The 144179-nt window shown below is 42.8% G+C and overlaps 3 protein-coding genes across 11 annotated transcripts; 1 reads left to right on the forward strand and 2 right to left on the reverse strand.

Moving 5' to 3' along the window:
* Nucleotides 1-9355: 9355 nt before the first annotated feature.
* On the reverse strand, nucleotides 9356-47302 carry CAPN9 (calpain 9). The gene is made up of 24 exons (XM_054822680.1): nucleotides 47199-47302; nucleotides 46473-46595; nucleotides 40253-40977; nucleotides 38818-38967; nucleotides 38500-38728; nucleotides 33805-33874; nucleotides 33225-33343; nucleotides 32494-32627; nucleotides 31718-31886; nucleotides 30071-30154; nucleotides 29728-29813; nucleotides 27841-27918; nucleotides 24497-24657; nucleotides 23637-23794; nucleotides 22807-23015; nucleotides 22088-22124; nucleotides 20488-20568; nucleotides 19931-19988; nucleotides 19303-19367; nucleotides 16873-16941; nucleotides 15394-15472; nucleotides 14602-14718; nucleotides 13539-13597; nucleotides 9356-12704 (listed from the first exon to the last, which is right to left on the reverse strand). Exons 5-24 carry the CDS (start codon nucleotides 38710-38712, stop codon nucleotides 12678-12680), a joined length of 2073 nt encoding a protein of 690 aa, XP_054678655.1. The 5' UTR covers nucleotides 38713-38728; nucleotides 38818-38967; nucleotides 40253-40977; nucleotides 46473-46595; nucleotides 47199-47302; the 3' UTR covers nucleotides 9356-12677.
* A 2472-nt stretch (nucleotides 47303-49774) lies between these two features.
* On the forward strand, nucleotides 49775-64650 carry AGT (angiotensinogen). Of its 6 annotated transcripts, none has more exons than XM_054822686.1 (5): nucleotides 49775-49857; nucleotides 55559-56378; nucleotides 61216-61480; nucleotides 61967-62111; nucleotides 62970-64650. In XM_054822686.1, the coding sequence occupies exons 2-5, from the start codon at nucleotides 55586-55588 to the stop codon at nucleotides 63159-63161; spliced, it is 1395 nt and encodes a 464-aa protein (XP_054678661.1). In that variant the 5' UTR covers nucleotides 49775-49857; nucleotides 55559-55585; the 3' UTR covers nucleotides 63162-64650. The 6 variants fall into 6 exon arrangements, with proteins under 6 accessions (XP_054678661.1, XP_054678659.1, XP_054678656.1 ...); XM_054822684.1 differs by having other exon boundaries at nucleotides 55562-56378; XM_054822681.1 differs by lacking the exon at nucleotides 49775-49857 and adding an exon at nucleotides 53076-53183 and having other exon boundaries at nucleotides 55562-56378.
* A 3494-nt stretch (nucleotides 64651-68144) lies between these two features.
* COG2 (component of oligomeric golgi complex 2) lies at nucleotides 68145-100525 on the reverse strand. Of its 4 annotated transcripts, none has more exons than XM_054822667.1 (18): nucleotides 100288-100519; nucleotides 99296-99457; nucleotides 98441-98506; nucleotides 97451-97531; nucleotides 96702-96805; nucleotides 95294-95402; nucleotides 93373-93552; nucleotides 90682-90818; nucleotides 89248-89374; nucleotides 84513-84652; nucleotides 81220-81281; nucleotides 79831-79982; nucleotides 78181-78381; nucleotides 77348-77420; nucleotides 76056-76198; nucleotides 73643-73782; nucleotides 70237-70417; nucleotides 68145-68593 (listed from the first exon to the last, which is right to left on the reverse strand). In XM_054822667.1, the coding sequence occupies exons 1-18, from the start codon at nucleotides 100357-100359 to the stop codon at nucleotides 68492-68494; spliced, it is 2232 nt and encodes a 743-aa protein (XP_054678642.1). In that variant the 5' UTR covers nucleotides 100360-100519; the 3' UTR covers nucleotides 68145-68491. The 4 variants fall into 4 exon arrangements, with proteins under 4 accessions (XP_054678642.1, XP_054678643.1, XP_054678644.1 ...); XM_054822668.1 differs by having other exon boundaries at nucleotides 90682-90806; nucleotides 100288-100517; XM_054822669.1 differs by lacking the exons at nucleotides 99296-99457; nucleotides 100288-100519 and having other exon boundaries at nucleotides 96702-96807; nucleotides 97452-97531; nucleotides 98441-98457.
* Nucleotides 100526-144179: the final 43654 nt, after the last annotated feature.

Here is a 144179-nt window from a genome sequence, read left to right on the forward strand (position 1 = left end):
ACATGGTGACAAACAACGGAATCGGGGGTGGCTTCTGAATCTGGACTCACAGGTTTTACCCAACAGTCAGTGACTGCAGTTACAGAGGACTTCAACTGACATGAAAAAAATCCAAATTCTGACTCTTTTCAACTGCACAGATTCAGTTAAAATCCATAAAAGCGACAGCGCCGAGTCCTTCTTAGTTCATTTGCACTAAGTCCCCCGGGGTATTACTTTTGCTAGAAATGCCATTAGCATTTACTGTTAAGTTCACTGGGAGGCACTTCTGGTTTTAATTATATAGCCCTTACAATGCTTCCTCTGGCACTCTCTTAGTATGGAAAAAATGAGCATAGGATGTAGACAGATAAAAAAGCTATTAATTCCAGGACTAATGATGCCAGATCAGTATAGTTACAAACAGATTTGTCTCTGTAACCCAGCCCAAACAGCTGGCTTTCAGTGTTCGGGTAGGAATGTACCAAATATGACAAAAATGTCTTTATCTGGGGAAGCTAATTTTAGACACCATTTTTGGTCAGGCAGTAGAAATACTTAGGGAAGAAACGATTAAACTTCCAATTAAAATAATGTTTTTGTAGGACGCATTGCACCCAGCATTTCGGAAATGATCTCCTCGCTACATCCATCACAGGGAGTCTCTGGAGCGGCTGCTCAGCCGTGCTGCCACACACGTCTAGCAGCACCCATCCATCCTGACCCCTCTGCAGCTTCTCCCTGCCTTTGTACCACCAGCAGCCCGCAGACCACGAAGGACCAGAGCTCTGGTTCTCTGGGTACTCGTAGGACACACAGCCCAGCCTGACCAGCACCCAACCAAAACACACGGGCTCCAGGGGAGCCACATTTGCCAGTGGCTCCCACAAGGCTGGGAGAGGTGATTGCCAGCACCTGCGGTATCTCAGCCTCCAGGCCAGCACCATCCCCACCCCACATCCTCACCCACCCTGGAGAAACGAGGGTCAGGCACCGTGACCAGTGGGGGAGCAAACCAGGTTCCTGCCCCACGAAAGGGGAAAATCCAGCATTTCAGAGCATCCCACTGCCTCAAGATGGGGCTGAGGTATTTCACAGTTTAAATTAAGAAAAAAGGCAGCAAAATCAAGAGAGAAGCTCCAGCACCCTCCTGGCACACAGGCGATGAGGCTCAATTCCCTGCTCTGCTCAGGCAGCTGAGCCGCCTGTGCAGGGCTGAGCGGCTGCAAACCAGCGGCGGTGAAGGCAGCGACTCTCCTGAGGCGGGGGAGAACCAGATCCGAGCTGCCGGATTGACTCCAGAAGAGCGGGCAAGTGCATTCAGCACACATAGCATTGGAAACAGAGTAATCATAACCCGATTAAAGAGAGAGGAAAAGCACGTGGCACGTAAGTTGTTACTGGAGAGGTGCACTGGAAGACTTTTAACTGATCCGGAGCTCTGCTGCTGAAAAATTCATAGGCTTCAAGTTATTTCTGCCGCTTTTAAAATAGCTTTTGAGTTCAACAGCCTCAGCACTCGCAGCCAGCTACCTGCAAAACGTGCTCGGTTCAAAAGCCCTTACCTACCGCTGATCCATTTTTGTGTACCACGTTTTCTTCCCATGCCCAGTCACTGCAGGAGACAGCAGGACTCTGAATCGGTGGTGGCTGTGGGGAAGGGGCGTTCACGGTCCTGAAGGACACTAAATGTCAACAGGATGTAAACAAATATATACATATATTTTTAAATTCAAGAAATCAGGGCTTAGAAATGCTCACTCTTGATAACAGCAATGGAAACACTGAAAAATCTGCTAGCGTTTCCCCTTTCAGCAAAACGCTGAGGGTCGGTGCCAGCTCCGTCACGTTGTTTCCAGAGCAGACTGCGGCACAGCCCGGCGCTTTGCTGTCCCCTTTGGCAGCAGGGCTGGGCTTCCACCCCAAAGCACCTCCTCCTGCTCCGGTGCCGAAGGGGTGAGCTGGGATGGGAGATGTGGACAGCCGAGCTGCAGCGATCGGAGCATTGCTTCGGGATGCCTCGGCTCAAATCTTTGCCTGCAAACTTTGTGTGACCTCAGATCAGTCACTGCACCTCGAGATGCCCTTGCAGGTTGTCTTGCAGGGATGCTGGTCATCTGTGTGTAGAGCTCATATGAACCTAAGGACAGCAATGCTGACATTTGTTGTCATCTTTTGAGGACCAGCTAGATAAAGACCATGGGGGGCCTGTGAATTAGTTTTTACATATGAAACAGAAAATAAAAATAGAAATAGAATATGAAAACTTCCTGGCAAAAGCGGTTGCCAATAACCATGGTAAAGACCACGTGCTCATGTCCCTCATGGCCCGTCTCAGCCTCAGCCTAGTGACGGCCGTGTTTCCCTTCGCAAATTACTCACAGCCCACAGTTCTTTGCTGTGAAGAGCCAAAGAGGACGTCCCTTTCTCAGCTGACTGTATGAGCTGTCACCCAATGAATGAACTTGCAAATTTTGTTATTGCAGGACATCGTTTTGTTCCAGGGTTGAAGTTATTCCAAAGAGCTTTTCTGCACTGAAATCCTTCAGATATTCTCTTGATAACGGAAAGTACATCGAGACTCCTGTTCCGAGACTTCCAGTGAAAGCAGGAGCCTCTGATCCTGGTATCAAATGGCAACACTCACCTCAGGCTGAATGCCAGCACGGAGCTCAAAGCATCATTTTAACCTCCTGAAAAGCTGCAAAAAACATCAGCTGAAGTGACTTGGCAGCAGCCTCATGGTGGGAAGTGCAAGACATAGACCTTTGTAAGTCACTTGAGATGGTGGCAAAGACATCTTTGTGGACATTAGCCGAAGGCACAGGCTAGCGGTGGAGTAAATGTCCCCACACTTTGATAGATTTCACGCTGGGGCCTGCACAGGGACGCTGTCATGGTACAAAATTGTGGCTGGCCAGTTTACCACCAGCAACCCGAAAGCATTTCCCACACTGAGATGTCCTGCAGGGGTGGCACCCACTGGCATGCAATAAAAGCGTTTGCTGGAGCAAGTCATTCTCAGTACAGTTTATGGAGAAACTCAAATTCAAAATACACTAGTGAACAAAAAAGGCCTTCTCAGTTGCCAAACACGCCTGAAAAGGAGCGTTCTATAGCCCACGGGTGCTTCAGGACACTCACACATAGTGGGAACAGGATGGATGGGGGACAGGACACATCCCGGCTGTGCGTGCATGGCAGCCCTTTCTGGGGGAGGGCTTCCCAGCAATCAGCAAAGGGCGGTAACAGGGACCCTCTCTCCCGGATATTTCTCTGCGCCATGTTTCTGGCAGGCGGGTGCTGCCCCGAAATCCTGCGCTGGGAAAGCAGTGGCTTATTGTGCCTCCACGGGAAGGCAGACCCGGCATTTCACCTGCGCTCGTGCTGACGGCTGGCAGAAAGACAGGCAGCAACTCCAAAACGCCACGGTGTGCACCCGGGGCCAGCCTTGGAGCTGCTTTTAGACCCACTTTCTACTCATGGATCTATAGCTTTTCATTTATTTTTAATCTCTTTTGCAAACACAGCTAAATATCTTGCCCCATGCCCAGAGACGGCACAAGGCCTCTCCACTGATGATGTCCCACTGAAGGCCAGTTCTGAGGCTCTCCAGGTGATCTGCAGGGCAGACCCCCTTGGGTCAGGGGGGCACCGCCGGGCTGCGGGAGTCACCCTGCTGCTGAGCATCTCGCCCTGGTGTGACAGCCAGCAGGGCCAGATGGAGCAGAGGAGGGCACTGTTTGCTGCCAGTGCCAAAACATAGCTGGCACATCTAATTTTAGCCTCAGAAGCACTGAAAGCCCTCCTGAGTTGCAGCATACCTCGATAAATCATCTACATCAATGCTGCTTGGCCTAAAGCTGACTTTCAGACGGGAAGGGCTAAGTGCTGACTTTTAAACATAATTTTGACTGAAGCTGAAGGTGTCTGCCTTCAGCATACAGTTACCCAGGGTGTCTGAGGCTTGCAGGGACTGGGAATTAAGAGAGACCCCAAGAGGCAAAAATGCCTGGGATATTTTTATTTTGCTGTCTAATGCAAATCTGACTGAGAATAAATCTATGTGTGCAATGTATATGCAGGATGAAAGCTAGAAGCAGGGAAATAAGCAGCAAATACCTGCAGGGCGCAGAGCATCCTTCAGGTCTAGGGATGGACACCAGGGACAGCTGGTTCTTTGTTTCAAGAAGACCAACCACATTGTAGAGGCTTCACCAATCTACACAGCAAATGAACCTACTGGGAAAAAAAAAAAGGCATTTTGCTGGGAGTTCTGCATTCGCTATTGCCTGCTTGGCAATTGTCTGTGCAGAGCAGGCTTGGGGCTTTGGTACCCTTTCCCAGTTAATTGTGAAACTGGATAATCCATGCACAGCGAATCGAAAGTTGGCTGTCAGAACCTTCAGGGGACCAACTGCCTCACTACTGGGGGTTGTTACTGAAACCTTGTACACAAGCTGTCCTACATGTATATAAAATATGTGTATATACAGAAAAAAATCATTATTTACATAACATATTTTATATAAAGTATATCCACCTAACTTTATACATATATATATATATATATATGTCTCTGAGGCAGTGGTTTTCCATGTCTTCCTCCCTTGTTTGTGCATCTGAGAGATGCCCAAGAGTAGAGAGACCATGGGGAGAAAAGGAATAACACTTAGTTAAATAATGCAGCATTACAAAACTAATGTTAGGGCTTCAGAGGTCTTCAGACAACTGATTCCCTCTCTTGTGGTAGTTTGGTGTTGATGTTTTTCAAGAGCTGGTTGTTAGCCATCAGGGAAACTACTAAATTAACAACTCTGCAGACTTAATTGTCCGAACACTTTCAATCATTAATTAGGGAAGGAAATCCCTGCCTGTAAACAAAGTCAGCATAGGGTTATTTCATGTCAGGAGCACTAACAATACATCAAAGCATTCACAAGCTATGAGGTAGGGCCACTAAAATTATCAACAGGCTTTAGACTTCAAAAAATAATAAATTGGGGTTGATCTTTATTTGCATTCTGGTTTCTGAAGCTTTAAGGCTTGCTCAAATGCCATTTTCTAGATATTCTCTGCAATCATAAAAGCTGAAACTAAAAAAGCTGGCAATTCTCACTTTCTCAGAGGCTTCTGGAGATGATGAAATTCTGTGGCACTGACAGTGCAACCACAAAGGCTGCCAGCATGGAAGGTGCCTTTCTAATGCAGATTGAAAATCTGAACAGCAGTGAAGTGATTTCCACCCCGCATGAGGCACAGAGCATCTTTTCAGTGATCCCGAATCACAGGCTGCGCCTTTGTGCCATAACCTGGCAGAGGTACCTTGTCTGGTGCCTCCTGGGCCGTCTTAGGTCCCAGGTGTTGCATGGTAACAGCACCTTGCTGGAGACATTTGCTTTGGTCTATGGAGGAAAATAAAGACAGGGTGACGTTTGCCTTACGCAGGCATATTGTCCCTGTGCCTTGGGCGTTGTGGGTACATCCCCGCACCATCCACAGCAGAGGGGTCCAGCCTCTGCCTACCCAGCCCCTCACACCATCCTCATCTGGGCGTTTGGGGTGCAACGTGGCTGCATCCCAGCAGCAAAGCCACTCTGTGCGTGCAGCTCTTCAAATGGACTTTGACACCATGAGAGGTTTTTTAACTCCCAAATAGGCATCTGGTTTTAGGCAACACAGAAGTTAGATGGCTGCCTTCTAGGATATGCCTGGAAGAGCATGACATCAGCTTGAATGCAAAATGTATACACAATTGGGAAAGTTTCTTTCCAATACCGTCCATAGGTGTTTGACTAAGGTTAAATGGTTTTACCGGAGGTCTTTACTTCATAAGCTAAAAGAATGAAGACATTCTACCTCCCATCCCTAGAAACTGCATGCAGATGGCCTCCTATTCCCAGAAGGACTTGCCCCATCCATTGTTCCTCATCATCGGTGGGCTCTGTGGAACCCTCAGCCTCCCTGACCAACAGGTCTCTCCTCTTTGGGCCCTTCGGGGTGCTTTGCTTCTGGTTCCCAAGGCTTAAACCAGTGACCATTGCGGTGGTTTATGACTTGCACACTTTCATCGCACAGGCAGAAGGGAGCAGCATGTTTGCTCCCTAGTGGGCTAGGCAAACTGGATCGCCACCCAGTTAAGCCAGACTTTCAATGAAATGTTTGTGGGCCACAGTGCGAGCTGCTGAGGGAGCCATTGCTCCCTGCTCCTTGCAGGCTCACCACGTCACGTTCAACCCAGCACTCATTCTCCTCATGCTGAGCATGTCTTTCCCCTAGGGTTATGCAAACTGCACTGTGACTCTTTTTCAGCCAGCCAGCCAGCCATGCACCTGGTTTTGATCAAAAATTTTCTACTGTAGCTCTTGTTGGCTCAGAAAAGTGCTTTGACAAGCTCGACATTTCCTGCCCCGGGAAGGAGTAACATCTCTCTAAAGGAGCGCCATGGGTTCTGTTGCAGAGGTATTACCCATGAGCTGCAGAGAAAGTTGGACTTCTTAAAAGGATCAGACACTGAAACAGCCCTTGTGGTGGCAGTACTATAGACGTCCCAGAGCTCCTGGCTCCAGCGTAGGACACTGCTTGGGTCACTGCCATTGTGGCACCTTCATAAAGACACTTCTCAACCTCTGTTTCTTCTGCTCAAATGTTTGCCTGCCCCAGTTCAAGAAAATGTAGCATATATGACATCCTTGTAAGGAATAAAGTCAGACAATCTTCAGCTGAGCCTGGTGGGGCAGAAAGCTGATCTGGGGCTGCAGCTGATTGCGACTCATCCACTCCCCCTTCCCCAGTGACATGAAACAGGAGAAATATTTATGCATGCTTTCACACTGGAGAAGAAATCTGTGAGGATGGCAGTTTCTGTACAATGGTCCCTTGAGTTCTGTCTCCACTCTCCTTGACCTGTGTCCTGTTAAAACCTTCAGTAAGCTATTTATCAGGTAAATATGTAAACCACCCATCATCATATCAACATATGGTGACAGTGACTGAGAGCTACCCTATTAATTGCTGACCCCATTTCTATTTCAGTCACTTGGTGAGTCCTCTAGGAAATGACCGGGATCAGTCATGATAAATCCATTCTCTGTGGCACCAGATAATCCTTTTTCAAGCTGGAGCAGATGCTGAGATGCCCGTCTTGGCAGCCTGCTGCTGGATGACCAAGGGGGTTGTAGTGCAATGTGGCTCCATCCCTGAAGACTTGTCTTGGTGTCCCCTTGTGCAATAAATAGTTTTGCTATACAGTAGTGTGTCCTAAGATGCCTTGCTGAGGTATGGCACATCCCACTCTTGCACGCTGCACGGAAAGGATGCACCTTTTAAAATTCCCGGAAGGCTGACAGCCTTTGATTTGAGTATTAAATTGATGCAGAAAGGCCGAGTGTCTAACAACTCGAGGAGACTGCAGAAAGGTAAACGTTATTTGAATTGCTCAAGGGTTTTCAGCCCAGATCTCCTGTTCCTGCTCTAGCCACTGGGATATGAGACACGGTGGTGTTGTGGTAAGGGTCTTCTCTGCTCCCTGTGCTGGAGCTACTAGGCTTTGCACTGATGCAAAGTAGTCCTCTGAGAGGTCAAGGATGGTGGAGGGACTATATAAGTATTTAAAAGTATGATTTGCTGGTCCTGCTAGTCAGACAAGGAGAACACTTGCCGTAAAACACTTAACCACTGAGAGGAGCAGAAACTGCATCCTAGCAGGGGTGCCCTGAGCGCTGGGCTGGAAAGTTGGACACAGCTTTGCCCTCTGGCCCCAGCGGTGCTTAATGCTGCCCTGCACAGCCGCAGCCACACCTTCGGGGGGCTGAAGAGCCAGGTCTGTGCCCTCAGCCTTGCGCAGGCAGGCATGGGCTCCCACCCCCTTGAGCAGAGAAGACAGCTCAGCCGGGACCCTGGCTGCCAAAGCCCCTTCCCAAACCCTTGCAGATACAATCACCCTCGCTCAGTTGCGGGACAGCCCCCCGGCACAGCCCCACGAAATCCTGCACGCCTGAGCGAGGAGGGGAGAGGAAGACACGGGGTTCGAAGCAGGGAGTGCCCTCCCAGAGCAGCACAGCGCTTTTCCCTCAGGGCAGTTTGTTTTCACTGTATTTGTGTCCCTGGGACCCAGCTGCTTAGCAACTGGATAAAATTGTCACAAAATGCTGGCAGTGCCCTCCTTACCAGGGCAGGGCTGGGCTGTGTCCCTGGGGGAGCTGTCTGCCGGGCGAGGTGGCCACGCGGCGCTCATGGGGGGACCCCCATCCCTGTCTCCCCGGCTGGGCTGTCCCAAAGGTGCAAGGGAAGGTGGCCCCCACGCATGGCAAACGCTGCAGGCAGCTCCCCCGGTGGCACTGCGGGGGCAGATGAAACATGAACACTCTTAATCACGATGCCTCGTTGGCTCTGAGTGGATAAATGCTTTTTCCTCTCTGAAAGAGCAGGAAAAATCCCCACATTTGGAGTATTCTCATGAAGTACCTGAAAATGAAAATATACGCACCATTCCTGACTGCATATTTGGGGGGGATGGGGATGAATACATCATCTTACTTTGGTTCAGGGCATTTTAAATAAAAACAAGGTAAAAATGGCGGTGAAGAGTTATGGCTATATATTCTTTGGGCCAGAAGAAGAAGAAGAGGCATGTGACTAGTGCCTGCTGCTGTCCTTGCCCTGTTTGACCCCTCTGCCTCTGCAGATAATACTCAAAGAAGTACCCAGGCTACCCAGGAGGCCAAACCCTGCTCTGAGGAGCTCACTGCCCTTCAAGGGCCACACAAAGGGCAAGCGACGAAAATTAATTAGAGGCTTTAGGAGAGCAGTTTATAACACACTTGCCCTTATAAGTGGTTGACGTGCAAAAGATAGTTGTTGGCAATTGCTGACAGCTTGTGTGTTTACCTCAATCAGCAAGTATTTGTAATTCATTTTAAAAATGTTGAAGTTCCAGCCTTACTGGGAACATTATAAACTGCCCTCAGCACTCTGATGTGCTTCCAAAACATACACTGCCACGAGTCAAAAAGCACAAAGACTCAAATATTTCAGGGAAGAGGTGGGGGAAAAGCGGGGTGATGATGCAGTTGAAATGAAAACGATTTAGATAACTCGGTATCTTATCACAAATATTTAATTTTCATGACTGGAAGCAACCACAACTGTTATAAATGGGGTGAACCGCCACATCGCTTCTAGCATCTCTCCTGCCTGATGCCACAGCACCACAATATGGAGGCTTTGCCAGCAGCGGGATGGCTAGACTTCACTTTTTTAATCCCCCCCCCCCCCGGCTCCACCCCTACAATGCCTCATACACCCCCTGTGCTGACACATGAGTTTGTAGGCCCCCCAAAAAACTAGTGGGGATTAAAATAGGCCTGTGAAAAAACTATGATTTTCTGAAGCAAGTATTGCTGCCGAAGACTCAGCATTGCTGAGCCGCTCCCGGGGAGCTTTTCAAAGAATCATGGAATGCTTCTGCCCATGCTTGTGCCCACAATGTTTATTGACAGTTTCTGTCTCTGCAAGGAGAAATGGCAGAATGCAATTTAACTATTTTTCAGTCTCTTTACATTTTAATGGCAGTTCTTCATGGTAGTTTTCACTAACTATATCACTTCTGGCCTCAGCAACAGGTTGGGCAGGAAACCTTCTTCAGGACAGGAAAATGCCATTGCCAAACGTACCATCAGGGTGGTTACAATGGTGGAGGTGGCTGAGCTCGGGACAAATTCCAAATGAATCCCCTCTCAAAAGGTTTACACATTGAGTTGATGCTCCTTTGAACTCAGACACATGCCATGTGTCTGACCACTGCCCAACATCTTGGGGAACTGTGGCTGCTGAGAGGGCACAGGGGAGCAGAGGAGAGACAACCAGCACCAGGGTAGCAGCCAGCCTCCGCTAACATCTGGCCTGAGGCTTTAGCAGCAAATTTCAGAGATTTTTGGTTCTGTGAGGGAGTGGGAGAGCATGCTCAGATTGCAACCCTGTAGCTAAGTGATTTTTAGTTTTTTCCAGTGGTATAATTATGAAAAATGCCTCTCATGTTCCCCATTAATGTTGCTATTAGCAGACAGGCAGGGCTCCCAGCACGAGCTGTTCTTGCTAACAAGGTCTATGTGTACCACATTAGGGAATGTACCACTGACACGGCTTTCAGAGCACCATAAGGGATTTGCCATAGCTCCTGTAATGGTACAGGGCCAAACTTAACTACATCTCCTATCAGAGAAGGCAGCAAGGTCTGGATTTAAATTCAAGATCCTTGATTAAAAGAAAAGACCAGCAAAACCAAACCCATGCTTCTGGGCACTGCTCAAATGCCGGGTGGGTGCAGTGCTGAGAAGGACTATCATATTTGAATGGAGCTATGAAGTCAAACATGTCTCATTTGCCCACTCAGTCACTCATGGGAGCACTATAATAGCAGACTGAACACCCCACCCCTCCCACCTTACCAGGGACTATATAATCCTCCATCTTCACATGCACTGAAAATGGTCTAGCACACAGGACAAGGGGGAGCAGTTGCGGTTCTTCACCTTGATTTTAGCAAGGTGTTCAGCACAGACACCCGTAACATCCTTACAGCCCAAGTGGTGAGATAGGCACTGTGCTGCAGCAGACTCTGGGTGGCCATGGGCCAGCCCGAGCATATGCACAGGTTTTCTTGTGCTTAATTCCCCTTACGTGCACCTCTGCTGTGGCTGTGGGTGTTGTGTAAACCCCAAGGCAGGATGAGGACTTGGGTCTCTGCAGCACGCTGGCTGGCCAGGACAAAGGCTTGATTTGTAAAAGACTCAGACGCTAGCTCTCAAATTCCTTGTGACACAGCCAGCAGGCAACTGCTCTGAGAGAGCAGAAAACACTTCAGGGTGTTTTTTTAAATGTTAGAATTTTCTTGTAAAAGCAGATGAGATTTTTACCTGTGCCCCATTGCTCCCATCCCACTATGTACCACTCATATCAATCCTGATTCCTCCAAGACATTACCAGCTCCGGGCAGAGGAACAGAAAGCTACACTGGTGATGCCAGGCATTGAGACATCTCTTCTGCATTGCTTGTGAACATTGCTACAGAAAGGAAATACATTACAACAAATTTGTATCCACATCCAAGCTCACACAATGAACTAATTAGGGATCTGTGATTTTTTTGTTTAAGTATGTGGCCAAATGTTTATAGGATGGTCTAGATTTTAATCCAAACTTTCAGAAATTTAGACAGCTGCCCCCAGTGCTGTCAAAAGGGCACACATCTGAAAATCAATACACTTCATGGGGCTGAGTACCTCGGTTAATCAAATACTGCAACCATGAGCTTTTGCTCAGCTTCCAGTTAGCTCCAGAACATTTTCTGCATAGTTACAAGATTATAATTGTTAGAAAAAAAGAAAGTAGGTATTTTAAACATCATCATCCCTGTGTTTTTTAATCATTTGAACTTCACCTTTACTGCAACTTGATATTCCTTCCAGAATTGCTCATTAGGTCTAAATCTAGAGAAAACAAACCCCTGGCTGTGTCAGCGATCCTGGACAGTAGGGAATGCAAGGCTATTCTAGGGCCATCTGTTTCGCTGCAAGAATGGTTTTAGAAAACAAATCCAGACAGTTGATTCATTATAAAATAGACATAAATTATGAAGATAATCATGGAAACAAATCCTATGAAGACTTCTTAAGTCCCTGGCTGCTATTACTGTTGTTTTTTAAGTCAGCACTGGCTACCCACGTCACAGATGCAAAATAGCAATAGCTGCAGAGATAGGGCCTTACCAATGGTTACATTGAATTCATCTAAAATGATTATAGTTGCTCTTCTGGAGCACGGTTGGTGTGGGACACAATCTCAGACTGCCTGGGGGAAAATGGCCCTACACAAGAGCTCGCTGTCTCAGAGACCATGTGTCTGTCTGAAGATGAAGGCAAGTTGTGTGCAACTCTGCAGAGATTGGCTTGTGAGACATGCTTTGGCCACAGAGCAAAGTGTGTAGCAGAGAAACTTTGTTGGTAGCAGAGGAAGGACTAAGGGAAGGTGAGATGCAACAATTATTCTCTAAATTAAGTCTTTAATGAATGTTAGACCTCAGTTTAAGCATCCTTCTAAGGAAGCCTGGACCAGGGACCTCTGTCATAAATATTCAAGGATGAATTTTCATCCATACATTCCCTAGTCTTCCTTTGTTCGCAGTCTGCCAGACTGCAATTCATGTGGCTATGGCAGGAGACTTGTATGTAGCTGCACAGCATGCCTGTAAATAAATTCCAAACTGAACAAAGTTTTATTCAACCTTATATTTTCAAAAGCACCTTACAGTAATCTGTAGCCAAGCAGCAATAAAGACTTTTGATCACTGTAGTCTGTGCTGTGCTGACACTAAATACAACCCTATTTCATAAAAGCCTGTGGTCACTCAGGAAAATCAGTTTCAGTCTGCTTGAGGTATGTGTGTCTCATCCAAATGCCTCTCACAGTAACAAATCCAGTCACTAACAAATCCTTACCAAAAATAAAAAACAAAATGTGATCTGACTGTTGAACTCATCAACACAACAGGGCTGGAGACCAGAAAGAGTGGGCAGCATGTGTGTTTCTCCACACAAAAGCTCCTGGTAAAGTTTGCATGCGAAGGAGCCCTCAGCTGTTGGGGCAGAAGTCTCAGCAGCAATGTTGCAAGAAAATCCCGGCATCCAAGTCAGACTTCTTCAGATATTCATTGCCAGGTTGATGAACTAATATCGGAAGAAAGAGCAACTTTACAATAAATGATTTCAGGCCCTTCTCCCCTCACCCCCTGGCTTTCCCCAAATGAAAGAGAGATGTTCAAAAGCAGTGCCTTGCTCTGAATTGACCCCACACAGGGAAGAGGACCTTTGCTCGCGAGGCTTTTATGTCCTGTCGCTAAGGAGAGGAGAGCCAGCTTTTACTTCTGTGTTTGGAGGGAAGGCGGCAGAGCTCTCCAAGCACTAGATGCTGATAAGAGCAGTGATTTTTTTTGCGTCCCAGCAGTCCATACAGGCTGTCATGTTTGTTGTGCCAGGGAGTTCATTGTGCCTTGCCCCAGGAAGCTTTGGGTTAGCGTAAAGTGAGAGACAACCCACACGTGCAACAGGGAGACAGAGAGCACAAGAAAATAAGACGACTGTGCTGAGCAGTGTGAGAAGCAGATAATGGGGACACACAGGAGAGGCTGATGTGAACTCCTGGGGGATTCAGGGAGAGTGAAAGACCCCCCCACCCCAGTCTGCTGCTTCCCCTTTCCCCAGTCAAGACCTGGCACCTGAGGAAGTAAAAAGCAAAGAATCTAGAAAGCAGGATGGGAAATTGTCAATATGCCACAGGGCAAGGAAGGAAGGAAATAGCATGGAAGAGATGTAATCGCTGCAATCAGTGCGTGCGCTGTAAAATCCCAGCCCTGCTGAAATCTATGGCGGATGCCCCCTGCACTCTCATGGACATGGATGTCACCTGAAGTGTCATGCAGAAATACTCCAGTTCTTAAGAGAGGACAAAGCTCCTAGAGAAACCCCATCATTTTTTCAGTGTTTATGAAGCTGTGCTCATACCTCGCCTATATTCAGGTTAATGAAGTCCTTGTTTTTCACACTCAGTGCTTGGAATACTCCTGAAATGAAAAACAGGACACAGGCACTATAAATACACCTCATTTGTATTCCTACATGAGCTCCCCATATCACAGGGATGGGTGGCCATATCAAGGAGAGGGAGGGCCTGGCACAAAGGCAGATTATTTAGGATTGCTTGGTGGTGATAGCTGCTCTGACAAAATGAAGTTCTTGAAAGAGGAAAAGTCTTGCTGACTTAAGGCCTTTGTGCAAGTCTCACTTCAGGACTTGACTGGAAGCGGGTGTCCTGGATGTGCTAAACAGCTGGGTTTGGATGATACTCCAAAACAAAGCCAAGGAATTTGCATTTCTTTATATATCTTATTTAACTTTTCTCTCTCAGTACTTTAATACTTCTATTGCCACAGATAGAACCCGAAGGATATCACCCCAGAAGGATGATTTGGCATAGAGTAGGTTGAGTTTGATTCAAGTTTGGAGCAACACTGATGATCACTTCAGCATTGATCCAGTCATTCTACCTCTCTACTACTTTTGCTCTGGAATGAGAGAGACCCTGTGCATGAATGAACTGAGACCTAGGGTGCCTCGATGCACGGGGAACCATATCTTCAACCAAATGTGGACAAGGTAGGTGAAAGGTACAGGAGATACCTGCCCAAGCACATGCCAGTTATCTCTTTGCATGATGCACAAGCAATACTTGAATTTTGAACTTCTGTGATCCCAAATTAAACTCGTGGGTGAACCACGAGAAAGGCTATAACATGGACTTTGCCAGCATTCTTCACATGCCTTCTGTGTTGCTGCAGAGTTTATGAAGCAGTGTCTATTCACATGGGGAAATTTTCCATTAGTAGCAGAACATTTTTCACTTTACAGAAGAGCCACACTAAAAGCAAATGCTAAGCACAGCTCCTTTCTGTTAGCCATTCAATGTACACACTTGATCTCAGATATTGTGTAATATGCTTGATGACAGCCAAAAGTGGAACATTTTTTTTTCAAAGGGGGAGAAATTCCAGAGGAAGAAGATACTCACGACTTGCATTCTCTAAGCGAATTAAGCAGTTCAGAAAATCATCGAATTCAACCTGGAACTGTTCATCAGAGTATCGGAGGACAATCAGTTGCAGCAAGTAGTTGTTGAGTTGGTATCCTTCCCAAAGACACATGCACAAAGGAAAAGTGAGCAAACTCATAGGCCAGGGAGGAATCTGCAAACCTCTAACTAATCTTGAAAACCAATTAATGGGAGGATACTCTGTGGCACCCATCCATCCAGAAAGCAATCTGACCACAAAGTTCTTTAAGTTTGCAATGAATAACAAACTCTAAACAAGAAATTTTGCAGTCACTGCAGTTTCTAGTCCATACACTTTTGGACATATGAGGGACCATTCTGCCTCCTTGAAAGTTGGAGAGATTTCCGCAAAACTAGGTGCTTTAATAAAAATAATTTGTGATGAAATACAAATGCACTGACTGCTCTTTATAACAAACAGCTTACTCACTGTTCTTCCAACCCTTGAGTGGAGATGGACTCTGAAGTGATTCGTTTCAGGGTTTAACCCTGCACATGTGCAACCCTGTTGAGTTTAACAGAGCTCAACAAAAATGTAAAGCTTGCTCTGACTGACTGCCCTGCAGGGTTGGGGATACCTGGGGCAAAATTAGTCCACTCAGTGTCCCCTCTAGGTGCCCAGGTTCTCTCTGGGGTTTAGTCCTCCTCCCTGGTGAGGGCCACCCAGCCTGCATAATTGGTTGCAGCCCTCTTCACCCACACCCAATCTGCCTGACAGGTTTCCCAGCTAAAATACAGTGCTTGGCTTACCTGCAGCTTTAAGAGCACTGCGGAGCTCATAGGAGGACATGGAGCCAGATTTATCAAAGTCAAATTGAAGAAAGATATTCTATTTACAAAAGGAGGACATGGCAAGTTCAGTATTTGCATATGAAAGGGAGCACAACTCTGGCATAGAAAGGCAAGGTGTTTATCTCTAACTGCGCAGCACAAGCATTTAAGAAAGCTGACAAGACTTTGGTCTAGATCCAGTCTGATTTTATAACTGAGGAGCAAATCTGGGTCCCAGTTCTCTTTGTCATATGAATACGTTGTTGTGAAACTTAAGCAAGTACTGCCAAACCCAAGCATTCAAAAATGAGTTGCTCTTCATAAAAAATTCCATGATTTTTTAAAACGTGATTTTATCTGGGAAGGATATATTGTTATTTGTCTTTTAACTGAAGCATTCTCCTAATCTCTTTTCATGTTTTCCTCTAAAATTCTGACGACTAGAGACAAATTGTTTAACATGAAGTTAAGATTGTCACTAACTCATTTGCTTCTAGGTATAAAAGATCTAAACAGCTATATTCATGGTACAACCAAGAGAACTGGTACAAATGGTTTGAATTTTGACCTAAATATTATAAAATTATTAAGCTGGAGTTAAATTCCATCCTTTTAATGAGACGACAAACATGACTCTCCCTTGGAATATGAGTTATTTAGAGCTGTTGTCACATACAGCTTAAAATTTTCCAGCAAATATACATGCAAATCTTTCTACAGGATACAAGGATTTCTCAGGCCCCCTTGTTAAAAAACAATGCGTCCTTTGTTAAAAGAGATGTGGCATTAGTACCCAGAAAAAGTGTTTGCCATTTCTGATGGACTAGACAAGAAGCAGAGCACTGCATATTTTGAATGCTTGGATGAAGCATGAATTCAGAAAAAAACCTATTCATGCCCATGAGGAAGCAATTATGATGTCTTTATTTGAATAGTCATCCTGTAGCCTGATTCTGCAAGCCTGCTTATTCTTACTGCCATATACAGTGGCAGGGAAATGCGTTTAAAATTAGACTCCTCACTTTCCCAGACTTCAGTACAGTTGACTCTTGAGAGATCAATAATGGAAATGCAGTGACTTAGGATATGATTGTTTCCTACTAGTCATGAGTCAGCACTTTCTTCTTCTGTCCAAAAGCAATAATGGAAACTCCTTACGTTTCAATTTGATTGGCTTCCTTATTAGTGCCCATTGCATTCTTTGTCCCAAACATAGTTGATTTGCTTACAAAAATCTCTGTAATTTCCAGAAAACCATTATGGTTTAGCATCATGGAAAGCTAAGAATGTCTTTGACCATCCAAAACAAGTCCCCATACTTTTAAAACATTTGTTTTGAGTTAAAATTTGTGGTTTGCAAACACTCCTGTCTCCATTTTTGTCTGCGCATACATAATAAACTATGCAGGAAATAGCTAATGAAATGGAGAAACAAATACAACGAGTAATGCCACCTACTATCCATTTCTTCATTTTTTCCCAGAAAACTTTGAACTCATTAAATTCCAGTTTCCCGTTGCCACTGGTCTGGTAATCTGAATTAAGGAAAAGGATTTGTTACATGAAGGTCCAAATTCTCTCTGAATTTACCTGCGCTGTTCCTTTAAGCAGAAAATGTGTCGCCTGGAAAGCCTGTGGTGCCACTGAAACCGATATTGGGATTTCTCATGAGGTGCAGCTCGAGCAGTTACAGTCATGGCTGTGGCTGTGATATTTGGGGAACATTATGTGATATAAAACCACAGCTGAGCAATGCAGACTTCACAGAAGAAAGACAGATTGTTCTATAGGCAAGAACAGCTTTGGATGTAAATGGGATATAAATGATTCAGAGAATTAAATTACCTGATTAAAACAAATTGCTACTGTATTCGAAGGAGTTAGTCAACCAAGCCGCTATTTAGTATTTTTATCCAGAGACCAGGCTCTGTTGCAATGGCTCAACCAAAAATAATGGTAGTTGTGGGGCAAGGGTGGCAAAATCTGGTCCTTATGGTCTGGAGAAAAGATCTGTATAGGAGTGATTAGATCTGCCTGGCCTTCCCTCTGCCTGAAGTATGAGAGTCTTAATACTTAGTTTAATGAGTTACTGATGTCACCCAAGCGCAGCTCACTTGCAGAATGGGGCACTTGCTCCGAAATTCTAAATAAGGAATGGGCCCTTTCCCTTTCCATCCATCCATTCCCCTTCCCCTTTCTATCTTACTTGTCAGGAGAAAGCCCTTGCTCAGATGGACACTAAGTCAGTGAGCATTCACAAAGGTCAGAACGTGCCAAGCAGGATCTAGGTAATGCCTGCTGTTACTTAAGCACCTACACTGGTGACATTATCGAAGGCACCCAGAGATCCCAAGGACATTATCACTCCTGCAAAAAGTCTGTCTTTTTACTCAGCCAGGTTCTTCCTGGGGTCATGTAGAACTTTGCCCTCCGTGCACCAGGGAATTTAGTGGCATATGACATGGACGGGACTCTGCCAGTGTTGACTCGGGTTTGCATTCATGTCATTTTGCTCCTCCATTGTGCTCCAAATACCATGTCCAGAGTGGGATGGTTGTGTCTGTGTTCCTTGTGCTTCCAAAGCAGATGAAGAGATGTCTCCCCATTTATTCAAAACTATGCAGAGATTTGCTTGGAAGCATTGCAAATCATGGAAAGTATTTAGTTATATCCTAAATAGTAAACCTAGGACTGCTGCCATGCTCCTGGGTCAAGTGCAGACCCTGGCTCTGTCCCAATACCATGTAAGGATGAGATGTGAACATGGACCAGCTCCTTACTAAAGTTTTGTTTTCAAGGGAGGAAATTTAGGACTGGTCCCCTGTTTCTCATTGCATATGCATGGTGACTGATCTGCACTGAATTTTAACATTATGGACATAGCTTTAACAGGATGAAGTTTTGTCTGTTTTGGTTTTCTGTTAGAAATGTTTGAGAGGATGTTACCTCTATCATGGACTGGAGCAACAAAAGCAAAAGAGGAGAACTTCTCAGCTGATCAAGCAAGATATAAACCAATTGTTAGATAGTTGCCTTGTCAGGACTGTATCTGGTTTGTCTCACGTGTAACAAAAATGTCTATCAGGAAAGCATACTGCAAAAACCAGCTCTGCCTGAGGAGAAACCATGCTAAGCAAACTCAGCAGGCACCAGAACGTTGCAAAGGACAAATCTGGTGGGGAAGTACCAGGGCTGTGATTCATCTCACCTAATATCTGAGCAGACATGTAGCATCCCTCACAGTTAGGCGCATCCAGAACAAGCATAATTACACCATCCGTTTCACTATCTACAAAGGAAGTCTAGAAAGCTAACTTAGATGTAGACACCTACACCACAAATGCCTAAATTTGGACAGACAACTCTCGCCCACATGTCTGCTTCCTGGAGTTGCAGGATCTAGCTGAAAGACCAGATTTTCCAGTTTTAATCTGGTTGTCAAAAGCCCCACTGCTTTGATATCAGCAATTTTCAACACTCTGCTTAATTTCTGACCCATAACTTGCATGCACAACTCTGTCTGGTGACTTTAACCCTGCAGACAGCAGACTTTTCTCGAGTTATCTCTTCCAGGCCTTTGTCAAATAAACCACAGCTTGAAAAATGCAGTTCTATACAGAAGTAATTTGAGATTTACTTTTACAAGTGCTGAGCATTAAAGCGTATCCGTTTAAGTCTGCAGTAGAAAATGGTCTGTCTTGAAGCACCTAACTCTAAATTTCTAAAATAAAAATAAGGATAAAACTTTCACATATTTTTTTTTTTTAATTCGGGTAGTGTTCTGCCATGACATTACCACATCCATCTCTGATATCCATGACAGGTAATGCTACAGACAATTATAATCAGTATTCATTTAGCCTCACAAGCACTTCTTTGAAAGGATACATCCATAAGAGAAATGATATTTCGGCATGAAATGAGACTTAAGTTCTTGAATTTGATGTTCTTTGCTGGAAAAGAACAATAATGAGAAAGAAGTCATTGGGAAAATCTGCCTTTTACAAACTGAAAGTAGAAAATAGGATTTCATAAGCAGAGATAGCTGGGTTTTAGTCCTAACTGTGGGAGGACCTGTGCATTGGAAAATGAAGACTACAGAGAAGTCACAGTCCAGACAGAGAAGGTATTTACTGAAGATATGACAGGAAATACTGTCCTTGTTTCATAAATCAGGAGATGAGGTTCAGAGTGACAGGTTTCCCGTTGTACAAAGGGCCTGTAGCAGGGTCACAAATCAGGTCTTACAAGTCCCAGCCCAGTGCCCATCTCTCCACAGCAGAGCAGTAGTGCAATGGAGAGCTGGCCTCACTGAGCTGACATGGATCATGCTGGAGGCAGGGCAAGCTTGCGGTTAGATCATGGACCAGATGTTTCCCTGGCTCTGCCTCAGATGGTTGGAGGACAGCAGGCAGGAGTTATAACACAGCCTTTATTTTTCCATCTGTAAGTGAATTTAATGGCAGCTTGTATAAAGTTCTTTACAGACCATAACTTAGACGTTATCAGCACTTACTTTTTTTTAATACAGCATTCAGAACATATTCGAGTTCTTCTGCAGCTATCTCCATGTCCTAAAGTAAAAAAAAAAAAAAGAAGCATCTGTTACTTGAATGTTTCTGTAATCAGATATATCAAAACCCTCAGAAAACGTAAACAACACCCATTTGTACTTTATTGCAACTCAGGAAAAGAGAACCATGCAAAGCCCAGAAAAGGCTAAAAACTAGAGGGCTGGCAAAATACAGGAATGCTGCTGTGCAGAAGGCTGTCTGAAGGAGATCTCAAGCAGGAACCATTGATTCAAAGAAAAGCAAACTGCAGCTGGACACTGAACCAGGTAGGCTCCCTCAGAGCTTGAGTTTTAGCTTTGGTCCTCCTGCTTGCTCACCAGGGACTGCACCTTTCCCCATCCAGACATAAGGCATGGTGACATCTGGTGCCCAAACAACACACTACAACTCAGCATACGCCCAAAATACCTAATTTTTGTTTCACCTGGCCCTGCATGGGAGCAGAAGTGTGTCCCCTCTTTCTACATCTTGTTATGACCCACAAGGGTTTTGCACTCACCTTTCCTGAAATCTGCTCAAACAGTGCCCGGAACTGCTTTTCTTCTTCAGTTTCTTGTGGGCTTGGGGTTGGGTTTGGAGGCTGCAACATCAATGACACAACTCTTTATAAGAATTGTAAAACAACATTTCTCCTGCACACAGCCCCTCTGTGCATCAGGGGACCATGGTACATCTTAAAATAAGGGTACATATGCTCCTGAACATTGCTAGACCTGAGGCCTCCCAACCATCTAGCTGCCCAAGGGGAGTCTCAGCCCCTCATTTCCTTCGTTTGTTGAGTGATTGTGTAGTGTGCCATTGCTTTGGCTATCTCAAAACCAAGAGCACCCATCATGGAAAAAACCTCTCCTCTCATCCCACCTGTGCACCACTCTGCTTCCATAGTCCTTGAACCACAGCTCTGCTGAGCTCTTCCAGTGGCATCATCCAGGGACCTCTCGCCCCTCTTGAGAGCACCAGCCAGAGGTGGTTGCACTTTGGCATGTTACCCAGAACCATCCCGAGCCTGGGAGCACTTTCAGCCAGCTGCCGGCTGGGTGCCTCAGTGTAGGCGCAGGGCTGTAGAGTCCAGGCTTCAGCCTGCACCGATGAGCAGAGACATGCAATAGTGTTGAAACACTGCTATAGTTGGGGTGAACAGAGTTCATGTGCCAAAAAAATGGGGGAAAGGAAGGCAACAGCACAGCACAGAAAGCAAAAAATCGGGCTTTGTTTTCTCTACCCACAGAAGATACAACACGGGTGCTGTTTAGCGTAGTGTCACCAGAGCGGCCCTGGTGACACTGCTTGGCCACTTACACTTTTTTTTGACCTTATGTATGTTCCTCACTTCCTTCTGCTCAAGTTTGGATGCAGTCCCTTAATGATTCTGGGAAAGGCGAGCAGCTATACTTTGCTACTGAACATAGCCCTGAGAGCTCAGAAACGGAGACGCACTTCTTAGCTGGTCCCTGGAGGGAAGTTTTACTAAAGAGGGACACATGAGATCTTGGCTTAGCTTGCTTCCATGGGAAGGCACACCACAATCAACGGCTTATTTGCAAGAATATGCTTAAACAGGAGCTGACTCAAACTCAGCTGCGATTAGTGCTCAGCAGGCAGACCAGGCCATTCAGAAACAAGAAGAATTTAATCATTTCAGTAGGCACATGAGTGTAGCAAGCATTCCCTCCCAAGCTCTGCGGATATTGATAAGGAAAATAAAAACATTTGTATGCAAAATTAATGTAGGTCTGTGGACATTCTCTTGCCTCTTATTTTCTCATAATAAATAGAATTTTAAAAGATGTGAATGGCCACATGCCTCCCCGGTGCTAACGGGTGTGCTTTCAGTGCACCCGTGGTGTCTGATACTCGCCTCCAGTGCTGGCTGATGCCAACCGCCTTGAAGCGGATGCAGAAGCGTAACGATTACGATTTTGATTGTTACAGCTCTTTTACCATATTCAGCAGAACTGACTGTTTCAGTCACATACACAAAGCTGGCAATTGTGTAACATTCCTGTGAAATGAACGTGGTTTAGCCAAAGACAGTAAAGGGAATGTGTGCTGGCTTCTGCTGAGCTATTCTCTTGCTATTTTAACTCTGTAGAACTTACCTCAGGGAGATCAATGGCAACATTTTCATCTAGATCCCTGGAGAAAACAAAACCTTATTCAGTATCTGAAGACATTCAACATCTACTTGGGGTGGAAGCTTGCTCATTACATTTTCCAGAGGTGAATGATAAAACGGCATTTTTTACTGAACAAGTTAAGTATAGGTAAAATTCACCAGACAATCAGATTTTTGCACTGTTTAAATTTTGGTATAAGCTCTTAAAACAGACTTCAAGCAGGACTCAGGGAGGGCACAGCTGCGCATGCTGTCTGCCAAAGAATTTATCTCATTCTTTACTCATTGTGCACACACTTTTTCCTCAATACCTATATTACTTTTTAATTGCCTATATATTTTTTAATTACCTATCGTAGGGGTTTTTTTAATATAAAATTGTCATTTGGAGAAACTTTGGGAGTAAACAAACACTCTTGCATTCACAGATTCCCAAACAGTACCAGGCAGCTAGCAACTCTTCCTTGTCAAGCTTCCAGTGGATTCACCATGGCAAGCCTTATTTGCCCACCTCCTAAACTCCTCTCAAAAAAAAAGTCAGGTTTAGCAAAAATGGGCAAATGCAAAAAACCCCACATTACGAGTTTCCCATGACAGAGCTCTGCTGTAGGGCTGGGTGCCCAGCAGCCAGACTGTCCGGAGCAGCTACCAGCCCCACACGTGGGCGAGCACCAGAGGGCCCAGGGCTCGCTGCTGACTTACTCAGTGATGGCTTTCTTCTCGGAGAAAATCCTCAGGCAGAAATCTGCCTCCTGGTGCGGCTCAAACGTGGTTGGAACAAGAATGTAATCACCTGGTGGCAGCTTGAATCGGTTAGATACTTCCCTTAAATTAATGTAGGTTTTGCTCCTGGCCTTGGAGGGGTGGTACCTGAAGAAGTCTTTGCCCAAGTGTCCGTCTCTGCCGGGGCTCTAAGGGGAGAAATGAAGGCAGTGCTGCACTGGCTGTGGTGTGCGGGGGGGGCCTCCATCCCAATTGCAGAGCCAAAGTCTGCCTGGCAAAAGCCTCTCCCCCAGCTGTGATCCCAACTCTCATCCCTTCACCCAGGTGCTTGCAGCAACCTAGCTCCCACTTCATGGGAAGGTCCTTTCCCACCTGGAAGGCAGTCTAAGAGGACTTTGGGACATCGCCTTCCCGCTTAAACATTCCCTGCCATTAAATATCACCATCCCAGGTAGAGTGTCACAGTGCAGTGACAACAGATTTGCCAATGCCAGCCTCACTCAGGGACAGGCACCCCTGTGTGTGATGAGCTCCAAGAGGCTCAAAAGAAGCAACATCTCCTCTTCTGGAGCCAGGCGGGGGATGACAGAGTCATGGGGCCAAGGAGTCTATCCTGGGACTCCTAAATCCTCCTCTGAAAGGACTCCAACCCAACCAAGTAAAAATTCCCTGTGTGTCTTCATGTAACTGAGAAGATTATTTTAAGAGCAAGGGCCCTAAAAATACATGATGACTGGCAGGGGTACAAACCCAGAGAAAGATGCTAATACTGATAGTGTGGCTACTGCACTGTAAAAGCAATAGAGTACCTCATAAATAGAGTAGCCGATGGTTAGCATTTCAGCGCCAAGCTTCTTGAGTTTGCGGCGATCCTTTTGCATCAGCGCTGCTATGAACGTGCAGTCATCTTGTCCATCGTCTTTCTCTGTCAAATGTAGCTTGATTTGTGGATTTGTCCAGAAAGTCTCTGCCAATGTAAAGAACACCAGAGAGTTTCTTCCCTAGAATAATAATACCCTCACCACTACCACTAAAAAAAAAAAAAAAAAAAGACATAAAGGACAATTAAGCTGAGGCTTTGCTCAAATTTAGTTTTTCCATTAGCTGTCATGCTTCTTTCCACTGAGCTCTGCAGAAAATAAGCCAAATCCTAAAGTCTTTCATGGAACTAGGTGTAGAAAAGATTTTAGACCTGATATTTTATTAAGTTACCATGATTTAAATAAAGTTGTCAGATGGAATTCTGTTAAAAGTACATAGCTACAATGATCCCATAGTGGTGGTGCCAGTCTGGAGTAACATAGTTCAGATCCATGATGCTACTTCAGAGCCACATAAACCTGCTGGCTGAGCTGGATTTTTGTCTCATTTTACACTTACTGCTGCAGTTTAAGTGACTTATTTGGAGCTAGTCCTGCTCATGCAAATGCAAATGAGAGGCAAATCAGATCCAACAAACTTGAGAGCAAAGAAAACAGCTCTTTTACTGCGAAGTCTCAAGTGGAACCATATGAACATTTGTCCCTTTGGCTGGTTCCTGCTAGCTGAGACTCAGCTGACCTGCCCTGCACCCACGATTCTGTCTATGGGGTAACGGGAGAGGTGGCTGAGGGTGGGTAAGGGTGGGAAGCAGTGCCTGCTTGTCATTTTCAAAGCAGTATCTGTTTACCTAGAAAATTTCTACATCCTCCTGCGGTGGATCCCCGGACCCAGCTCCCTTGGTGGATGGTCACCTCCCACTTGTGGGCAGTGCTGTCTTCCAGGGCATCTGGAGTCAGGTTGCAGATCTCAACTTTATCAAAATGCACTTTGAAGTCTTCAAATTTCATCCTGAGTGAAGGACATGGGAAGGAACACGCAGACATTCACTTCAGTGAAGGATGCCCAGCAGAAGTCACAGGTCCAGATCACCAGCTCACGTGGATCTGAATAGTTTCAGTGACCGTGGAGGTATGCCGATGTACACCAGGGGAGAAGCTAGCTCCCACTCACTGTGGTGTAAAACACAAGCAACTTTATTTTCTGGGTCTGATTCTGACATCTCTTACACCTTTCTTTCTGCAGTATAACTCTGTTGATCTTATTTCACCAACACCATCCTGGCCCTAATTGCTGCATCTATATTGCTGAAGAGCCAACCAAAGGATGGCAGGCATTTATGCAGGAGCTACAAATCAGCTGTGTGTTCAATGCCAGCCACATGACAGCACTACAAGGGACACATGGTGATGGATTAGCCAAGCCATGGTATGATCGCCCTGTCCGCGCTGCAGTTGAAGTCACATTTGGGCCTCTGCTAAGGTGCCTAGGCTCAAGCTGCTCACCCTCCCCTCCTTGATGGGTGCTGGGGACCTTGTCCTAGCAAAAACATACACCAAACACGAGACAAAAACCATGTTTGGACTTGAGTAATGGCTCCAGCCTGCCCTTGAAGATGGTATAGACACTGCTGCCTGCTACTGTGCCATGTAGATTGCACTGCATATATTTTACACCCAAGGTGGACACATATACATGGCCATGGGAAGGAGGAAGCGAATGCCACAACATGGATGTTTTTGAGCTGCTACGTGAAGTCAGCAGGCCCTCAGCATGTTACCATGAAGATTTTCTTCAGTCCTCACAAATCCAAAGAACAAAAGGGACAAAAGGTCTTATCAGACCATGTTTCCTACATTGGCTGCATTATCACATGTAGTCCTCTACAGCTGTGCTGGTTTTTTGCATTGACTGAAGACACTCTGATGATATGACACTTACCTTGCTTTAAATGTTCTATAGTTTTTGATCTAATTTCCCTCCTGCACTACCCTTCTTCCTAGGCTTCCTGTTCCACCTAGGATGAAATCTAACACAATACATGAGAATAAACAGGTCTATTTCTTCTTCTTCTTCTCTTTCATTTAACAGAAATGAGCCTGTGTAGGAGAAATGACCATTGCTTTGTGTGCAGTCAGCACATCACATAAGCTGGATCCAAAACCTGCAGCACAGTTACAGAAGTTGTCCATGAGCAGGTTTCCTGGGCTCCCTTTCAGCTTCTAGACACATTAAGAAATGATGTACAAAGAACTCTCTGACTGTAAAACTTACTATTCCTATTTCAGTAGAAACTGGTTGTGGTCAACTAGGAGAAGAGCCCCATTGCACCTAACGTTATTTGCTAAGCTCAAAGATAATGCATGTAATGGAAAACATGTTTTCACCTCTTGAGAACCTAATTAATTTGCTACTCACTATTTCTAGCAGCAGATTTCAAAGCACCTCATAAAGATTACCCCAGCTTTCCAGGGAGGCAAGCCAAGTCACCACCAGGAGTGATAAATAGACCAGCTGAAGATCCTCAGCTGCAGAAGCAGGAATATAGGTCATTCGCCATGTCCTCAGCTAAACTGCATCAGCAAGAACCACAGTAGGAGCAAACTGAAAGCTGGAAAGAACCACCTATGTTCATCTCTTTCCTCATTTGACCATTTTAATGTCTTTAGGGATACATCACATTATTGCTTATGCAAAGTTTGTATGTGAAGCCTGATGGGGAAACCATCGAGGTGTGGCTTAGAGGGGTCAAAGAGGCAAACGCTCCTTAGAGAAATACACAGAAGTCAAAAGGCATTAGGAAAAATAAGTCTGATGGACTGGGTGGAGGGTTTAGCTGGTATCAAACTTGCCTGACTGGTTTTGGAAGCATTTCTTATCTTCTGCATATGATTTTTGTCCACTTAACCCCTTCATCAGAAATTTCAGTCTCAATGGCTTTTGCTTCTGCTCTGAATGGCTGAGATGCTGGATGAGGAAGGCCAACATTTGTCTGAGTATGCTCAACCTCATTAATTTTTATTGGCCTTCCAAGGACTTACTTAACTACCAGCTTAGCTCTGTTGGACAGGTGACTTTTTCATTAATTTCATTGCTCATTTGATGCCTGCTTGCACACTTGTACCTCCATTACACAGTCAGGCTTTAAGTCACACCCTGTATCGAGAGACTTCCTGGAGTTACTTGGGTTCCAGGCAAAGTCTTAACCTCCTTTTCATTCACCCCATAAGCTCTAGCTGTAGCCAGGTCAAAAACAGAGAAAAAAAAATCCACAAAAGCATTTTTGAAAAACTAGAAATGCTCTACTGCATTTGCAATGTCAATAGCAAAATAACACAAAATTTCCTATATGAAGATATTTAAGTAATGGATCAGCCACTGGATCTACTTCCCTCCAGAGCTATCAAAGTTTGGGATAAATCATTTTATGTGACTTAACGTGCTGCCTTGTCAATCTCAAATCACTTTTCACGCCTAAAGTTGAACTTTGGATTAATTTGCAGGAAAAATCTGGAATAGCCCCACTGCATACCTCTCTAGATTTACCTCTATGTAAAAGAGATGAGCAACCGGCCCTACAAAATGTGACCAGACATGTTGTCAGTAGTGCACAGCATAGTTGATATAGGGGGAGATCATGTGCAAGTCAGCCATCTGCTCTGTCTGAGGTTGTGAATTTGGCATGAAGAACACTTCACACTTCTAAAGCAATTTCCACCACTTTTTTTTTTTTTCATCTTTTCTTAAAATTTTCCATCATTTCACACATATCTTGGTGTTCCTTTACTTTCTGTAACAAGTAGTATTGCTTCTCTGGACTCCTCTTCCAGTGTATGCCTAGTATCAACCCTGCAGGCATTTCATACGTGATGCAGTGCAATACAATGCTCCCTTCTGCAGAGCCTGTCTTTGTTCACGGGAAGGATTTAGAGGGTGTTGCATTCATGGGAGAAACACAGTATTTGAAATATGTTAATGCCATTAACTAAACTGACTTTTGAAATGCTTTTTGTTATTAAAATAGACATGGGCAGACATGAAACACACAGAAAACTAAGCGAGCATTCTACTTGCCCTCTCCTTGGCAGAGACTGAGCATTTCCTCACACAGAGGCTTCTTCCTTATTGCTTGTTTTGGCCACTTGTGCCTTGATTTCTGACTAGAGCCACACACTTAAAAAACCTGTGGCTTACCAGAACTCTCCATCATCCAGTGCTGCCTGTGATAGGCGTCTCTGCTCCGATGGGCTGACTGAACGCCACTCCAGAGAGCTGCAAGAAAACAAAACCAAGCTTTACTACGGGTACGTGGCAATTAATTTTCCCTGGCTCAGAACGACTGGCTGGACACAGCAGCAGGCTGTTCTTCTCCAAGATGTGTTTTATTTGAGTGGCTCACACAAACACAGATGCATTTAAGAGGTTTCCCAAATCCTGCTGTCACTCATGGTCACAGAAACCCAGCTAATGTAGCTGGAAGCAGGACGAGGCCAAAGATCCCAAAGCTGCTCCAGGATGGTCCTGCATGAGTTATTGCCTACACTCAGAGTTTGGGACTGCTGTCAGGTGTTGGGATTGGGTATAATAAGGCTATTGGCAAGATTTTTGGTAAGTCACATCCCTCCTTAAATCTGTTTTCCAGCTGTAGCACCATCTCCTCATGTTTGTCAGTAATTTAGGGCCAGGTGTTTCCTCAAAATTGAGTCAATGGAAACTGAATAGACTCCTTCCCCCATACAGAGATATTTGCTGGAGTAACTAGGGTTCCAGGTAAAGTCTTTGCTTCCTTTTCATTCACCCCTACAACTCCAGCAGTAGCAGGTCAAAAACAAACAAAAACCTGCTAAAACTTTTTGGAAAAATTAGAACTGCCCCACTACATTTCCAATCTGACATAATAAACAGGGAGTAGCAGGCACCTTGTGTTGAGGCTTTTAATTCCAGCAACCACTGTGACACATTAATATAGATTCCTGTATTGACCTGCGAGCCCCTCTGCATCTTGAGTTCCGGAAAACCTCCCAAGTGCAGAATCAGAGCTCTGCTTTGCAGAGATGGGTTTTTCAATAAACAGAATGAATTGCCAGCTGCCTGTCCTGATCTTAAACTCTTTGGGTTTTTTTGAGATTTAATCACTCATTATATATGCCTATTATCTACATTTTTCTTTTTCAAGATAACAAAGGATCAGAGCTGATGTAGAAATACTTCATTTATTTCTGAGTCATGTTAACGACAGGAACCTTCAAAACAGTCCTACAGATGACTATGTGTCTCAGGAATTTTAAAGGGCCAGGCAGGTTATGGCTCCTCTCCTCTACATCTGTGCGAACAAAAAAGACTTAGTAGAAGAAAGTGAAACAAAAATGAAGCCATGCATATGTGCAAAAATACATTGAAAAGTGTATGTTGGAGGGGGGGTGTAGTGTTGGTTTTTACTATGTATTTTTTTCTTTTGTATTATTTGCACTTTGTTTACCACTGGTAGTAAAACCGGACTGGTTTTCAGACCAATCCTGTTGTGGTTTTGGGTCCAACTTTGGTGGGTACCACACGGAGAGGGTCTCATTTAATGGTCATATATAACCTGTAAGGTTCCTGCCTGTTCCTGACACGTTTAGAAACCCAGAATAGCAAATGCAACTAGAGGCTCATAAGCTACTTAGAAGGGGTAATAGAGTATCAGTTTCCAGCTTATCTGCAGCAGGACAAAGTCTGGATGTTGTGTCACAAGTGCTACATTAACAGGCTTGTAAAAAATAAACAAAAAAATCACTCCAAATGTATACATTTTTTCAATCATCAGGAGTGTCTTAAAATTAACTGATCCCATTTATAGTAATGCATGATTTTGGCTAATGCTAAATTTTAGGGGCTAAACAACCTTGACAGTGTCCCCGTAATTGAGCAGCTTTGAAAATATTGAGGGTGACATGTTAGTATGGCAGTAATACTATTACACATGTGCATACTCTTGATTTAATTTTCCGTGGAATAGCTGGGGCTGCAGAAAGCTAGCTGCGGAGCAGCAGCTGGGATTTGGCCTATGCAAGGCCAGAGTGTAGGGGACAGCGCACGCACTTGTCACTCCATGGGCCGTTCCACTCGACCTGTCCCCAGGGGTTCCGTATCCTTATGAGCTGCACTTGCCGGCCCCGATAGCTCACCTGGGGAAGAAGAAGGAAATAGAGAAAATACCAAGTGTCAGTAGCGAGGGAACAGGACTTCTTCAGTGTGCAGAGGCTGGGCAAGCTGGTGTAACAGCTGGGCGAAAGGTGCAGACTGCTACAGGAGATGTGGGACGGAAAGATGGATGGCAATTTGGATAACCCCCCCTGGATAACTCCCCCTGTCACCTGAGTTCAGGGGAACACTCCTTTATCTTTTCCCCAGGTCTCTCCTTGCCCCATATTTCTGAACGTACCTCATCAATGCCAGTCACGGAGTAAGCATGGCCCTTTATAAGGCCAAAGGGTGTTTTGGCTTCCGACTCGGCAGCACTGCTGGTCTGAAATATGGGAAAAAAATGTGAGGCTCTCTTTGGAGTGAGATCACAAGCGGTGCCACCTGGTCCCTTCCATGCATCAGGTGGGAGGTTAGTGGCTAACCAGTACTATGAACAGGAAACTTGTCCTCGATGCAGACAGTGATGATGCAATGGTGCCCTTTAAGGAAAGGATTATTATTTTTTTTTTAGTATTGTTCACTCAGAGGGAAAATAAGGTGGTTCCAGGCTGAAAAACGTTCTCTGCCCCTGTGATTTTGTATCAACATAACCTACATTTCCAGGATCTCAATCCTAACTCCCATTCAAATGTGGTTTGTGTCAGCTAAGGGATGGCAAAAGGTGCTCTCAGACTGAGATCAGGTGTTGATATGATCTCATTTCTTGTAAAAAGACATTGACGGAGCAGTGATGGGTCCCATCAGCCAGCTGAGTATCACACTCTCTCTAGTTCAATAAATATTTAATTAGTCTTTGCAAGCAGCAAAGCTTCATCAGGAGAGAAACGGAAACTCAAATCAGAAAACACTGAACCCCAAAGTTGAGGGCACAACCTTGAGTAAAAGAGAGAGCTTGTGGAAAAGCCCTACTTTCAGTCAATGGGTTTGAGACAACAGGTCTCCCTCAGCCCAGCCAAATGTTCAGCAATGAGGCTTTTGGGCAGAGGGCACATGAAAGCCTCTCTCCTTCTCCCCCAGCCTGGGCACTTCCTTTGCCTTTGTTACAAGTGCCCAAAAGGGAAATGAAATATTTTGTGCTTGGTGGAATTTTTCATTTGCTCTGAAACCTTTTTCTCCAGCTGCTCATTCTGGTTGAGAAACCTGGCATACTTTCGTTTCCAAACTGCCTTTTCCGCTGAGCACAGTCAGCAAGGAACAGCAACAGGGCTTTCACTCTTGCTGTTGTGCAGCTCAGGCATTTTTCACCAGAAAGCTAAGGCCACATGGATGGCTCCTTTTAGCCTGGGTCAGACACACTGGCAGAGCAGTGTAAGTAACCTATGCAGGTGCTACCCACCAGCAACCTTTTCTTTGGGAAAGCTGGAGGTTTTAGTCTCTGAAGGGATAAACGTGACATACCCTAAGCCCCAGCCCCTGTTTACAAACACACACACTGATCTGGAAAATCGTCTTGAGTCCCCCAGGTCCCCATAGGTGTTGTTACAGAATTCAGGGCTGAACACACACCCCTCCTCCCTCCCCCCAGTTTTGTAGTCTCTGGAACCAGTAAGTCCTCAAAAAGCTATGGCCAGCTTTAACGTTAGGTGACCAAATACGTCAGGAAATAAACTTCACTCTCACTGAATGCTCGTACTCATGTCATTATTGCCTTAAAAACAGTGGCCATCACCTGCTGAAAAGTGATTAATCTTTTTCTTTTCTTTTAAACAACTGTACTAAGGACTACATTAATATTACATATCTATCAGTTCATAGCTATCATTTGCAGAGATAAGTGCATATCCCTCTATTTGTCATTAATTTAACCAGTATTTAAAAAGTAGGGTTTTCTAATGCAGAAACCACAAAACTAAATTGAGAAATTCAGACCCCATTTCTTACTTACATCAATAGAGCAGCCCACCATCGAGCATCTTTTCAGAGCTTTCTCTAGGATTTCATAGAAATTGTCAGGAGCCTTTTTAACCTCATACATTTCTCCTACACCCCCAGTGAAATCCTCCATGGCTTCTATTGTACTGCCTCCTTTCAGAGCCTCGTAGCTGCCGTTCAGCCTGGAAAACACACGCTGATCATGAGACATGCTTTCAAAATTCTGAAGATGCCCATATTTGAGAGCTTTCTCACATGGGTGTGAAATTGCAGCAGTGGCACTGAAGTCAAAAGTTGTACTCCAGAATGTACGCAGGATATAGAGGAGAGTATTGGGATCATTCTGCTTTCCCTGTTCATTGCATTTTTAATTAACTTATTTCTCCAGATCCTTAAAGCCTGGGGCTTTTCTTTCTTTAGTGCCAGTTGTCAGGTTGGCAAGGACTGAATACCACTGCTTGTCAGTGGCTCGCTACTTGCCAAATCAGTTAAAAATGTAGAGTTAGCCAGAACCATCAATTGAGGTCTCAGAAGAGACACAAGTGGCAGGATTCAGGCAACTTTATTGCTATCAGCTAGGGTTGTATCTAATGATGTACTGGAAGATGGACCAGCTCACATGCGATAGACATAATGTCTTTAGATCAGGGCAGCAGCAAATGCAAAAAACCCCACCACCACCAAAAAATACTAGGTAGAAGCTGTTCACTTGGGTTGTGAATAATGTATGTAGAAATTGTGAATAATGTATGTACAAATAGCAAATTATGTATGCGCAGCGTGACTTACTTGGCATAGGCTTTCTCTAGTAAGGCACTCCAAAATTCATTGTGTTCAGCTGAGTGCAGGAAAACCAACCGGCCTTTGAAGGTGGGTAATCGGTCATCAATCACAACATCCACCCACTCATTGTGCTGCCAAAACTATTTAGAAAGGAGGGGCATGAGTTTGCTGACAGCATGTCATTTCATGCGTGTAGGACTCTGGTGTCCCAGCACTTCTAATTGTAAGTTAGTGACAGTCACAGGCTTGATTAGAAGTCATATATAAATCATTCGTTCCCGCTATACCATGCTAGCCTGCTCTGAAGGAAGGGTAATCTATCTTAAGAAAAGACTAAGACTAAAAGTGTGGAGCTGTACTGTAGCTCCTTGTCTGGATAACGTCACTCATGTAGCTACACAAGTGGTCACCACATGATTCAAGACAGCAAAGACACACACATATTACAGATCGCAGTCCAACTCCTTTAAGGCCTTATATCCTAAGTGGGGTTTGTGTGCCCAGGAAAATGTGAAATGATTTCTAAAGCCATATATCTCTTCACAGAACAGCAGTGGCTATGGGAGTGCCTGTGGGAGGCTGATATAACCCTCAATACAACACTGTAAGCTCAGCAATCCCTGTTTTTCTCAATGTCTCCTCTGCAATAACCGGCAACCCCACTGCAAAATAGACCATGACATGTAATGACCAAATGCTCAGAAATGTCTTCATGCTGTGCCAGATGTTCATCTTACCTGGAAGTGAAATATTCCAGCATAATCTGGTCCAAAATTTTGATCCAGTGGCACCACTCTTGATAATGTTTTTTCATTCAGTGTGAGAGAAGCTATAGCTGCTAATAGCCAGCAGTCACCTGTGAATTGAGAAGGGGGAAAAAAGCCTCATTTTCTTCCCTCCAAGAGGAGACGGAGGTGGTGTAGGGACCAGAGGAGTTGTTATGGCAGTTAGCTGCCACCCCTCTTGAAATCCAAAAGACAGTCTGTGTGTCCCCAGGAAGTGTGTCCCTGCCCGGCCAGAGCAGACTGTGCTGCAGTTTGGATGTGCTGGTGAACAAAAGTCTCCCTTGAGCTCACAGTATCCTCGCGTGGGGATCCTGCCCTGACCTTGAATCCCACTGTACCAGGATGGTCCCTGGCATGGATGGGAGGGTGCTACCAAAGAGGTGGCTGTGGGCAGTGTGAGCATGGGCAGTACCTCCAGCTTCACTGTTCCCACCAGTTCAGGAGAGACAACATCCCCTCATGTGTGAGGATATTCCTGCTGCTCCTCACGGGGTGTAGGCATGAATACGTCCACCCAGGGGGAATCACTCACCAAGATCCCCTTGGCAAATGTCAGTTCTTGTGGCTCCTCCAATGGTAAACTTGGGGTCTTTGACAATGTCCTGAGAGAGTGGGAGAGAGACACAGAAATGGCTTAAACATGCCAAGAAAATATCATCACCACTCTGAGCCCAAATGTGCAGCGCAGTGTGTGCCACATCAACTATATTATCCTGCAGCAGTGTAGCCACCACAAAAAACTAGGTGGGGAATCTTTGCTAATTAATTAAAATGTAGAGCAATTAAAGGACCAACTCTCCTAATTTTTTTCATAATTAGTTGGCTGCTAATGAAAGGCTGGCATTCTTTATTTGTCCGTAGGCAATTGTTAAAAAATTATAGCACATCCTGGTCCAGAATCTCAATGTTAGGATACAATCCTGGCTAAAGTTTTTTTTATTGTTTGGGGTTTTTTTCCCCAGTGGCTGGAAAAACTAAAATTGGCAATTTTCCTTTAAATGCACTATTAAGCCCTTTTTTTATCTGCAGGTAGTACCTGGAACATACAGTGTCTGACAACCATGAGACCATTTCCTCCTCAAATAAGCAAACAATGAAGGTTAGACTCCAGCCTTGTTTGTTTTACCAAGTCAGCTTTTAGGAGGAGCTAATGCTCCCCACCCTGTCTGCTCAGAGGTCAGAGGGACTGATGCTCATGGTGGTATTAAAGCATTCATTTGACTGTTTTAGTTCAATTACTAGTACCACAGCTAGATAGAAAAATTACAGTCATAAACCAATAAATGTCGCAGGAATTCCCCTCTTTTCTCCCCTTTCCCATGAACTGTAAGTTGAATTTAATTGATTGAACTGAATAGAAAAGGGAGGAAGAGGGTATCTAATATATTACTCTAGGAATATGTTAATCAGTCTGCCCTGATATCTTATTGCATGAAGCAGGCTCTAAGTAAGCAGCAGAACCTTGCAAAAAAACCCCCAAAAACATTAAAGAGAGGGAAAAACAGAAGAACACATTCAGTCATTTAATGCCTGCATTTGCCTAGAAGGAAACTGCATTGCTTTTGGTTCATATCACTGCATTTTGTGAGGCCATCAGGGTAGGATATTGATAGTTTTGTTCAGCTTCCTGCACTTTTTGCTGAAGCATCTGCTGCTGGCCACCGCTGGAGCCAGGACACGCTCCTGCGACGCTCACCCTGCGGAGGCAATATTCAGGAGGAAGCTGGTTGTGTATTTTTTGTTTGCCTTTGCTGGGGAGGAGGTGGTGGCCAAGTTAGCCTCAGCCACAGGTGTCCCTGGGAGGAGGGACCGCAGCATGTCATGTCCCCAGTGTGGGGAGTAAAGGGAAATCAAACAGCTGCTCCTCCTTACCTGGCCCGCCTGCTTGTTAAATACACTCAGTCTTGTGGGGACTGGACGTGAACAATAAAACCCACAGATTATTGACTTTAGACATCAAAATAGCAACAGCTGATAAAGTAGCTGTTCTTTAATAACATGTCTTGTTTTAGCATTATTGGTCCCGGGGAACATATAATTCTCGTGGCAAGAACTGTATTTAGCTGTTACCAGGAAACTCCATGTGTTAGCAAGGGACAAGATAAAAACTCTTTCCACTGACATGGGTCTGAACATTAGATTCATTGCTTATTGCACAGCTCTACAACTGACATGCGGAAAAATATTTTCAATCTTCTACGTCTAAAGCCAACAAAAATAATAAAAAGAAAATCAATAAAAAGGAATTGAAAGGATTTTGACTGCACCTGTGCCACATTCTCTGCTACACGAAAGAAAACCACACTCCCCATTTTTTGAGTGGATGTTGCAAAAATAATGTTAATTTTAAAGGGATTTTCAGACTGGATGGTATAATAATATGTATCAAGTCTTTCAGCGTGTTAAAGGACAAAACCTAGAGCTGGGTCTTGCATTCACACACAGCATACAGTAATTCATTCTGTATGGATTCACCTGCACAAGGATATTGCCTAGAACAGGGACGTGCAATCCTCAGAGAGATGAAACAAGGCGACCCGTGACTCTCCTGATGCTACATCAAAGCTGTGTTTCTTGAGACTCAAAAGAAAACAAATTGCATCCCCTGCGCCTCTGTCTCACATTGGTAGAGGAGGTACATGGAGACCTAAGGAAGGCTGAGGGTGAGGCTGTTTAGGTGGCCTTATTTCTGTGGTTACGTTTCTCTGCCTGGTTCCAGCACAGCGTACCTGGCATACCAGTTGCCAGTGGCTGTTCGTATTAGGAAAATTTCCTTCTTACTTCCTCCTGTAGACCATAGACTCATTTGGCATTAGTAAAACACATTTGTCTTTCCTTTTTTTTTTTTTAAATTCTTCAACTTATATGTCTAACTTTCCCAGACACTGAGCTGTTGAATTTATTCCAGCAGTTGAATTTAGATATAAATTAAGAAGGGAAGGGAAGGGAAGGGAAGGGAAGGGGAAAGGGAAAGGGAAAAGGGGAAATACAATAAGAAAAGTGTCTTCCGTTCTTCAGATTATTCTAAAATTTTTATAAGGTACAGTTTCAAAGGTTTAATTTCTAATGAAAAGGGATTGCTAAACAAAATCACTAAATATCTTTCTGAATCTTAGAGCACTTAAAATTTATGTAGAAAGTGAGATATTCACCTGGTGCAGATCCATGTAGCTCACTGATTGCAGTGGGACATTCACAGATTAGGGCTAGCTGCGGGTCTTGTTCACGTAGTGTACAAATGTGTATACATGCAGGTATATGCATGAAAAAATAATGAGAAACCCTTCTCTACTCTCATTACTGAAGATTAAGCTCTAACAGGGTGTAAATCTGAAGACTAGCATTGCTTGGTCCTGCAATTACCTGCATGTATTGTGCTACACTTCATCCAAGCTACTGTAAAATATTGGTAGGAGAGGCAATAACACCAGTCACCATGAAAAGCAGTTTGAACATGGATACCCTACAGAGAAGCCATGCTCTTGTGCTCGCCCTCTCTGGCACCACAGCTTCGCCAGCTGAGCTGTGACAACCAACCTGGCACATGCTCCAGGTCTACATCCCTCTTGCAAAGTAAAAAGTGTTAACTCGAAATGGTGTTACAGTGCCTCTATTTTGATGTTGTTCCTGATCAATAATAGAGATTAAATTAATTTAGCTTAAATGCTGAGGAGCCAGAGAAGAGCATAACTAAAACCTTGTCCTTACACATCCTCTCAGCCTCCCCTGAGCTTTATTTCTCGCTGTGCAGCTCACAAAAGTTCACCTTTTTGCATGGTGGGAATTGGAGCGTAAAGGCAGATCCCATTTCAGATAACTTACTTGTCCTGGAAATGTTTCCAGTTCAGTGTACAAAGATCCTGAAGAAGGGAGCCACAACTACAACACACAGACCACTCTCCACTCTCCCTGGGTACCACACACAAGGACGCACAAGCTGTCAGCTGCTCCTGGTCACATTTTACAGCAAAGTTTAACTCTTATGAAGCCCCAAATGGAAAAAAAAGATGAACTAGCACCTAATGGCTGGCCAAAGGAAAACCATTCTTTTTGATTTAGTGTCACAGGTACTTGCATTTTTGATGCTCCACCGCACTCGAGAGTCACCATACCAAAAACATCTCAGCTTCACAGCCCCATCCTGTGCTGGGGGGCAGCCCCACAGCCCACTTGGCTTTTGGGGTGCAGGTAGGCAAGGCAGGCAGCAGTGTGTAGGGCAATCCTATTTTTTCATAGCTGAACCTTGTCCAGGAGTAATAGCTTTAATTCTTGCTCTGTAGTGGCATTATGTTAACAGATGCTGAGGCATTTGAATGCCTGTCATTGTGAATTAAGTTAAGCCAAAATTTAAACCTTTCTTTAAGCTTATTTTGTTCTTTTTTTCCTTTGGTATCAGTGTCACCAAAGGAAAGTTTTCTACTAAGGGAGAAGCTGTCAGACTATGAAGAAAAACAGAATAAACGTCAGTCATCAGCAAAGAAATGAAACATAGCCACAAATTTTCTGTGACCATTGGTTACCAAGTTAGGTGGGGAGAAGGAACCTGGAGTGATGTTGGGTTTGTGATCTGAGAGCGTTTGACTAATGAAGCTTCAGGCTTTTCCTGTGTTATTAATGATTGTTATGCAAGATGCATTAAGAGATACTCATCAAGCGCATGGCTACTGTTGAATGGCTCAGTAACCATGGCATGTATTCATAATCTCTCAGTGTTTCATGATGGAAGTGAGCAAGTAAGTATAAGAGTCTCATACTCTAAAAGTTAAAAGGTTTGAACTTTTAAAGTTTAATCTTAATTATGAATTTCCTACATTAACAACACTTGATTTTTTATGTAGTTAGAACATCATCATAATGTGTTTTACCCTTAAGTCCTTGCACATCCCCTTATTTTCATCTTAACATTGCTTTTGTTTGGCAATAATGTAAGAAAGAAGGCTGATTACAATGTTTATGCATGTACATAAATAGACATGCATGAAGTGTGGCTATACAACGAGCTACATCTAAAAATTAAATGAAGCCTTCCAGCACTCTCGTCCCACAGCTTGAGTTCTTTGTGGGTGACATCCCAACCCCATGCTGCCGGCCTTGAGATGGGAAGGGTTTCCCCCTGCACTTCGACTCCACATCTCCCTGAACGCGCCACGCATTTGGTGCAATCCCCAAGCACAGTGGTGTCTGACTTTTGGCAGGATAGAAAGAGAGAACACAGCGGCATACTCACCCTGGGCCTCTTCCAGATGAAGGGAATAGGTGGCTTTTCACTGAAGAAGAGAGAGGAGTTGCAGGCGGGGAAGTCAGGGTCCTCGAAGAGGACCCCCTTGCGCAGGCACTCCTGCTTCAGCTCCTCGTAGCCCTTCCCTGAGCTGTGGGTGGCACGAGCGGCCCCAGGCAGCGCAGGCGGCCTCGGCTTCGAGTCCTGGTACAGGTAGGGCATGGCTCCCTCCCGCCTGCTGGAGAGAGACCCCAGGGAGCCAAGGCTTAGCAGGCAGTGGGGAAGAAGGGAAGAGCGGGAGAAAAACAGAAGAGAAAGCAAAAATACCTCTAGTGCCTTGCAAAAGAAAAGGGGGAGGAAAGGAGTGTGCTGCGGGGAAGCCGGTGGTGTCCTCCAGCCCTCCTCTGTCGTGCCTCCTTGAACTGCAGGGCGAGACAGACCTCCCGGCTGCTCCAAACAGCGGCAGAGGCAAACACCCTGAAAGCAAACAGGGAAGGAAAGAGGCTGGCCACGGCCACGCTGGGAGCGGGAGCGGCCAGGAGGTGCCCTGTCCTCCCCTGGGGCAGAGCGGCTGTGCCCGCCTGGCGGGGAAGGGTGTGTGCGGGGCCTGGTGCCGCTCCCCAGCGGGCACGGGCCGGGCGGGAGGTTGCCGCTGGGATGGGGATGACTTCGAGGTACGCAGCACCCAGCCAGAGCCCTCGCATCGTGCGGTGGCAGCGAGCCCCAGAGAGAAACCAGAGCCGTATGGTGGGGTATAACCACTGTTTCTCACAGGTAGGAGAGCAGCCCGGCGTGGCCAGTAGCAGGGCCGTCTCGGTGGGCAGGTGGTGTCCCTGTCAGATGATGTGCAGGAGGGACAGCAGTGGCAAGAGGTGGCCATGGCTGGGGCCGTTCTGTCAGTGGAGGTCCAGCCATGGGGCAAGGGCTGGGGGTGTGCAGGAGGGCTGGCCCCAGGTTTGGGATGGTGGTGGCTGGTGGGGAGGGCTCAGAGCAGGATGTGTACCGAGCAGCAGGGAAAACTCAGGCAAAGTGTCAGAAAATGTTACCCTGAGGAGGGATTTTAATGGACCATGCATTGAAGGAGTTCTGTTTGCACTGTAACACGGGATTTTAAAACCAAATACATACATACTTGCCACTGATTTCCAGGTTTCATGACCTTGTTTATCTGACACTGTGCTTCTGCTACCCAGCTTTTACGTACAACATCCTATCTCACATTGGACAGTAAAACACTGTGCTGGAGAGGATGCTAGTCAATGCGCTGTGGATGCTTTAAAGAAATAACGGCAAGGCTCAGAGCCAGACAGGTACAGATATTCCACCCTGTTTGGAAAGGCAAGAGATGCCACCCTCTTGGAACAAATTGCAGTTCCTGTAATACAAAACACAGCCCTGAGTACAAACAGCACTCAGCGTCCCTTTGCTTTAATTGGCTCTTTGGTGGACCAGTTGAGGTTGCTGCCAGGAGATGATTTATGGAGGGCAATTAGGTGAAACAGAATTAGTTCCTTTCTCTTCTGCTATTTTTCACAGTGGTACTGTGAGCAAAGCTTTCTTTTTCAGAGCATATATTCCCATGTTTATTCCCCATAATTGCATCCATTGTTGATGTCTGCTGGCTCCCCACTGAGACCGAGTTCCCATTGTCCAAATGTATGGATGCTGTCCAAACGTGTGAGAAGAGGCAGGCCTGGTGCTCCAAATGTGGCTGTCATTTGTTCGAAATTTATGTCTCCAGAAGAGAGTCCAAGCTACTCACCTCAGCTTTTTCCACAGTCAGTACAGAAGATCGGCACCTCCAGAAAATGATTCATCATGTTCTCATCCATAACACTCCTCTGGAGATGATTGTGTCTTTCATTTGCCTGTAGACAGACCCTCATGGACTAGCTTAGGGCAGATGCCCAGCTATTAAGTGTGTACAGTCCAGTGAGACGGTTCCCAGCCGTCTGGGAGCTAAGGCATGCAAAGCACATTTAAATGCCCCCACAAGCCCAGGGACATGAAGTACCCAACGTCCTGCATTCAGCCAGTGGCAAAACCAGGAATGCACTTTATCCACAATACCTCTGTGTGGGCCAAGGTATGTTCTCACACACTAGACTAACGTGCTGACTGGGGAAGGAGATGTTCAGCGTCCTGGACATGTGGCCTCCACACCTGCTGTGGCCCAAGGAGAGTGACCATATATCGCTTCAGAGAATTTCCATTTTTCAGAGTTCAGTTGCATACAGAAATGTGTTGGCTGAGCTCTATGGGTGCTTCCTGCTGTAGGGGAATTCATGCAGTTTCTCTCCTTTGTGAATGCTCTGGTGTGTAAAAAGGGATGTTTTCACGCTGCAGCCTTTCTCCCAGTGGGCAGGGACAGCCTATCCCTCTCCTCACCCTGCTGCTTCATGTCATGACATCGCAGGGAAACTTCACGTCTCTGAGATCCCAGCCTTGGTGTCAAACGTGGCTGAAAGAGCCCAGGAGAGATCATGCCTGGGGAGGGAAGGTGGAGAAAAGAGGAATGAGCAGAAAATGCTAATAAAATGTCTCAGTTCTCATTAAAATACAACACTTTGCCAGTCACATGTTAAGAATCATGGGCTCATCCCTGATGCTCTCTGGTCTGGAAGGGCAGAAACACAGAGACATATGTATTACTTACGTACCTACCCCACTCAAGTGTTTTACAAGGAAAGGGACTTCAACCAGTTTTGCTCTTTACCATGAAATCCCCTTTTGAAAGCAGTGAGAAGTTTGTTTCTGCCCTAAGACAACTCCTGTAATTGCTGCCACTTGGTGCTGTCTGTGGATACTCAGAGACCATTATAGGTGGGAGGAAAGTGAAACACAGGTCTTGTGATACTCCATTATGGACAGGCACCAACAACATGTTGCTACGAGCTCAGGAGAGTAGGAGGCAGGATTTGAACCACTGACCTAGAACGGCTTTGCTCCTTAGACATGCTCTCAAGATTTTAACACTCTCTGAACGGCAGGTGAACACAGATGCTAAGAGGCTGTGACACTGGGCCATGTTCAATTTCATTTGGCACACTGATGCAACAGACATATTGTGACATTAAAGCAATACAAGACAGCCCTGAGTAATAAAGTTCTCCTTCCACGATTACAGTCTCAGGAACAGCAGGTTTCCAGCCCACTGGCCCTCTCCCAGCAAGGGCAATAGGGCAGGTCTGTCCTTGGTCTGTGAAGTGAGTGCCTGCCAGAGTGTGAAGGCGCTGCCAGCTGAGAGATAGATGTCAGATTGAATGCAATTAATTCCCAGCAGGCCACCTCTGGAAACCATTAGGTTCCTGCAGTCTGCAGAGATCTCTTTTTCGAGCCACATCACCAGGCAAGATTTCAAGGTGACAGTGTAACAGCACAAGCGATGCACAAGTTGGCAATGTATATTAAAACTGAACACCATTTTCTTCCAGGCACCATCATTAAATGCTTGTTCCTGAAACACCAGGAGTTTTATCTGTTACCTTCAGCCATGGCTCCAAAGCATGCAGAGAGTGTGAACACCAGTGCAATTGCAGCTGCCTGCAGGCATTGCCCTCCTGCCTAGCCACATTGCTCATCCCATGACATCCACAGGTGGGTGTTGCACAGAAGAAGTGGTGGCTCTGGCAGAGGGCGAGCATCCTCTGCCAAGAGCGGAGCCTCAGACACACTTATGGTGGATAAGAACAGGAGCAGAGTAATTTCTATCATTTATTTTTCTATTATCAATGCTACTGGGTCAGACTTCCTTGGATCTTCTCATTTTCATCAAGAAGGCAGAAAGTCTGATTTGGTTTTCCGTGGTTTTAACTATGTTTTATCTAAGGGAGACTCTTATTCTCTCTCTCTACCTATAACTCACGGAGTAGAAGGTGACATAAAGGGAACCCAAAAGGCCTGATGTAGGAAACTATGATTTCCACTTCTCCTTGGCCTCCTGCTTAGCATCATGCTACAGCTCTGACTTTCAGTCCCCACTGTTCAGCATCTGGCATGTGCTCTTCTGAGTCACCCTGAAGTAATTCCTTCCCCATCAACATCAGGTGGACCCTGGTCATTCAGGATTTAGAGTTGGTTATTCAAATGACAGCAACGTGATTAAGTCTTTCATAACCCTGTTGTCATTAAACCTCATGTTCTGTCATCAGTTTAATGTTGGAGGGTTTATACATAGCCTTTGAGCTGACTGAGCCCACGTTCTTCAGTGCTTGCTCCCTGCTGGATAAGCCCCTTCAGTATCATCTGACCTTCTCTAAGGGACTGTTTTAGGCTAGATGATTTCATTTTGTGCCTTTTCTCCAGGGGTTTGAGACACATGACTGGTTTTGTCTTGGTTCCTTTATAGCTCTCCTTTATATATGCAAAGATTTAAGGGTGGATGTTATTATGTGGACTGAGGTACCATCTGTGAAGCTCAGCAGCTCTCTGTCCTTCCTTGCTCCTCTGAATCTGTATGAAGTTATATAAAACATCTTTGTTCTGCCTCTGAGATGAGTCTCATTTCACACTGCTTGGCACCCTCTGAACCTCGCATTGATTTGAATCCAAATGCCACAGCCACGGTCACATGAAACCATGCTGCTGCTTATACTTTCCATTACTTTGGCTCAATGCAGAGCATGGACTTTTGCCTGGTGGCTTGCAGCCTGGCAGGGTTTGCACATGCTCCTGCACACGTCTTTGCTAACTGGGGACATGTTATATTGCTCTAATAACAGCTGAGACCAGATGAAATTGAGCCCAGCCTGGGGCTGGTTTTTTAAGGACTTTTCCTCCAGCTTGCAGCAATAAGGTCACACACGCTTTCTCTGGCATTTCTAGGGGTCACTACAGAGGGGCTGGAGCATCCTTCTCTCCATCATTTCCAGAGGCAGAAGTGAGGTGGAGGGAGAAGAGGTGAGAAAGGTCATGCAGGACTTTAGGGGTGTTGCAGGGACTGCAAGCCAGGCCTGAGGACTGGACTTCCCTACAAAATGTCATGGACAGCCTAGTGAAAAATGCTGGAGAGCAATGAGAAAAAGTACTGGAAATCAAGAGGAGGGGTTTTAAAAAGTGCCCTTTGAAAATCCTGCCCTGAGCTGATTAAAGAAAAAAAAATCTTGGAGGAATTGCAGGCTATCAAAATCTCATCAAAGTAGGATCCTAAAATTACAGCAGATGTTCATTATCATTTTGCAGAGTGGTGAGAGGCTAGAAGCCACAGCCTGGCTGCTTTCACTGTGCTGTGTAATAGCAAAAGTGCCTTCTCCTAAAGGGGTGTCAACCCCGAATGTAGTCTTAGGACTAATGCTCACACGACCTGCAGCTTTGCCATCACTGCCATGCCTGGCTACGAAATGCTGACAGGGGCCAGACATGCTGCAGGGCCAAGGGGAGGTGGGTGCTGAGCTGTCACCCTGAGTCGGGGTGGCCCCCCGGAGCAGCTCCCCCACCATAGCCCACCTTGGCTGGGTTGCCCCAACGCTTACAACACCCCAGGGCCAGAAGGCGGCTCTGCTCCGCCTGTCCCCTTTCTGCCCAGCATCACCAGATGGGCTTCCCCTCTGCACACCCAGAAAGAAATATGAAACACATCTTCTTGTGTGCTTTGGTAAATAATGACATTATCTGTGCTGGCAGCTGAAATATTATCATTAGAAAGCCATTTAAGTGCTTTACCCAGACAAACAGGCATGGCTTTCCGAGCTGTTGTTTCAGGCTTTTGTTAGAGCTAAGCATAACAGTGCTGCATTAATTCATTACTTTAGAGGAGGGGCAGGTTTACTAACAAAAGAGGGCTTTTAAGATGATTTTTACTTTTTTTCTTTAGACTGTGAAACACCAAGTGGCAGTGTGGGGCAGGAGCCAAGCTGCAGCATGTCTTCAAACCCCCTGAGTCAGAGGTAATCCCTACAGGAGCTCAACTTTTCCTGGGAGAATAGCTGTAAAAGCACCCACTGATCTTTTTTTGGGGGGCTTATGATTTTCAGAGGATTTCATCAGTGTGTGTTTCAGCATCCTGATTGGGAGGCAATCTTAATTCTTTTCTCACTGGGAATGTCCTGGGCTGAATTTACTGTTCCTCAGCTTTATCCCTTAAGCAGTAAGCAAAAATGTTATTTCATGTTTTTACAATTAACATTGAAAAGGTGGAAAAATAAAGCAAAGTAAAAATAAAATGAAACCAAAACTGCAGCAAACATTTAAGTCTTTGCTTAAAAATCATCCAGTAAAAACAAAAGAACAGGAAATTCTGATCTGCAAAAAGACTGATTTTTGCCTCTTACTGAAACCCCAGAAACTTCAATTACAAGCTCTTTCATTTTTCCTGTAAAAAAACCACCACTGGGTATAAATTTAACTTTTCCCTCCTCTTGCTTTCAGAATTATTGGTTTAACAAAGTGCAGTAAGGTAATAACATTTCCAAATGTTACTGGCACTGCAGCCGTGGCGGCGGGCGCTCAGCACAGCCCCTGCCAAGCTGGGAGCGGCGATGCGGAGGCGCTCCGCACGGAGGCAGCTTCGGCTAAGGAGAGAGGGATCTGTCATGATCCCTGCTGTTCTACAACCATCTGGATTAGCGCCTGTCTTCACCCTCTTCACCTTCTTTTCCAAACTTTAGATCTGTGAATAGTTCCACATCGGTGCTGGTGTGGGAAGTCGGTTCCCACTTCTGCGTGGCGTGGCCGGAGCTGGTCCTGGGGGAGGTGATGGGTCTGCACCGCAGCAGCCCCAGGGAGAGAGACCTTGCAAGGGTCTAGAAACCTGGGCAGCCTTAACATAATGCTGCCTGGCTCAGTCCCTCTCTGCTTTCTACTGTTGAATCTTTCTACCAGGATCTGAAAGTGGGAGGGAGTCCAATGTGGCCAACAATTTTGCTGTGGTCAGTTGTGCACCCTTCAAATTAAAGCGAATCTGAAAGCCACATGCTTATCTCATGTCACACATGGGTCTGTCCTTTTTTATACTATAGATTATATTTGGAGCAGTGAAAATTGCTGCTGCTGGCCCAAGACAGTTGCAGTTTTGCCCCTGTAGCTGGCTGGCTGTGTGGGAGCTGCCTTTCAGTGACTACGACTCTGGAAAATAGCAGAGTCCCTTAACCCCAAGTGGGGAAGAAGCCAGTCTGTTTCTCATTAATGAACTGCATAAACTGTACATGATTAAAACCACTCCTTGACTGAGGCAGGAGACTGTCACAGATAGTCTTCTCAGGGGAACATGGAATAGCAACCAAAATAGTGGCGTCCTGCTGCTTGCAACTGTTTGCCAACCCAGGGCAAGAAGCTGCAGGCAGAGGAGCGGGAGGAGGGGTGGAGGTGGCTTGAGGGAGGCTGGGGAGAAGACAAAGTGGAACCTGAGTCTGCACAGGGAATAGGGGTATCCCAGCTTCCAAAGGTCTTTCTATGGGTCTGTTTTGAATTTCCAGGCTAGGAGACAACTGTCGTGCACGGTGCCCTGGGGACAATTTGGCTTGGGACCAAAAAGTGCAATGAGAGTTTCAAAATCCCAGTAGTGCCAGCAAGGATTAGCCTCCCAAGGTCTCACTTAGAGGATCCCCAGGGAGTAAATCTTCACTGAATTTTATGAAGCAACCTTGCAATACTGAGGGGAGCAGCATGTTTGGTGGTGAAGCCTTTTGGAGCTGAATATTGTGGCATCTCCCAGACAATGGTCACCTGGCTGCTTCCCTTGCTCATTTTTGGGAACAGCTTGAAGACTTCAGTGGCTGACCCAGCTGAGAAATGTGGGGACAGTGCAAAATCCCTCCCTCACACAAAGGCATCCAGCAGGAGAGTTTCATGAAAAGTATATCAATTCTGATAACAAAGCTGGCCCCAGCCCTTTGAGGCAGGCATCTCGCTGTGCAGGCACAGCCGTCCTGCTCCTCTGCCTTGAAGCTCTCATCTGAGGGATGAAGATGCAGCGTGATCAAATAGGTAACACACTGGGCTGGGAGTCAAGAAATCTGGATGCTTGTCCTTGAGATGTTACTAACCTGCTGTGTGACTGAAGGTGGATCACGTTACCTCTCCGTGCCTGCTTACCCTCTTCGGACAGGCTTGCTGTGTCCTGGCTCCTTTGATCCAGGATTGTCTCTCGCTCCTCACAGGCACAGCACCTGCTACAGGGAAGGACCCAAAATCAATTACAGATCGACGATATAACTGTTAGACTGCAAAGTATTTTGAGATCTGCAGGGTAGGAGGTTCCCTTTGCCCACACACGTAGTGGGCACACAGTGATGCCTGTGTGTGCATGTGCAGGCTATGCATAGACCATCCTTAAAATGCTGTTAAAAACTGCGTATACCACTGGGAGGCGAAAAAATAGGGTTACAAAAATTTGAAGCAATCTCTACACTCAGGGGCTACAAACAGAAGCCATAACAAACCAAATGTAATTATAAGCTGGAACAACATGTGCTATTGTTAATATAAGCTCATTTGGGTATTAAATCGTTAGAAGAGCTCCACAGATAGGGGATCATCAGTGCATAGACTTCCTTTGAAGGGACTATTCCTTGAGAAGCAGAAGGAGATGTGGAGATGGTGATGCTCCCTCCTCCATCACGGAGGGTTTGCAGCACCACCAGGGCAGTGGCTGCCAGGGCAGGAGGCACAGCCTGGGCACCTCTCCTCCTGCAAGGAGGGAGCGCTGTGCTGCATGTGGCCTTTTGGGGAGGCCCCAGCTACCTGAGTCAGCTCTCTGGCTGCCCACTCACCATGTGCATTTTGGCATCATCCAGGCTGGCATGTCGCATCCTAAAAGCACAGGGGTGGCACACGTGGTCCTTAGGGTTCGTAGCAGCTGTGTTACCAATTTTTCTGTTGCTCCTTGCTGTGAAACCCGCAGCAGGAGCAGGATAATCTCTGTCTTTCATCATCTGTACTTTGAATGCTATTATTGAAAAGCATTTTTGCAATCCTCTTTACACAAAAAATTGGGCAAGCTGAGTACATCCCCCATGCTCACCAGCTGCTTTCACAGAAAACTGGTTCCAGCCAACAAGGGCAGAGGTCAGGTGTACAGAAAAAACATGGGAAAAATCACACGCAAACCTATTCCTTATCAAAGTTTTATTAAAACAATTAAGAAAAAAATTACATTGCACAGCCTTTCCCCACCAGAGATAGCAAAAATAAACAAATAAAATCAGGCCCATGGCAGCTTGCCACAGTTCTCACAGAATGGGAGGAAAATCGGTTTACTAACGTATAGAAACCTGACTGACCTGTCGCTGTACCCCTTCTTCCCTATTTGTTTACTCTGGAAAAAGTCACCGAGTACTTTGTGTGCAGCTGGAGTGGGAACAGAGCCCAAAGGTCCAGCAGGAGAGAGAGACACATTTCAGACCCCAGTTCAGTAACTCTTCCCCTGGTTAGTACACATATCCTGATTAAGAGAGAAAAAAATCCTGAAAAGTGGCTAATATTAAGAGCCTACCCACAGTTTTCAAAATTTGTTCATATTTTCCAGGGCTTACGTTGATTTTGAAGAGATAGCAGCAGGTTCCTAACTGTGCGCAGCCCAGCAACGCTGGGGATGAGGGTCAGGTTTGCTGGGTGTGATGTTTCACTGGCATAGCTCTACTGAAAGAGTATTTCCAAGCTGTGCTGCAAAATGACCTAGCATAAGCTGGCCTCAGCTCAGACATCTCTATTTCCATCACATGTAGAGACAAGCCCTTAGGGAGGAGTGCGAGAGCTGTTATATGGATCAAACTAAAATTTATGGCAGACCCTGTCCGGGGATTTCCTAGTTAGCAATTGCACCTGGGCCATCATGTTCTGCAGCCTCTGATGGCCATGCCTTCTGTGCGCTCATTTAATCTCATTTTGTACCAGTTAAGACTTGTAGCATCTGCAGCATCCTATGGTAGTGGGGTATATGCAAAAGGGCCCTTCCTTTCATTTACACTTGCTGCCTGATAATTTTACTGGGAACCCACTGATTCTGGCATCGTGACAAAACAGTGACAGGACTTTCTGTTCATCTTCATCATTTTATGTTTATACTCCCCATACCAGTGGTTGCTCTTCCAAACTGAAGCATCTTTGTCTCCATAGGCACTTGGCTGCTCTACAGACTTTTTTCTGGATGTCTCGCAAATGGTGGTCCTTTCACCTTCATGACTGCTTACCACACCTAGAGCAACCACTGCACCAGCCGATGAAGCAATATTCCCTGTCTTCCTTTTGTCAGATCCTCCCACACAGGTATCCTCTTTTTCCTTTCCTTCCTGTCCTTTTCCCAGTGCCTGTTTGCCCTCTCTGTTGGTTGCCTTGCCCAGACCCTACGCTATCTTCCCTTACCAAAGCAGAAGAGAGAGGGAATATTATGAATGTTGATGGGGTGTAGAGGTTTACAGTTACCAATGTCAACCAATAGGCTGCATAAATGAATGTTCTGTGGCCTACTTCTCACTCAAGGTACTTTCAGTCTTAAAGAAATGCTCAAATTTAGTAATGAATGATATATGACCATGTACATGCTATTATGTCTGAGTTGTTAGACATATATTAATTCATAATCTATGTAGGTCAGACATGCCAACTCACGCTAGGAAGAGCCCATGTGAAGGTCTGTGGTCCAAGGCTCTGAGCAGAGTAATTTATTATCCCTCCTCCATGACTCCCACCATAACCTCACAGGACACAAGAACATCATCACAGGAGTACATCTGGCCCCTCTGAGTTCAGATCTTAAAGAAAAATTTGAGAAGGCTGGAAAACAAACTGAACAAACCAGAATAGAATATTTACTATTGTCTCTGCAAAAAGTGCTGAATTTTATACAGTCTTTCCCAGAACAATCTGGATCAATGAAAACACTTTTCGACAGTATGGAGACGTGATGTTCTTCAGCAAAAGAATAGCCACCTGGCTGATCAATCAAAATTCTAGCTCGGACAGAATAATTTTCCCATTTAAGACCGAATTACTTGCTGCCAGCTGTCAGGTTAGTGTTCCTCTGCCACAGTTAAAATTTCTGAAGCCAATTTGACAGTATTTACATAAAGTAGCGCTAGCGGCACCACCACCGAAACATTGTCATGGGGCAGAGGAGCGCTTCCCTGTTAGCACTTCTCAATGGAGATCTCAGTAGAGCAAAGGAGATGAGGAGTGGGGCTGCGAGGGAAACCGTAACCACAGCACCAGTGTTTTTCCACCCCTCTTTGCGCCCTCTCAGCAGCAACCATGAATAACAAGCAGGAAAAACAGAGGCAGGTTTTGAAGAGAAATGAGGACGGGGGAGGGGGGGGGAGGGCCTCGCTTATGCAAGTGCGAGTATAAAAGGGGGAGCTGAATCTGCCCCCAGAATCGGGAAGAGTGGGGCAAAAGGAGAGCACGAACCTCTTCGCTGAAGAGCAGGTTTGAGAGGTCTGTGTTTCTTTCTACCTTTACTGCGGCTGTTGCAGGGTGAGATTTGTTAGGAAACGTGCGTGGGCCCTGGGCTTGCTTTGCACAGGGGATGCCTTTAGGAACAGCCCTGCTTTCACCTTCTTCAGTTCCTAGTTGCTGGAATGCTTTTCACCCAAGTTTAGCCCCATGCAGGTTTTCGAGCATAGCTGTCTTTGGGGAGCCAAATCCTCGGACACTGGAGCCGAAGGGCTGCATAGAGACTCTATTCTTTCCAAAGTCAAAGCTCTATCTTTCAGCACGCGCTCATTCCTAAAACCATGGCAACCCAACAAAAAAAAAAAAGCCCGGCAAAAGGGTCCATATGTAGCAATTGAAATAATGGTTGTGCACTCTCGCTTAAAAATGGCTGAGAAGTAAAACAGAAGACTAACTGTAATTAAGCCCTACTAGGATAAAATACGTTCCAGGTGTAGCAGTGTGTGTTCTTCATAGTCTGAAAGCTTCTCCTTTAGCAGAAACTGTGAGACTATAAAAGACAAGATCTAAGAAGTGCACTAGTGTGTGATGCATCTTAATAGGGGAATATTAATTGAGTGAGCATAAGTGACCGACAAATGAGGGGAAGTTTGTGTCTGAGCTTTGTAGTAGGGCATGAACGTAAGCTGAAATCAAAGGTTCTCCCTTATTATATAGGCCAGCCAAATTCCCAGTGGTCTGAAGCAGGAGGAACACCGTGGTGAAAGCAGGTCATTGAACATTTTCTGGTGAAATTGTTTTCTGTAGAAATCTGGGTATTTTAATTCAATTACTTTATTGATTGAGTTGGGGGGAAAAAAAAAGAAAAAAGAAAAAAGAAAAAAAAAAGAAAAAAGAAAAAAGAAAAAAAAAGAAAAAAGAAAAAAAAGAAAAAAGAAAAAAAAGAAAAAAAAAAAGACTCCTGCACTTCCCAGAGACATTGACAATTTTTTGTTGACAGAAAAAAAAAAGAACTGAGTGCATGAAGGCTAAAAGAGCCCCAAAGTTCGACTTGGCTGAAAACCCTGAGAACTGTCAACTAAAGTCTCAATTTCCTTTATGTGACAGAGCCACCAGAGCACCACACAGAAGTTAGTGTTCAGCTGCCTCCTGCTCCCCCTCTTCTGCGGAGCAGCATCCCCTTTGGCCAGGGATGCCTGTCTTGGTGCTGGTGCCCATAGCCAAAGGAGACCACCAGGAGCTGCAGCATGACTTGGTCATGGGCTGCAGGGGAGCTGGAAGCAGGAGACACCCAAACAACAATGCTCACTGGCCGCTAGAGCAGAGTTTCTGAATCATGCATAAAAGTATGATGATTCAAGGAAAAGAAATACAGTGGCTGTGCGTTATGTGATTTCCCCTTCCAGCGTTTATTGTCGACAGTAAACATGTAAGTCTGGCAGCTGTTGTATATGTCATTAGCATCACCTGTAGCTTATTAGCCAATAATTCTTGTTAATAAGGATACTTTTCAGAGGTTTACAGAATAGAAGGCGCCCTTCACTGAAACAACCTTGATTTCTGTGTCTTTGATAATGAGAATATCAGGCTGGGTTTGCTTTTTCCCTGTGTTCAGGCTTTGCATAGGAGGACGTAGCAGACTAGCTACAGCTCACAGGCACGGCATGGTCTGGCCACTTGTGCACACCCCTGGTGCCTAGTGCCTCACACCGGCCCAAGTGGGTGGTGGTGCAGGAGACACAGATTTGGGCTGTGATGTCACACGTCCCACCTGCACCTCCACCAGCCTCTAAGGGACCAGCTTTCTCCCCCAGCCTGCCTGTGGGAAGGACTCTCCTGGGGAGAGGGGAAAGAAGGGGGGTTGCAACCCGAAACCTAGCTCGTTCTCTTTGGCATTTAGCTGAATAAAATGCATTTTTAATGGAGAAACTACTTCGCCCGTTGCCTGGATCCGTGGCCGGGCTGCATGCATTTTAGAGCCCTCTCAAGATGGTACAAACGCTCAGGAACTGTTGTGTTGCCAGATGCTTCCTCAACTGAGATGCTCAGGCAGCAAGAGGAGAAAACACCTTAAATATTTCAAGCTGTTTGTTTAAGCCTTGTGTGCATGATAGCGTGCCACATGCACCAGTGCTCAGAGCCATTTTCAGACCTCATTAGAACTAAGGTAATCAGATTGTTTAAATGAAAAGCAGGGCTGCAGAGACAGAAAATTCCCATCCCTTCAGCATTAGTCACCTGGCATACAGTGCTTGGGCCGGCAGGACTCGGCTGTCCCTCTCTCCACCTTCAACTCCACCAGCTCCAACTGCCCAGGTGCACTGAAAACATCCCTCTCTCTCTCTGCTCTCTCCCTGAAGCCCATACGTAACTGGGCACCGCAGTACAAACCATGCCTGACTGGCCCTCTAAATTCAGGACACGGATGTTAAATCAGCCCTACTCCCATTAGAGACATGGGATTTTAATTACTCACTATAACAGGGGCACTGAACGGGACCCAGTCTAAGCCAACTGCATCATCCCTGGTTTGATTCACTGTTTATTTCCTTAAAGAGGAAGAAGGGGCATGCTAAACTGGAGGACCATTTCGAAAGCAGCAGAAAGATCTCTGAATCCCCTCTTTTTGCCAAATAGGACTTGGGAAGCTGAGACTGGGAGGGATGATGTGTCAGTGATATGGCTCTGGCAAACTAATCCATCTACCTTTCATCCTTTCCTTTTCAACACATTTTGTTTTGAAGAGGAGAAAGAACAAACTTTTGATCTTCTGGATAGGTCAAGAGGGAAAGAAAGGGTAAAACTTGAGAGTTTAATAATTTTACTCTGCAGTAACGTACATGTCCTACCTACAAGCTGCAAGGTAGAGATTAAAGGTAATTTATCTGAGAAGAAGAAACCCTGGTCCAACTGTACAACAAATACAGGTACAAAGAAATCTACATTTCTTTGAGTCTGGCACAAAATGAGCTGTGTTATTTTCAGCTCCTATAAGCCGTTCTTCTGCATAGTAAAACACCCGTGTCTGTCTTAGTAAATGTGTAACTACAGGCTGCGCAGACGTGCTGGGCCTGGTTAAAGGTTGTGTATCCATCCCTAGAACTTTCTATGCAGAACTTTCTATGTGTTAAACCATGATCAGGTTTCATCGGGTCCTGTCTAGCCTGAGATAACTTTTTTCAGCCCCCCGGCCTATGATGTAAAGTAGCTTTGCGCAATGCCACTGCAGACCTGTAGAAAGGGCCCTCCCACGGGAAGGGCATAAGTCCTCCAGCAATCACGCCACATCGCTCCAGGGGGAAGGGGTGTTGCGAGGAGCCTGCCCGAGGGGGGACAGCGTCGGAGGGGCGGCACGCACCAGGACAGAGGCGAGTAAGCACACTTACCGGATTTACTTTGAACGTCAATTTTTCAACTCATGTTTTCTTGCTTTTCTGAAAGGCTCTGGGCTGACTTCTTTAGGGAAACAAACCACGGTGGCTTTCCACAGATGGGGCTTAGCGTAAGTGCTGGCCGTGAGAACTGCCCCTCTTGTTTCTGCTCGAGAGAGAAGAGTTGACATGATGGCTCTGGCAGCCATAGAGAGGTAACCACTGGGCACCAGCAGTGCCTAATGGCACAGCCTGACCGGGTGGCACAGAGTCATCCTCACTGGTGCCACAGGAAGGATGAAGAAATGCTTCAAAATAATTGTATGATGGAGAGAACAGGGTGGGAAGGGCAGTGCCTCTAATTTGTGCCTTTTTCGTTTGTTTTCCTGAGATGTCCCAATCTGGAAAATGCAGAGAGTAGACTAGAAATGCACAGTGACTGGGCTAACTGTGAAGTTGGGAAGACACCTCCCAAGAAAATTTTTTAACCGATGATAAGGAGTGAGGAAGCTGTGCAATGCTGCATGTCACCTACTGTCAGCAGGGTTGGGGAGGCAAAGACACGTCAGGGAGCAGAGGGACCGGCAGCACTGACTGCCATTGCCTACACGTTAATTTAGAGGATGGGGAGGGTGGGAGATTTAGTGAGGAAGAGCAATCCTTGGATGAAGGCACAGGGCTGGACGTCCTCCCTGCATGTCTCTGGGGAAGCAAATGGTTTCAGGCCTGACCCGCAGGCACCCACTAAGAAGATGCTCAGACATCCCAAGGAACCATCACAACAGCAGGAACTCCATTTGGAAACCAAGCTGTTAGACAGGAGCCTACAGCCTGGGAATGTAGATGTCCACGTTAGCAGGCATATGTACTTAGCAAGGTTTGCCTAATTACCAAGCATCTGCGCATCACAGTTTTTTTATTTGCAAGAGTGGTGATACTGCAAACCAGAGTATTATTAGGCATGAAACACTTCAGGATCTCTCAATGAAGTAAATATGGTTATATATCATAAATCAGGCTGGGAAGGTGACAGGACTTGAATGGCTGGATTTAAATCCCGACGCTTCCACTCTGTGTAAATTAAAGTGTTGGTGAGACAGACATTGCGCCGTGTCCTCTTTGGGCTGCCAGAATTACAAGATCTGACAGGCTGGCACGCCTCAAAAAATGTTGGAGAAAGAAGGCGGAGAGCAGAGTTATTGGCAAGGCTGTTAGTATTTTGCCCATCCAATGAGCTCTTCAGAGCTTGGAAAGGGCAAAAGAGGGTGAACAGAGCTACAATAAACAAGAAATGACTAGTTGAATAAAAATACAGCTCAGCATAATAGGGTTTTGGCCAATGATGCGTGTTATAGATGCATAATTTCCAATGCATTTGGATTTCAAATACACAAATTCAAAGTCATATACTAGAAATCCAGGCAAGGTACAGTAGAGCTATCAGTTATAAAAAAATAGGATATAGGAAAAGTGAGAATTATAAAAATGCAAAATTTGTCAGTGTGTTTGCACACGTGTGTATGTATGTGTGTGTGTATACATGCCCATGACTTTCTCATTCCCAATATGCACCAGATCCTTTGTGCCAAAACACCAGTGACATCCACATCCAGTAAAATTCTCTACTTCTTGTCAGGAAAAGCAAGAGCAGCAAGTGATCTTTTACCGCAGGAGAAGACTGCCTGTACAGTACAGTAAAACCCAGTTTACTCCTTCTAACTCTGCATTCAGATAAAGGAGGTGTTATGAAAATGGTTTCAGTGTTAGCACATTTGTATAAGGAAGCCTTGAGTGTGTTTGCCTAGAAGCTAGAATGAATGTTTGCACTGGGCTATGAAAACACAAAATGCTCTGCTAGTGCCAAGTATTATGCTGACTAGGCATACAAAGCGGGATCGTTCAGTGATCGGACCTTAAAAGACCTAGTTTCCAAACCCACTTCCCGCATAACAGCAGGCAAATCGCTTAGCCTGTCCGTGTGTCAGCAAGATTTAGTTTGTAGAGATAGCTCTGAACAGATCCCAGGAGCAATATACTTGCATTATTATAATGTTTTGCCAGAACTAGCACACTCTAGTTTGCAAGCCTAACTAGTCAGCAAGCACAACTATATTGCTTCCCATCCTAAATTGTTAGGATACTGCGGCTGGTAATGGAGCCAAATCTACGCTTGGAATTTCCCCACCTGCCGCCATTGAAACCGGTGGCCATCTCACCCCGAGGTTTTTAAGGGGGCAGAGTCAGACCAACCAGCACTAAATACTGAACTTCCTGCCTTCCCAACTCCACAGCACTAGCACCTCACCCTGCGTGTAAGAGAAACTGTATTTACAACAGGCAGATCATTCTTTCCTCCTCGCTTTTTCTTTCAGCAGACACCGTGGAAGCAATTTTTCGACATGAACCTGGCAGCAGATCTTTTCTGTTTGTTGGTGTGCCTCACCACAGTGACTTCGGACCGGGTCTATGTCCACCCTTTCAATTTGTTTTCTTTCAACAAGAGTACCTGTGAGGAGCTGGAAAGCCTGGGCCAGGGGGGAAAGAAAACTTTTGTCCCCATCTCAATCGAGTCTCAAACCACACCTGCCTATGAAGATGGCCTGAATGACAAGGACAAGCTGGAAGCCCCGAGCCTGAGTGGCCGGGGGAGGCAGAAACTGAGCTACCTGAAGGACTTTGTGTACGTCCTGGGTGTGCGGTTTTACAGCGAGCTGCGGGAAGCACGGCAGGGCCAAAACGTGCTCCTGTCCCCAACCAGTCTTTACGGCTCTTTGGTGTCTTTCTACCTGGGCGCCTCAAACCAGACGGCTGCTGATTTGCAGGGTTTGCTGGGATTTGTCCCCCCCTCTGGAGACCCTGACTGCACCTCCAGGGTGGACGGACACAAAGTCCTTTCCAGCCTGAGGACGATCGAAAGCCTCATCAAGAGCAGGGACGAGGAGCTGCTCTTTTCCAAGACACTCTGCTTGTTCTCTGCCCCCAGCGTACCTCTATCCCAACTGTTCGTGCAGGACTTGCTCCACTCCACTGACGCTCTCTACGTCCGAGCTGTTGACTTTACAAACCCAAGTGAGGCAGCGAAGCAAATAAACGCCTTTGTGGAGGCCAAAAGCGAGGGCCAAAGCAAGTGCTTACTGACAGACATCGATCCATCCGCCGACCTGCTGTTTGCGGTGGACGTCCGCTTGACAGGTACGAGGCAGCAGTGCTTGTTTTGGGGGCAGGCTGGGTGGATGACGGGCAGTGGCCCTGCTCCCGGGAAGGAAGCAAGGCCATGCCTGGCAGGTGGTGAGAGCAAAGGGCTCGCATGGAAGGCTGGAGCACTGCTCCATGTACAGCACCCCACTGCCAGCCGGTGTGCTGGGGGTCCTGCCAGCAAGGGCAATGGGGAGGAAGTGGAGGGAGATGGCCTCCAAGAAATTTTCCAGGAAGCTTAGGATTAGGACAGGTGTGGAGAGGTGAAGAAGAGAGGATTGCGCAGCATTTCTGACTGCAAAGGAACTAAAAGTCATGAGGGGCCTCCAGCAAAAACGGTCAGGAAGTAGGTATAAAGCAAGCCAGAAAAAATACTTTTCCCCAGAAACCTTTATTTCCACAGGAGAAGAGGCCAGAGGTACAGATTCAAGAAAGGCTATAAAAGATAATGGACATGGCTCTTCTAGTGGCTCTTAAACACAGAAGCCTGGAGGCAACTTCTGGTTCAGGAAGCAACCAAACAAGCTACCAGTTATGGAAGCTGGGAGCATAAACAAAATTAAAAGAATTAAGGCAATCCCTTAATTACCTAGGGTCGGTCCATGCTGCTGTCCCAGAAATCCCCCCGTACCACAACTGGGCCTCGTCTTCTGAGTGTAGTTACTTTTTCAACATCCTCACGACTGAAGGCAATACCGGAGATTGTGTGGTATAGGTCAGCTTGCCTACCAGTGACTTCAGAAAACCTGCAGTGAGCCATAAGTTTCTAAACAGGCCTCTACTGCTAAAGGTGGAGCTTTGGTGCTCATGAAACGCTTTTGTGCCTTCATCTTCCCACCTGTAAAGCGGATATTAGGTTTTCTTTTCCTTTGATGGGTGCTGTCATTAACTAATCCCAACTCCTTACGGAGCTGTGAGCATCAGCTTTCTTTTCAGTGTAAAGTCTAGCATAGAGAGGATACCGCAGAAATAATTCTTGCATTATAGACTTGGGCATGGTCACATGAGCAGAGTTTTCCTTTAGCAGAGTAATTTTTTCCTCTTCTTCCCTATTGGAAACTTGGTATTTTATTAGCTTAGGACCCTTAGCGTGAGCTCAAGGGTCTGAGTCACTGGGTCGGCTCGGCTACCTCCTCTCTCTCAGAAGGGTGCACTTGAGATGTTGCAGTATCCCCATGTGGGGTGGAGAAAATTGGCTCAAGGACAATTGAATTAGATAAGCAACTCTTTTCTAATAAACACATGTAATGGACCGCAGGATTTTCTTTATCATTTGGTTACGGAGGGATAACCATGGCAGTCGATGCTGTCATGTTCGATATCTGTCCCTATCACTGCAGAAAGGAAAATGTACTTTATTTTGTTCTGAAACACATTATATGTGTTCCTGAGATGTTATCAACAGCCATAGGATTGCTAAAATGACGTAAATCCATACAAAACAAAGGCTAAATGTTCCAATGGTCTCAACTGTTGTTCGCTTGCACAGAGTTGTTTTCACATTTGTCGACTCGCTGCTGAGCAGGGACTGCGATTTAGAATCCAGTGCAGAACATCAGGTGCAAATTTTAGTTTTTTCTGTTTTTTTTTTTTAAGTTGCAAAATAATTACAAACTAGTGAATGAAAATAGCACAGTGGGACTGCATGCTATTGTGTGCCCTTACCTTCTCCCATTTACATTCTCTTTTGAAAGACAACCCACAACAACTTCAGTTTTAACTAGACATTTGGTAGGATGCTTTTTGCTATATTTTTTTGTATAGAGTAAAAAGTCATAGCTTTCCACAGAAAGTCATCCTCTCATTAAGCTTGTCAGGCTGGCGTAAAGCCTGTGTTACAGAACATGGAGATCATCACCCGAAGCAGAGAGGTCCAATGTTTCTCTCCTGTACTCCCAAGTCAATACTGCAGAGTACTCTTATACTCTCTCAGGCTACATCTTTGCTCTGTGATTGACAGCTTTTTTCACTTCAGTGATATTTCATATATCGTAGACACAGGTTTCTTCCCTACTCTGATATGGTTGCCAAAAGGTTCCCCAGCCCCACAGCTCCTGTGTCCTGATACAAGAGGTCTCACTGTAAGAAACCATTTCTTCCAGTCTATCAGCTATCACCTTCTATAGAACGGATGTTCATCTTCTTCAGTTTTCCTCATTGTACATTTCAGGAGTTTGAGGCAAAAAGCAGGGTTTTTTTTAGTAAATAGATCAGCCCCATGTCTTAAAAAATGCTGTAACAACAAATGACTAACAAATAGTCATATTAAGATTACTAACATCTTTTAGAGCACTTTCAGGGGAGTACACACCTAGCTACACGTTTGAGGGCACAGATGTCCAGACCCTCACCTAGCAAAAGGCCACAAGGAGATGTTTCAAACACAGGTTGCTGATTTGTTGTGATTCATGGCAAACTGTTCTATGACTGTATGATTCATGACTGGCACAATATTAATGGACTCAGTCTCAAAGTCAATAACAGCTTTGAGATCTTGCAGTATCTTAGAATCATAGAACAGTTTGGGTTGGAAGGGACCTTAAAGACCAGCTAGTTTCAACCCCCTGCCATGGGCAGGGACACTCTCCACTAGACCAGGTTGCCCAAAGCCTCATCCAACCTGGCCTTGAACAATTCCAGGGAGGAGGCATCCACAGCTTCTCTGGGCAACCTGTTCCAGTGCCTCACCACCCTCACAGTAAAGAATTTCTTCCTAATACCTAATCTAAATCGACCCTCCTTCAGCTTAAAGCCATTACTCCTTGTCCTGTCACTCCATGCCCTTGCAAACAGTCCCTCTCCAGCTTTCCTGTAGGCCCCTTCAGGTACTGGAAGGCTGCTATAAGGTCTCCCTGGAGCCTTCTCTTCTCCAAGCTGAACAACCCAAACTCTCTCAGTCTGTCCTCATAGGAAAGGTGCTCCAGCCCTGTCATCATCTTCATGGCCCTTCTCTGGACTCACTCCAACAGATCTGTGTCTTTCTTGTACTGGGGCACCCAGAGCTGGATGCAGTACTCCAGATGGGGTCTCACAAGAGCGGAGTAGAGGGGCAGAATCCCCTCCTTTGACCTGCTGGTCATGCTTCTTTTGATGCAGCCCAGGACACAGTTGGCTTTCTGAGCTACAAGTGCATGTTGCTGGGTCATGTTGAGCTTCTCATCCACCAACACCCCCAAGTCCTTCTCCTCAGGGCTGCTGTCAATCCATTCCCCACCCCGCCTGTAGTTGTGCTTGGGATTGCCCTGACTCATGTGCAGGACCTTGCACTTGGCCTTGTTGAACTTCATGAGGTTTGCACAGACCAACCTCTCAAGCCTGTCAAGATCCTTCAGGATGGCATCCCTTCTCTCCAGTGTGTGGACCGCACCACACAGCTTGGTGTCGTCGGCAAACTTGCTGAGGGTGCACTCGATCCCGCTGTCCATGTCACCAACAAAGATGTTAAACAGCAGTAAATAGTCCCAAGACTATTTAAAACCCGTTACTATCCTGCCTTGATATATTTAGCTACCTGAATGCTCAATTCTTTTTTCCTTTTATTTAACTGCTGCAGTCTTGACTTTTAGTATCTTGTGAGAATAAATTCTGCAGGTTATACAGACCCTGTGAAAGTGGCTCCTTTCTGCTTTTGGCTTCCATCCCTTGTCTTGTAAAGTAAGGAAAAGAAAGTGAAGAACTCTGCTTCCTTATTCTTTCTCTTGCTTACACCTTCCACATCTCCTACCTGTCGCTTCTTTTTGGTGAAGTTATAGGAGATGAAAGTGCCTAAATACTCTTTTAATGCAAGGTCATTTAAGAGACAACTGTTCCTATACAAAACCTCTTACTGCATATTAAATATGTTAGGGCCCAGCATTTATCTGGATTTATTGGAGAAAGACTAGTTAACAGTACACCTAGACCAGCTCCTATTTTATATTAATTACTTTAATGCAAGGAGGTCCTTTCTTTACCACAAAATATGCATTTTCCTAATTGTTTTCCTAATTCCACCAAACAGCAATTTCAAGGTTTCCGATCTTTGCCCTTCTTGCTGATGGCAGTAGTTTCTTTAATGCCAACAGGATTATCTGCCTAACTGGCAGCAGCACTGATGTATGGCAGTGAGCAGTAACATGTTGAAATGCAAAGCTGCACAGAAGCAGCGGGAGGTGAGAGCAAGGCTTCCCAAACTTGTGAACTGGGTAAGAAATTTGTATTAAGATTTAGCAAGTGTTCAGGTATGTCCTTTTTAATCTCCTTAGCTCAATCAACACTTTGGTGTTATACTTACTACCTTCCCCGTTGCTTTGGTTTGTAAGATGGCCAAGGGTGAGACCTCAGCCAGAGCTTGCTCTGCCTTTCCTCTCCTGAGCCCACCGGGCTGCCCGAGAGCGCTCCAGCAGCAAGGACTGGTCCTGATGGACGTGCTCCCAAATGTGCCATCACCACTGCTCCAGAGATGGAGAGGAAATCCAAGCCGACTCTCTGCACACGCCTGCGAGCCAACTGGGAGCCATGCGGCAGCTTAGGAGGAAGCAGGCACCAAGCAAGCAGAAATACCGTGCCCAGGAAAGGCTGCAAAGCCACTAGAAAAATAGCAGCTTTGGTCGCAGTCCTGACGGTCACGGTCCCTGTGCTGTGAGTTTGCACCAGCCTCTGCCTAATGTTACCAGAAGGCATATTAAAGGCAGGATACATATGTTTACAGTAGCTAAACATGATTGTATACACACAGCCCTTGTCTAATGCACAGTGTCTTGTTTTTAAACAAACATATATACTGGCGAAGGGGCAGAGGGGAGGAGAGCGGAAAGAGAAGAATCAATTTCTTCTTTCTCAATCTGTTTTTCAGTGAACGTTAAGCAAGCCTCCCGCCTCAGAGAGCCTCAGGAGTTCTGGGTGGATTCACACACAAAGGTCTTGGTGCCTATGTTGTCAGTCACAGGGACATTCAAGTACAAAACTGATGCCAGTGGGACTTTTTCTGTGGTGGAAGTGCCCATCAGCAAGACCGCGCTGCTGGTGCTGCTGCAGCCCATCAATGGCAGCGACCTGGAGCACGTGGAGACTGAGCTGCCTCTGCAGTCCTCGGCCTGGCTTCAGCAGCTGTCCCCAAGGTAGGGATCAGGCACGCCTGCCCTCCCGTAGGGATGAACGAAACAGGGTGCGCCGTGTGGGCCCGCCGGCTGCCTGCTCACTGACCGGGGTCGCATCTTGCCAGGGAGGGTTTAACACCAAGCACAGAGAGAAACACCCGCAAATCCCTGGGACCTCACCCCTAGGGAGCCTGACTGTGGTGGGATTGGCTTTCGATTTGCAGGTTTTTCAGGGAAATCAGCAAGTCCCTTCCCATAGCTGACAATGCAGGACCCACATAGTGGGGTCATTTGGGACTTAACGGCATACCCTGGGGCAGATTTTGGGAGACTTCCCACTTGGAAACAGTAACACACCACCAGTCAGCCCTTGGTAGCTGGCTGTCCCCATACCCAGCACCACCTCTAGAGGCTGTTTGCACATGCCCGCTCCGCAGGACTGCCCTAACACCATGCTTTCATACCAGAGAGCACAGGCTCACTCACCTCTCTCTCTCTCTCCTACAGAGAAATTAAATTAACGCTGCCAGAGTTAACAATAGAAGGCAGCTCCGATCTACAGGAGCTTCTTGCAGATATGGAACTGCCTGCACTGCTGGGGAAGGGGGCAGATCTCAGCAAAATAAGCGACACCAGTCTAAGAGTTGGAAAGGTACAGTATACATGACTAGCATTTAAAAACATATGTCTCCTGCTCAGTTTCAGCCTCCTTAACTGTACAAATTGACCTAGAACAAACCAGTCAGAGCCATGTGAGACACATGCTAGTAGGGAACCTTCCAGATGACCGAGCGATAGTGAATACTTTTTAGATTAACTCATCAGCAGGAACAGGTTTGCTTCAAACTGTTCAGATTTCATCACTGCAGCAAACCTAACGTGCAACACAGAGATGAAGTTTAAGGTCTGAGCGTGCTAGGTACTCTGAGTACAAATTAGACGTCATTCATTACCACCTTCAACTCAAACACCTCCAGGCACCACAGCTGGAGCGAGTAGTAAAGGCTGCAGCTACTGGGCTGTTGAGGATAATCCTCCATCACTTTAGGGCTACTCCCAGAAACGGCAAACACAGAGGTGCGTGCAGCACGTGACCTTACCTAAAGACAGGCTCCAGTGTTCCAGTCCCAAGGGGATGAAGGGAGAGCTTGAAGGAGAGGGCTGTCTTTCATAAAAAGAAGGCAAATTATGCTCCAGAAATATAATTTGATTGCCTTTACTTTTATTTAATTTTCTTTTTAGAAGGTGTCCTGCCTTGGAAGTTCTGTCAGGGGCTTCAGGGATACCAGGATTTCATACAGCCCAAGCATACAAGCAGTCGTAGAGCTTTTTCACATGTTATGGAACAAGTACTCCAAGGTCTTTTTTAAATATCCATGGAGTCTATGCTGTGCTGCTTACAGCTGATCTTATTGATTACTTCATGTGCTACAATGCACTTAAGCCCTCGGTCGTCTCTTCACTCTCATGCTCTGATGACTCTGGATTTACTCTCATATCTGCCTTACAGGTAGTAAACAAAGCCTTTTTCAAACTGACCAGTGATGGAACAGATCAGCCAGAAGATCCCGCAGCACAGAAGGAAGATTTGGCGTTCCTGGAAGTAACACTGAACAAACCGTTCCTTTTAGCTGTTTTTGAAGAGAAGTCAAGGGCAATGCTTTTCCTTGGCAGAGTAACAAACCCACTGCACGGGGTTTAAATGCAAGCATGGGGGATGAGGAGGGAGGGGAACGATGCACATTTCCCATCACCTTTTTCTTACTCATCAGCTATTTTTATGACCTCGTGGAGTGCTGTACTTAGCTTTTGAGATGAAGCAGGTAGTGTTTGAAATACAGCCTTTTGAAAGCTAAAACATGGCAACATTTCATCCTTGTTCATCTATTTCATGTGAGGTGAATCAAACTCTTCCTCCAGCTTCTCTTCTTTCCTTAGTCTCACTTTGTCTCCCTTCTGCCCCTAGCTCTCTTTTTTGGTGCAGTGGGGATAAAGTAGTGGCCAGCAGGACATGGACTTTATAAGCACAAGCAGCATTTCCTATAGAAAGGTATAGAAAAGGACCTTTTCATTCCTTGAGAGGTCACTTCTTAATTTTTAGTTTGGTCAGTTTTGCAAAAGACACCCCCTTTTAGGTTACAGTGGAAGTTTTACAGCTATCCACAGAGATTTCTAGCTTCATCAGCAACATTTTCCTTTAAACGGCTGCCAGCAGCACAGGCAGGCTTTGCTTGGCCCACTGAGACAAGATTTTTTGCCTTGGAAGCAAAAACACATTTAAAGGAAGTTTCTTCTTTCTGCAGCCCAGATGGATATATTCATTTCTTAACTCTATGGAAAAGCTAAAAATAGGGTTTGGTAGCACTAATGAACTGTGATGGATAAATTCTCATAGCCTGACAGAATCATCTTTTTTTTTTTTAGAAAAAATAATAAAAAAAGGCCTACTTTTCCAATACAATTCCATTCCTTGGATTACTTTCTAACCTGAGAGGCATTTATTACAGTCTTATGGTGAAAAAGAACATTACTGGTTAGAGCCTTGATCTGTAACCTTTAACATATCCAAACCATGTTCTTAAAAGACAGTATTAGTGGCAATATTCTATATTAATGGTGGATGTGCTGCTCAACGTGAATAGTTTCAGTGGTCCAACCCAACTCTTAGCAGAGTTAATAAAGGTTTGAAACATTAAACAGCAACAACAGATTATTAGATGACTCTTGAATGAGGAATTGAGATCATGGTACTAAGGAAAACCTCAGTGGAACAAAGATTTCCACCTCACACCTCCAGATTTGTCTTCAGCACTGATGGCGTTCAGACCGTAACCACAGACCTCTTTGGGCTACAATGCCAGACGTATGCTACACAGCACGGTAGCTCATTGTCATCCACAGTGGCCCAAATATCTAATCCAAACCCACTAACGCCAGTGGCTCGCTATCGGTGATGTAGATCCACGGCAGCTCCTTCTAGCTTAATGGAAGAGACTAATGAATAACACAACGCACTCTTGAGAACACTTGGATTTCAAGTGCTATGATACACCATCCGTGTATTTATCTGATTATACTGTATGCCTTCCAGATGCTCTAACATCTAAATACTGTACACGTGTATTATATACAGAAGGAATTAACTATAAATATGCACAGATGGAAAGATGCAAATAAAATCACTTCCAAGATGCTTTGCCACAGTTCAGTTGGGTTTACGTCTATAACTAAATCCCTTGTTCTGGCTTCTGAAATGTGTTCCAAGTCAGGTTTGTGTTTTGTAAGGCAGTAAGTTGCAATTATCATTCAATACAGCCAACGTAGAGCTGTAAGCATGAAAGAGGCAGGTTCCAAGTGTTCACGCCAGTTTAAAAGTTATCTCATTTACTTATTAAAGTCAGAAGGTAGCATCAGCCACAAATAAAATTTCAGACTAAGAAAGATTCCATTTCTGCGATGAAGATGGACAATAATGAAAGGGAGTCCCTGGCCCTGCTTCCACACAAAAAAACCACCCCAAACGACAAACAAAACACCACCACCCCCAAAACCAAACACTTCTCTGAAAAAGAAGCTTTGTGGTGGTGAGCACCTCTCCACTAACACCCTGGAGAAGAAAAGGAAAGAAGAAAGGGCTGAGACAAGGAACTACTGGCCAGAGCAAGGACAGGGAAGAGAGGTGCTGGAGCAAGTGCTACAGTACCAGAAAGATAAGCTATCTGTACATGTAGCCATTCTCCTAGAGATTCAAATGATTAAAAAAAAATTTCTATCTCTCTGCTTCCCCAAGAATATATACTCTTGAGACTAGTTTCTGACATCGACTTTACATCTAAAATTCTTATGGCATTTTATACTCTTCACTCTCCTCCAGCAGTCTCCTCCAGTTCTACCAAACTCCTGCGCCAGGCACGCGGCAGGGCACCTGCCAAGCACCCCAGGAGCCCTTCACACCCGAGCTCTCAGCTGCAGCCTACAGCTCATCCACAGTCTAGTGAGGCACCTGAAATCATGCCTTAACAAACAGGAGATTTGGACAAAGAACACAAAGATAAGGACAGGCTTTTAAGCTTCATCAAAACAACATAGTTTATCCTGGAGCATAGCTGACAATTATGCTGATAAGCTAAAAAAATTAGGCAGTTTACTTCCTCATCCCTCCCTATTCAAGCACAAAAATATGACTGCTGATGAATAATTAAAGTAAATATCCCTCAATATTGAGTGGTCCAGCCAAATCTACGTATTGCTAGCTATCATTAGGTGATGAGGTTAAAACAGTCCGGCTTATTTCTGGTAAAGCCCACAAGCTTGAGAACCCAGTTACCATTTTAGAGGAAAACATTTCACCACTCTTTCCCTCCTTAATGCTATTATACAAAACCTCTTCCAGCTAAATTCCTTCCAGACTTAGAAAAGCATAGTAAGTTTTCTGGAAGTCCTAGAAGGGAAGAAGAAAAAGGCACAAAATCTGCATTACTGTCATTAAGTGAAAGGCACTTCTGCATTAAAAAAAATAAAAAAAATAAAATCTGAGGAATAGAAGAAAAAGGATTAGTAGCAGAAGATATCAGAACACACTTAGGCGGCAGATCCTCTCCTCCTGACTGATCCACAGTATTTGAAAATGTTAAAATTAATTTTGCCAATGACAAAGCCAATTCACACCTTTCTTTCAACAGGGGTAGCACACAAACTTTTAACTAATGTCATATTCCAGTGAAAGAAAATTAAATGCTATTCAAGGGAACAAAAATAAAAGATGGGGAGCTGACATAAAACCAGTGATATAGATGTTTACAGCAATCACAGGGCCATTCAATAATTTTTATTTGCTATACAATGTTATTTCCTGCTCTGAAATTAAAGCTGGTCTTCAATGGAAAAGAATTCAGGCTGTATATGCAGCAAGTTGACAATGACAAGTAGGAAGTGGTGTTATTGCAGGAAGACGGGACAAATCGCATGCAACAGAAGGGCAAGTACCTTTTTATGTCTTTTTTAGTTTGGTACACAGATCGCATCCTTTTCCCTGATTTTGGAGGATAAAAACAAAGCTTTCTACCTTCCGCCACTAGTATGCACAGAATCTGCAACTTTTGTGACAGCCGTCATAGAAATTTAGATTTATAGAGATACATACCTTTCAGAATAAGAAGTTACACAATGCATTTACAATACTACAATCTCAGTCTCAGGCTACAATTTACACATTCATTTTATTAGAAAACCTTGTTGAAAACAACAGTAGCCAGTGTTAGCAAGATGTCTCTACTCTTGACTCTTCATAAATGAAGAGGTGCTGGGACACTGAGCGTTCTAGATTCGTCAATTAGAAGCCTGGAAAAAATAAAACACAAGACAGCAGACTTCTTGTTCATAAGAAGAGTTATGTTCACTCAGCAGCATGTACCTAAGCCCTTGGCTGGCCAAGGATCTCCACATCATCGAACGAGACAAACCAAATGTATCTGACACCTGGCAAGTTGGTTCATTTCGCTCTTTCGTTCTTCAGCAATAAATTTGGATGTTCTCTCAACTGTCTGTTGCCACAGAGAGATACTAAGTAAACTAGAAGAGCCAAATTCTGCTCTCCATTGCTCAGACTGAATCCAAGAACCACCAACATAATTATAAGCAATAATTTCCCCATTGCCCTCCTTCATAAAATTAATGCTAGAAAAGTCATAATAATCACCTATCCTAATTGCTTCAAAAGCACAGTGATCACATAGTTGTGTGTTCCCAACTAAAATACAGTCAATTCTCCAGCACTGAGGAATAAAAGTTTTAATGCTGTGAAAGGTTTGCTCCTTACAATTTCAATGCTATATAACAGCCACATCCTGCAAACCCTGTATCTCTAAGTACTTGGAAGACTTGCATCATCTTTGGCTCCCCCATGAAGACCCAAGCTCTCTGAATGCCCTAGGAAGAAATGGGTCTTTTTTATTAATAAACATGAACTTGTTTAATCCTGTAAAAATTTAACACTGGAATAAAAAAACCCACCAAAACCCTTCCATCACTCACACAAGGCATTCTCTCATCTTCAAATTCACCTCCTACCGTCCCCAGACTGTGTTACCTGTCCCTCACATTTTTTTTAAAAAAAAAGTGTCAATAGGCAAGTCACTAAGTTCAAGACAGGTCTTTGTTAATGCTTCTACCATTTAAAACCCTGGTAACACTTTTAAATTTCCTGCTATATAAAGATGCACCTTGTACTGAAGTAGCTATATGTATTTAGGCAAAATACTCTCCTGAATTCTAACAGGCAACATAACACAAATCAGAATTATGCCAAATCTGAATAAATTCTAGCTTAGTGAATTAAGTTCTAGTGTAAAGTAAAACTGGTAGCCTGAATGTAACAGCCAGTAAGTTAGATACTGATGCTAGAAATGATTTTTGACATTTAAAGTACTTTAAGAGCGTTCTTTATGCAGCACTTCTCACTAATAAGGTCCATGAAAAAACCAAATCATTAAAATGAAAACATTCACAACCCAAACAAGAGCTAACCATAGCCCATGATGAGGGAAAGCAGGTAAGTGCAAAGCAATAACAAGGAATAGCAGCTTCTTATTCCTGTGAGCACTTCCTTTATTCCAGAGAAGCTGGAGTAAGGTCCATTTGAAAGCTTTTGACAGCAATCAATGAATACATTTGATTCAAAAACATATGGGACATCAAAAGTTAGGAAGACAATTTATTACATATTATTTTCATCATATAAGTTCATTCTTCTACACAGTAAGATGTACAACAAAAATAAAAAACATTTTCTTCCACTTTTATTGTATAGTAGAAAGTTTAGAACTTTTGATTGCTTTCCATATAATGGAAAACTATGGTAAATTCTCAGTCTTTTGATGAAACAAGCCTATATTGACAGAAGATGCACTGATTTGTTGCTCGAGATACATTAGGAAGCACTTCATTGCTACTTATTTGGTAAAATAAGAGTTAAAACCTCTCTCTTTCTTTTAGGGACACTGTTTATCTTCAATCACATGCTTTCAAAAATATCTAGGAATGTTCTGCTGTAGCCTGATCCTTGGCAGTTAGAACCAGCTCTGTAAGGGCTGAAAAGCTTTTTATGCTGCTTGTTTCCAGTCCCATCTTTCGTATCTAAAAAGAGAAGAAACATTAATTTTCTTTAAAACATCAAAAGCTCACTAATTACTCTACTTAAAACATTTAGCAAAGCATATGTTTTGTCCTGCATCGATGTATGGCAAAAAAATCCACAACTGCATATAGTGCACATTATTAAAAAAGTATCCAACTTTACATTAACTGGAAAGATTCAACTGAGCAGTGTCTTGCAGGAAAATATTTAACCATCTTCTAGGCAAGCTGTAACTAAAGCCAGTTGGAAGTTTTCCAATGAAACAGTCAGAAAGAGAAACTTGGCTGTAAGTTTGTTTTTAATGCATTGATTTCAATAGATTATTATTTTTTTTTTTCCCCCAAACTCCAAGTGAGGTTTCTGGGCAAAACTTTAAAAGATAAACATGAATACATCCAAGAACAGCCAACAGCGTGAGGATGAAAGCATTTCAATTGGCTGCAAGAGCCTATGGTTCTAGCCTTGAACTTCCTGGGGGATGAAAACAACTCTACAAATAGAGAGGTTGCTACGAGTCATTTCGTAGCCAGGAAATCTATTGCTCTGACAATTAGAAAAATACAGCCATGAGAAAACTAAGAGTGCACTGAAAAAGAAAAACCTGGATCTAAATAAAACCATAATGAAAGGATTCTGAAAAGGTGTTTGCTGCTGGAACGCTTCGTAATGCTCATATGTACCAAACCAGCTCCTAAATGACTATGAATAATCTACGTCAGTTCAGCTTCAATTCACATTGCAGTGATGTTAGTGCACATAATAGGAATAAAAGAACAAAAGTCCAACCCCAGCCAAAAACTGCCAAACAACAGTTCTTGTTAGTAAGATTTCCATGCTTCCACGCAAATCTTTTTCCTTTGTGATAAGTCTCAGATACAAGAACAGCATCTGCTCACACACGGGCAGACTTTATCTACCTATTATAATGCATCATCAGCATCTGTTCATAAACAAGACTGATGACAACTGCTTGGCAACTAATGATACAGACTGGCACTTGGAAGTTTGCTTATTTCTATATATAATTCTCAGAAATAAATGAGTACAAAACAGTATGCTTATTCAATTTGATGTAGCTACTGCACACATTTCCTGGAATATATTCTTCTTTTATTTTTTTTGTTATTTAAGGTTTCATATTTGGCACTGAAAGGAACTTACAGTTACACAGCATAACAAATAAGGCTAACATCTTCAAAGCTCTTGGGAACAGACCCTTGACTATGCAGTAAGTCAAGGCTGGAAATACCCAGAGAAGGCAAACAAAAGCAGGGCCATAAAGATGTTTCCATCAGAGCTAAGGAAGGTCCCCTGCCCTCTGATCTGTCCACACAGCGTTTCTTCTTTGTGCTTCTGCGCACTAAGCAGTACTTGAATTTTGAATAGTAAGAAATACAAGCTTTGCATTTGTGTAAGAATGTGTAAGAAAGCATTGCTCAAGTGTATCTATGATCACCAAGGTCTCGAGTCGCCCCCATTATACAGGCATGACAAAACAAAGCAAACCCCCCCCAAAAAAACAAAACCACAACAATGAAGCTTTCAAGACCAAGAAACTAAGTCAAGCTTCCGTTTCCTCCTCTATCTCACTTTATTCCAAAACCAGTAATAATAGTAAACAAACTTTTTTCTCATAACTTACTTGTTCTCCAAAATACTCAACATCTAGGGCCAGCTGCAGTCGGATTTTGTTATCATCACTCATGCCCCCATTCGTACCAACAGGGTTTGAAGTTGCAGTTTTTCTGGCTTGCTTCAACCTTTTTAGGCTCTCTTCCATTTTCTTAACAGAACTTAGCACATCAGATACAGTTTCATAATACCTAAATTAAGAAAGATAAATGAGAAAGAAAAACATTACACTTTTAACAGAAAAGCCTACTTCATATGCATCAGTACATCACTGGCCCTGAGAAAAATGCTGAACAATGCTGGGAGGAATGGTTTTCCTTGCGAGGAAGTTACTTATGCTTCTGTCATTATCAATTAACCAGTATTTCCATCATTTGTTCTAATGGTCAATCTGAAGATTGCCATTCAGTGTTGAAGCCTCCTTCTCATCACAACGTTTTTGAACTGCTCAAGATGTCTGAACTCAATAGAGATCAAGGAATGCAACTGTTCAATTTCAGTCTGAATCAGACTCTATTTACAATCAATAGAGTGCTAAGTAAAATTCCTTTTACAAACAAGGTCAAGAGTAACATCCTGAAAGACCAAAAAATACAGTTTTGGACAAGTTCTAGAAGCGTACATGTATATGAGAGCATACAAGTGCACAACAGTCAGAAATGCCTGTTTCTAAAATGAAGAAACTGATCTACACAGGACTCTCAGGAAGCTGGCAGAAGTCAGAAGAACGCTAATGCCAAATTAGAAATGGTGCAGATGAAATGAAACATCACTTCCCACATACTGGGATCTACATTAAAGAAAGCATAGACTCAAACAAGGTAAACAAATCAACTAGTCCACAAAATTTCAAAAAGCCTTATGGACCAAAATCCCATGCCTGAATGGGAAGAGCACAATATCATAGAAATTAACTAATAAATGCCCAGGACAGTGAATTGTTAAGAATAGCTAAGAGAAGAAGGTAGAGCAACAATGGGAAATTAGAGGATCCATAAGAGGAGATTGAGCTATGTTCTATAATTTGCTAAAAACTGTAACTTTCAAAGAGCTTCTCTATGACAGTGATCAAACTGCTACTGTAAAAAATTAAGAAAGTTGAAAGAATCTTCCCAATGCTTACTTTTAAACAGGGAGGGAACAGAAAGCAGGCAAGCTTTTTTGAGGGATAATTAGATAGGAATGGCTGAAGAAAAAAGTGCTTTCCAGTACCATGAAAACTGTTTCAAGATACCATTCTACAAAAAGTAGAAGTATACCAATAAAAGTCAACCATGGTCTCTTTTCCTGTCTTGGTATTTCCTAGTCCCACTCATTTATGAAGACTTCCTACTTCTGCTGTACTTCGAAGTTCTTCTGCCATTAAAGAAGTTTAATCTTCTGTGATTTTTAACCAGTTTATGCCCTTTTCTGGTTTTTCACATTTGGATGCAGGAAGGTATTATCACAGCAGGAAATGAAATGAATTACTTGCATCTGTATTCTCAATGAAGACACTACAATACTCCTCCATTTAAGAAATTAAGTTTCTTTGTCTCTTCTCTTGTTCAGCAAAGATAAGACATCTTAAAACAAACTGATAAAAATCATAGCAACAAATCATGAAAACAGAATTCAACAGAAAATTTTAAGGAATTAACAAATGAACCTGCAAATCTTACCTGTGCTTAATCACTACCACTGTGTTTAACCTAGCACTTAAGTTGGTTTTGGTAATGCTGACACAGAAAGCAAGAAACTGCTTTTCGGGGGGGAAAAAGCTCTGGCTGGATACAACGAACAACACAAGAGCTAGCTACTTCAGATTTACTGAAGCTTCTTTAAAAACAAGGCTCATTAGAGACAGAGAGGTAGATAGACAGACAAGAATTCACTCTAAGATATTTTAGCTTACAAGCACGTGACTTGACATTCCAGAAATCTTTGGAGTCCTTTGGCAATGTTACTTAAACATAACTGCTGTGGGTTAAGAGTAAGCTTCTTGTTATGGATTAATAACTGGTTAAAAGAAGAGATGTCAAGCTTGAAAAAGCAGGTTTTGTGCAAAATGGAAGTGACCAGTGGAATCCAGACCAATCTATGCTTAGCCCTGTCCAAAATATGTAAGAGTAATTTTAAGAACAGTTGGTGAATATTTGAGTGTCAAAATTGTCTTATAATTTTAAGTTTATTCTGAATAACCAAAAAAGTGAGTGCAAGGTGCTGCAGGTGCATTGGGCATTAATAAGTACCTGAGAGGGCCTGAAGTGGAGCAGCAGGGAGGGATAAGGAGGTGAAGGGCAGGACTCACATTCTGACTGCAATTTAAAGCCTCAGTATTATGTGGCTAATTCTCAGAAAATATTAATCCAAAGATCAGCAGCAGTCAACAGGCAAGACAACATGCTAAGAATTATTAGGAAAACCATGTAAGGACAGAACAGAAATCACAGTATCACTCTTTAACCTGCATGGACTCTTCTGATCATACCATCTATGACCAGAAAGGACAAAGAAAACCAGCAAACAACAACTATAAAGATGGGAAGAGGAAAGAAACATCACAATAAGATAAGGGGACTTTTTAGTCTGAAGCACAATTACAGAGATAGAAAAAATTACAGCTGGCACAAGGAATAAATTGTCCACAATGCAAGATGTAGGGGGTATCCAATGAAACTATATGGCAGAACTTCCAAACAAAAGCAAGTATTGCTTTCTCATGTTACACAGTTTAACTAGTTGAACTCACAGAATGCAACATCCCACAGCAGTATCAGTTTAAAATACAGCTAGACAAACAGACAGAAACAAAATCCATTAAGGAACTTAATGCAGATGGATATTCGTGCTCAAGAAGTCCTCAGGATGCTAACTAGGAAACAGAAAATGTAAAGAAAGCATTGCTTTATGACTGCCTTATTAAACTGCAAATGGTTAGCTCTTCAAGAGCTAAAAAAATCTAAAGGTGGTTGGTTTTTTTTTTTTAAAAAAAACACTAAAAAGTTGGATAATCATTACATATACTAAAAAAGTCAAAGGAAAAACAGACCTCAAGTTTCTTGAAAATTTGACCATTGTTCACTGAAAATAACATGAGGTTAAGGTCTTACCTCAATTCTGAGACAAAATGCAAGTTTTTAGTTCATTGTTGCATTATTAGAGCTAAACAATTTTTCAAATGCTCTGTCCACAATGCCAGAGTTTGCAGAGATCTGAGCAGAAGTCAGGTCTCTGGATTCCCTGGTCTGCTTTTCATCTGCTGAACATGCAACACCAGAGTAAATCTAAAGAAATATACCCTGCCAAAAGAGGGGTACATTTTTGTTTTCCTTACAGTTGCATTAATTCATAGTGTTTTGTTTTTTTCCTGTGGCCATTCAATGGACACTGGAGTTTTTAACTAATGCAAAGAACGTTCTTTATGGTTTTCTTACTTTTGTGTGCTTTCAGAGAGGGCACCTTCCAACCACTGATGAATCATGGGCTGCTTCAATATATCTTTGTATTCATTCTGCAGTCGGTAAAAGGGCTTAAGAGCACTGTCAACATAAGGTGAAGCTTTAGTTGGCACCTCCTGGTAGATGACAGAGAAACAAGGTGGGGAAAAAGAACCAGTAATTTACTTACTGAAAGTATCAACACTGAACTCCAGCACATATACAAAATGCTAACCCTGCACCTAAGCAAAGAGATACATACTCCATTCATGACAAATCAATAAAGAGGTCATCATACAGAGGAAGGACACCATCTCAAAGTCATTCAGTAGTGTTATACAATGTGATATAATACAGAACAAGGTTCAAAAAGACCAAAGCTTTTTGAGAGATACACGTGCCAGCCAGCCACTCCTCTTATCAGGGCACAATCCCTGAATGCACTTCCTGCTCACACTGATTTCAGAGAAAGCTGAGCAGACTCCGCGTCCACAACAGACTGTTAGCTCTTTGTTACAATACCTACTATTTCATACAATTCTTCACTAAACTGAAGACATTTTTCCTTCTGTTCTTATGCTATCATGCTCTCTCAGTATATTTTCCAGAAGACTGCTTTTGGGATAACTAATATCCCCTCACTATCATCTTCTCAGCTAGTTTTGGTTCCAGAATGCTTCATCTCTGCAGGGATGATCCACACATAGCTCGGGTGAACCTCATGCACTGCAAAGCAACAGAACATATGCAGGGTACACAAAATCTCTGACACCTGAAGTACCGCATTAACCTCTTAGAGTTCCAAATCTTAGAACTTGGCCAAGCAAGAGAGTCTTGGCACATGTGATTCCTGCAAAGACTATCCTCATGCCCAATTCTGAATTCTGCTGAAAAATCAAAGTATTAAAACATAGTAAAAATAAAGTTGCCAGAACTTAATATGACTGTAATAACATACTTTCTCTACCCAAGTCATCTCTCCACATAAAGCCAGTTAGACTGACAGCCAAGAGAGCAATGCAGTCACACTCATGGAGTACAGAGCTCAAGCTAGCAACTCAACTGACTTGGAAGGTGGCTTGGTCCTATGTCTTTCTTTTGGCACAGTTAGCCCACCATCTGCTTAATCATCCCATGGACAACAGAGATGATGGTGGTCCTCCAAATCACTATACACAGCTTGCTTTCAGATAGCTGAACAGAGTAGGGTTGTTTTTTTCACCCTCCTTTGACTTACATACTTTGTTCTACTCTTTCCTTAACTTTATATTCTCTATTACAGAACAATCTAGTCACTACAGAGATGAATTTATTAGCCTTGAGGTTGTTTCTTCTTTTTAAATACAATTTCTGATTAAGTATGTCCTTAAAACTAAGATAGTGAGAAACTCCAGTAATAAATTGAAGTAATGAACTACTCCCTTGGAAACAATTTCTCTTCCAGCTTACCCTAAATGTTCACCACCCAAAGAAAAGTAAATATACTTGAAAGAAGTAGACTTAACAGCTCTAATTTTTTCCATTTACTCACTGAAAAAAGTACAGCATTGCCGGTGGCAGTGCACTCTCTTTGTGATAGCCAAGAAAGTGCTTTTGATTTTGGTGAGTCAAGGCAACCCTCCACCACAAACAAGCAGAAAGAAAGAGCAAGGGGAGAGGGGAGAATGGAAAAGACCTGTGGCCTTGCCCATTTCAGCCTGCCTTCTGTGTTCAAATTAGGCAAGGATGCAGTAGTCCGTGGTTCCTGTCACTCAAATTTGTCTCTCTTGCTGGAATGATACCAAGCTAACTACCAACATGAGTGTGCAGACAGACTGGCAAAGGCAAGTCACAGTAGTAGAACGAGCCAAGATTAGACAATTGGTTTTGGTGCTGTATTTCACCATTACTTTTTATTAGTTTCTCAACAAATTACTTTTTTTAGCCATTCTCATCTTGTTCCTTCTGTGCAAGATGCTTCTTTAATCAATTCCAAGCAGCTAGCTCACTGGGAAGAAGTTTCTTGACATAGCAGACAGAAGTGTCATTCTCCCAAAAGAAGCCCACCACTCAGCAGCACTGCATCTTACGGTATATGCTATGACATGAGGGAAAAACACATTTATTCTCATTAACCCTTTCTCTTTTGCACATTAACAGTTCTACTCCTTTCCCTTCCTTCTGTCTCAGGCTTGTGCTCTGACCATTGTTACTCTCCCTAAAATTTTGAAAATATCGTTTTTTTTTTTTCCCTCCTTTGCAATGAGGTAAACAGTAAATCAGTAAATTATCTCAAGGTATTTAATAGGGCTCTTGACTGTCAAGCAGACATGGACAGGCCTAAAGAACTTGTAAATGTAGTGCCTGGTTAACATTCCTAGCATAGGCCTTTCTGAGATTTTTTTTTTTTTCACCTGCAGCCAGCACTGACCTTATTGGTTCTCCTATATAATCTTGGAACTTCCAGTGCACTCTTCAGGTAAGTGAAGGAGGACTCACTGAGATCCTGAATAATCCTGTTAGTCAAGGTAGGCATGCAGGCTGATAAAGAATTCTTTGAGTCTTCCAAGGCTCCTATTGAAGTAAAAATGCTAAAGTTTAAACTGAGCTATGCTGCCCAATCACAACATAAATTATGTGAACCCCCCATCATCCCAGTCTCAGTCACTACCCTAGATGCTGCTGGTGTCAAATACAGGATGTTTACTAAATAAATACACACCAGCCCCTTATAAAACATCACCAGTAACATCAACCATTCCTCAGCCAGAAAAACAGATGGAGGGAAGGAAAGAAAAAGGGGAAAAGTAACATTCTCCAGGTTCACATTTTTTTCAGTAGTAACAATGTTGCAAGGGGCTTGAATCAAAAGGCTCCAACCTACCAAGGAGACTGGTTGTAAAATTCTTTTTCACAGTACCTAAATTCCCTATGGAGTGACTGGAACACGCTCAACTCAAAGTTGTGACTGACAACAGACCATCTACTGAGTAGGGGATGTGCACAAGCTCCTACCTCTCTTATCGACTTGGACAGCTACCAATAATCCTGATTTAGAGACTTAAGTGGAATTCACAGTGCAGAACTAGTGGCTATACTTGAAGACAGGGACTAGTTCACTCACCCAGCCAGATGCCTGGCTTTAATTACTCAATTAAAATCAGACTCCATGTTTCACATAAAGAATGATCAGATAAAAAACCAACCAACCAAAACCAACAACAGAAAAAAAGAGGCTAAAATACTTAATTGCTTCTGTCCTCTAAAGTTAAGGTATTTAACTATGAACCTTTGATAACTCTCCTTACATGATTCATCAGGCCAGAGAGAAAAAAAATCTTTTTAGAAAAATATTTTGGTTTCAACTGGATAATGGAAAGCCTCTCCTTACTTTTTCCCCATTTGCTTTACAAGTAGGAGTTTAAAGATATGATATGCATCTTCTAAAGTCCCCCACTTCCTGAATCCTAACAACCACAAAACCCAAAGCACTTCAGACACACTCAATTTTAATCCAACGGTTTCTAGACTCAACATGTCTATTCAAGATAGTTTCTATTTAACCATTTAAACCTAAAGCAAGCTTCATTAGTAATAAAAACATTATTATTTTCAAATTTGTCATTGTAAATAAAGAAACTGTGTAAAAGCTGATTTTGTTTGGTTGGCAGAGGGGATTTGGGAGAAAGGAGAAAGAGACTCAATTCAGCCTCTCAGCTTTACCTGCAATGCAAGATACATTCTTGAAGCCAATCGTTTCAAGTTTTGGTTTAATCATTTCTAAGATGTCAGGAATCTGAAGAAACAAACCCAAAAGAGATACAGTCATGCTATAAACATTTGAAGCACTGGAAACTTACAGAATGTAGGAAAAGTAATTAAAAGACATTCAATTTTTTCTATATTGTTACTGCATTTATGGAAACCAGTACTAGAAAAATACAATATTCACGAGAATTAAGGCCTATGCACTAAATCCCCTACCTTACTATTGTCCTTAGAAGAAATAATTTAGAATTAAGAAAATGTTATCAACTCAGATGCAACTTACAACTTCACAAATTACAGAAATTTCAGCCTTATTGACCAAAGACACACAGAAGTTATCCCTACTGGAACAAAATTAATACCATACATCGCTTTTCAAGATTCTGGATCATTAGTAAAGTATAATCATGATAAAACCTTTTTCAACCTCAAAGACTAAAACCAGTGAACATTTAAAAGATAACATAATATTAAAGCTGAATATTGCACCACACTCCAAGCTGCAGAAATATATTATTTTAGGGGTTAAGTCCAGCAGCTACTGATAAAAGGGTTTAAATAGCTGAAGTGGTTTCTCCGTAATCTGCCATTCCAAATAACTAAAGAGCAGATCATTTATTTCAGGTGATATTTTCTCTATCAGACTAGTCCAGTTTTAACATTTAAGATCAAGAAGTAGCTTTATGGTACATTACTTTAAACAATTTAATGTCCTTAACAAGATGCCAAATAATACTGGCACATAGATCAACGAAGACTCTTTTGTAAGTAAAGTCACAAGCACAAACCTGATCCTGGAGTTTGTCCACATCTGCAGCAACATATACCAACTGAGTACTAGATATAGAAGGCAACGTCTGACTTTCTGGAGAAGACCCGTTCCCTTGGTCCTCACTAGGGTTGAGGCTTACAGAAGATTCCTTTCTACCAACTGGCACAGATTTTTTGCTTTCTTTTGCGTTCTCACTGGAAATGGGCCTTACAGAAACCTGAAACATCAAACTGAGATGTGAACCCTAGCAATAGTGAAGGCAGTTGCAGTTGGACAAACAGAAACAGTATATAAAGGATTTTGAAGTGCCACACTTACAAGGGATATTAGCATTTCTAAATTATGTTAAAAAAGATATTTTAAAAACAGTTTTTGGTGCACTAAGGAGTTGGATGATTTGTCACTATAGTAGAGGGCAGTCCAGTCCTAACAGCAATTTTCACCTGTGTGGTGTTCAAATGAACTACTGCACTGGAGGAATGTGCAAGACCAAAAATTTTATCATTATCATTGCAGAAACACAGTTTATTTTCATATGTTGGAATACAAAAATCATAACCATTCACTGCTGTCAAACAACCCCTTTCTGCCACCTCCTCAAGCCCTCTGCTGTCAGGCACCTGCTTCACTCAACTACTCTCTTTTAACTCTGGTACTTATCAGTACTTTTCATGAGCCAACTTAGCTGAGAGAATGGAGCCATTCAGTCTTAAGAAAAAGATAAAAGGGGATTTTAATGCTGTCTTCAGCTACCTAAGGGGCATGTGTAGAGAAGATGGAATCAGACTTTTCCTTGAGGTACAGTGACAGAGTAAGAGGCAATGGACATGGACTGTAGCAAGGGAAATTCTGATCAAATATGAGGAAAAAGCTGTCAGTCATTGGGCCAGGTTTCCCAGAGAGGCGTGAAATTGCCATCTTTGGATATACTCAAAATTCAACTTGAAAAGGCTCTGTACACCTTATCTAAGTGGGTCCTGTTTTGAGCAGGAATTGGGACCAGATGACCTCCAGAAGTCCCTTTAAATCCCAATTATTTTATCATGCTGTCTTTCTATGACACAAGAAACGGGGAAATTGTATGTCTGGCAGCAGGGAGTAGAAGAGCAAAGCACAACCTCTCCTGCTCAGAAGCAGGGAATCATTCACGTTGAGTCTGTTGCCCATGACTGTTCCAGTTTTACAGTCTCAACACTTAGCAACTGATCCAGATTAACTTACCTGGTTTTTTTTTTTTTGGGGGGGGGGAAGGGTTGGGTTAATTTTCGGGTTTTTTGGAGTTTTTTGCAGGGTTAGTTTTCACCTGGCTCAGTTTCACAACCTTGTTCACTGTATCAACAAGTAAACACTTACACAAACAGAACAAAACCAAAAGATTGTGTGGTTACTTCTTTTAGTGGCAGAGGCAGCCTTAAGCATATGTGGAAGTACAGCCTTGGCAACCAGCAGACAGTAATACCGCAGCAGCACTGATTTTTGTGGTTAATATATTTTGCAGTGATACTTTTTATAAAACAAACTCATGAACTGGTTGAAAGTGTTCTTGTTAAATAATGTTAAGTTCAGGAAAAAAGTGCCTAAAACAAGGTCACATACTCTGTTTCAAAAGGTCCCTTACTGATGGACGTTCCCAATCACCAAGGCCATAAGCATGCTGTTCTCTTACCTCACCAATGAACACAGAGTAGCGTGCCAAAATTTGCAGACTAAGTTTCCACAGACGGTGTGCTAATAATGGTAAAAACATTTGATCTGACCAGCACTTCAGAAGACTCATCCAGACCATGTGAGTGGCCAAAAGGCAGTATGAGCTGCCAGCTAGAAACAATCAGACAACAAAGGTCAAGTTCCTAAGCACACTTTTTTAAAAGATGTTACTACATTACTTGAGATCTAAAAAAAAGTAAAAAAAAAAAAAAAAAAAGATAAGTCTTCCAAAGAGACACAATCATAAAGATAGCAAAGAAGATTTATTAAGCACTGTCTGAAACAAATTCTTAAAATATTAGCTCCTCATTGCTTTAGATTTCAAATTCCATATGTCTTGATGTAGCTGTGTGGGCAAAAGCAACAGAAGAGAATTTGCCTGCACAAAGGTAGGAATAGCTTGGCCAAATAAGCCACTTCAGGAGATAACATTTCCAGGATAACTGCTGGCTGTCTTATGAAGAAGTTCTATTAGACATGCTTGCCAGCCATAACAGTAATACTCCCTTAGCACTAAACTACTGCTCCTGTCACAGTTATATGTGAGATATCTGCTAGAAATATTTATTTAAAACACAGCAGGAATATCGATATTTAAACCAAATACTTTTGAAGCAGTTCATGCACTAACATTTTATAGCATACAATTAAAGAGCTAAGGAATGCGTCTGCAAGTTCCAGGCAAATGCCTTGAAGTGGTAGGATTTATGCATTTTGTCTCTGTAAGAATTGTTTTCTCCTTGGTCTCTTCAGAGCACATGTGTATATATTTGCACACACAGCTGCCTTTGTCACAAGTATTTTACTCTGTTAACTGAAGTAAGTTTTTCTGATTACAACATACTTATGAATATACCAGGTTTTCCCTTCTACTCTAATCCTTCCTGTGCATACCTCCTCATGTGCTCATAAATTAATGTATGTTTTTGGAGCAGACATCAACACTATAAACCATAGCAAGCCTAAATGCTGGCAACAGAGCCAATTTTGCCCTACAACAATTAAGAAAAATATACCCCAATAACAGCATAGCCTTTTAGTTGTCACTTAGCAGATGCCAAATGCCAGTTTAGTTCCTTCTTGCACTGAGGGAATAGTTCCACAAATATGTTAATGGCTGCTGCCAAGAGGAGTGTTTTTAGTAAGCAAAGTGATCACTGAACAGTACTCTCATATTGCCTTCTCCATAAAAATGTATTCTACTGTTTAATCATCCATCAGAAAACAGAAAGCTCATGTGAACCCATGGGATGCACGTTACTAAATACTCAATAAACACACAGCAACCACTGCTACTTATACCACTGATACCACAATAAAGAAATTAATTTTTGCAATAAAAGTTTACCTGGTGCTTCCTCTAGTGTATCTGAAAGTGCTTCTTCTAAGGCCCCTGCTATTTCTCTGAATCTAAGAGACAGAAAGGTTTTGAACGTTAGAATTCAACAATTGCTTAAATTGATGCCTAAACATTTTTTCAATGTTTATTTCAATAGTATTTCAATCTGCTATCAACGCACATGCACAGATTTTAAACATTTTGCCCAGTATAAATCGGGATATAAACCAGACCAACATTCAAACACTTGAAAGAAAACCTTTGACATTTTACAGGCAGATAGTAAGGTTATACTTTGGGACATTATTAAAGTCACGGTTGCAAACCTTATCAAAACGATAGCTCACAGAGTGTCAACTTGTTAGCTCTTTTGAGCAGTGAAGTTTTTTTGTTTTGTTACTGTTTTTAAACTAAAAGTGAACACATTGTCTCATACTTGCTTTAGCTGACCTTCAGATTATCATGTGACACTGGAGGCTTCAGCCTTCTACATGTTTGTTAATGAACAGTGGCATAAGGTTCTGCAAACAATTCTGTACCTGATAAAAATCAATAGTTCCTCAGGGGATGCCTTGATCCCTTTTTTTAAAAACTCACCCTTCAAAAAAAAAAACCAAACCAACAACCCTAATCCCTCAATTTTTTAGGTATAACAGCACAGATAATATTAAAACCTCTAATACTTTTCCATATTTAAAACATATTGGATAAACATGGCATTTTCCTCATCTAAAAATTATCAAGCAAGTGCTACAGAAAATTCTTAACTAAGTTTTCCCTCTAAATGCTGAAACAAAGCTATTGTTTTAAGCTCCCCTATACAAAGTTCTATTGTCACTGGTTTCCACTTTCTTGCTTTTATGTGCATCATAGTAACTCTGTAAGCCTTTCTATCAAATTTACTGATGACAAACCTGTAGGGTTCCTAACAGCTCCTAACTGTCATTTCTAGATCAGAACAGGGCCCTACCTAGCTTTTTTTGTTCAAACTAATGGATTAGATGCATGTTTAGCAACTAAACATATTTTAGAAATATTTGTGAAATGGCTTCAAACCCTTACTCCTGCCTATGCACCACTTCCACCAACAGAGCAGTGTCTTTAAGTCTTATGGTGAAAAGGATTAGCAAATCAAATCAGATTTTTAACAAGGACATTCTTCCTGCATGTTTCTTACATAGGAAAAAAAATTCTCCCAACGTGGGGTTCACTATAGTTCCAATAGCAAGGGAAAGAGTTACTGGGGCTGTTCATGCCAGCACTGGTACAGAAGAAACGCCTGTATACCCACCTGTTCCCCAAAGGATCGTTTGTAAAGGCTTAACTGAGGGCTGATTGTTCTGGGCCATTTCTGTAACTGAAAAAACCCAAAACACCCAGCAATCTTAACTATAAATGCCATAGTGTGAGATAATACCTCAGTAAAAATCCTGTATGACTTAAGGATATTAACATAAAAAGAAAAGGCTTCCCTGATATATATAATGAATAAATTGCATTATTTTCACAGTTGTACACTAAAGAATTCATGGGCACTTCCAAAAGTTATCAAATTATTCCAATATATAGGAATGATATCGTGAAAGATGAATGAGATGCTGTTATCCAATCATTTATCAAAATAGTGCATTATTTACATTTACAGTAATCTTGGATTAAAGGAAAATTATTTTTAAGAAGTTTTTTTAAATCAGTCAGAGCTAATAATACCTAATGGGAAAGAACATTTTTGACCAGAAAGAATACACTGAAGCTCCAAGATCTTTACAAGCGAGAGTATAAAAGCTTGATCAAGCAGACACTTACTAGAAAAGTTGCACTTTCAAACAAAAGAGGCAGACTCACAGACCTATTAACGATATAAGTTTGTTAAAAGGTTTATAACAGCTACAGTTCCACAGACACTTTTAGTCTGTGCACTCAGCACTGCTACCATAGTGAGTACTCTTGCCCTCTCCCTTGGGCCAGCATGAATATTTGTACAGTTAAGTGGTTTGGAGAAATTGATTGGAGTTGAGAGTCAGCCTTTTTTTTGCCCAGGGTAACAGATCCTTGTATCGGTTCACTACACAGCTGCAGGAACAGCTGTGCAAGCAAAAAAACCAAACCAGGATGTCAGAAGCTAGGGCTATCATTTTATAAAACGCAGTGATTCTGCTCCAAAACACTAAGACCCTGCTCCCAGTCCTGTGCTCCTTTCACTTATATTAGCATTCCTAAGATTCCTGGATGGAATTTTTCAGCAGCAATGTAGATTTATTCTGGATTAGAGAAACTATAAATGTGGCTATGTTTGTACCGTTATTGCCGGTTATAGAATCATGCAATAAAGGCCACTGAAGTGATTCAGGGTAAAAACCAGACATCAATTTCTCTCCCCTCTGTTTTTGGAAATTCTAGCCCTTTGTTTGTTTTGGGGGTTTTTTTGCCCTACGGATTCTCAGAAGGTTTTGGACGAAGAAAGATCACACATAGCACACTTAGGTCATAGCAGACTTCATCAACAGTCCTCTTTCATGTCTGGAGGCTTGCTATCCAGCCCTTAAGTCAGATGTGTAGACTACACTTTCTGAAAATATGGGTTTACATTTTGCTTTGTTCCTTTCATTAAAATTCCAGCATTACAAGAACTTAAACAGGGCTTTCTGGGGGTCTCTCTTCTAGCTGCAATATCTGTAAAAGGTAATACTACAGGTATATCAAACCTGCTGGAAAAGTAAGCTAAAACTTACTACTTAGCTCCTCAGGAAAAGGGAATAGTAGGGCAACCTGTGGGAAGGCAATGCTACAAGACCCAGCACTTTACAGAATACATCCTGTGAGAGAAAACAGATATCAGAAACACAGCTAGATCTGGAAAAGCTGCAAGCTGTCAAGTCCTTTAATTCTGTATTTCTAAGAAGAATGACTTCTTCCCTCATAGTAAGTATTCCTCTGGATTTACACAAGTAGCATCCTTCAACATACAGTTTAGTTCCAGGGACACTGGAGAAAAAGAATTTGAAACAGATTTCAAGACTTATCTAAAATCTGTTCCTGAAAGTCTTATGAGTAGCATATCAAATTCAGTGTAACACCACCACAGTACATATTGAAGAGTACTTGGCTGTGATTTTGCTAAATTGTTTAAAAATATAGAAAACAGTTACTTGACTTAGTAATAAAATTCTTAGTTTGACTTCTACTATGATTTGTTGACAAGTGACACTTTGAACAATGAGGAGATCTGACCCCACGCCAGATCATCTTGCTGTGACTGAACTCTACTTCTGAAAAAGTGAAAAAAAATAATACATACTAACCTTATTTGAAAATATACTGGCAAATTCCATTTGTTGTTAAAGCTGTGGTAGGAGGGATGAGATCTTAACCGTTTCACACTGGCCTGGGAGCCACATTGTCGTTCAAATTTCCGTACAAAATCCATACTAGCAATGTACTTCTGCAGAAGAGAATGAGCATTCTGATCACGTGCAGGGTCCCAGCAAACAAGGAAGGCCACCAGCCATTCAGCAGAACTCTTAGATCACACTACAGTTAAGCTCAAGGTTCTGTATGGGCTGACACTGCCCTCATCACCTAATCATACAAAGCTAAAATCCTGGAGTGCAATGAAACCAAATCCAGTTAACTAGTTGGTGTTATTCTATGATAAGAAAAGCCAGTGCAGGACACTTCTAAAAAGCATAAAATTGTCCAAGTACCCTGAACAAACAGAACTGAACAGAGAGACGTATCAGTATTTCTGAGCTGAATCACCGGGGTGGAAGAACAGTGCTGCACAGCACTAAGAACAGTCACTTGCAGGAGATGAAGGGATACAACAACAAATAGAAATGATCAGGGAAAAAACCCAGAAGTACACATAACCAAACACACGTGAGAATGAAATAATGGTATTTTTCCTGTTATACAGGACCTGTATTGTAGGAATTTCTAGAACTGTTTCCCTAAACACATGCTTTGCAAACACCAAATATTTACAGAAGAACTTTAAACAATTTCAGATAAACTATCCAGTTGTATACTTTTAATAAGATGTTTATAAACAGTATTAAGTCAGTTGCAAGCAAAGAAAATTTACATTAATCCTCAAATGCACTTTGGGCTTACTCTCAACAGTAACTTATTAACACCCTGAAAATAAATGAAGTAATAAATTAAATCAGAGAATCATAGAATACTAGGTTGGAAGGGACCTCAAGGATCATCTGGTCCAACCTTTCTTGGCAAAAGCTCTGTCTAGACAAAAGCACAGACAAGATGGCCCAGCACACTGTCCAGCTGAATGTTAAAAGTGTCCAGTGTTGGGGAATCCACTACTTCCCTGGGGGGATTATTCTGATGGCTGATTGTTCTCGTGAAAAATTTTCCTCTTGTGTCCAATAGGAATCTCCCTAGGAGTAACTTGCCCCCATGACCCCTCATCTTCTCCATGTGACTCCCTGTAAAAAGGGAGTCTCCATCTTCTTTGCAGCCACTTGGTGATAAGGACTCCCCTAAGCCTTCTTTTCTCAAGGCTGAACAAAACCAATTCTCTCAGCCTTTCCCCATATGGCAGGCTTCCCAGACATTTGATCATCCTGGTGGCCCTCCTCTGGACCCTCTCCAGCCTGTCCACATCTTTTTTGTACAGCAGGGACCAAAACTGCACACAGTATTCCAGGTGTGGCCTGACAAGCGCTAAGCAGAGTGGGATAATGACGTCTCTCTCTCTGCTGGTGATGCCCTTGTTGATGCAACCCAGCTTTGCCACTGCAGCACACTGTTCACTCATATTTAGCTTGTTGTCCACCAGGACCCCCAGGTCCCTTTCTACAGAGCTGCTCTCCAGCCAGGTGGATCCCAGTCTGTGCTGCACTCCTGGATTACTTTTCCCTAGTGCAAGACCTTACACTTGTCCTTGTTGAGCTTTGTGTAAATCATACACAAAGCAGAATGTCAAACACTTGAGCAAAAACCAGAAGCAAAATAGTTCATAGAAGTATTATTTCACACAAAACAGACCATGCTAACAGAACACAAAAGTTATGTAAATCAATGTAAAGTCAAAATACAGCTACAGCTAAAAATCTGTCTCTCTGCAATGAAAAACAGTTGGGCTTATGTGCAGGATTCTTCTATTAAAAAAAAAGGAATCCATAAAAGCTACCATACATGCTCATTAAGCCCCGGCTGAATTAATAAAATAAGCCTGACCGAATCTCTCAGTGTGTCTGACTTCATTGCTGTAAGAGCAGCAGCAGGGCTGTAGCAGCAAGGCTTTTACCACAAACCAGAGCCCTACACGAGTGATATGATTCTGCCTGCGCTTACTGTTTGCCTGCAGTAAAACATTCTCAGGAGAAGCCCCTGAGCTGCCGCTTACAGGTTCTGCTCTCAGAAACTCCCCTGCGACCACAGGACACGCACTGACACGAGCATGCTTTTGTGTTGTGTATCTCAGCAAGTTCATAACTTTCTGTTAAAAGTATAATTACAGCATATTTTTCTTGTGACATGGCAGTTTCAGTGTGTCAAGATAGTATTCTGGAAATTGCACACAAGAGCTTTCAGGTAAGTACTTTTCTCCCAGCATGGGTGTATCTATAGCACAATAGAATTGTAAAACCTATGGGAGTTAAATCCAGAATGAATGACAGATTAGTGCTCTTTCAGGCCTCCTTTCTTGGATAAGAAACCCAGTACTGTAAAAAGGCAAACAAGCCAGTAAAGCTCTGCTACCTTAAGCATTGGTCAGAGATATAAAGCAAACACTATGAAAAGACCTATCACTTTCAAAATAGAAGACAACTCAAGAGACATTTATGTAGTTATCAATAACATTACATCCAAGAAAGGGAACTAACTGCAACACTGGTTCCAATTTCAGCTTCTAGGATTGGATTGTTGACTGCACAAATTTATTTAAGAGAAGCTAAAGTGGGAAACAAAGTGAAGCAATTTTCAAACAGAGGAATCTGAACTTAACAGTCTCAAATGAATGTTTAGGGTTGAAAAGTATTCTTTTCAAATACCTGTAAATCTACAAATCTGACTCAGAAATAAGAGCACAACAAACTGAAACAATTTAAAAAACCCCCAACCTCTGCACAAATAAATAATTATCTAACATACATGTTTAACACTGCCAGTCTGATTTTTTACAGGATTTTAAAAAATATTTTTCCATTCCCCCCCTACATATAAAAACCTCCTGACAGATAATACTGCATATTCCAACTTTTCAGCACTAAACTTATACATACATATGCAAACAAACCTGGAGAAAAATACTCTTCTGCATTTCTATCAACCTAGAAAACAGAGCTAGAAGATTACTATCTAAAAATCTGTGTTGCATTACTTGGATTATCAGCAGTGCAGAAACAATTTTAAAATGTCCCTCCCCTAATTCAGAGCTATTCCTATTAGTCTTTAGATAGACATAATAGCATTTTTACACTTGGCATTTCAACTTCTTACTGATTTTTAGATAAAATATTTTAATGATTTAGACTGAGTCACACAGTCAAAAGTCTGGAAAGTTCTTTAGACTTAGTACATGATTTACTTGAAAGTCATGGGGGGTGTTGGGTTTTTATGGTTTTGTTTTTGTAAATAAATGCAATTGTAATATTGGTCAATATTGGCTTCATATAAGATGAAAGACCTTTAAAAGTAATTAATTTAAAATAGTAAAGCCAGCTCTTCTGACAAAAAAAATACATTCTTGTGTAAACCAAGCAGCACAGATGACAAAAGCCCAGCATGGCTCACAATTTGCTGTATGTAGGGCATTAGGTGAAAGCTTAAAGAGTGACTGAAACGGTATGGGAAACTGAGAAGTATTCTCACAGGGGAGGGGGAACACCCTATAGTGTCATTTGCATGGCATTACCACAACTTTCTTCAACATCCATTTCATTTGCTTCTTATTCAGAGTCAGCCCTGCAAACATTCACTGTCATGCCTGCCTGCCTTCAATTATTCAATGTTTCTGTATGAAAGAGATCTTAAATTCAAAGAAAGATATATGTATTTAGTAAAAGCAGTTTTACACGAACACAAGAAGAATCATTTGCCTTATGAAACTCCACCAGAAATCCAACATTTCCTTAAGTCATTTGTCCTGATATGCCTCCTATGTCTTCCTTCAAACAATTTATCACTGCCTGCCATCTCCATCCTGAAAAGGTTTCACACTAATTGTAAGTCAAGCTGCAAGGAAAAAAAAAAAAATCCAAATATTTCAGCAATCATGGTTAAATACAGACAGAACATGAAGAAAAGCAGAAAGCTTCTATTTTTTACCTGTGACATACTAGTAAAGTACTGCCAGAGCCAATCTTCATACTAGACCAAGAAATCTCTTTCAATATTAGTAAAAGATGACCTTTTAAAGGCAGAGCAGCACTGCCAATGATGAAAATATAAGTGTGACAAGTACTTTAAATTAATTTTATAAATGTAAGCTTGCTTGCGATACCAGAGAAAATACTTCTTTTGTATTCTAAAACTTATCACACTGCCTCCAAATATTCTTGGCTCTTTTAGTTGACTTGTGATTCTCCTCACAACATAATCTGCAGTACTGAAAAAGAGCAAAAGCTAGAACAAGCAAATGAAACAAAGAAATTTTTTTAATCTTCCCATAGTACAGGGCAAGTTGTAACCCAGGTAATTAATTAACATTAGAGCCCTTCCTATACAGAAGTCCCAGTCTTGGGTGAACATTGGAGCCATCCACTCCTGCCTTCATTTATGTTGCAATTCCACAACTAAGAAAGAACATCTACTCCTACAACAAATACTAAACCCAAATTCACATTACTAAATGGCTTCCAATAACTTCTGTATAACCTTTCCTGACAAACTTGAGGAGAGAATTAATTACTATGAAAATTAAATCAAGTTATTTGAGATAATCTCCTCTTCTGAGCCATGCAACAACATGAATTTACACAAAAGCAGCAGGGAAAAAGCTAGAGAACATGACTCATTCAATTCTGGTGTGTGTCAAAGCAATCACAAATGGAAAAAAAACAAAATTATTACCTCATGAAACACATCTGGGTTTCCAGGGTTAAACAGTGATGGCAATTTCTCTTCTAAACCATGTACTATTGCTGGCCACACTGAATTCACTAAGAAATCATATCCAGGAACAATATCTGCTTTTTCACTGAAATAAAATTGCAATTATTCCACGGTTATATTTTACCACCAGGCTTCTATTTGGAGGTAGAGATAACTAAAAAGACATGCACTGCATTACACGAAATGCAATTAAGTTTTTTTATGTAGGTATGCTTATTCCCTTAAACTATTATTCCTTCCAGATTTCATACCTGATCCCACAGTCCTATCAAATGCAAGGTATTTTTTTTTATAACTCTCAAAGTGTTTTAAAATTTTATTAGTTATATATTTTGAAAGTTTGTTCTAGAAAATGAGTACATTTCAGCTCAGAACACCTATTCCTGCTTGTATATTTCAAGCTTTAACAGCTCCAAACTTCAAAGTACCACCAAGTAGGAGTAATGTTACTAATGTAATGGAAAGAAGCAGAACTTTCTCATAATTGTTCCAAGCTGTATTTAAATACGATATTGTGCTTCGAAGCAAAAGATTAAAAGCTACCTTGATTATGAAAATTTATAAATCAAGAGCAGAAAAGATACAAGCATTTAATTCCAGTTCAGTACACCATAGCACAAAGTAGAAACATTCCATTATTAAGAAGAAAGATTAAAACTTGCTGAGGGATTAAAAGAATTGAAATGTTAGTAAAACTTAGGAGTCATAAAAAGCTCAGCATTGGATGACTAATTAGAAAAGTAATTCTGCAGTCCCTAGGGGCTACATACATAGTTCTGCTAATTACAGCAGTCTACTATATTAACCAGCCTGCAAACAGATGAATAAATGGATACAATTCAGTAGACCTGAATTATTTAAACTTCAAAACTGGCAATTTAATTGCATAAGGAATTAAGCACTTTTGGAGAAGACAGTGGAAGCACACAAATCAATCCAACCTGTAGTTCCAGTACATGCAATAAATCAGTCAAATCTCTGGGGAACATCCCCACTTTTCTGATGTACACTAACCCCCCAACAACTTCTGAACTTATATTTTTAATAGCTTTATTACAGCCTTCTCCTTGGATGAAATGTACAGTCATGTTTCATCGATTCAAAAAATCAAGGTATCTGACACATTGTATTATGAACAATACTCAATTCTGCTACCAAAATACAGGATTCTCCTTCCGTCCTTGAAGATCTGGGCCAAAGCACCAAGAAAGTTTCATCATTGTTTTGTTTTGAAAAACATAGACATGAGAGAGAAATCAAACCTGACTATGAATCTTCAGGAAAGGGCAGGTAAGACATTTGTGCATGGAAGCTAATTATGCAAAACACTTCAAATGTATATGATACTTGCTCTAACTTCAGCGTAACTGAAAGAAATCCCAAGATACTTACCTCGAAATAGCTCCCCCGGTTACTTCACGCAAGAGACGGCAGTGATGAGGAACAAACTCCAATAGTTTGTTGTACATAGCCTGAAGGCCATTAGGATGAGATTGAACGTACTGTTCCACAATCACCTGCCAAGAAGACTTCAACATTAAATATCGGAAAAGTGAATACAAAATACTGTAATGCAAGACTCGCAGTCTACTCACTCAAAACTCCTAATACCATAATCCCAAACATTGGGATAGTCAGTATATTACTTTTTTAGATTATGGCTTCCAAGTATAACTTGCCAGCTTGAATTATTACTTCTTTTAATGCAGTACTCTGACTGGCAAGACTGGCCTCAAGAATGGGAATGAGCTCCTTTCTTTTGAATGTTAGCCACTGTCTCTGGCTCCCCACCCACTGCACACATCACTGTCCCCTTGAAGCAGTCTGTGAAGTCAAATGGGTGACTGGAAAAACTAATCAAACCTCAGAATAAAGTCAAAACTTTCTTCTAAATTTAGAGCTTGTTGGTCCAATCCCAAATGCAGGTAAGCCAATAGCCGAGAATCTTCTGTGACAGTGCTAAGTCTTTAACACAGCTAGCAAAGTGGTTTGTCAGGACAGTACCTCAAATCCAGTGAAAAGGAATGATCTCTGCCATAAAGACAAGGCAGACAGTAGTTGGACAATTCAGCAAAAAACAATAGCTTATATTTCTTGGTAGTCTAACACCTGTCTGAACGCTTTTGCCTTTTGCTACATAAACAAGTGGAATGGTGCAGAAGTGGGGAAAGAATGGATACTGAGAAAACTGAGAGGGGAAGGCTCCCCACTGTAGCAGTTGCTATGGCATTAGCAAGCACCCAAAGGAAGTCTGTCCATAAAGAGAAAGGCCACCACTCTTCAACTCCCTTTCCCATTCAAAAGCCTGGGGCTGGCTTTGCTTTATAAATCTGTATGTATATATAATCTGTATGTATGTATATAAAGTAAAACCAGAATAATCTTAAATGTTTCCTTTCCAACAGCAGAAAAGAAACATCCTACTGACAATGACGTACAGCTCAGATGTTATCAGATGTACTATTCTTTCACAGGAAGGGAAAGGTAACAATTTCTTGGCTGCTGAAAACACTACTGAGTGAAAAAGGTCATTTATTTTCCCTATCTTGATTTAGAAAAACAACTCCTTCAGCAAAAGTTATACAGATTAACTCTTCGCTTGCCTTGGTTGGCAAGACTGTGGCAAACAGCCACTAAATGGGAAAAAGAAGCAAATACCTTAAGGTCACATCTGCATTTATGTTCAGAAAGGCACATCAGTGTAAGAAAAAGCAACTGTATTATTGCCTACAGAGACACATTCAATACTTTTAGAAACAATGTTCACATTGCTTTTATAGCTCTTAATAAAAGTGTTAACTCTATATTATAAGCAGTCTCATTCTTTTGTAAAATGCCAGTAGAGAACAAACTGGTTTAAATATCTTGAAAGCCGAAAAGAGTACCTCACATCATAACATGCCTCTCACGGTTTACTGACCAAAGAGAATGTTATTAAATATCTCAATTTAAAGACTAACGGCAGTAAAAGAAAATCTTGACAGCAAAGGGAAAGATACATAACTTGGGACTCAAAGCCACTGAAGTGCTATGTATTACAGAAGCAATGATGAGGGGGAAGATCTATGCTGCCTTCTAGTAACATGCACAAATTCAAGCAAGCGTATATTTGCAATTGCCAAGGCAGCTTTTGTACTTTACGGTTTTTCCTCCCCACAGGAGCAGGAAAATTAATACTGCTGAAAGATTCATAATGTGAGGTTTAGGACAACAACTTTGTAGCCCTGGTGCTGACCCAGTTTAACTTCTTTAAGGACAGCAAATTTAATGCATTTATGAAATACTCTCACAATCTAGTGAAAGCCAGGGAAGCTTCCTACAACAGGGCAGTCAGCACTAGAAATTGCATTGCAAAAGGGCACTGATTCAGATCCCAGTAGGGAACAAATATCCTCTGAAATGATAGGGAATTGTTACCTGACCTGGACATAATTCCCAACACACACCGACGAAAATGTCAAAAGAGGTCTTGGTATTATGGCAACATCACTTTGGCACATTCATTAAAACCGTAACAAACTTGTTTTATCAACTTATTTCAAACTCAGCAGACTACCAAATATCTTAAAATGTGTTTTTATATTTTCACTTGAAGCTTGGAACTAGGGTTACCATAATATAATTGTAGGCTCTAAAATGTGTTTAGTAGCAACTGCAGGTGTGCTGATACACAAGAAAAACTGAGCACAACTGACTGACTATTTTTGCTGCATTTGCCTGCTACTGAGGCAGCCGTGAAGAAATGCCTGCTCCAACTCCCACAGATGCACCCTGGCCCAGAAAAAAAATTGATTTTACTCCAGCCATACACATTTTTGGATTTCTCACCCCAAGAAAAATGTAGGTGAGAAAAAGAGTCCCAATTGGATATAACCTGAAATTGGTGACAGGAGGATAGAGAACTCCTCCATCCTTTTTCCTTAAATAGCAACAACAAACAAATTGACATTGTGTCGAGGCTTAGTTCTCCTGCTCTCTCCACAAAGGCATTTTGAAGCTGCTAAAGAAAGCTGAAGATTAACAGGAAAAATAAGCATGTTTGTAAATCAATTCATTTTCTTAGGATTCCTGATTTGATCTTACCTCATCTATATAAGGTTTTACAAGCACTTGACCAACTAATGCTTCTGCATCTCGTGTTTTGTCAATCGTTGCATAAGTGCGAAGACAGTGACGTATTATGTCAACATTTGAAGTTTGAAGACCTTCCAAGAGCAGCCCTTCCAGAGACTGCTGCAACATAGCTGTTATTCCAGCTATACGCTATGAAGAGAAACAAAATATAGTAATAAAAAAACAAAAGCAAAGCCTTGCTCTCATTGCTGAAGAATATTCTTCCAGAAATACCTAATTCAGCTTTCCATTTTCATTTGAAATGTGCCAAGTTTTGATAACTGTCAGCATTTACTTAACGTTAACACAAGCATAACGGGTTACTGATGCTATTTAACATAGTATTTATTATAGTAAGATTAAAATGAAATTATTTTCCTCTATACATTGTAAGTTATGCTGTAGCTTTTCTAAGGTCTGCTTTATTCTGAAGAAATAGGTCAATAATTGTTCCTTGTTCAACTGAACCACTATGTGTGATAATATACAAAATTTTCACAAGAAGTCACCAGGGATAAAAAAATGTGGTGTTTACCCCTCACTGTCAAAAACTAACACGCTAGTGTGTTGCCAGCACTATTTGTCAAATTACTGCAAAACAAAGACATTGAGTCACACTGGCAAAAAAAAAAAAAGAAATGCCATTAGACTCCTGGCTTCTGCCAACAGCTGCTTCAGTCAACCTCTATTTTCCCATTCACTAATGATTTTACCTCATCTCCTGCAATATCTTTTCCACTAGATTGAACTCATTGCTACACTACTTGCGGATATACTCCTGACCCAAGATGGTCCCTTACAACTCTATATTTGAAGCAAGTTCAGCAACACACATTAATTTAGTCACAGCCAAACTACCAATTTAATGAGTCAATTTTTTTCTCTGCCTTTTGCATGCTATGTTGTGTCCACTCATCCTGAAATGATTCTTTCAATAGCCACAGAATTTGTTCTGAACATGCAAAGCCTGTAACCCAATTGCTGACTAGTCACAAAAACTATGATCCGATTACCCTTAGCAACAACAGATACAGGACAGAAGCCCCAGAAAGCGTCATTAAAGAAGCCACACGACAGAGTAACAAGGGTCCTCCCACCATAAATACCACCTTGTTGCTATCCATGTTTGATAACTCAGTGGCCAGAACAGTCTTGTAAACTGCCCATGAATCGACGTGGTACCATGGAAGTCTTGGGCTGAAACATGTTTATGTTGCCAACAGACATCCACAGTGAAAAGCTGGAACTATGAACTACCTTGATAGCTCGAAAGCCATCAAGAATGTCAGCTCCATGCTAATCAGCTTAAAGCATTACCCCGTTTCCATATTCCCATTATTCATACAATCTACCTTTAAGCACCAGTCTTCATTTGTTGCCTCTCTCCAATGAATCAACAGGGAAAAACCCCCCGACAATTCATCTTTTACAACAAATAGTTATTACAAACAGGATATTAGGGAGATTAGCCTACCAGCCTGAACAGCCAGTTAGGCAACAAATTTCATCAAAAGACAAAGTTGAATATATTCAAGGCAGCCACTCTGTAGGCACATTCCATTTATATTCTGGTTTGTACACTGCAGCTACCAAAACCAACATAAATCTCTAGAATGAGGCCTCAATATCAGCAGGCAGACAAACTGCAAGATACATTAGGCTGACAAAAATGTCTGTCATACTTCCTACTCTTATTCTAGGTAATTTATCCTAAAGAAGTTCACAAAGCATAAACCCTCAGAAGCAGCTATTGCTGCATAAAAATGACCTCTTGAAACTCATTTTCCCCCATAAAATCCATAAAACTCAGTGGAAACAGGCATTTGTCTTCCAATTATATTGGTTTTGCTTGATCCTACAAACGTTAAGCTGCCTATTGTGCAACACTTACCGGTCTCACTTTGTCCAAAAGGGGCATTCCTTTGCTTTGTACTGCATGAAATTGTAGTTGATTGAATTCTGTGGCAATTCTCTCTAAAACCTGTCCAGTTAAAAGCGGGCTAGAAGATAGATGAAACAAAATAAGAATACACAGTTTGATCCTTTCAAATCAACTCACCTTCATCTGCAGCAGATAGATAATGCTCTCCCCCAATTTTTGTGGTTTAATCTAAATATTTGGAATTCTGATAGGTACTACTACAGTTATTGCAATCATGCGATAGTAATCTGGAACAGATTACATGATTTGAGGTGTTTTGGAGCTACTAAGATATGAAGTGGGTGAAGCAGAAGCTGAGGGGAACATAAGAAGCTGCCCCAGCAGTATGAAGCACTCTTTTCTATATGGTAGTGCTGCTTATCGTCTCATGAAAAGGGAGCCTTACAGCTCATACTGCAGCAAGTGCTCTTCACCACCGAGATTTGTTTCTTATTTCCCTTTTCTGTCATGTGGTAAAACTAATGATGGCTATCTCTACAGAAACAGTTTTACCCTTCTCAGGTCTACATAGTCAAGTTTTCAGTCACTCAACTACAATCTTGCTTCGAAACATGATTTTGCAAAGTGCCTCACCCTGACTGAAAACATTTGCATATGCTTTGCCCCTCTAGGTATCAACCTATTTCTCTGTCTACCTCCCCCAACTCATTACCATGTGATCCAGCACACTAAAGAGACAGTCTCATGTTCAAACAGGTTCATGAAATGGTCTTTTTCCTCCAGTGTAATCTGCACTTGCATCCCAGTCAATTATTTTAAGCACATAGCTGGTACATCAGTTCCAAAACTGGCTGAAAGACATTTTCCATCTCTCAGCAAAGGCAGAGGGAGGGGACACTTTCCATGAAGTTATTAAAAATCAAAACTTGGGAGGCTGATTGGAATTTGTTACAAATTTTCCTTCTACCAGAAGTACTACATGTGTGGCTTGCCTGCCTCAGACTATTCTTACAGCAGTCCTTTCAGTTTTATGTATGCAGGGAAAACAAGAAAAGCTATTTCCCATTTTACTTCCAAATGATACTGAAATAAACTGTACTGTAGAGAATATTTCAGACATGACAGGATTAGTGACTTCAAAGAAAAAAATAAAATATATTATTGCATGCAAACTTCAAAAAGCACACATTTACTGAAAGCACTACAAGTAATTCAGAACTTTGGAGGCTGTTACTGTAAATGACCAGTTTGCAGAAGACTAAACCTGAGAAAATACTAAAATAAGAGTTGCTTATTCCACCAGAGTTACATTTCTAAAGACAGATCCTAATGTTTGTAAATTGATCTACACCAACACCATGAAATTAAGTTAGTCCCATCAATTACAAACAAAATCAAACATTTACATTTTTTTTACCTGTTTCCCTCTAATGAGGACAATTCTTTAGTGCCTTGGGAATGTAGAATCTTCTCAATTTTCTCAACAGACTGAATAACATGAATAAGTCTCAGGACACACATCTGTAATTAAAAGAAAGATTTTTCACGTCTGACCCCAATCCCAATTTACATTACCTAACAACCCTGAAGATATTTTCGATATTTTTTTGTTGGGGTTTTTTTTTTTTGGGGGGGGGGGTGTTGTTGTTGTTTGGGGTTTTTTTGCTGATGTTAAGTTTTGTTGTTCCATCTTAATACTTGAGTCATGTCTCAGTCAAAGTATTGCTCATGTAAGTCCATAAAACCCCACAATGTTTGTCAGAGATGTAGAACAGCTGTTCTTAACCCTGATTTTTACCAAGTTAAGCACAAAGACAAATGTTAGTTCCTCCCCCCTCATATAGAAATTAAACTGCTGTATTTCAATTATAAGCAAGTTTACATACTACTACAAGCAGAAACATGAGTAACTGTAATTAAAGAGAGTCAACCAAAACATAGATTTTGGCAAATATAATAAAATAAAGATTTATGATCAACTAGACACTGTAAAAAATGAAGCCTGTCAATCAAAACTTCAATCATTATTTTTACAAGTGCAAAATCCTGCACAGTGTGCATCTAGACAGCCTAAAACTTTTCAAGTTTCATTTTCTCTGGGTTAACAGCAAAATCAAAAATTGCCCTAACAAGGATCTTTCCAAGGTAATCATTTGTCTGTTGTACCTTTTTTCTTCTAATATCTTCCTGTTTAGTCATTCGGTCATCTACTGCTTGAATTCCTTCACTGACACATGACTTAAGACTCTGTGAGAGAGAAGGTCAGTATGAAAAGTTGGCTTTCTGCTTAAGGTTTAAAAAACCTTAACTCAAAAAATCTAAACTTAAAACAGGAGACAGATTAGTAAGAATAAAGGACAAATAAAAGCTATAGTACATCAACTGCCCTAAGTGAAAAAAAAACCAGAAATAAGACTAAATAACTGAAAGTATAACCTACTCCTAAAGTACTGCCACCACAGGTATCATTATTTCAACCAGAAGCATACTTTCAGTACCTTACAGAGAACAAACCACCTTTCATCCAGAAATAAGCAATAAAACCAATATGATTTTATGTCTCGAAATGGAAGTTATAAATCAGATTTAAGTAGCATTTTTCACATAATACATATTTCTCTGTGCTAACTGTGATCCTATTTTCTGTTTTAGAAATCAAGGCTAAGATATTTTGAAGGCACATTTATGCAGCAAACATTACTTTGAACCACCTGCCAAAATGAACAAAAATTGCCCTTCCTTAAATACCAAGTCACTGTAAGAGTCAGAATAAGACCAGCCTTCAAGAGGGTGATCTTTTATCAGCAAAAAAGTCCTTAGTGGGACTGTGTTACATCTGATTCATTTACTATTATCTTTTAGTTACTCTAATATTAAAAAAGTTCAGTATTGCACCATATACTTGTCTTGCAAGAGTCCATTCATTCATCACATTTAAGAAATCTTTTATCTCTTTGTTAAAAGGCACTACAGAAAATGTAAATTTACTACTACTATAACTGCTTGAAAACACACCTCTCCTACTACTCTAAGAAGTCAATTTTCAGAGAGAAGTTTTTTATAAGAATTACTAACATGAATAAAAGACATTCTATATATCATATGAAAGTGAGCTGAATTTTACCAAGCAGCATATAATGATTGTTTTGAGCATACCATAACTTCTTCCCTTAACTGTCCCAAGGGTACCGAAAGCTGATTAAGGGCCTTATCCATGCCAACCTAAAGAAATTAGCATAAAAACATTTATGACTTTGTTGATACGGTCATATGTGAACTACTGACAAAGCCAATCATTTTACAGAGACTAAAAAGAGAACTGAGAAATGACACCTCTCTTTAGAGTCTCCAGTTTTAAGTACAATGCAAAAATATGTTACCTCAAGTACAGGAATAAAGATATCAGACTGCTTGTCGCGCAAAGCCAAAACTGAAAGAAAACTTCAGCCTATAGAAATTTTTCTTTGAATGAAAAAGTTAAATCTTGGTCTTCACACTTATATAATTTGAATCCGGATGAATTGGAGTAAAAGAACAGGATACACAGTGGATAAGACATTTTAATATTAAAACGATCAAAATTCTCAGTCAAGTGCATTGGAGTTTTTATGACATATTGACTGTATAGTAAATTTAAGGATTCCTAAAAGAATTTGTCAGAATGGTCTTATTTTATCTTTGCTATTCAATTGTAATGATTTATTTCCTTCAATTTTACAACTACTAGCAGTTTCAAAGAAAAGTTTGCCTTGAGTTTAACTTCCTAATGATTTTTTTTTTTTTAAGACAAAAAGCATCTATCTAAAACATTTATTACGGGCCAACAGTAATTCTGCACAATACTTCTACATTTAAGGTCTTTCAGCTTCTCTCAGTGCAAGCAGTCACAGTTTAAGATGTCTTAAATCTAATAATGCTAAAATAAAAGCCACATACTTTTCATAAGAAAAATAAAAATCACACTAAAACATGTTAAGTCTGAACTACATAGTACAACTTAATAATACTTACTAGATTCGTTGAGAGATTAACAAAATCTGCATAGTCCTTATTTATGAGTTCTACCATGGCAGTTTTAAGGAGTTTGTAATAGAGCTCCAGATCCTCTCTGAGCTCTTCCAACTGCACACGTTTCCTGCAGTCTGACACAAAGTGATCAACATCAAAATCCGGCTGAAAATGAAACAGGAAAGGGAGAAGGATATAAGTAAAAAGTTCAAACCAAGAACACACCCCACCCTCAAAATACACTATTCCATGTGCCAGTGAGCTGGCCAAACTACAGCACTGGGGGGGGCAAAAAATGCTACTTAATAGAATAGTTTTCAAGGTTCCAAAGTCCTGGCCTTTTAACCTCAAAAGCACACGATACTGTGGGTCTGAATACCGAAAAGACTAGCTTTCCAAAACACAGAGCCGCATATTCCCTGCGTACACTTCAAAAAAACCCCATCCAAACAGAAGTCAAAACACAGCATTAAGAACTACTTTAAGCTCCCCAAGCAATGAGGCCCAAATGCTGGTTATCAGTGTATCTGCAACTCGGCTTCAAAGCACGCAGAGTGTGATCTGGAGGAAGTATGACTCGGGTCTGCCCTGGGAGGTGAGCTGCCGCACCCGGCCCCGGCCCGGAACAGAGACACTCGGATCACCCGGTTGCAAAGCTGCCGGCTCTCTCCTGGGGCAGGCCTCCCGCCCCGCTCCGCCGCCCAGGCTCCCCTGCAGTCTCGCCAGACCGAGGGGCAAAGCCCGCTCGGATACAACCGCGGAGGTGCAAGCCGCACCGGGCTTTGCCAACGGCCCAGATCCCTTTTTCAGTGACACACTCAGCGCTTCTCCGGGGGCCTCAGCTCGAAGAAAAAGCCGTGGCGGAGCTAAAGGATCCCGACCAAGGCTCCAGACCCCTCTCACCCTCCCAGGGAATCCGCCACCTCCCTCCTGAGGAGGCCCCCCGGGCCCACAGCGCTCTTCCGCAGCCCGCCTGCCTCGGCGGCCCCACTCACCTTCATGAACTCGTCCTTGTCAAAGCAGAGGTTCTCGGGACCCCGTGGCAGGTTCATCTTCTTCGCCTCCATGACCGGCCCCGACCCGCCAGGCCCAACGCGGCGGCAGGACCCGCCGCTGCCACAGCAACGCCTCCTCCGCCAGCACGGCACGGGCAGGCATCAGCGGGGCGGGGCAGGCCGCAGCCTGCGCCAAGAGAGGCACAGCGGCCGCCCGCCGCCGCGGCAGCGCCCACTGGAGGGCTCCGAGCGGCCCTGCAGGCGGCAAAGGACGGGTGGGGGAAGCAGCCGGGATTTCAAAATGGCGGAGCGGAGGGGGAGGTGTTTGTGTGCCGACGTGTAGGGCACGGGCCTTGATAGGTGGCCTACCCAGCTTGCTTGGAGGAAGTTTTCTGGTTCCTACTGCTTGGTGAAGTCAGGGGAGTTGGGCTGTGCTGCTGGAGTGGGTGTCTGGTGGCCCATGACAGGCCCCCAGCATGTAAAACTGACCCGATCACATAAAGCCGTGGGGGCCAGCTGTCAGGGCCCATGGCACATGCCGTGGAGACCCAGGGCTGCAGAGGTGGGAAGAGGCTCCAGGGGATGGTACAGTGCAGCTGCCTGGCACTAAGCAGGGTCACCCAGAGCCAGCGGCCCAGGGCCACATCCCTTCCAGGTTTGGGTATTGCTAGGGGTGGAGGCCTTGCAGCCTCTCTGGATAAGCTGTGCCAGGGTCTGACCACTCTTACCAGCCAAAAAAATGCTTTTCCTTATGTTTAAATTTATTGCAGTTTGTGCCTGCATGGTCCTGAGTAACAGGAATTGAGTCAGCGCATAATTTAGCTCTTCCATCCTCCTGCTTCTCAGCAGACTCTTCTGTTATAGTCTTGTTTCCTTCAAAATCTTTCGTTCAAGGTTGCTTATGGCTTAATGAAGACAAATTTAGCTCTAAAAAGCCTCCTTGTTGTCATTTGTGTTTCTGTTTGCTGCCTCAGGATGGAAGACAGCAAACAATCTTGTTCCTTGTGCGTACATTTTAGGGATCTATTTTTATCTCAGTGAGCTCACATGAGGAGCGAGCACAGCACCTTACCAAACAGTTGTAAGGGTGCATCTGCTGTAGCTCTGCTGGTTGCTCTGTGGGCAAGGGTGGAGAAGAGTCCCCGGGCCTGACGGATGTGGGTTCAGTGTTCCTGCAGCAACAATTCGCACCAGTGATTCACGGCTGGCACATGAGTTCATTAGGAGCTCCCAGAGTTATTTAGAAGTACAAAGAGCTGAGCAGTTCAGTGATGACCGTAGTGGGCACGTGCAGCCACTGGCTGCCTCCTTGCATGCTAATTGCCCCTGCTTGCTTTCACCCTGTCCCTTTGGAAAGCCCTTCAAGGCTGACATATTTCACAGTGTCCAACCCTCTCAGAGATCTCAAATGTTGGCGGGCATGGTTTATAGCTGTCATGTGTTGTCAGCCAGAGAGCAGAAAAGATACACCCACCACATAAATCCACACTGGCACTTCTTTGTGATAGCTATGACTACATGTATCAGATCAAAAGGTTTTCTTACATTGTGATATTTAAATATCTACATTCTGGTATGGAAGCAAAGGTGCATTACTGCTCAGCTATCTTTTTAATTTAATGAGCTGGATGCTTGAAATTAAAATTCTAACAAGTTTTTAGTAACTCCTTAAGAAAGGAGTTACACCTACTTTTTTAAGGTCTTGTGTATTAGCTAAGGCAAATCTTGCTCTAAAAAGACCTATTGTTGCCATTTATGTTTTTGTTTACAAAGCTCTAATTACAAAGTTCTTTGAGGAAATAAGAAGTATGCTTCCACTTGAATTTGTTTATTGATGAGCTCTTTATACTTTTCGTGTTTATTCATGTCATTGTAAATTAAAGTTTGTGGAATTTAATAATTTGCCAATGGAAACTACAATATAGCAATTTCAGTAAGTTAATAGTAAAACCAGAATTAGGACTTATGTGTTATTTCCACACGCTGTCCCCGAACAGCGATCTTCACCTGGGGCAGTGGTGCATAAAGTAAAGTTTCTCCAAGATGGAAGAGACTAATAAAGCAGTGAAGGAATTAGCCATTCCAGAGTCACACAAAGTTCTCTTTACTTCCATTATTTTTGTGCTAGTGTTACTTAGTTCATTTCTACTACAGGCCCCTTCATCCCTTTCCTTTCCTGACTCTCGTCACTGCCATTCCAAGATTTCCAGGCTTAGAAAACACAGTTTTGAACTCTTTTTCCCATCATCCTTTCCCAACCACAAAGCCATTACACTTAATAATTTCTTGTGAAAACTGTAATCACTCTTTTATCTGCAGTTTTTGGATAGCATATCATTAATGGGTCCATTAGATGAATGAAGAGAGAGCATCTAAAGTCTGTCTCAGTATTATTGCTATTATCTGAATAGGGATGATGTAGGTGCCAGAGAGTAGAAGGGCTACTTTTAGCTCTTGTGTGGGTGCTGAATTTTAAAGATTCCAGCATCCCTTCTTATTCTCAAATAAAGAACATTTCAAGGGATGCGTAATGATATGACAAATGATGTTTAGTATAATTGTATCATCATTTTCCTGAAGGCTGCCAATGACTAATCCACTATCTTGGAAATACTTCCATTCCAGCATATATCAGTTAAATTGGGAAGGAAAGCAGCTAGGTTTACCTCCCACCACATTCTTAAGAGTTCTCTCTGGTTTTATTATTTTAAAAAGCTGCAGGCATTGCATACAATTTATGATAAAGGAGAAAAGCGTGACAGTGTGCCACACGCAGGGACAGAGATACTGCAATTAATTTGTGGTAGACACTCCAGGTACCAAGAACCTTCAGGAAATGTAGATAGTATTAGAGAAATTAATGTGCCAGTGCTGATTAATTATTTTTAATATCTTGCCTTCCTCGAATGATATCTTCATCAATATGTCACTTGGCTGTGTGGCAAAATTGGAGAAGAAAAGTTCTGTGTTAGCTGCTTTCAGGAGATGTTAAAAGCAATGAACACCAATTAATAAATAGAAGTTCAAGGCAGAAAAGAGTTTTTTCCTAATATTGACATCTTACTGAGTGCCTTTATTTTGTTGTCTTTTGGGAATGGAATTGCTTACATGAATAAAGGTAGAAGAGTTTATGTCCCTGGTTGCAGTCCTGAACACAAAAGTCAGTGAGTGAACGCTGCTGCTTTCTGTGTTAACTGTCAGTCACCACAACATGTGCCTAACTCCAAAGGTGTAAATAATCCTACTGCAGCCAATGAGGCTGCAGTCATGCTTAAAAAAGGTATAGAAGAAGTTAACAAATTCCTCAAGTGCTGGGTTTTCACTGGAACAACCTCCTCAGGGACGTGGTGGAGTCCTCATCGCTGGAGGTTTTCAAGATGCAATTGGACAGAGTGCTGGATAATCTCATCTGGGCTCCCTTTCCCGTGAACGGTTGGGCCAGATGATCTTTGGAGGTCCCCTCCAGCCTGGGCTCTTCTATAATTCTATGATATGTGCTATAAGATCTATAGTGAATGTATGTAAAATGTAGAACTGCAGTATGAAAATGGACCAGCTTAAAACATGTTTTGCACATATATCATGTTAAAATATTGCAGAATTGACCCCTTCCCCTGATGTGTTAAGTACAGAGTAATACTTTACATCAAAGATATAAGTACAGAGAGATGAGGAGGGAGGGAGGCAGGACGGGAGGCAGGGAAGGAGGAAGCTTCAGCTCTCTCATGCTTGAGTTGCCATGCCCAAACAAATCACAGCATAACGGAGCTACTTAACTTACGACATCCTACCTCAGTACCCCAAATAATAACTAAAAAAGGCTTTGGGTTTCCACCTTTTCCTCCTCCTGACATAATCACAATGGCAACAAGGAAAGCCCTCAAAACGGGACTTAATTATTTTGAGTCCATCTGAAAATTTCTTCTCAGTTGTTGACTTGTCAGCTGGCTAGTTGTAGTTCAATGATATCTCACGCAGCACAAAAGTAGCAAAACTGAAATTGAGATAACTGCCTATGTCTGATTCAGCAGACTCTTACCCAAAATTCAGGGACTATCAACTTATTTCCATCAGGAAAGGAAACAGATGGTAGAGTTGTTTGTTTCTTTGGTAACATTCTTATTACAACAAACTACAAAATCTTACCTTCTTTAAGACAAGAAAATCAGAATAACAGCACAGTGTATTTGTTTGGAGATCCAAAAGTGCCTGTTAAGCTTTTCATCAGAATTACAGTATTCCTGAGGAGGACCATGAAAATGATCCAAGGGCTGGAGCACCTCTCCTATGAAGCCAGGCTGAGAGAGTTGGGGTTGTTCAGCTTGGAGAAGAGAAGGCTCCAGGGAGACCTTATAGCAGCCTTCCAGTACCTGAAGGGGCCTACAGGAAAGCTGGAGAGGGACTGTTTACAAGGGCATGGAGTGACAGGACATGGGGTAATGGCTTTAAGCTGAAGGAGGGTAGATTTAGATTAGGTATTAGGAAGAAATTCTTTACTGTGAGGGTGGTGAGGCACTGGAACAGGTTGCCCAGAGAGGTTGTGGATGCCTCCTCCCTGGAAGTGTTCAAGGCCAGGTTGGATGAGGCTTTGGGCAACCTGGTCTAGTAGAGGGTGTCCCTGCCCATGGCAGGGGGTTGGACTAGCTGGTCTTTAAAGGTCCCTTCTGACTCAAACTATTCTTTAGTTCTGTGGTTCTATGATGCTAAGACTGTCTAGAAGATCAATGCTATTGCTTTTCTTTCATTCAGATTTGTTTTTTCAGCTTGTCTCACTCTGTCAGGCACATACCTCCTTGGAAGACTATGTAGTGAAGCTTTTATGTGTATGTGTTTTATATTTCTCAGTGGTTTCATGTTTGTTTGTTTTGCATTGTGATCTGTATCTCTGTTTTGTTTAGAGATGACATGGTTTCAGCCACTTGGTTTCTTAAGGGAGTTCTATAGTTTCTTACAGTTATATCGCAAAGAAAAGATAACAGTTGCAAGTTCAATGAGGTTTAATCAAACCCACAATAAGAATGTGTTGTGGAAGACCCAGGAAACAATTTTTTCAGCTTTCTCCTTTTTCTAGAGGTGGAAGAAGTTTAAGTGTCCCTTGACAACAGGGGTTATGCATTTTTAGCATTTGCATTGATAGCCACTGGATGTCGCTAATGGTTCAGAGAAACATAGAAATCTGTGCACTTTTTCCAGGCGGTAAAAAAGTGACTTAAAGAGCACAAAGTTTGGAGGAGAAACATTTCTATGTCAAATGGGAGCACATTGTATCAGTGCGCACTAAGCATAGATCTGGTTGGGATCACCCAGTTGTGTTGAACTTGATGACTTCTTAGGCAGCAGACAGATCTTCTGTTATAAAACTCTGGGGAACAAAGCCTGCAAAGGTTTCTTGCACAGTTCAGTTAAGAGACATGAGCACAACCAAGCTGGAAGAGAAACTCGGCATGGGAAAATGTGTCAGTTGTGGTATATGTAGAATGGATATTGCACATAAGTGTACACTCACACACAAAGAGAGTCCACCTAATAACACCACAAGAGAGGAAATAAAGAAAAAGGGTCAGATAAGCCATTATTATATAAAACAGTTAAGAGGAAAAATACACATCTGAGGATTTTAATAAATGTACTTTAAGATGGCAAAGCATCTTCTGACCAACATCACCATATAGATGCCACTACTGCTGTGCCTTTTGCACTGCAAATCTCAAGAAGAGAACGTACCAAATGATTCAGTGCTGCCATGATGTTTGCATTAAATTAACAACCACTAGAATACCTGCTACAGATGTATTTAGGGGTTCCCAACTTCTGTTCAAGAAATCCTAGAGAGAAATTTCTATTTATGCAGCACATATGCCAGATATCAGGCATACCCCAGCTGCTTCAGATTTGCTGTGAATGTACAGATCAACTTTGCAGCCGCCATGCAGGGGACGGCTGTCTGCTGCAGCCCAGGCAGGTGTTTTGGTCAGATCCACTGGCATCATGCATTCCCCTTGCCTGGAATGCCACGAATTTCCTGCAAGGCATTTGACACTGTCCCGCACGACAGGTTGCCCAGAGAGGCTGTGGATGCCCCCTCCCTGGCAGTGTTTAAGACCAGGTTGGATGGGGCTTTGGGCAACGTGGTCTAGTGGAGGGTGTCCCTGCCCGCAGCAGGGGGGTTGGAACTAGATGGTCTTTAAGGTCCCTTCCAACCCAAACCATTCTGTGATTCTGTGATTCTATACCCAGTCAATCTGCTTGTGCACCACCAGTCATCTGCCGGGGGCTACCTGATTTCTAGAAAAGCCAGAAAAATAACCAGATTCTGCTTTTTCATCTAGGACATAAACTGCAGGAAGGAAAAGGGGGCATGGCGGTCAAAAAATGAATCTAGAAGCAAGCGTATAGAAAGCAGAAGTAAAGGTACACTATAAATACAGTATAACCACTGTAGTCTGGGGACTGTTCCATGTGTTAAGGCAAGTTGCCCTTATATTTGAACACATACTTGATCAAATTATCATTTCATTCTTTGTTCTTTTGATATCTCTGTTTTGAATTCTGTTATTTTTTGCTTTGTCCACTGTCAGTTCCTTCCATTTCCATTTTCATCCCTGTTTCTAAGTTGTAGTCATGTTAATGTTTGTGTGCTCATTAAAGCCCAGGCACAACTGAAAGTGGTAGTTGCAGTGGTATATGCAAGGTGTGAATTTTATGGTATGCGATATAAAAAATTCCAGGCAGACTATAATGAGGCTCAATGTATTAATCACCTTGGTATAACTCTTATGAGTTCAGATGGATTATACCAATAAAAGAAAAAATTTACTTTCTTAATATGAACAAAAAGACATGCAACATCGGTCAATGGGAGCTGAGTGTAAGGGAGACATCTGCGGTTTTAAGGGACTGATCATTCATAGACAGCATACCCATAGCTCTCTTTTATCAGTGCTCAGGCCCAGGACAGATGCTTACAAGATGTGCTATCAGTTCCTTTGTGGCACTGCATCCTGGTCTAAAGTCTTGGAGAGCTGAAACTTTAATCTCAGCTCTGACATTAAGTTCCTTTTTGATCATTGGCAACATGCTTAACCTTTACTTGACTCCATTCCTCCACATTTTAAAAAATGACTCTGTATGGCTAGAAACTTAGAGTGATATTATTTTTAAAAAAAACCCCTAAATTCTATTTAAGTTTACCCAAAGGTTCAGAAAAACCTGTCTTTTATGAGAAGAGCTATATTTGATTGGAATTAATTTTGCCCCTTCCTACCAGGACGCTGTCAGGCTGCATCATTCTCTTCTGAGAAGAATTCTTAATCCTCCTGCAGATGGGAAGTAACAATAAACACCATCTGCTGCAAATTAGGTTACTCTCTTAGCAACGAGTGAGATCAGGCTCCATCTCAGCCTCCCATTTTCTGTGCTGAAGTATGCACTGGCACTTCAGCCTGTAACAGAGCAAGTGATCAGAAACAAAGTGGAAATGAGAAATGAAAAATCTTTTTTCCTTCCCTCCTGGTGAGATCTTTCCCATCTCTGCCAGCCCCGCAATTTTATTTCCGTATGCCCAGAGGTTGAGCTCTGCTACTCACCCCACCTTCCTCTGGCTCCCAGATCCTCCCGGGGGAGCGGGACCAGCATCGCCAAACGCTGGCAACCTCTCACAGCTACTAGGTGCTGGGAGCCAGCCCAAAAAGTAAATAGGATCAGCAGGGGAGGGCTGTGTACCAGTTGAGAGGTGATTTAAAGCTGTCTGCCGTTGGCAGAGCTCACGGGGAAGAAGTCCAGCGAGGCACTCAATTGCTACCTGGCCTCCCTCGGCAGGACCTGTCCCCAACCCGTGGCTCCCCCATTTGCCTCCCCAGCCAGCCATCAGCCTTCTCCCCTGCTCCACCCCGGGACTGCTCAATGATTACAGCATGTCAAGTTGTTTAGGACAGCAGGTGTCTGAGCAGATGCTTGTCATTAACTTGGATGGCATCTGTCCACGCAAAGCGCTCTCTCCTGCGCTGCGACAAGGTGATTTTAAAAGGGAGTGGTCTGGTTTTTCCATCATTGTATATGGTGCCTGATTGGCACTCTGTGTTGGTAATGTCCATGAGGTCTCGACCAGGTTCAGGCAGCCCTTAATTCAGGTGCCGTGCAGATTACAGATTCGTATGTACTCTGAGAAGATAGAAATTCACAGTCTTCAGAAGTCATTGAAAGCATCTTTCTGATGCAGCTATATACAGAAATGTTATCTTTGCCCTGAAATCACCAAAAATACACTTGTAGATAAAGGACTTGAATTTGACTCACTGCCAGGGGAAAGATCTCTCTACTCTTTATTCAAATATTTGTGAAAAAATTTGCACGTCTTGACAGTTTCAAGAACTCCTCATAGAAATACTGTATGTGTCATTCCTTTTTCGTATTCGTCATGCTACGGTTTCTAGTTAATGCGTCGGTAGGTGAGCGTTGGCATGATTAGTCACCGGGAACCAACCTTTTTTAATCTGCTCAGAAAATTTTACTGGCTGTGTATTGCATTTGTTAAATTAACATAGGTGACGCTCCGTAAATTGTGAGACTTAGCTAATTGCAATGAGCCGTATGGAGTATTCAGTGCTTCTAGACTATGTCGTGCTCTGCTGAGTGTGTACACATGTTCTAATCAGCTGATGCTCCCGAGAAGGGTAGGATTTATGGGCACATGCGCTAAACCATCCACATATTCATGTGTTGGCCCTGCAGGCCAAGCACCATATTGATGCTCTGAGGAAATATCCCAGCTTTCCAGACATACAATAGCTTGGTTGGAGCTAGTGAGAAATGGTGCCAGCTGCCCAGAAATCATAGATGAATGTGAAAGAGCCTCTCATTCTGCCCAGGCAGAATTTTTAAATGGAAAGAGACCATATCTGAGACATACGGTAACCTGAACTACACATAAGATGCAGTCTGTGAGTCAGTCGTTGTCTAATGCTGTACTGTTAGAGCTAGGAAAGAAACAAGGCTATGATTTGCAATCCTCAGTCTGTCCTTATGCCAGCTTTGTCAGATTCTCACTTAGACTACCGATTAATTTACACGCGGCAATAAATGATCAGACCTGAGCTCATATTTTCTGTTGATTCCACTATTTTCTGCTTGTCCTCTGCCATCTAGACTTAACAAATGGCTCTTGTCAGAATACTTGTTGCAGCCAAGTGCCTTTGTTAAAAAAAGTTCCCTTTGACCTCAGCTACAGTATAGAAAGATATTGTAATTGCAGATGAAATTTTCAATCGACTAGTTTTACCGTGCTTTTGGTTTAGATAGCATGTAACACTTCGAAGGGACCACATATTCGAAAGCCATGCTTGAGGCTTCTTAGGAATCAGATCCCTACAGGATGGATCACATTCAGCGTCTGAAGAGCAAGGCAGGCAAAATCATGAGTCATTTATTAAAAAAGTAGAATGTATCTCTGCTTCACCAGTGGTGTAATTATGTGCACTAGGTTAAGGAAGTTCTTTAATTAAAAAGAATTTTTAGCATGCACCCTCCTGAGATATAAGCAAAGAAATTAGCAATAGAAATTACGTGTTTGGTCATTAAGTCCATCCCTTCACAGCAGGATAATTGCTGTGCAATAAAGAACACCAATAGCTCAAATAAGCTTATATTTCTCATGGAGAACACTGAAGGCAAGATATGACTTCTTTATACAGATTAAAAGGACTTGCCTTGATGAAGTGGTCAGCACTTCTTATAAAAAAAGAGAATCATTGTGCCAAGACGACAATACCCAGCCTGACCCAGTTTCTGAAAAACCCTGTCTTTTTTGTCTTTTCTGCTGTCTTTGAGTATATGGTTCCTGTGAGATGTGGGAAAGATGTGCTATGGAGACTGATTAGAAACAGGAGTGCTCGATACCATTTGCTGTGAAGAACTTCTCCCATTCCTCCCTTGCTGATCAGAGTTACTGGCCATTCTCCACTTTCTGAGCAAATATGCGTGGTCTTATTCTGTAAATCTTGCATGAGCGGCATTGGATACACGGTGTACTCTGCTGGGGTTCCCCACACCCATGTTGAATGTAAAGGTGGAGGGCAGGGTGCCGGGCTGCACACGCATGATCTTCTAAATGGAGCTGGCTACCCCTGAGTCACCCCACCGCGGGGGAGCTGCTGGTGTGAGGGAGGCATTTATGTCAGCTGCTCACAGGGCTCCCACACATGCTGCTTGCTGGTAATTTTTATTATAAGACTCATAATACATTGCTTGTTTCCTTGAGTTCCTGTTTCAGTTTTGTTTGCTGTAGCCAAATGGCAGAATGGACAACAGCTGTTTTTCAGTAGTTGGATGAATTCTTGGGGGCACGTACAGGGACCAGGTACAGGCATTCAATGGACAATTAGAGAAATTAGGAGCACTTCTCAGCCTGAGATCAGAGTTTTGCACCTCCCAGATATGGGGTGCAGCCCAGAGTTGGGCTGGCAGGTGTTTTTGAGAGTGCTTTCTGGGTTACTCTCTTTAAAAGGTTGTGGCACTGAGGAGGCCCCAGAGGATACTGAGCACTACTTTGCATTTTAGCATACTTGCTTCTCAGCTACGGAGAGCAAGAGAGCAAAAACAGAGGAAGAAAGACAATGAGGGAGCCAGAGTGGTCTGAACTTACCCAGTGAACCTATATACAGGGGCTACTAAGATGCCCAAGAGTGGTGTGTGAAGCATTTGAAGTAAAGAACCCGGAGGAAATGAACCTGGAAGAGTTCCAGGACATCTGGGAATGCTGAAGAAAGTGAATTGAACTCAAGGGAAGGGATAGTTCCTGTCTGAATCGTGGGAGAGGCTTGTGGGGAAAACAATGAGGCTGTAATACTCTTAAGCCTTTCTGAAGGCCACCTCTGAGTTGTTGCCTTGCTGAGTCATCTGGTGCTCTGCAATGACTATTTTCTGTGCTGTTCACAGCTTGATTCCACTTGACCAGGTACCTCTAAACCCATCTCCGTTGCCTAATTGTGTTTGTATCCGCCTGAAGTTTCATAAGCTGGATTTCACATGGCTGTAGTAAGTGATTCCCAACTGGGTATGTTGTCGTCCACGACGACGACATTGTTTGAAAAAGAGAGAAAAGAGCCTGCGAGAATTTTCAAGGTTGAGGTACATTTTGAGTAGATATAAATAGACTGAGCTATCATCACACCTGCTTTTCTAACAGTCCCACAGATCACAGGCTTGAAGCGTCACACTCAGCAAGGACAGGAGAATACAGAAGAAAGAAAGGACTACTGCTGGCAGTGTAAAAAATACAAGGTTTAAATTTATTTCTGGCTCACAGGCCCTAAACCATAGCTATTTTGTGCAAGTTGTGAGTTCAACCGTGAAAGCACTTTGGGTCACCTTGCTACCAATATAACTCACTGCTATTTTCTCTCATTGTCTCATAAAGTGTAGCAGGAGAGGTTTCAGATCCGCTTTACTGTTCCAGCTCTCTCCCAGTCTGCAACATTCCTCTCCTACAATGTTTTCTCTAGTCCCCTCTGTAAATTAAAAATGTTTCCAATTCAGCTTTTGGGGTTTTTTTGTTGTTTTTTTTTTAAGATGATAGCAGTTGCTACAGAAAGTCTGATTGACAGCTCAGCTGGCCCAACATTCTGTCTTTGATGGTGTCTAAAAACAACAAGGATATTTATTGAATCCCTGAAAGATACTCTACTGAAATCTCTTCCTAGCTAATAGTCAAAAGGATTCAGATACCTCAAAGAAAATTAACAACCTGAGACGTCAAAAAAATCTCTTTTCATCCCAGTGGTTGTAATATCCCCATTAATGAAACAAAAGAAATAGGCTTATAGTTAAATCCAGCTTCAGGCATAAATGCTCCCGTGACTGCCACGACCGTGTGCTTATAAGGACCTTGCCACGTGCCACCCTGCCCAGTCCTACATCCTACCAAGCCACCCCTCTGTAGCAGCCGCTGATGTGCAGGCTGTATTTCAGGATAATTGAAGGCCTTTTTCCGTTTGGAGGAAAGAGACAGCTTCACGTGCACTGTGGCACAAGATAGTAGCGATGTTGGAGTAACAGATGCGTTCTTGTGGGAGGTGGTGGGTTTGCAGCTCCCAGATCTCTTCAGCAGCGCCCTGCGTAAAGACTGAGCTGGCGTTAGGACCAGCACTGCCCTGTAAAAGCACTGGTGGGGCTTGGGAAGCAGCCTACAGGACGGGGTGAGGCACTGGAGATGAGCAGAGAACGTGGGAGAGGTGGAAAGGATGAAGACAGCCATGGGATGGGCTCTCGCCACGTGGGGGAAGGTGAATGTGCTTATTTTAGAACAACTTAGAGCCCTGAATCCAAGTTTGGCGAGTGGCCCGGTTTTATTTCAAGCCAGTCTTTGCAGCACACCAGAGAAGGAGGAGAATTTTCTTCACATCTGAGCTGACAGGACCAGCTGGAAGCAGAGTGGAAAAGGGAAGGGGGACTTTGAACTGGTCTTCAACTGGCCTGGTTGATGGCAATAATTTAATTTGGTCCTTCAGCTCAGAGGCTCTGCAGAGATCAGTGTCTCATCAGCATCCCAATTTGTCTTTGTGACCTTAGGGCAGAAATCTGTGCTTGTATTTTTTGCATGGACCTCTCAGATTTTTATTTTTTTTTTAAGAGAGGGCACAGGAAATTCCACGTACTCTGACAACATTTGCTGTTTGTTATCCTCCATCTCATTGAGATTATGGCTTGCAGCTTCTGCACACTGGGGAAGTCTGCATAATAGTTTCAGTTCACTTGTTAACAGTAATTATTTTTTCCAGCCTCTCTTTTGATGTAAGCTGAATAGCTTGGCCTCTAAGAGATGTAATTAGTGATTCCTGCAGTTTGCTATGGAATGGGGCAATTGCATCATTAAATTCAAGATAAGTCTTAACTTGGTGTTTCAGGCACTCACATAGCGTGTTATGCAAGAAGGGAATAAAAGCTACGCAACCCTGCCCTTAAGAACTTTGCCCCAGTTATTTCTGCCTTTCCACAGCTTTAACGCGAAGAGGGAAAACACAGATTTACCATTGCAGATGAAGGGGTATCAGCTGCCCAGACGGCATCAGCTGGCTTGTCGGTTGCTTGTGTGACACGGGATGAAGCAGTGCAGCTCCCCCAACTCTCCTCACCCTTTTGGCTGTGCAGTTAACACAGTCTGCATATAACATGTGCAGCAGCAAAGACGAGATGCGATACTAACTCAAGAGAAACAATAAAACCAGTCTCAACTTATTTGGAAGGAATTCTATCTGGGGATGTCAGGTTAATCATTCACGAGTGTTATCATTTACATTTTTCTCTCAGCTTGTTTATTGTCTTCTGTGGAAACCCAGTTACTGTAATAACAACACTTGAAATTCTTTTAGCATTTACTGTGAGTGGATCTGAAAACTCCTAATGTTATTTAAGCCTCATTTCACTCCTGTAAAGTAATCATGTTATTAATAGGAATACCTGTTTGTTACCTCATAGGGAAACCAAGGCACAGAAATTGTAATGATATCTGTGTATAGCTGTGCATAGAATAAGTGGTAGAGTGAAGAACTGATCCCTAGCATCATGCAGCTTTACCAGTTGCCTGCCTTCCTGTTTTATTCCAGTAACAAAATAACTCAGAAAAAAATCCAATGACAGGAAAACAAAAAATCAAATTTTCTTTAGTAATATTGAAATCTGCTGTTTGAAATATTACCTACTATTTTCATTTTATTTACCTCCCTTCTTGGCCAATAACTAGCATTGATTTTAAAGTAATGATTCCTGAAGTTTATGTATAATCTCCTTAAAAACATCTCTGCTTTGGGACTGTCCTTTCCTCAAAGTCATACGGCAACCCTGTGACAAGGCAGTGTTGTACCTGCACACAGAAATCCTAACGCTGCTGTGATGATTCATAGGACACTGCCACATAGGAGACAGGAGCACATTTTTAACAAATTGCCATCCTGTTTTAGGATCAGGACTGCATGACACCCAAAAGAAGTGGCAACTACACCAGAATTCATCACTTTTATTTCTGTCTCCCCTGCCCTGAAAGCTAATGCATAGCTGGATGAGTATCTCCAATATTTCTTATCAAACCATCAGTTGTTCAAAGCACGCAAAACACATATAGTCATTCTTTGACTATTCACTGAAGTACAACAACATAGTTCCATCTTACAACCATAAGACAGTTTTGCGAGGGCTAATGCCTTGTCCCTCTGACATTATCAGAAAGCAGAGGTGAACAGAAATGTTCTCTTCTTTCATTATGTTGCCTTTTCCCACTTATTTTTGTGTACTCTCTTGCCTACATACATTTTCTGAGATTCCCTAGTTGTCTTTTTTCCCCCTCTCTTATCTGTTTTCTATCAGTTTTCACTCCCTTTTCTCTCCACTCTTCCATTCCAACTTTTCACTTTAACATTCCCAGAAGAATATCCCAGGTATCCCAATGGATCCTGTGAATACTGGGCCAGATTTAAAATCCATTTTAACCAGGGGAAATTTCCCCATTTCAGTTATAGACAAAAATAGCATAACAAGAACTGGAGTTTGGCGTATCTGGTGTCTTCTTCCAAAGCACAGATCGCACATTGGAATTTTGCAACTCTGTCCCATATGTTGGTTTTTTTAACTTTGCAGAGATACAGTCCATTAGTAGGCCGTGTGCATGTTTCCCCATTTCTGAATTAGCCAGAGCTCTTTTGATTTTAACACCCAGACTCTCTCATAAATGTGTCTTATTACAGCACTATTTCCTTGAAGATAATGGTCATTGCATTTTTGGCTTTCTTGGACAAGCTATGTCTTGCCTAAAACCTGGAATCAACTTTTGAAGATGTCCTTTTACACTCAATTAATTTGTCTATCATATCTCATGTATCGGACATTTAATTCCTCATTCTTGCTGTGGCCAATAGGCAAGAGAAACATATCATTCCTCTAAAACTTGCTACCACAGGGATCAAGCCCAACTTCTTAGGATGATTTATGTAATACACATGGCTGTACTCAGGTGGCTGATCCTCTGTTTCTCTTCCCCACCACTGCCTGTCCCATAGATGGATGCACATTCTTGGGATCTGTGATGTGAGAAGGACTGTGCAGTATCTCTCTTCCCAACTTTGGTTCACATGATCCTTCTGTTCCATCAAGGTTTGCCAAAGAGAAAAAACCACCAGCTGGAAATCTCTGATTAAGCTGGGAGCAAGGACTGTCCTAGTGACATATGTGAAAAGCAGCTCCCATTGCATTACCAGCAAGCTCAGCTACCAATAAATGTTAATTAGTTCATTAGCGTCCCCATTAGTGCCTGGCAGCATGTGATTAAGCTGCATAGAGCACAATGGGGAAGCCAGTCAACAAGCTAGGAGGAGCTCAAGTCACTGTGAAGCAACAACAGAGCATTGGAGGGTACCACTCTATGGTGTCAACACAAGTCACGATGACTTCTGCAGGAGTGAAAGGGAATGGAGTTCCCACCATATGTGAGGGAACGTGAGGCAAGCGTTGCTTGCTTTGGAAAGGTTGATTGGGTTGCTCTCTTCTTTCTCCATCTCTTCTTTCACCATGTCCCTCAAAAACACAGACCTGTCATTGTTTCCCAACATGAGGCAGTTCCATGGAGAGCACTGTCCATCTGCAGATGATGAAGGCTATGGCCTGCCTCTGGCCTTTCCCTCTCTCGTCTCCTTAAGCTAAGGCTTAGGGACTTGCAGCTCTAAGCAGAGCAGTGAGGCACAAATGCAGATAGATGTTCAGCAGAGCTGGCCCACAGCAGAGCTGGCACAAGAAGACTGCCACAGAAAATGGAAGTGTGACTGCCTTGTTGTTCTGGTGTTTTTTGGTCCTGTGGCTGCCGTAAGCTGTCATACTTCCCTAGGATCAGTACATCACCCAGCACAGGTTTCTATGTTCTTCTAAAGGCTTCTGTAAAATAACTGGATAGGGACTTTTTGAAAGCACAGCTGAGGGGATTATTCATCCACTTATTGCTAATACAGCAGTTTCTTACACCTGTATCTTTCATTGCATTAGCATAATTTTTTTTACTACAAGAAGTCACTACCCAGTTCTACTACTTCTATTTTTTGTTGTCTTTTATGTGATAAACTGTGTTGGTGATGGAAAACCCACATCTCCTTATCTATGATACAGATTCTGTGCATTAGCTATATTACCGCCTTACAGGCCACATCCTTGACCACCAGACTAGAAAATAGTCTGGACTTCATTCTTTTTCACAGAGAGGGAAAGGTGTATGATTGTTTGCCTTATAGTTCCTCTGTTTCCTAGTACCTGCAAGGCTCCTCTCCTTGCATGGGAGGTGGGTCGGAGTATCGCTTTTGCATGTGCAGGCAGTTCTGCCTTGAATGGAGGCTCCGTACCCAGGACTGGGCAGTGAAGAAGTGCTGAGGTTGCAGATGAGACCGGCAGCTGGCTGGACAGAGCCCGCTTGCACAGGCACTTACACCAGCCGCGGTCTGCCCTGCCCAGTTCATTAATCCCTCGCAAAGCCACCAGGAAAAAGAGGTTAAGAAATACCTGAGCCCTCATTCTGGTTGTCAACATTTCCCACTCCTCAGAGGCAGAGGACATCACCTTCCGGTTCAATGCACACACAAGCCCAAGTCTGAAGGGTGGCATGCCAAAATCCAGAGCTGCAGCTCTTTGGTGTCCCTTTAGGACAGCTGCTAAAACCACCTCCTCCACAATAGCTACGGATTATTTTGTAGGAGTTATTTTACAATCATCTAGGGAAATAACTTCTCCGTTCATTGACTATTGCAATGACTTTGCAGTTTGTGAGAAGCTTGGGCTTTACCGATTTGAATGATTCGTTACAGTATCCTCACTTGTTAATTTTTAATGAAGTGGCTTAAGAAAGTTCTAGTAGCTATGTTACAGAGATTTATTTTTTTTTCCAATGTGGCTTAGGCACTATTTTTCCTGCAGTTTCCTTACTCTGATGAGGAGCATAAATCATCAGCTGTATAGTATTGTACTGGGGATACATCCTTCAAAAATGTGAGAAAGAAGCCAATTACTGTGGAAATTATTTTGGATAGCCACAGAAAGCTGCCTTCGTATGCCAAGCTTAGCTGTCTGACAAGTCATTAATATTATGTTGGCAAGCCCCCTCTTTTTCCTTTTAACCTGTATTTTTTTTAACTCAGAGTCTCCATTGATTTCACAGAAGACTAATACCAGACTAATACAACCAGTATAAAATCAGGGCACAAAGTTACACAGCGGAAGCATAAAAAAGGAGAAGAAACATGAAAGAGCATATTGTGGCAGGGACTGAGTTCCTATCGCTGCCTGTAAGTAAGGCTGCCTGACACTTCCCAGATAAGACTGCTTTCTGTTGACTGTAATTATATAACTCTTTAGCTGTTTAGGATGAAACTTGCCTTGCTGGGTGTCTGCCACAGATAGATTTCTTCTTCTTTTTTTTTTTTTTTTTTTAACGCCAACTAAATACTCAATGACAGAAGAGAAACCCTGGGGAAGCTTTCCCTGATAGTCACCATCTGGAACAGTAAATTCCAGAATGGCATCCTATGAACTAGGACTGTCCAGAACAGCCTCCTTAATGGGTTATGATATATGTGGCTATCGGCATAAGCAAATAGAAAAGCTGTCTGCTTCTTTAACCTACATAGCAATGCTCTGGCCTTGAAAACCTCAGTCTCATTCGGTCACCTACCCATTTTAAGTGACCACTGTTTCTATGATGGGATGTGACACTTTCTCAGTTTTGCAAGGCAGTGCTATACATCAGATCTATTTTTCTGAAACTGAGGAGAGCAAAGGTGAGCGGCTTTGCTCTATATGTGTTTTCACCCTTGCAAGAGACAGCTGTAGTCAATGGCGGGAGCTGCACATACAGTAGCGTATCTTTGGTTGAGGAGGCACGCTAGCTTTACAAGGTGACTGTTCCTTTGTGCTTCTGCAACAATTGGAAGTAAAAAAAATCAGGTTTGTCCTTGTATGATGTAGAAAACATTTCCTTTTTGAGTTCTGATATCCTGGTCAAAGTCACATTTTTAATATGACATACAGTGGCGAAACTTTGCTTGTATACATACCATTGCCAGTTCTACAAAATCAGCTAAGTAAAGCTGAAAAATCAGCCAGTCATAGCTGGATTCAGAATGCTGGTCTATAAATACACCCTGAACTGAAATTTCTGTTACTGATAGGAGTGGTGAGAGTTGCCAGATTTTGAATACTTTTGTAGCTCTTGCTTTCAAATCTTGATTTGATACTGAACTTTGGGAAATAAAATCTTTGAAATAGATGGCTTAAAAACATTCATCTGTTACTTTGATTATCTGATTTTACAAGTCACCTACTTTTGCATTTTCTTAGATTTTTTTTTGTATTATTGGGCACTTAGAAACCTCATCAATTTCCAAGCTTCTGGCAGCATTGCTTGCAGAAAAAGTTGTGGCTTCTTAACTCTTTGAGTGGATGGAAGTGAATTGAATATTGTTTTCATAAGGGGGTAGTTGATGAAATTTCCAGACTTTGCAGTACTTCAGAGAGATTGTTCATCATGGTTCAGTGGCAAAGGGGAAGATTAACTTTTCCATCTGACATGACATGCCCCACCATTCAAAGTCTCATTTCACAATCTTTCACTGCACCCTGTGAAAGCACACTGTACCAGAAAGCTTTGGAAAGTAGAGCCAATGCCTTCACACAGACAGTTCCTCTTGTTAGATGAAAGATGTGCATGCCTGATGCTGTGACTAACACTTCCCACCTTATGTCCTGAAATGCAGCATCCTGTTTGGATCGTTCCTTCCTTCCTTTTTCTTCCCCCCATAGTTACGTAAACAGCTTTTGGCCTGTCTCTTAGGTTTTGGCTTGTCGCATTCAGAGCAAGCCCATGGTGACAAATACATGTAGCTCCTATTTCCTTCTGTTGCTGTCTGCTTTCTACACCTGGTACAAAGCCTGGCCTATTAACAAAATCATCATTGTGTGCGCTCTATTTTTCCTCCACAATAAGTTGTTATTGTTCTTCATAATAGCTAATCTCAATCACATCCATCGTGTGACTTATTTAATGTCCTTCAGTTTATTTATAGCTGATTTGAAATCAACAGCAGGTCCTCCCTCATGCAGCAGAGTTTTAGAAGCTGGTTCACAAAATTGCCCTGAGCAGGATGGCTCGCACAGGCACTTACATGAACCCTGCATCCAAAGATCTGGGCAACACAAGATCTGAACAAGACTCTTCCTTGGTGTCATGGTTTTACCCCAGCCGGCAGCTGAGCACCACGCAGCCACTCACTCACTCCCCCTCCCATCGGGATGGGGGAGAGAATTGGAAAAGTTAAAGTGAGAAAACTCGTGGGTTGAGATAAAGACAGTTTAACAGGTAAAGCAAAAGCCACGCACACAAGCAAAGCAAAGCAAGGAATTCACTCACCACTTCCCATGGGCAGGCAGGGGTTCAGCCATCTCCAGGAAAGCAGGGCTCTGTCACGCGTAATGGTTACTTGGGAAGACAAACGCCATCGCTCTGAACGCCGCCGCCCCCCCTCCTCTCTTCCCCCAAGCTCCTTATAAACTGAGCATGACGTCATATGGTATGGAATATCCCTTTGGTCAGTTTGGGTCACCTGTCCTGTCTGTGGCTCCTCACAACTTCTTGTGCACCCCCAGCCATCCCGCTGGCAGGGCAGTGCAAGAAGCAGAAAAGGCCTTGGCCCTGTGTAAACACTGCTCAACAATAAGTCCATAGAACAAAAACATCTCTATATTATCAACACTGTCTCCAGCACAAATCCAAAACATATCCCCACACTAGCTACTATGAAGAAAATCAACCCTCTCAGCTAAAACCAGGACACTTGGTTAGAATTTTCTTTGGGTGGTTCTCCGTTGGAAATGCACTTTCTCCCCTTCCAAATACCACTGCCCTCTGTGTAATTTCTGGAGGCTGTATTGATTGCATATCAGAAGTACTTGAGCTGGAGATTGTGTTTACTTCTCTTCATTCAATGTATAAAGGCATTTTTGGTCCACAGTTTCTGTATAGCCTTTTCTCCTTAATTGCAGGAGGATGCCCATGCGGAGTCAGAAGAAAGACTCCTCTAGCTCCGCATCGTGTCTCTGATACTGGCCAATAGCAGATGCTTAGAAAAAGAAAGAAAGAAAAAGGGCAAATATAAAACAATCTTTCTTCTATTTCTTGATGCCTCAGCTGTTGAGGCATCAACAGATGGAGGTTTTTGGACCAGGAGGTTTTCTTCACCTCGAAGACTTAACTGGACCATATGTTAAATAACCCTTGGTAGACTTCTGCATTAATGAATATGTCTAGCAGGTTTTTTTTAACCCATTCATGCTTTAGTCTCCTCAATACCTGTGGCAAAGAGTTTCGTGGTTTAAGTACCTCCTGTGCAAAAAAGCACTCCTTTTTGTTTTATTTATATTTGCTGCCTGCTATTTTGTTTGGGTGCTCTTTCATTCTTTCATTATGAGAAGCAGTGAAGATCTGTTGTCCTTTTCCAAACCATTATCATTTCACAAACCTTAATCATATTTTCCCTCAGTCATCTCTTTTCCAAGTTAAAAGGATCTAAGCTATTTCCATAGCTTTGAAGAGACTTATTTTCTTTGTCCATATCTTTTCTGAAAAAAACAAAACAAAACAAAACAAACAAACTCTGAAAAAATGTGGGCGCACAGTGCATTTAGCTAAATAATGATGGTTTCTATTTTTGATTCCCATGTTTTTTCCCAATGTCAATAGCTAATTTAAAGCCCATTCACTTTTATGTGTACTTAGAAGTGTTTTTCCTGTCTGTGATACTACGATCTTAACCTTATGTTTCATCTGCCATTTTATCTTGCAGCTATTCAGCATTGTGAAATCCCTCAGCCACTTTTTGCAGTGAGCTTTAGAACTGATTTTACCAAATCATTTTTTATCATCACAAAAAGTTTGTCACCTAGGCATTCATCTCCTTTTCCTGTCACCTGTAACCGTTGCACAAGTCCCAGCACATAACCTTTGGGATTCTTGGTGGTAATTTCCCTTCATTATGAAAAGTGCCCATTTGTTCCTATCCTCTTTCCCCTATGTCATAAGCAGTTTTTAATGACAAGAGCTCCTTCTTTCCCATGTCATGATAACTATATTCCTTTAAAAGCTTTCTGTGAGAGCTTACTGAAAGCTTAGAAAGGAGCCGTGGAGCAGGGGTGACCTCTGGAGAGCTGGAGATTCAGATTACAGCAGCAAAGCATCTGGGTCAGCCGGAGGGAGCTAGAGCTGCTGAAGGTCATGACAAAACAGCTGGAGAAAATATTAAGGAGAGCTAAAATTAAGTCTGGCTGAGAGAAAACAGGTTGGAGAGGCTAAATGATCAGCCCGTATCAGGTCTTGCTCAGAAAGCTAATTCAGATTAAGCCATACTACATGAATGCAAAGAATTACATTAAAATCATGTCACAGAGAAAGGATTAGGTGACTTGAGGGAGAGGCTGTATGTCTCATTCCTATTTGACTGTCAGTTTAAATCCAGATCAGGGCTGTGTTGCTCAAGACTTATTAGCATCTTGTGGCCCATCAGAGTACAGTATGAATCTCCTATTTGCAAGCGCTAGTCATTCAAACAGGGACAACACAGAATTTCCTCTGGATGTGTGCTCCATCCCTGGGCCAGCTCTCACGACCAAGCCTGTTAGTGTGTACGGATGGCACTTTGTCCTAAAAATGCCATATTAGAAACTGTTCCTCTTCGGGTGGCAGCTAATTCTGAGGGGGAATTGCTCTTCAGAGAGATAGTGGAGGTGGGTATCTTAGTTTGTCCCACAGTAAATGTTGAGGAGTCAGAACCCAAAGCTGGTTTTCTCATCAGTCTGTTAGTGATGAAGGGTGCCAGCAGAGGAGCCAAAGACTGACTGGGTAGGAGGAAAAACCTCATTCCCAGCCCACCAGCAAATCCGTTTCTGATGGGCTTGTACTGACCGAAGGCACACCATTTTTGGTTGGTAAGATATTTCACCCAGCCTACTCTGTTTTCTCTTTATGCCACTGCTTACCTCTGACCCAGTTGATTTATAAATGTCATATGATTTTCAGACAGAGGTTGAATTTTGGTTTTGGAAAATATTTGGAGGAGTTCCCTCTTCATTCCTGAGCCTTGGCTTTTTGGATGTGCTGCCCAACCCATCTTTGTAAGGGTACATGGAGCCTACTGCCACCAAATTGTCCTTCTCAGTAATAAAATTATGGTATTTAATTGAATGTATTGTTATTCCTCAGACTTCTATTCACTCAAACTGCTCCTTCTGCAGTGTTAATATATATTTTAAAAAGGCAAGGAAACAAAAATACCACATGATCAATTTGAAGCAAAGTAATGGCTGACAGGGAACTTGAGTTTATTAAAAAATATATGTTTTAGTTGACTGAGACAGGGCTCTAACCACATATCAGAAAATTTCTTCCATGTGTGTTGTTATGTGACCAACAGAATTACAGGGAAAAGAGCTAGTGTTTCTTTGTAGAGTCTTCTCATGTTTCATCACAGAAATGCACCTGGTTCATCACCGAAGGCCTGTTTTTGCTGCATGAAAAGACAGAGTTCATTATGACATGTTGCTGTGCTGTACAAGTCGTCACTTTTGTTATTGCCATGCACAGAGCCAAAACCTCTTTCAGTCTGGATGACTTTAATTTAAATTTCAGATAACAAAGAAAAAAGAAGATTTCTGTGTCAGAGATAGTACAGTGTGTGTGTGTGTGTCTTCCTTTCAGACTATTGTGAACTCCCAGAGGGTTATTAACTTGAAAAGTTAGACACATAGAGCCATGAATCTCAGCAGTTGTCTTCACTGCCTGTGTCTAAATTAACATTTCAATTCAGACAAGTAGTGAGGTCTTTAGGAGAATTCTGTGATTGTCTCCACATACCACCTGTTGGTTTGGTTCATCAAGTGGCATCTGCGCACAGGAACTGGATTTGCTTCAGATAAAACTAAACTGGAAGCTCTGCTCCAGCTGTGCACCACATGCCCTCCCATCCTTCCTGGGAAACCTAAAGGTGTGGAACAGTTAGTGGTCCTTGGGACAGCTCTGAACCACAGACACAGTAGGATCATCAGGTCCAAGAGTCCATTGAGTGAAGGGAGTTCAAAGCAAACCCTCTGACTCAGGTATAGCGTAGACAGAGGAGCCTCATCTGATCTGCTCCAGTCACCCCAAATTAGATGCTCATGCCAACAGCTGCTGGGTACCCCAGTCCACAGTCAGCAGTACTGCAGAATGGACAAAACCAGACATTTTCCAAGGATAAATTACCTTTATCTGACTAAGACTTGGTGGCATGGACAGGAGGAGCAGCCTGTAGATGCCTCAGTGTTGCAGAGCGCTGCTCTGCTTGCTGACCGGAGATCAAATAAATCATCCTCAAAGTTCAGGGAACAAGTTGTCATCTGGTCCCATATCACTGCTTCCCATGTGGAGTCAGGTTAGTTGAAAATTGAGATTCCAGTGAAAAAAAAATTTCAATAATAAGACATGCTTTCAGCTGAAGGTGCTGTAATTCAAGGCAAAACTTTTGTCTAGAACATCTTTGTCCCACACTTTCCAGTCTAGTAAAAAGACCTTCAAAATCCTCCTTGCCATCTTCTCTGCCTTTTCCCCAACACGTTTGCTGATCAATTTTCATTGAGAACTCGACTCCAAGATGGCTGAAGCTGAAGACGTCCATTCTGGAAATACCCTTTCACTCCCACCCATTGCCCATTCACTCACACTTTCCAGGCAAAAAGAAAAAAAGCTTTGTGTTTGCGTGGGTGTGAGTTAGTGGAGTAGGTGGAAGGCAAGAGACACAAACTGACAGTGGAAAAAAGGTTGTTTGAAATGGTGGATAACCAAGGGACTATTTAAAGGAAAAAAATAAAGGTAAGTTTAAGTGTTTGAAAAAAAGGACAGAGAAAGGCAAAAATGCTAGAACTAAGGGAGAAAAGGGGGAAAGGAAAATCAATGTTCAGACAGAAGGAAGGAATAAAACTCTAGGGGAAAAATAATAAAAGGGATGAAAGCCTAGAATGGTATTAAAAAACCCTCAGTGTTCTCATGATGAGAACGCAATTTGGTTTTATGCCATGCGTTAGTGAATGTAGTTGGCTGTGGTGCCAATTAGTTTCTGAGGGCTTACAACTTGTCCTCATTTTTCACCACACTTTTCCTCTCGTCTCAGCTGCAGTTTCATTTCACGAGCACGGCTGTAAGTCTCCTTTCTCTTACTGGAGCTCCAGGAACCATGACCTGCCGTGCCACCGACATCTCACTGGGCATGCATGGAAATCTGCGGGGGCCGTCGAAAGCAGGACAGTGGGTGGGTGCCTTTAGATGGAGCTTCTTCAGCACCTGCGCATGTTCCTCAGCATAAAGACCAAACTGGTCAGGGTCCAGCTTCATTTTTGCAACTGCTGACAGGTTCTCAAATGGCATTACTGCAATCCAGGGCTTCAGAAATTATTCATTTGGGGGACTGTTTGTTCTTGCTGTCTAGCCCTTTAAGGTGAAAATGTGCTATTTTTCAGAGAAGTTGATGTGCTTTCTGTAGCGTTTTAAAATTCTCGGGTAGGCATAATTTTTCAGTGGAAGTTATGGGCATTTTAAGATTAATTTCAACTGAATTCCAGTTAGACACTTGAGTATTCTCTTGTTCCTAGAGGTCACTCAGAGCAGAGGTCTTCCTAAGGCCACAAGATGTTGTGCAGAAGGACAACAGGAGCAGCAGTTCTGAAATAATTTTTTGGCATAAGGAATAAAAATTAAGTTTTAACCAAAGAGAGGAGAAACCTCTCACATTTCCAGCTGCACAGACCATAACAGCCCATTTCCAGAGCTCCCTGAAAGAAGTGGTGAGCTTCACTTTTACTCTGCATGTGCCACAGTGCTGTCTCTCAGCCTTCCTTTTAATCTGAAAGAAAGGTACCCTATGGCTAATTTGTTTAGCATCAGACAACTCCTTAATTCCTCATACACTGTAAAACACGAAAATTTGTGGTGGGACAACAGTGCAAAAACTACCGTTAAAAAAAATAATAATTGGATAAAAGTGTAGTAGTTTCTGTGTGCATGAATACTCCAAGAAGAGACTTTCTGGAGACATTTCATTAACAATCATAATAATGATTGCAAAATAAAGATTTGTAAAGATAAAGATAATAAAGATAATAATGAATGCAAAAATGAAGAAATACATTTTGCATTTATACGTAGGAATAATTTCTCTAGAAATTTGCTTCCAAAAGTGATATTCTTCCAGTCCAGGGATATGCACTTACCTTGTTACATATATATCTAATTAAATCTAGGCAACAATGCTCCAATTTGAGATACCTTATATTTTTAATAAACTGTAAAAGAATAAATTCCATCTGACGACAGCATGTAGATCTTTCAGGGGCAGGCTTTATTAATCTTTATTCCTGCTGATGAGCACTTAGTCACATGAGGAATCCTACTTAAATGAATGAGAGAATACTGTGGAACTTCTGCACCTCCACAGATAATTATGCATAAGTTTGGAAAGAAATTTTAGCAATGCTATCTTTGTCCGTTCTCTGCCTGAAAGGGATGGCTGACTCTGGTGGGTTGACCCTGGCTGGAGGCCAGGTGCCCACCAGAGCCACTCTTTCACTCCCCTCATTCACCAAACAGGGGAGAAAAGGCATAACGAAATGCTTGTAGGTCGAGATAAGGACAGGGAGAGATCACTCACTAATTGTTGTCACGAGCAAAACAGACCGAACTTAGAGAGGGAATTCATCTAATTTGTTACTAGGCAAAACAGAGTAGAGGAATGAGAAAAATAAAATCAACTCTTAAAACACTTTCCCCCACCCCTCCCATCTTCCCAGGCTCAACTTCACTCCTGGCTTCAACCTTCCCCCCCTCAGCGGCACAGGGGGACGGGGAGTGGGGGTTACGGTCAGTTCATCTCACGGTGTTTCTGCCGCTTCTTCATCCTCAGGGGGAGGACTCCTCTCATCGTTCCCCTGCTCCAGCATGGAGTCCCTCTCACGGGGTGCAGACCTTCAGGAGCAAACTGCTCCAGCATGGGGTCTCTCCCGCAAGGTCACAAGTCCTGCCAGCAAACCTGCCCTGGTGTGGGCTCCCCTCTGCACGGGTCCACCGGTCCAGCCAGGAACTTGCTCCAGCGTGGGCTTCCCATGGGCCGCAGCCTCCTTCAGGTGCCTCCACCTGCTCCAGCGTGGGGTCCTCCATGGGCTGCAGGGGGACAGCCTGCTTCACCATGGCCTTCACCACGGGCTGCAGGGGGATCTCTGCTCCGGCACCTGGAGCTCCTCCTCCCCCTCCATCTGCACTGACCTTGGTGTCTGCAGAGTTTCTTACATCTTCTCACTCCTCTCTCCGGCTGCAAAAGCTCTCCCTCTCTAAGTGTTTTTGTTCTTCTTAAATATGTTATCACAGAGGCGCTGATTGGCTTGGCCTTGGCCAGCGGCGGGCCCGTCTTAGAGCCGGCTGGCATTGGCTCTGTCAGACACAGGGGGAGCTTCTAGCAGCTTCTCACAGAAGCCACCCCTGTAGCCCCACCGCTACCAAAACCTTGCCACGCAAACCCAACACACTGACCAAGACATTTATGTGTTACATATCCAGATTTGTAAACAATGTCTGAAATGAAGATTTTAAAGTCACCTTCTATTGGTTTTGATCCAATTTTGATGTGTGTATGGTAAACATGCCTGTTAATTTAGCCCTTGTGTTGACTCCAGCTACTAACATAGAATGCATTAAACTTATCAATAATGAAATGCTTTCCCTTGCATTAGTGGGAAACTGCTATGTAGTATCAGATTTGCATGATATAATCCTGAGTCTATATTTTCCCTGTGACTTTGAGACCCTCAGAGTTCTTCTAATGACTCAAATGGTCCATATATGTTATAGTTTCTGTGTTCTTTCATTTACATTATTATCATTATTATTATTATTACTACTACTACAACAACAACAACAACAACAACGACAACAACAACAACAACCACCTGCGCTTCCTTCTTCAATGTGTTCCCCCATTGAGAAGGGATGTAGCAGGTGTAACAGAAAGTTTCTAAGTCCACATTCGTACAATTATTTACATTTCTGTTCACTCCCTATTACCATTTTTTTTTTTAGATTCAGGGAAGGTAAATGATTAATCATTACATTGATTGCTAAAAACAACAACACCACCAAAATCCTTTGATTATTTTTACCATGTAGTAAATTCTTACATTTTGATAGTTTTCCAGTGTAAGTCCAATTCTGCTCAAAACTAACTGTCAATTTCTTTTTAGATTGTAACCATCTAGATATTACGCTGGGGTCTTTTTCAGTTCTGGAGAAGTTTAGGTACCTGCCTTTTCCTTCAGTGATTTGCCTCTGGCATTTCAGGTACTTAGCGAATTATTGACTTAAGCTAAAAGTCAGCCACAACAAACATGCAAAACTACACACCCACATAGCAATTTCTGCCTGGCATTGTATACGAATGACAAATGCTCTTTTGCGTATTTATGCCAATCACCTAAACTCTTCTCACCAATTTGAAGACTATCATAATTTTTCCTTCCATCAGTTAACCCTAACAGTCTCTCCACTGCTGCAATAATTTAAACGAGCACGCTTGCCCATCAGTGCTGAGACTCACTTTGAGTGGGCGCTTGTGCTCAGGTGGAGCACAACATATAGATACTACGTATAGGGCTACAGCCTGATATATCCTCAAGTCTCAAAGAGAATTTTTCTGGTCACAGTTCTCTTACGTGAGTCAGAGTCTACAAGGGCCTTGAGCACATAGATTGAAAGCCCCTCCTCTAACTTAATTCTCTACTTTTCCAGCCTACGGTTGTAGGCAGGCATAAGTAGCAACTGCAGAGGATGTCATGACTCCATATGATGCAAAAGAAAGTAGTTGGGAAGGACATTTGAAAGTCAGTAAACTATCTCTAAAGAGGGGATTTAAATTTTGTGTCATACAGACTCGTCAGCACCTACAAAGGACCTCCAAATGAATATTAGATATTAATTTTAAAAACTAGCTCAAAATTTGCCCAAAATATCTGTTCCTTAACGATGCTTACATGGTTTCTTTTGAAACATCCCTGGCAAGCAAAAGGAAATGGGCTGATGAAAATAATGATTTTGCCTTCTCATTTGACTAGCCCATTTCCTGCGTTCAGGCCTGGGGACTGTTCACCATCTGAATTTTGTTGCTTGAAGCCATCTTGATTTTGTGTTCAAAAAACATTTGCAGATGGAGTGAAGAAGCACTTTTCCTGCAGCAAACACTCTTCTTGCTGTGCTATTTTCTTGTTTTCTTCACAGTGATTTTTCCTTTTTTGGGGGATAAATAGCATTTAGTGCTGAGCGTTACCATAATGTTTTCTAAAAGCACTTTCCGTGATTGAAGAGACCACTGCTGGATTCCTCACAGGCCCACTTGGTAGCCTTGCAACAAGCTAAAAAAAAAAAAAAAAAGTAGGGTAATGAGAGAAATCTGCAAACTGACATAATTCCCCACGTTAATAAATATTTCAAGTCATCCCACTAATGCTGTGATTTTCTAAGAATACCCAGAACCTTTCATTAATGACCTCTGCTAATGCCTTTTACTGGCTAGAGTCATTCCTCTCAGTCACACTAATAGCAACATGACAGACAGGCCAGTAATGGCATCCCAGGGGCCGCAGCCACCGCAGGCCAGCCGGGGCCTCGCACCGGGGAAAGCGGGCTGGAGGAAGCCGTGCCGTTCCCCTTGTGATGGCCAGGGGGTTGCCGTCAGCCAGGGACACCTCTGCCGGGGTCGGCTGGCGAAGGAGTGGTGCCCTTTGGAGAACGGGGATGATCCACATAAGGGGAACGGCAGGGCAGCCCATGAGCTGCTCTGCATTATGCGGGGGGCTGAGCTCGCCCATGGCCGCTTCAGCAACGGGGAAACAGTGGAAGAAGGTTGTAAAAGTCACTTTGTCCCCACCTTAGTTGCTGCACTTGGGAATATTGCCCAAAATTTTTACCGTAGTACTTCAATATTCTTCTGCAGCAACATCTCCTAAGAGTACAAGGAGCAAACATTATCTGTGTAACAAAGGTAAAAAAAGCATCCAGATTTTGGTAATTATCACTCATTTACAATTTCAGTCTCTATATACAAATAACTGAATTCTGAACTCTTCCCATGGAATGTTTCTCATGCATTTTCCTGCTATGTGTTGAAAATTAAGTGTGTTCCTACCCCCACGGAGGCCACTGAGCAACGGAAACTGTCATCGTCTGACTCCGGGGAGGAAAACGCTGCTGCTCTGTTGGATGCTCCGGGACACGTTCATGCGGAGCAGAGCGGGAGGAAAAGGCTGAGACCTACAGCAGCACCCTGAATAGGTCTGTGCCTGTCACTGAGGCAGGCAGAGGGCCCTTTGGGAGGGCCTTTTACTCTTTAGAAGCTCACTCTGCCACTGGCACAGAACTTGCTGCTGCACCCAGCCTTCTCTGTGCGCCTGGGAACACAACTCGCCAACGTTTCTGTCTGAAGTGCCTTGCCCAATTTTCATGAGCAAGCTTGCCAGGGGAGACTTTGGGGTCACCACTGACATCGGGACTAACAGCTCCACCAACGGACACACATATTGTCAGCCATCCCCCAAACTACCGTTCCCCCAGGAGGGGCTGTGGGTTAGATTGTGCGCTGTATTGCCCGTGCACGGCCATTGCAGGAGGGTGCTGGCTCTTTACTATGCTTGACCTGATCCCAAGCATAAGTCATATTAGGTCAGCAGACTGATGGGGAGTGAATCCTCCAAATCCTTGCTTGCAGCAGAAATGCGTAACCTGCCTCTGTGTGTAGGAGACAAACGTGACACTGCTCCGAACATTTTCCAGCACTATCTCTGTCATGCAGGAAATTATTGACAAATAGCTTCAAGTTATGCAATACGAATGCACCTGGTGTGCACCTTGTGCTGTAATGCCTTTCATCCGCTAACCATATCGGTATCTTTTCAGACAGATGCCAAACTGCTGTTGCCGGGACATTTTTTCAAAGAGGCTTCTGGTGTGAACATCTTTTAATGGTTCTCCAAATGAAAAAACACAGATCTGTAGCTCAATGTGATCAGTTTCTTTCCCCATCTTGCCATCCTCAGAAAACCTTAGAAGCAAAGAATTTAAAAATCCTAGTAAACTGAATTTTTCCTCCATGTTCTCCTTAAACATGCAGAGTTAAGAGTGAAGCTGAAGGGGCAAAGTTTAGTCAAAAGTAATGCAATACGACAGGTGCTTTTCACAGAGACGTCAGACATGCCTAGCATCAAACTGAGGTGAAACCGGCTTTGCTCCCTTACATCTCGAAGGGAGGAAGAGATTTATAATCCTAAACTGACTGAAGGACTTGGTTTTTTTGCTTACTCTATACTGAATGACTTTGGTGCTTTAGCACACGTTCTAGGTATAGAGAGGACAGCGACCCGCTACAGCAAACGATAAGGAACGTTAAGGGTGAACAACCAGAAATGCAGAGCTCACTGTCTTTACTAGCGCGTGATTCAAAAGAGTGGGCCACATCCGCACCTATAAAATTAATGTCACTGTAACCAAAGGGCAACACTGGTCTGTTTGCTTACAGGATATGGCCACCGCTCTTTCCCACACATTCTTGAGCAATGCACTAGAGTATCACAGACCACCGCTTCCATTGCGGCTTTGACTTAATGCTTTATCATATGGAACATGCGTACCTCTCAGGCAGATCAAGAAAAAAGCCAATACAGGAAAAGTTCTGGTTATTGAGTTTCAAATGTTCCACTTTCAGATATATAATCTGACATAAAAAGCTACCTGTAAAACCCTCTGAAGTGCTAAATGGAAGTAATTTTCTTCTTGGTTTTGAAATAAAAAATATTAATGAATTGTTTTTCTTTAAATACTGCCCGTGATGAAGATGATGAAGGCAGCAGCCTTAATCTGGAGGTTTTTTATAAAACATTGACCTATAGCATTCCCTTCACTGGGTGAACTCAAAATGTTTACTAAATGTTCATCGACTAACCTCAGCACTCACCCAAGGAACAGAAAAATCATGCTGCTTTTCCCGTTTACAGACAAGGATGGGATCCTGGATGTGCCAGAATCAGTGGAAGGACCAGCTCTGGTTGTGAGTCCTGACCACCTCCCTCCCCTCCCCTCCCGAGGCCAAGTTCCTTACCATTCATCTTCCTCCATGCTGCTGTGAGCCATGGGGCATTTTGCGTCAAGACAGGGAATCGCCTTCACGTCTAGCGTTTCACAGAGCCGCATGCATGACCAGTCCAAATTTGGATCGACCTAAAACCGTAAACAAATAGCTCTTCACAAATAGGAATGTTTCCACTGAAAACTACTGGTATTTTTTGAAAAGTTGATCTAATTCCCCTCCAAGTAGAGTTAGTGTTTTAGCTCTTAAAAGAGATATTTGGACTCAACCAAGTACAAAAAAAAGCAAGTTCTTTTCTATCCACTGCGGAGTAATTCATGCATCTAATTTCTAAATTGATTTCTTTTCGATTACATATAGCTGAAGGACTCAGATGGCCAAAGAAATTCTGTTTAAGCTTAAAAACAAAAAGTCAAATTGGGCTGAGACTGAGAAATCAGATTTCAAATCTCTTTGTTGATCAAAATTGTGATGCCTAAATTAAATAAGACAAATATCTTTCTAACATATAACAGACCTCTTTAGAGAATTTTTTAACAGTCAAAATTTATGCAAGGGACTATGTGGAAGTAAACTGTCCTGAAGAATTCTCAGGCCAAATTTGGTGAAGGCTGGTACAACCCTTTTGCACCAGAGGGTTACAATGGATGATGCCTGTGATGCATTTGGCCCTGCAAATGAAGCTTTGGACCATCAAGGTAGTTTTCAGCAAGTAAGTTTCCTATGGAATAATGCTGATTCATCCAAGTAGAAACTGTTTGCAGGAAAGTAAGAGTTCTGGCATTTATTTACCATTGAAAATTTTCAAAAGTGATTTTAAAAAGTTTAGACATAACTAATTTTCTAATTTCAGCCTATTTTCATTGTGTTTAGAGAGCTTCCCTATGTTGAAACAAAATCTGTGCTTTAAGATATTTGTAAAAATTGGGTAGAGATATTTCAAAGTTTTTGAAACAAAAATTGACACAAATTAAGTTTCTTTATTTACTGAAAAAACCTCCACAAATCCCAGGATTTGACGTCTTGGCCTATATAAAAATGCAATTTTTTGTTTGCTTTGGTTTTCCTAAGAAAAGTCTGGGAGAAGCTATCTACATCTAGTACATAAGTTAGCCAGAAACAGCAGTTTCAAAACACTGACTAATATATTCATATATCTTTTTTTTTTTTCCCCAAAAAGATCCTGATTAAGTTGTGAAAGAAACTGATGTCTTAAAGTTCAGCACCATAAGGAAATTACAGATGGTGAATCAAGCCCATGAGAGACTCTCTACCAGAAGGGAATGGGCCTGTAGCTTCTAAAAACATAATAAAGGTCTAAAAATTCCAGTGTGAATTCTATAGGCTGTTCTCAAGCCTTCAGCAAAAATTAGCACCATGGAGATTGCAGTCGAAAGCTTCGACAGCAGTGTCAAGCTCCACTATGAAATATTTGCATCTGTGGCCATACTGTATAGTACCTCCAAAAGACCTCTCACTGACTAAACATAACCCATTAATAACAAGTTATTTTTTTATGATGACCTGCATCCTCATCTTTGCAATCAGAGGATCAGTTTGTGTCATTCAACCGTTGTCTGTTCCAAGGTGGCATCAGGTCACTTCCACCCCCTCACACACATTGGCACATTAAACCCCTGAGAACTAGTTCTCATAGTTTGGTTTTATCTATCAATAGGCATCTGTCTTCTGGAGGGAAAAGGTGGCCTGGAGTGTGTTCTTCCATCCTTGTTTGTTGATTTAGTATCTCTAAAGCTGGTCCTGAGAAGACTAGCTTTAAAGCACAGGCACATCTGTGACAGGCTTATGTTCCTGCTATGACCCACAAGTCTGTATTCATTTCTGCTCGGCTTAAAAGTTAATTTTAGTCACAACTGAGCAGCTCCACCAGCATTGCAAGGGTAAGGAAGGCGTAACCGAGATCAAATTAATCTCCATTTGTAATTGCCCTTCTCACCCTGGCACCTTACGCTACTGTATTTTGTGTTACGAGTATATCTGTGTATTTGTATTCTCAGCATCTTTAACAAACAATGCCTGCGTTCAGCTGTTTGCCTTGTTAGAAGCAGAAAGATGGCCAACAGACACAACACGAGACCGTCCCTGCAGGTGAAACGGACCCGTCTCTTCCTGAAGGACCTCAGTCCAGCCCCACTCTTCTGTTAAACATACTGATCTGTGAGCTGCTGCCTGGGTTTCAGTACGGTCGGATGTGATCCTTCCACGGTGGCCTTGTGCCAAGGCTGGATTTGGTTTCCTGAGAGTACAGGTATTTCCCCACCTCCCTGGACTGTCCACAGCAAGACGGATGATCAATGCTTGCGCGCTGACAACGCCATGACAAAATGGCCTCTCGACTCCCTCACTTTCCTTTCTATAATTTGTTACTGTCCTTGTCTGTTTAGCGATGCATTTTATAGTGGAAGCTGATTCATTCGAGTTTAATAACGCAGCCAAGCTGCTTTCTGGCATTATCCCAGCATAATCACTATAATTCCTTCTGTTTCCAATATAGGTCAAGTTATGCCTGATGCAATAAAATATCATCTTTAAGTAAGCATCATTCATCTTAGGGTGCATTAGTCTGTTTCAGTTTGGCAATTGGTCTCTATCATTTTTGTTTGCTTTTTCAGATTTTCCTTGCTCTTTAATTCTCTAATCACACGACGGATTATTAAAAAGCTGAATCCCTGTTAAATAAGGTGACCATATACAGAAATTTCTTTGCAGTTCAATTTCCATTCTTTCAGGCTTCAGCATTCACGCTGTCTCAGGGTTGAGAAAAGAAGTGAGGAGTTCTGATTTTCAATTATAGGTATAGCAAAGAAGAGAAAAGAAAGGGTCTAGTTGTAGTCAAATCTGAAATTGAATAGAAGTGGAAGTCATTTTAAAAATAACTGGACTAGCTGGGAAGGTTATTTGGGTTCAGGGAGTGGAAATCTGATATTTTCTTGTGTGGTGTATGATAACTTTTGGAATGTGGAAAACATCACCGATGTCGAAGAGGGAGAGAGACAGCTGTAGGTGTATGAGGTTATACTTCTCTTTATTATGAGGTATGTCTGAGCCCAGACTTCAAAATGACAGATGTGCAAGTCAAAGAGATTGGTAATCAACAAATCAAAAAGAAATACTAACAGCTTTTGTTATTATAAGTGGCTTCAGCCTAAAAGGGGCCTCTCTGCCACAGGCAGAGGCTCCTCAGCAGATGAGGGTCCTAAATGTAAAGACTTAGATTCAGAGGAAGCAGTTTTTCAGAAAGTTCCCAACATCCGTGGAGAGGATGCATGAGAAAAATTGGCCAGAACTTCAATTTCTTTTGGCAGGTAGTACAGAGTTGCAAAAAGAGGTTATATTTTATATCAAAATGAAATTTAATTAAGATAATAAAAACTTAAATTCAGAATTTAAATGAATTTAAATAAATATTTTATTCTGATTCTACTGAAACACTTCAATTATGTTGAAACATTATAAAATATAAATATATTTAGGACATGTACTGATAAATATAACATTCTATGTAGCATAGTATTAATATTTTAATATGTGAATGAAAACAATGCAATCTGAATGAAATTATCAAGACAAGACAAAACCAAGCTATTTATGACTGTTCCCTATTGAACATGTGAAAGAAATTGGCATATTTCTGTAAATTTTTTAGGGGGAAAATCACATTTTTAGGGGAAACAGGTATATAGATTTTTTTTTTTTTTCAACTAGCTGTGTTTCCAGCAGGCATTTTTAAATAATACTTTGCTCACTGTCTGAATGTCTGAACAAATGAATACCAAAAGTAATTGCAAGTAATTATTATATATTATTTATTCTTACTTGTATGCCTGGTGGTCTTGCAGCTCCACAGACCCAGCAGAAGGAGTGGTGCCTTCCCAAGAGAGCAGCTGGAAGATTTTGATCTACGACAACCTTCCTACTCCTTCCAATAAAACAAACATAGAACAGAGGTCTCCCTCCCTCTTACATTCTGCAGAGAAACAACGGTGCATCCCACCCACTTTAAACGTCTCAAACCAAGTTACCATTAAGAAAGAGGTGTGTGAAAAAAGAAGAAAGATGAACACGTCGTGCACTTTGCAGCTAAACCTTCGTGCTCTTGAGAAGGCTGGATGCGCCGCAGCTGTGGGACCAAGGTGATCTGAGTGGCACCAAACCCACCACAAACACAGATGGAGAACTTAGATTAGGCGGTCTTTTATATATGTATATGCATATGCATATATATAGGACATTGCTATTTATGCTTGGGGAAGCAGACTGATAGTGGTTGGAATAATACTCTCAGCAGGCCAGTCACTCCATAATTATTTCTTGTACCTGCCCCTCATCCTGGGCACCATCTCTGGTTAGGTGGACCCCCAATGAGGAGGGAGTGTGCGTGCATGGTTTGCTCAGGGCCGTGAGCAGTGTGCTCCACAAGACATCGGCACCACCGCTCAGCATGCTTTTCACTGTAATAACACTCGCTGGGAAGGGAGCGATCCTCGCTGTGCCCAGTGGCACGTTACCTGGCGCTGCAGGACCATGGTCTTGGCAGAGACAGGGAGGTGCTGCATAAAACTGGATGGTGTTGGTGAACATCACGTACCTGAGATGGCTAAATGGAGTACTGGATCCTGCCTGGTAGTGGCTGGGTCTGCAGCCCAACTCTCAGGTAGCTTGCTGAGCTGCTGCTCTTATTCCATGGTAGCCAAAATATGGCTGCGTGGCTAGCTGTAGCTTCACCTTGAGTGGCACAGCAAGGCAAGGCGAGAGTGCCCGTGACCAGACCAGCAAGCAGAGGGAAAGCAGAAATGAACGGTGGGGTGGTAAAAGGAATGCCCGATCCTGTGGCCGTACGCTGCACTGCTGGCGGAATTGTGCTCCCCGAGAGCAGGGTGGCTGCTCAGTACGGAGCCATTTTAGCCAAGCATTAATCACTGGCTTGTTGGCTCCCAGCATCTTTTCTTCAGATCAGCAGAAGGGACAGGGCTCATCTGGGAGAGCTGGGGGTCTCCAGGGCACTGCTGCGCCCCAAAGCCATGTGCTCAGCTGAGGGAGGGGAACACAGTTTGGCAGGGCTGCTTTCGGGGAGCAGTGAAACCCTACAGCCATGTAAACCAAAGTGTACAACAGAGGAGTGTGCGCTACCCTGGCTGGGAGGAAGCAAACAGGGGCTGGCACCTCACGTCCCCTTCCCTCTGTCCCCTTCCTCCTCCCTTTGCAAGCCAAGGCTGGTTGTCAACATCTTACGTGAGAGGAGCAGAGTCCTTCTCCTGTGCCCTAGCAATATCTAGGGCATTAAAAAGAGCTGCCAAGCACAACCGCTCTCCTGAGCCACCACTTCTTCTTGCCCGTGTATCTCTGAAAAATAACTCAGCCTGTCAGCACAGCCAGCAAGCCTGAGGAACCAAGCTTTGCCTCCCTTCCCACGCTCCTCAGGCAGCTCCTGCCCGCTTGCTCTGCACTTCTACCAACAGCTAAGGTGGAAGGGCGTGGGGTGGCAGTGAGAGGGACAAGAAGGAGGGGGGGCCACACTAAGGAAGTCAGGCGAAGAAACAGGGGTGGATGTTTCTGAGCATTAATGATCTGACCCAGGTCCTGCAGGAGTCTCCTCGTGGTATTCTGAACTTATTTACAGGTATTTCTGACAGTTAGGAGGGGAAAGAAAGGGTAAATTGTGACATGTCAAGTGTAGGGCTTTAAACTCTTAGAATTGTTTACCAAGAGCAAGGAGAATATGCTTTCTCTTTAGGACAGAATGTGTAAAATCTCTGGGAGCGGTTCTGTTTCGGACTGAACACGGTGTACTAAATGCAGGCTGTCTCAGCTGAGCTGCCTGTTTGAATCTTGCTCTAAGACGGTTCTGGCTGTTTTTCAGGTAAGACTTAGCAGGTTAAGAAAGGGCTCTCTGTTTCTAGAGTGGATCACCTCTTCCTTTTTGGGTAGGGCAAGGAGACTAAGGTAGGACAAGTCCCACATTACGCAGCTGTCTGCGCTTGATCCTGTCCCTCTGAGTGCGTGGACACCTGGACAAAGAGCCTGTAGCTTTTTCTTCAAGTTGCAAACCTTGCCCTTTCGGCTTTGCCGTCGGGCAGCAGGCTGCCAGCATCCCTGGGCTGGTGCAGAATACGGAGGCTGCCTGGGAGCCTACAGCACCCGTTCTCCAGGACTCACACCAGATGATAAACCTTAGGTAGCATTTGTAATCCCAGGGGTTTATTGGTTAGTAATTATAAACCCAGGACAGACTGCTTCTCTAATTCTGTCCACATTGCCCAGATGATAATTCTTGCCATGCTTTGATGCTCTTTTTGATCCTTTTGTTCGGCCAAATAAGCCTAATAAGACTGCTGGTTCAGAGACTAGAACCATTTGTGATCATTTCTACCCCATCACCTGGAATCACTGCTCAAAGTTTCTCCAGACTTCATCCCGTACCCTAAAATCTAAAAAGGCTGTCCACAGTATATTGATCATTGCAACAAACTGGATGAGAAAAAAAAATTAAATTAATGAATTCTGTTAGACTATCACAGATGATTCACCCTGGTTTAATTCCATTTACTTCAGTGGACTAACATCGGTGATCATTTGGCCCATACCTTTTGGATCTGTGAAGCTATTAAATTCCACACATTAAGTCAGAGCTGTCAGTGTGCCAAATAAATTTAGTACAACTCTTGTCTGATCTGACATTTTTTCCTGGGTTGGTCTAGAAGAGACTTTTGCCACACTAAAGAGCAATTCAAGATGATGTGATTTCTTACACTGATTAAGTCTTTGACATGACTTCTTGAGAGATCTACTCTTTTGGAGTTAATAACTGTTTTACGTAAGTGTGCTGTGATTTCCAAGTGCATCCATGTGGGAAAAAAGGGCAAATTCCTCTCTGTCAGGGACAGCAATTAGGGTTGTGAGTTCCTGAACCAGCAGCCACTAGCTTTTGGTTACCTTAGAGGATGACTGAAATCAGAATATAAGAAGAGGTTGCTGTGCAAGAGGTGATTTAAAAAGCAGTCAAGGCATGATTCAAATAACAAGTGAAGTGGAAACAGAGCTGTCTTGAGGAAAAGAAAGCCTTGAACCTTAGACTTTCCCTAGTGTTTTATGTTATGCACTCCAATTCATGAAGGCCCAAGAGACTTTGTAATTTCTCCAGGGTCTCTGCTTGTGTAGTGGAGCTTCTGTAAGTGGCAACAGCTTCTTGTTCTGGACATAGAGTCTGACCCCAGGCACTGGAGAAGATGGAAGCAGATTTTCTCTGCTGTTTCGCTGCCATTCATAATAGTGTGCATGCTCCAAGGTATCAAAAAGTTTGTCTATGACATCTGTTAAACATGGAGACTAGCCTGGTTTCCAGATCAGATTCATCCAGCATAGACATATATGTATATGTACATGTGTGTATATATATAAATATATATATATATAGGCTTGAAGATGCCCCCTCTGCCAGGGTGACACGGCACGCCGGATGGGAAGCAGAAATACCCAGGCTCGCTGGATGCTTTAGCCTGTACCCAACATCTCTTTTGGGTGGACTGCGTGGACTGCCTCATCACTGGCAGAGCTGAGCACACACCAGCCCAGTCCACCCATCCTGAGTGGAGCTCTGCTGAAGCCTGAGGAGGAGCTCCCAGCCATGGCCAGCCATGTGGACTGCCACAGTGGTGCAGTGCCAGTGTTTCTCCATGCTTACGGACAACAAGATGCACCATGTTGTCTTTGTTGTTCTCACCGGAGGGCAAGAAGGAAAATTGCCAGCAAGGCACAATAGGTTTTCCTCTTCTAAGACGTTCTGTCTCTGGTGCCTGGGGGACACCAGTGGAGGACTAAAAGGGCCATTCATTATCTCTGTGCGAGACCTCTAGTGAAGTAGTGAGACAAGTCAGATACTCTCCAAACCCTGGGGAGACCTGCTGTAATTCTGCATCATTTCCAGATAACAGCGTGGTGTTTGTGTTTGGAAGAAGCTGCCTCTTTCCTCTCTGTTTATATAAAGGGACAGAATAAACCAGTTTCCAAAGATGCTATGACTACTTGGATTTCTTCAGTGCTGGCTTCTTTCCACAATTTAAGTCTGCTTTTAATATGCTTTTTACGTCTGCTAATGAATACATTCATCGCTATTCCCAAATATTGTTTTGGTAATTTACTGCCTTGACCATTCTGGAAATTGCCATGTTATGCTAAACAACTCTTTTAAAGCAAAGATAGCTGGAAAAAAGAGACATTTATTTCTGTAAGACTGTCCATTTTTCTTCAGGCTTTCCAGAGTTATTTTTTTTTCCTTAGACTTCAAAGTAGCCAAGAGTAACTAACTGAAGCCAAATCAATTAGTCAGTTAAAAATAATAAATGAGGAAAAATCAGATTTATAACTAAACCGGGAGAAACTGTCTGGTCTCCATCCTGTTCCTAGTCTAGGAACAATTTTTACTAGAGTAATCAGGAGAAAAACAGGTTAATTTAGCCATCTAGACATTCATAGGGTCAACAGAGAAGTATAAAAATCACTTTGACTGATGGTCATCTCCTTGCAAGGGACTGAAATGATTAAACTATTCAGATAGTATAAAGCCAACATATGTGCACAGTAGTCCCCTAGGTGCAATAAAGAGCAATAATGCTTGGAGCACATGAATTTTCACATGAAATATTGTAAGACAGAACTGCTGGAAGCCTCTTAAGGCAATAATGGCTGTAAATTCATATGTAATTCATTAACAGAGCCAATATATTACATGTAAAGAACCATGCTGTCACTAAACACATGGAAAATTTTAACCAAAATAATTATTTTCATTAATTCATTTCATCTTTTTACAATTTAAAAAATAACAGAACGGAAACTTGGGACGAGTCTTCTAGATTGGCATTTATCGTTAGTGGTACTGTGTGCTTAGCACGGGCAGCAGTGCAATAATCGAAATGAGGGTTTATCCTCCCAGCTGCTGACATTCACCCCTTGCCTCCCCTGCCTTCCTAGACTGCACCTGAGCCCCTCTGACAAGTGGCCCTTGGTGCAGTTGCGTGCTGAATAGCTACATCATTTCTTCTCTCATCTTTCCGTCGCCTCCCGTCTCCACTGAAATGCCATCATTTTCACAATTGTAGCATCGTTGATTATTTTCTGTCCTCATCAGGAATTACACTAAATGCTGTTATTCCTCATTGATAATGTCTACTCCATCAAAATGTGAGAAGCGAGGTTGTATGGTCCACATCTTTGTTGTCTCTTACCTCTCATGCTACAACTTGGTTCTCTGTAGCTTCCTCTCATCCAGCTACCTGTTCTTTCTGAAGATGGGCTGAAGAAAAGAAAATTCTGTATCATTTATCTTCACATGAATTTATGCATCCTTGTTTCCTTTTCCACATTTTTTGTCTCTATTTTTACATTAGATTAAAGCACCTGAGTTCTGAAGTTCTGCATCTCATTATGTTCCAATCAGCAACTATTATTCATGAAAGAGAAATTGGAATTTTTTCTGAATAATTCCTGAAAACATCAGTTGAATATTCAGCATCCATGAAAAAGGAAAATAGAAGGCTACAAACTAGTGAGAAAGGAGTAGAAAATAAAAAAGAAAACATCAATAGGTCATTGCCAAAGTCTGCAATGCACTAACACCTTGAAAACTTCATGCAGTTTTGATTAATCAATCTTTAAAAGGATATGGTAAAACTAGAAAAGGTACAAAAGAATAAAAAAATCATATAAAATTGAAATGTAAATAATATATATATATATAAAAAATCAGAGAAAATTAATGGGAGATAAATATTGACTGTTTCTCACAATGCAAGAACTGAAGGAAATCAAATGTAATGATCAGGTGGCAGGTTAAAAACAAAGGAAATACTTTACAAGCTGTTCTTAAATTGTGGAACTCATTGCCTCAGCATGCTGCGAAACATGTAGACAAAGCTGAAAGTACAAGTCTGCTCAAAAAGCAATTAGAAAAATTATTGGAAATAAAGCCTACCAAGGCCGTCAGACAGAGAGATGTAGTTACATCCGTCTCCGAAAGTTCCTAAGCAGATGAGAGCTCAAGGCTGGGGGCCAACAGTGGTAGCATGACAGCACTGTCTCGTTAGGCTTTTCCTCTAAGCTTCTGCTACTAGCCCTTGACAGACAGAGTATCTAGGCGAGAGAGACCTTCGATCTGCCCCAGCATTACCATTCTTATTTTCTTTCCTTCTCTCTTGCTGGGATTCTTTGTCTTTTGGCCTTCCCGTCCAGCATGTCACCTTTCCTACTGTGAACATCCCATGTCCTCCACCTCTTTCACAGGAATTCTTGGGTATTGATTGAGTCATCCTGAAAATACATCACGATTAACCTTATACCTTTAGTGTGTATGTCATAACCTGAACTGAAACATCAAATGATTTTGGAAGGAGTCATCCTTTTTTAACATTTGCAGATTGCTGAGAATGCCTTCAGGGACAAAGAAATGTCACTGTATCTTCCAGCTTCATAATATCATGCCCACATCTCTCAGATTTTTTGTGGTAGCAGAGATCAATAGGAAAACAGAAATAGGAGAAAGAGAGAAAGAAGAGATGGATGGGTGCACTCTGCATTCAGCATTGATCAAGGGAATGAGTTTTTCTTCTGAGTTAATGCAGAAAAAGTAAAGACAGTGCTGGAGACATCTGAAATCCTGCCCAGCAGAGCCTTCATGGACAGTAAACTCCATGCTCATGCCAGAGAGGAATGCTTCCGACGGAGGGCCACAAGCGTGGCCCATCTCCTGTCTTGTGACAGAATGTTCACGTGGCATCTGGGCACGGCATCTGGCACTCTCTGTCAAGCAACCTGACACATACTCATCATCCAGTGACAGCACTGATCTCTTAATTAATGTGACGGGCATACATCCAGTCACTTGGAGCTGGCTGTCACTGCTGGAACAACTCATCCAGTCAACAGTCGGCTCTCCGCTGTGTCTGAAGAGCCTTTCTGAAAGAACATGGCAGAGCCTTTGTGAAGGAAAAAGTGGAGAGATAAGGTGGACCTTGTCAGTGGCTCACTGTTGTGCTTTAACCCCAGCCAACAACTAAGCCCCACGCAGCCACTCGCTCACTCCCCTCCCATGGTGGGATGGGGGATAGAATCATAAAAGTGAGAAAACTAGTGGTCTGAGATAAAGACAGTTTAACAGGTAAAGCAAAAGCCACGCACACAAGCAAAGCAAGACAAGGAATTCATTCCCCACTTCCCATGGGCAGGCAGGGGTTCAGCCATCTCCAGGAAAGCAGGGCTCCATCATGCATAACAGTTACTTGGGGAGACAAATGCCATTACTCTCTATGTACCCCCCTTCCTTCTTCCTCCCCCCAGCTTTATGTGCTGAGCATGACATCATATGGTATGGGATATCCCTTTGGTCAGTTGGGGTCAGCTGTCCCGGCTGTGTCCCCTCCCAACTCCTTGTGCACCCCCAGCCTGCTCACTGGTGGGGTGGGGTGAGAAGCAGAAAAGGCCTTGGCTCTGTGTAAGCACTGCTCAACAGCAACTGAACCATCCCCGTGTTATCAGCACTGTTTTCAGCACAAATCTAAAATATAGCCCCATACCAGCTACTGTGAAGAAAATTATCCCAGCCAAAACCAGCACGCTCGCAGGATCCGGGCTGTGAGCCCAGTGAGCCGGCATTTCTGTGCTGCTCCCCATGCTGTGCACGAGGCAGAGGGGAAAAACTGCAGACACAAGCACTGATGAATAAGGAGCTTCCTCAACATGATCAGCATACAGCTTATGGCCAGATAAGGCTAACAGGGCCGAATATTTTTGAATCAGACAATTACAGCCCCAGATTATCTGGTCTAACCTATTGATTGATCTCACTTGGTACCTGCTGCAAACACATCCTCATCAACAAGCAACCATTCATTGACATGGCAAATGATAAATAAAGGATGTTTATGTGATGAGGGAATAGCCAGGCTTTCCTTAAAACATGAGTGCATTTTCCACAATTATATAGATTCAGGTATATGCCCTTATTCCTGAAGAAGTACAGACGTACAGTCAGCTATTTTGTCAGTAGCGTTTACTTATTATTTTCTCACGGTGGAATCAATGTCTCTTTACTTAAACCACAAAACAAAAGGTGCCCAATACTGAACAGATCTGTTTAACAAGCTTTGCAAGATAAATCTTGCAGAGTATCTGCTTGAAAAGACATTTCCAAGACAGTTAAATGCTAAGGTTTTTCTTTTAGCTTTCAGTCTGCTTTTGTGTATTTCAATATCAAGGAGATTTATGGGATTTGAGCTCAGTGAACTAGCAGAAAGGGGACAGCGTTACGGCCAACAGCTGATGATTTGACCTCTGCTCATCTTTGGAGAGTGTCTGCTTGGAAAAAGGAACTGAAATGAAACACAGCTGACTTAAAAGTATAAAACCAGCTACATTCATCATACAGTACATTTAAGGCTGTGAAATGACTGAATATTCAAAAATAACCCTAGTAAGTGTCCTTGGAAAATAATTGTATCAAAGTATTAATCTTCACTAAATAAATTGGTTTGACTTGTACTGCAGCTGCCTGCAGCAAATGTCTATTTTACTAAGAAGTTCAAGGCTCCAGAGAAATGTAATTTACATATCAATCTTTAAGTACTCTTAAGACTAACTGTCTTTGGGAAGGGGATACAATTT

The sequence above is a fragment of the Grus americana genome, chromosome 3 (genome assembly GCF_028858705.1).
Source record: "Grus americana isolate bGruAme1 chromosome 3, bGruAme1.mat, whole genome shotgun sequence".
NCBI lineage: Eukaryota > Metazoa > Chordata > Aves > Gruiformes > Gruidae > Grus > Grus americana.

Bases quoted from the DNA above. Each gene is read 5' to 3' on its own strand.
- CAPN9 (XM_054822680.1), bottom strand. From the start codon at position 38,712: ATGCCCTACCTGTACCAGGACTCGAAGCCGAGGCCGCCTGCGCTGCCT. The intron at 20,569-22,087 runs GTAAGTTCTACA...TTGATGTTGCAG, and splicing joins TTGCCATTGATCTCCCTGAG to CCTCCAAACCCAACCCCAAG. The intron at 19,368-19,930 runs GTAAGTGCTGAT...GTTCTTTTCCAG, and splicing joins GAATGCTGTATTAAAAAAAA to CAAAGAACATCAAATTCAAG.
- AGT (XM_054822686.1), top strand. From the start codon at position 55,586: ATGAACCTGGCAGCAGATCTTTTCTGTTTGTTGGTGTGCCTCACCACA. The intron at 61,481-61,966 runs GTAGGGATCAGG...TCTCTCCTACAG, and splicing joins CTTCAGCAGCTGTCCCCAAG to AGAAATTAAATTAACGCTGC. The intron at 62,112-62,969 runs GTACAGTATACA...TCTGCCTTACAG, and splicing joins CCAGTCTAAGAGTTGGAAAG to GTAGTAAACAAAGCCTTTTT.
- COG2 (XM_054822667.1), bottom strand. From the start codon at position 100,359: ATGGAGGCGAAGAAGATGAACCTGCCACGGGGTCCCGAGAACCTCTGC. The intron at 98,507-99,295 runs GTAAGTATTATT...TAATTTCTTTAG, and splicing joins TTAATCTCTCAACGAATCTA to GTTGGCATGGATAAGGCCCT. The intron at 95,403-96,701 runs GTAAAAAAAATG...TCTATCTTCTAG, and splicing joins TCCTCATTAGAGGGAAACAG to CCCGCTTTTAACTGGACAGG.